Genomic DNA, 144,179 nt, shown 5'->3' with positions numbered 1-144,179 from the left:
GGCTTGGAAGCTTATTCTTCCTGCAGTGCAAAAAGTCTGCAAATTGGCCGGGCACGGTGGCTCGCGCCTGTAATCCCAGCACTTTGGGAGCCTGAGGTGGGCAAATCACCTGAGGTCGGGAGTTCGCGACCAGCCTGATCAACATGGAGAAACCCCATCTCTACTAAAAATACAAAAATTAGCCAGGTGTGGTGGCGCATGCCTGTAATCCCAGCTACTTGGGAGGCTGGGGCAGGAGAATTGCTTGAACCCAGGAGGCGGACGTTGCAGTGAGCTGAGATTGCACCATTGCACTCCAGCCTGGGCAACAAGAGCGAAACTCTGTCTCAAAAAAAAATAAAAATAAAAATAAAAAAAGTCAGCAAATTATGTTTTCTAATACTCTGGAGCTGAGCTTCTTAAAAATTAATGTGCATACAAATGTTGGGGAGATCTTATTAATATGAGATCCTGATGAACCAGGTCTTTCATGAGACCTGAGATTCTGCATTTTTGTTGTTGTTGTTGTTGTTGTTTTGAGAGAGTCTTGTTCTGTCGCCCAGACGGAAGTGCAGTGGCATGATCTCGGCTCACTGCAACCTCCGCCCCTCCAGGTTCAAATGATTCTCTTTCCTCAGCTTCCTGAGTAGCTGGGACTACAGGTGTGCACCCCCATGCCTGGCTAATTTTTGTATTTTTAGTAGAGACGGGGTTTCACCATGTTGGCCAGGCTGATCTTGAACTCCTGACCTCAAGTGATCTGCCCTCCTCAGCTTCTCAAAATGCTGGGATTACAAGCGTGAGCTACTGCACCCAGCCAGATTCCGCACTTCTAACAAGCTCCTGGAAGGTGATAGATCACCATTCGGCCAGATGCTGCTGGTCTGAGGATTACACTTTGAGTAGCAAGTCTCTACCGTGTGTGTGTGTGTGTGTGTATTCTTTCTCTTCATCCTATCTACAACTTCCCACACTGTCAGGGTATAGTGGACGCTGTTGGTGCCTTGTCCACGTGCTTCTGTCTGCTTTGTTGCTGTCTTGCACCTGCAACATTCAGCGTATTTCCATTGGGTGCTAGAGCCATGTCTCCGGTATGTGAATTGGAAGTGCCGGGTGTATTACATCTCCCATGGTAAGCCCACAGCCAATAGTTGACTGGTGTGGGAATTCAAAACCTCAACTCCTTTATTCTGGTACGGTACAAACTCTCAAAGATATTACCCCCTAGAGCTCTCAGAGGGATCAGTCCAAGTCTGAGACTTCACCCAAAATCACCCTCATTCAGCTTCGTTTCCTTTCCTGTGCTGCTTCCTTTACACCCTTTCTGGTTTCTCCTAGGGGCACTTCCTTCCTAAAGAACTTCTACATGAATCCTGGGCTTAAGCTGGCTTTCAGGAGAATTCAACCTAAAATAGACAGCTTCCTCCTAAGTTGTTCTTGGATCTAAAGGAACCTAATAAGAGAGTGACTCTCGCAGAAAAATTCTAAACTAAGAGACTGCATACCGATGTTTCCCAGCACCCAGTGAGTGCCTGACACACAGTAAGTGATTCATCAACTTAGGCTGAATCATTGATTGCATGATTGAATCAAATTTCTTGATAGAGTTGACTTAAAAACCTTACCTGACTTTCTGATTATGGGGCTAGAGCAATACCTGAGCCCTCATCATACTTAAATACCAGGCTGGACAGGGCTGGCTCCTTTGCTCCCTTACCTCAAAACCACCCAAATACTATTTTCGGATCTCTAACCTTCGGATAGAAGGTTCAGTAACAAATATCCCCACTCCTCCTCCTTTAACCATAGGATCTGTGCTCAAGGCATCAGCTGCTGGCCCCCCAACTCCTTCCCTTTGGCTTGCCCTCTACCATCTGAGAAAGAGCAGCAGAGCATCAATAATTGCCACATCAAAACACAGCTGCTGACCCAGGACTCCTCTTAATACTGTATCCTTCTAATCTTGGGGAAAGACCAGAAGCTCATTCCACACGCAAACTGCATTTCCTGCCTATTTGTCATGACAGCACATCACGCAACTGCTGTGTCATGTGGCAAAACAGCAGTGCACGCATTCTTGCAACATTTTTGGAATGCAGGCCCAGCAAGTATACATGTGGTAGGAAGCCTCATCATTCTAAGAACAATGCGTTTACATGGGGCATTTCGAAAAAAACATTTACAAAATCTTATTTTTTATGGTTTCCTCCAAATGATTGCAAAGTTTAAGAAGAAATGGAAGAGAAAGTGAATGTGCATTGTGGTGCATACGGACAATACAAAATAACAGAATTATAGATGCAGTTGATATTGGACACACACACATATAAACTATAAAAAGGGAAAACAAAAGTTTTGCTCAAGTCGCAACTTCCAATCCCAAGGAGAGGTTTGAGGCATCTTATTGAGGCTTTCAAAGGAGTTAAATTAATGACGAAGTATGTTTGTCTAAAACTGTTTTCTATCCACTTGGGTGGCAAGGGAGTTTCTATTTTACACCTTGCATTGCTGTCTGCCTCTGCTGATTCTGCAGTTTCCTTTTGTTTCCTAGTTTCTTGTAGCATTGGCCCATTCTAGTTCATTTCTGCTTATTGTTTCAGGCTTTATTTATTTATTTATTTATTTATTTTGCTGGAGCCTGTCTCTGTCACCCAGGCTGGAGTGAGATGGTGCTATCTCGGCTCACTGCAACCTCCGCCTCCCAGGTTCAAGCAATTCTCCTGCCTCAGACTCCTGAGCAGCTGGGACTACAGGTGCACTACAGCCCACAACAGCCCGGCTAATTTTTGTATTTTTTTTAGTAGAGATGGGGTTTCACACTGTTGGCTAGGCTGGTTTGAACTCCTGACCACAAGTGATCCGCCTGCCTCGGCGTCCTAAAGGGCTGGGATTACAGGTGTGAGCCACCACACCCAGCCTGCTTCAGGCTTTTATAATAGATATGAAATCTTGTTGTGTAGAAGTGAAAACTGACACTCTTCCTTGCTTCTAATATAACAAAGCACTTTGAGTATGGGGAAAAAAAATTGCATCTTGGGATCATTAATAACATGGTCATTACATCCGGCTATAGTCTCACTCTCAAATAACAAAAACCTCGAATAAACCTGGTCTCCCTAATTAGTCACATCCGAAGCTATGGCATGACCCTTATGAATACAACACAAGTACATGAAAGTCATTGCTTTTTCCACTAACGATAGATTAATGTAAATTTGGAAATCTTGGTAATTTTGCACATAGTTTTCTTCTGAGGTTACCTATTCTTTCCTTTTCTAAAGGTTTCTGTCTCTGGATCTTTCTTTGATATCTATTTCCCAAGACATGAAGCCATCTAAGTTCTACTGCTAACCCCAAAGGAAACATGCAGGTTACAATGCACCTTGTCTGGATAGTCCAGCAAACCAGAAATAACTGAAAAGCAATTCCAATATTTGCTTCCATCTCTTGGAATAAAGAGGGTTTCCAGTTGAGGCCTCCATGACACCACGTCAAAAATCCCTTTGCAACTCTTTTCCAATTCTATCAACACCAGCCAGCACATGTGCCGGGACCTTTGCCTCTCCCTCTTGCCTTTGCTCTTCAATGTCTCTCTCTGCTCCCTACTCTCACACGCCCTCTCAGACACCTAAACCCCTTGCTCTACAAAAATTCGTCAGGCCTCTTCCTTTTCCTCCTTTTTATTAGCTCTTAATTAGATCCGTTAACTGACCCTCTGGGTTATACACATTACTCAGTTTCTCCTGCCTAGAAACTAATCCATGAAGCAAGAAACCTCCCGCACATAATAGAAGCAAAGAGAATAGAGAGAGGCAGACCTGTGGTGGAGATTGTGAACACTAATTCATTAACTTAATTTAATGTGCTCATTTAACTTAATGAAAAGCCATTCATAATTTTTAATTCAATTTAAAATGAAGATTTACATTATATTAATTAACAAGTGTTATGTTATTTTCATAAAACTCATACATGAGCACAAACAGCTATGCAAAATATTTGCTTCTCCCAATTCCCTACCCCACCCAGTACTCTCAGCTTGTTTCAACACATTTCTAGCTTTCTGACTCCCAGTTTCTGGTTTCATGTCCCAGGTTTAATGATTGCTTTCGAGATCCTTTGGCTTTGACAATTCTAAAATTTCTTTCTGTTTCTTTTTTTCTCTTTTTGATAAAGACTTTTCCATCTAGCTTTTAGTTTGTCTTGCTTCCTTGTTTTGATATTACCATTGCCTGGGATGAGAACTTCACAAAACCCCTCACCACATACACTTGCTTCCCTCACCCCAAATTTAAACAGATAGTGATATACCTGTCTGACTTGTTCACTACACTATAATTCTACAATGGAAGTTAAATCACGTTTCTCTCTGCTTTGAGCAATGTAAGTATTCTGCAGATGTTGGCTGAATTAAATGTAATGGAATTATCTTTCACAGTATGAAATTGACCTCCCTACCTACTCAATGCCATCCTCATCGTTCTCTGCACCTTCACTGTGAACTCTGCGGGATTCACTCCAGCTCTTCCTTCCTCCTCCCTCCCCTCCACAGCCCTCTTCTATCAATGCTGGGCTGAGGTAACTACCTACTTTGCACGCCCTTATTTTTGTACTTATATGTAGACTGTGTTTAATAGTGAAAAGAACACAAGCTTTAAGTCAATTCATAAAAAGACAGTGATGAATAACATTCTACGTGCATAATGACAATTCTGAAATTGCACATTACCGTATGCATTCACGGTACTAAGCAATTTAGCTATATTATCTAATTTAATTTGTATGATAACCATATGTATTAGCACTATGATTGCCCTATTTCATAAAGGAGAAAAACAGAGCTTAAAGATATTAGAGCACTTGCTCAAGGTTGCACAGCTAGTTAGTCAGGATGTCAAGGCCCCATTCTTATCAACTGTATCTTAACAAAATCCCAATCAACTTTAAATGTCTGCTCCAACTTACCTGGATAACTTTGGACCAATTTATTAAGCTATCTCATATCTTTATATGTAAAATTGGCTTTAATATGATCTATCATTTAGTTTTTATGTGAAATTAAATGCAATAATACAAAAAGCATTTATTCATATTTAGTATTGGGCACATGGAAGTGGCTCCATAAATGCACTCATATCCCTATTTTCCCCATCATCATCATAATTTATGACATTAATTAAACTTTTAAGTGACCATCTGCCTGCTTATTTTAATCTCCTAAAAAGATTGTTAATTTTGTATTTATCTCTGTATTTAGTGCACTTGAAACATTGTAGGTACCCCAAAAATGGATTCCTGATTAAACAATTGACTAAGTTGCAATAGTCAGAACTAGTAAAGTTTTCAGTTTACAAGTGGTAGGATTATATATCCTATTGAAAGTGTATAGTGGTGGGAAAGCATTTTCCTTCCTGCATTATATTCTGAAGAGTGGGTTTATTATGGTTTGCATAAAGTCACTTTTAAAGTAGGCATCTCTGTGTATGTCTGTGTATGCAAACTTACTATAATAATCAGGAGTGAACAATATGTGTGTGTATTTGTCTACAAACTCCAATTTACATGATTTACACTAAAAAATAATTGAGACGTATGTTTTCTGCTAAAAGCTTCAACAGTTTTAGACATGTGAAAACAGAACAATAAAGCAACAGTGTCATAGATGGCCACCTGTAATGAACAGGTTAATCCAAACTTACATATAATTATAACATTATAAATAGCTTTATTAGGTCCACTTAACTCTTCTGGTTAGTTTCTAGGTAATATTATCTCAAGTCACTACAATAGCAGATTCAAGAGATTTGTTGAAATCCAGGTACTGGTTTCTCTTGTAATGCCTCTTAATGCCACAACTGTTTCATATGTTACCTGTTGTTGGGCATTTAGGTTATTTCCCAACATTCAAAATATTGCTTGGGTAAAAATGTGGGAACATAGTCATTATATCTTTCACAGGAGATACATAGAAATGAAGATCCTGAATTAAAAGGTATAAATTTTTTTAAATTTCTGCAAACATGTTTTCGAATTTCCTTTCAGAAATATTGTATGAATATGCATGTTTATGGCCAGTACTGTTATAATTAAACATTACTTAATAGTTAAAATATATCATCTCATTGTTTCAGCTACATTTATTGTGTTACTAAAGAAGATAAAGATTTTTCACAATTTGTTAACCACTTGTTTGTCTTTGGTAAATTACTCTGTCATATCTATTGAACATTTCTTTCCTTTTTTCTGCCAAATTTTTTAAAAATACTGACACATAGGAACTCTTTTTAGGTAAAGAATATTAACTATTTGTGTGTTGTTTTTGGTGGTAAATATCATTCTCTCAGGTTTTAATTTTCCCTTAATTTTGTTCTTAAAAAAATATTCTCAAGGTGGAGGCAGAGCAATATGGCCAAATAGAAGCTTTCACAATCATTCTTCCCACAAGAAACCAAATTCAACAACTATCCACACTAAAAAGCACCTTTATAAGAATCAAAAATCAGGTAAGCCATCACAGCATCTGGTTTTAACTCTATACCACTGAAAGTGGAATGGAAGAGGGTAGGAAAAACAGTCTTGAATTACTGATGCCACCCTTCCCCATCCCCCAGCAGGGGCCACATCGCAGAAGAGAATCTGTGCTCTTGGAAGGGGAGTACGTAGCAATTGTGGGACTTTGCATTGGAATTCAGTGTCACCGACACTGAGCAGAACTTAGCTGATGCCCACAGAGGGAGCATTTAGACCAGCCTGAGCCAGAGAGGAATCACCCATCTCAGTGGTTGGAACCTGAGTTCTGGAAAGCCTCACCATTGCAGGCCAAAGTGCTGTGAAGTCCTAAATAAACTTGAAAAACAGTCTCAGCCTCAAGGACTGCAATTCCTGGGAAAGTCCTGGAATTGTGCTGGGCTCAGAACCAGTGGATGTGGGGTGCCCATGACCTAGTGAGACACTAGCCAGGATGGCCAATGGAGTGCTTGCATCACCTCTTCCCCAATCCTAGGCAGTTAAGATTTGAGTTCTGGCACAGGTTTCTTCCCTCTGCTTGAGGAGAAAACAGCAAAGAGTAAAGAGGACTTTGTTTTGCAACTTGGAAACCAGCTCAGCCACAACAGGTCACCATCCAGAGTTCTGAGGTCCCTATTCCAGACCCTAGTTCCTTGATGACATTTCTAGACATACCCTGAGCCAGAAGAGAACCAGCTTCCTTGAAGCAAAGGACCCCGTCCTGGCAGACCTTATCAGCTGCTGACTAAAGAGCCTTTGGGCCCTGAATAATCAGCAGAAATACCCAAGCATTACTTGTCGTGGGCCTTGGGTGGGAACCTGGGCCTGTGCTAGCTTCAGGTGTGACCCAGCACATTCCCAGCTGTATATGGGAAGAGATTCCTTCTGCTGGAGAAAAGAAGAAGCAAAAGGTAAAAAGACTTTGTCTTGCACCTTAGGTACCAACTTGGCCACAGTGGGGTAAAGCACCATGCAGGCTTTTGGGGTCCCCAATTCTAGGCCTTGGACCTTGGACAGCATTTCTGGACCTGCCCTAGGCCAGAGAGGAGCCCATTTCCCTGACAGGAAAGTCCCAGTCCTGACAGCACTCACCACAAGCTGACTGAAAAGCCCTTGGGCTTGAATAAACATTAGTGATAGCCTGGCAGGACTTGCTGTGAGCCTAGGGCAGTGATGGCCATGGGGAGAGGCTCCTCTGCTTGTGGAAAGGGGAAGAAAGAGTGAGAAGGACTTTATCTTGTGGTTTGAGTGCCAGCTCAGCCACAGTAGAATAGAGCACCAGGTAGATTCCTAAGATTTCTGACTCCAGGCCCTGGCTCCCACATGGCATATCTGGACCCAACCAGAGCCAGGTGGTAACTCACCACCCTGAAAGGAAGTACATAAGTCTATCTGGCTTTGTGACCTGCTGATTGTGGAGACCTAGTGCCTTGAGCAAATGTAGACAGTAGCCAGGCAGTAGTTACTGCGGGCCTTGGGCAAGACCCAGTCTTGTGTGAGCTTTAGGTGTGACTCAGCACAGTCCCAGTGGTAGTGGCAATAGGGGTGCTGGTGTCACTTCTCCCCTAACTCCAGGCAGCTCAGCACAGAGAGTAAGACTCTATTTGTTTGGGAGAAAGTAAGGGAAGAAAACAAGAGTCTCTGCCTGGTAATCCAGAGAATTCTTCCAGATCTTATTGAAGACCACCAAGATGGTACCTCTGTGAATCTGCAAGAGCTACAGTGTTACTGGACTTGAGGTTATGACCTAATGCAGATATAGCTGCAATGACCAAAAACTTAGGTTACAACACCCAAATTCGTTTGAATATCTGAAAAGCCTTCCCAAGAAGGACAAGTACAAACAAGCCCAAAACAGCAAAGTCTATAATAAATACTTAACTCTTCAATGCCTAGACACTGATGACCATTCACAAGCATCAAGGTCATCCAGAAAAACATGAACTCACCAAACAAACTAAATAAGGCACCAGGGAGCAATCCTGGAGAAACAGAGCTATGTGACCTTTCAGACAGAGAATCCGAAATAGCTGTTTTGGGATAACTCAATGAGATTCAAGATAACACAGAGAAGGAATTCAGAATGCTATCAGATAAATTTAACAAACAGATTAAAATAATTTTTAAAAATCAACCAAAGATTCTGGAATTGAAGAATGCAATTGACATACTGAAAAATGCATCAGAGCTTCTTACAAGCAGAACTGGCCAAGAAGAAGAAAGAATTAGTGAGATTGAAGACAGGTTATTTGAAAACATACAGTCAGAGAAGACAAAAGAAAAAGAATGAAAAAGAATGAAGTATACCTGCTAGATCTAGAAAATAGTCTCAAAAGAGCAAATCTAAGAGTTATTGGCCTTAAAGAGGAGGTAGAGAGAGAGATTGGGGTAGAGAGTTCATTCAAAGTTATAATAACTTCCCAAAACTAGATAAAGATATCAATATTCAAGCACAATAAGGTTACAGAACACCAAGCAGACAACCCAAATAAGACTGCCTCAAGATATTTAATAATCAAACTCCTAAGAGTCAAGGACAAAGAAAGGGTACTAAAAGCAGCAAGAGAAAGGAATCAGATAGTGTACAATGGAGCTCCAATATGTCTGACAGAAAACTTTTCAATGGAAACCTTACAGGCCAAGAGAGAGTGGCATGACATATTTAAACTGCTAAAGGAAAAAAAATTATATCCTAGAATAGTATATTGAGTGAAAATATCTTTCAAATATGAAGAAGAAATAAAGTCTTTCACAGACCAAAAAAAAAAAAAAAAAGAAGGAGAAGCAGCAGCTGAGGGATTTCATCAACACTAGCCCTACCCTACAAGAAATGCTAAGGGAAGTTCTTCAATCTGAAAGAAAAAGATGGTAATGAACAATAAGAAATCACCGAAAGATACAAAACTCACTAACAATAGTAAGTACACAGAAAAACACAGAGTCTTATAACACTGTAAGTGTGGTTTGTAAACTATTCATATTTTGAGTAGAAAGACTAAAAGACAAACCTATCTAAAATAATAGCTACGACAACTTTTAAGTCATAGAACGTACAATAAGATGCAAATAGAGGCAATAAAAAGTTAAAAAGTGGGGGGACAAAATTAAAGTGTAGATTTTTTGTTAGTTTTCTTCTTTACTTATTTGTTAATTAGGTTGTTCATGCAATCGGTATTAGGTTGTCATCACTTTAAAACAATGGGTTATAGATATTATCTGCAAGCTTTATGGTAACCTCAAATTTCAAAAAACCTACAACAGGGGCACAAAAAATCAAAATCAATAAATTAAAACATATCACCAGAGAAAATCACCTTTGTTAAAAGGAAGAGAGGATAGAAGGAAAGAGGGAAGAGAAGATCACAAAACAACCATAACACAAATAACAAAACGGCAAGAGTAAGTCCTTCCTTATTTATGAATAACATTTAATGTAAATGAACTAAGCTCTCTAATCTGAAGACATAGAGTGGCTGAATGGACCAAAAAAAAAAAATAAAGACTCAGCTATCTGTTGCCTACAAGAAACACTCTTCACATTTAAAGACACACATAGACTGAAAATAAAAGGATGGAAAAAGATATTCCATGCAAATGGAAACCAGAAAAGAGGAGGAGTGGCTATACTTATATCAGACAAAATAGATGTAAAGACAAAAACTAGGAAAAGAGACAAAGATGGTCATTATAGAATGATAAAGGGGTCAATTAAGCAAGAGGATATTACAGCTATAAATATATGTACACCCAACACTGGAGCACCCAGATACATACAGCAAATGTTATTAGAGCTAAAGAGAGAGAGATCCCAATATAATACCAATATAAGAATAGCTGGTGACTTCAATACCCCACTTTCAGCATTGCACAGATCATTTAGACGAAAAACAACAGAGATATTGGACTTAATCTGCATGATAGACCAACTGTACATAATAGATATTTACAGAACATTTCATCCAATGACTACAGAACACACATCCTTCTCAGCACTTGGATCATTCTTGAGGCTAGATCATATGCTAGATCACAAAATGTCTTTTTAAAAAATTGAAATTATATCAAGTATTTACTCTGATCACAATGGAATAAAACTAGAAATTACTAACAAGAAATTTTGGAAATTATACAAATAAATTGAAATTAAACAATAGGCTCTGAATGACCAGTGGGTCAATGAAGAAATTAAGAAGGAAATTAATAAATTTCTTTAACAAATGATTCTGGAAACACAGCATATGAAAAGCTATGGGATACAGCAAAAGCAGTACTACAAGGCAAGTTTATAGCAATAAGCGCCTACATCAAAAAAGTAGAAAGAATTTCAAATAAATAACTTAATAATGCACCTTAAAGAACTAGAAAATCAAGAAAAAACCAAACCCCAAATTAGTAAAAGATAAATAATAAAAATCAGAGCATAAATAAATAAAATTGAAATAAAGAAAATAACACAAAAGATCAATGAAATAAAAAGTTGGTTTCTTTGAAAAGATAAAGCAAACAAATCTTTAGACAGTCTAACTACAAGAGACAAGACTCAAATAAATAAAATCAGAGATGAAAAAGGAAACATTACAAATGATACCACAGAAATTCAAAGGATTATCAGTGGCGACTATGAGCAACTATATGCCAATAAATTGTAAAACCTAGAAGAAATGAATAAATTACTAGATAAATACAACCTACCAAGATTAAACCATGAAGAGATAAAAAAACTTGACCAGACCAATAACAAGTAACAAGATTGAAGCCATAATAAAAAATCTCCTAGTAAAGTAAAGCCCGGGACCCAATGGCTTTACTGCTGAATTTTATCAACCATTTAAAGAAGAAATAATACCAATTCTACTCAAAATATTCCAAAAAATAGAGGAGGAGGAAATACTTCCAAACTCATTCTACCAGGCCAGTATTACCCTGATACCAAAACCAGACAAAGACATATCAAAAAAAGAATACCACAGGCTAATATGCCTGAGGAGCATTGATGCAAAGTTCTCAACAAATTGCTAGCAAGCTGAATTCAACAACACATTGAAAAGATCATTCATCATGATCAAGTGGGATTTATCCCAGGGAAGCAAGGATAGTTCAGTATGTGCAAATCAATCAATGTGATACATAATATCAACATAATGAAGGACAAAAACCATATGATCATTTACATTGATGCTGGAAAAGCATTTGATAAAATTCGACATCACTTCACGGTAAAAATCCTCAAAAACCTGGGTATAGAATAAAAGCCATATACAACAGACCCACCGCTAGTATCATACTGAATTAGGGAAAACTGAAACCTTTCCTCTAAGATCTACAACAAGACAAGGATGCCAACTTTCACCACTGTTGTTCAACATATTACTGGCTATCCTTGCTAGAGCAATCAGACAAGAGAAAGAAATAAAGGGCATCCACATTGGAAAGGAAGAAGTCAAATTGTATCGTTATTGTTTGCAGATGCTACAATCTTACACTGGAAAAACCTAAAGACCTCATCAACAATCTATTAGAACTGATAAACAAATTCAGTAAAGTTGCAGGATACAAAATCAACATACAAAAACAAGTAGCATTTCTATATGCCAACAGCAAACAATTTGAAAAATAAATCAAGAAAGTAGGCTGAGCATGGTGGCTCACATCTGTAATCCCAGCACTTTGAGAGGCCGAGGCCGGCAGATCACCTGAGGTTGGGATTCCAAGACCAGCCTGGCCAACAAGGTGAAACCCCGTTTCTAACAACAGCAACAACAAAAAAGCCAGACATGTTGGTGCATGCCTGTAATCCCAGCTACTCGGGAGGCTGAGGTAAGAGAATCACTTGAACCCAGAAGGCGGAGGTTGCAGTGAGCCCAGCTTGCACCACTGCACTCCAGCCTGAGTGACAGAGCAAGACTCAGCCTTGAAAAAAAAAAGAAAGCAATTCCATTTATAATAGCTCCCAATAAAATTAAATACCTAAGAATTAACTACAGAAGTGAAAGATTTCTACATAAAAACTAAAAAACATTGATGCAAGAAATTAAAGGAGACACACAAAATAATGGAAAGATATTCCATGTTTATGTATATAAAGAATTAATAAGAATTAATACCATTAAAATGTCCATACTACCCAAAGCAATCTACAGATTCAATGCAATCTCTCTCAGACTACCAATAAAATTCTTCACAGAAATGGAGAAAACAATCCTAAAATTTATATGAAACCACAAAAGACCCAGAATACCCAAAGTTATCCTAAGCAAATAGAACAAAACTTGTAGGAGTCACATTATCTGATTTCAAATTATATGACAAAGCTATAGTAACCAAAACAGCATGACACTGGCATAAAAACAGACACATAGACCAATGGAACAGAATAGAGAGCCCAGAAACAAATCCACACACTTATAGTGAACTCAGTCTTGACAAAGGTGCCAAGAATACACACTGGGGGAAAGAGTCTCTTCAGTAAATGGTGGTGGAAAAACTGGATATCCATATGCAGAAGAATGAAACTAGGCCCCTCTCTCTTGACATATACAAAAATTAGTTCAAAATGAATTAAAGATTGAAATATAAGACCTCTATGGAACTACTGAAAGAAAACTTTGGGGAAATTCTCTAGGACATTGGACTGGGTAATAACCAGATTTCTTGAGTAATAACCCCAAAGCACTGGCAACCAAAGCAAAAATGGACAAATAAGATGACATCAAATTTAAAAGCATCTCCACAGCAAAGGGAACAATCAACAATGTCAGAATAGACATTTCTCAAAAGAAGACATACAAATGGCACACAGGTATATGAAAAGGTACTCAACATAAATGATATCATGGAAATGCAAATCAAAAGTAAAATAATATATCCATCTCACCTCAGTTAAAATGGCTTTTATCCAAAAGACAGGGAATAACAAATGCTGGTGAGGATGTGGACAAAAAGGAACCCTTATATACTATTGGTGGGAGTGTAAAAGAGTTCAACCACTATGGAGAACAGTTTGGAGTTTTCTTTAAAAATTAAACATAGAGCTACCCTATGATCCAGCAATCCCACTGCTGGGTATATACCAAAAGAGAAGAAATTAATATACCAAAGAGATATCTGCACTCCCATATTTATTGTAGCACTATTCACAATAGCCAAGATTTGGAAACAACCTAAGTGTCCATCAACAGAGGAATGAATAAAGAAAATGTGGCCAGGCACGTTGGCTCATGCCTGTAATTGCAGCACTTTGGGAGGCCAAGGTGGGTGGATCACTGGAAACCAGGTGTTTGAGACTAGCCTGGGCAATGTGTCGTAACTCTGTCACTGCAAAAAAATACAAAAATTTGCCAGGCATAGTGGCGTCTGCCTGCAATCTTAGCTACCAGGGAGGCTGAGGTGGGAGGATCACTTAACCCCAGGAGATGCAGGAGATGGAAGTTGCAGTGAGTGGAGATCAGGCTGGAGACTCTTGGGCCAAGATCAGAGTGAGATACTGCCTCAAAAAAAGAAAAAAGAAAATGTGTTACATATATACAGTGGAGTACTATTCTGTCATAAGAAATGAGAGCCTGTCATTTGCAATGACATGGGTGGAACGGGAGATCATTATGTTAAGTGAAATAACCAGGCACAGAAAGACAAACTTTACATATTCTCATTTATTTGTGGGAGCTAACAATGAAAACAATTGAACTCATGAGAGAGAGAGAGATAGAGAGAGAGACAGAGAGAGAGAGAGTAGAAAGATGGTTACCAGAGGCTGGGAAGGTTAGTGAGGTTGAAGGAGTAAAGATGGTTAATTGGTACAAAAATATAGTTAGAAAGAATAAATAAGATTTAGTATTTGATAGCACAACAGGGTGACTACATTCAATAATAATTTATTGTACATTAAAAAATAACTAAAAGTATATTTGGATTGTTTGCAACACAAAGATGGATACCCATTTATGTTGATGTGATTATTATGCATTTATGCCTTTATCAAAATATCTCATGTCCCCATAAATATATATACCTAGTACATACTCACAAAAAATTAAAAATTAAAAACATTTTAAAGTTTTCCCCATATTTTTACATATGGGTTTTCTTCCTTTTGTGAAGGGGTGGCCTGCCTTTCTGCACCTGTCGGTATTTTTTGTCAGGTGGGATGAGAGACTGAGAAAAGAAATAAGACACAGAGACAAAGTATAGAGAAAGAACAGTGGGCCTAGGAGACCGGCGTTTAGTATACGGAGGACTTGTACCGGACTGGTCTCTGAGATTTTTTAGTATTTATTGATTATCATTTTTACTATTTTAGTAAGGGAAATGTGGCAGGAGAACACGATGATAGTAGGGAGTTTAGAGAAGTTTAGCAAGAAAACATGTGAGTAAAGGAATCTGTGTTACAAATAAGTTTAAGGGAAGGTACTATATCTGGATGTGTATGTAGGCCAGATTTACATTTCTCTTTATTTAAACATTTTAGTGTAGTAAAGAGTAACAGAGTAGTATTGTGGCCAGTATATTTTGTCTCTAGTCACAGGGCAGTTTTTTTTTCTGTCTCAGAATAGAACGAATGTATGACTGGCTTTTATACCCAGACATTTTGTTCCTAGGCGCATGCAGGAGACAGAGGACTTCCTCTTGTCTCAACTGCAGGAGACCTTCCTCTTCTACTAATCCTCTTCAGTACAGACCCTTTACAGGTGTCAGGCTGGGGGATGGTCAGGTCTTTCCCTTCCTACGAGGCCATATCTCAGGCTGTCTCAGTGGGGAGAAACCTTGGACAATACCTAGGCTTTCTTGGGCAGAGGTCCTTGTGGCTTTCCACAATGTGTTGTGCCCCTGGTTAATCGAGAATGGAGAATGGCGATGACTTTTACCAACCATACTGCCTGTAAACATATTGTTAACAAGGCACATCCTGCACAGCCCTAGATCCCTTAAACCTTGATTTCATACAACACATGTTTCTGTGAGCACAGGGTTAGGGCTAAAGTTACAGATTAACAGCATCTCATGGCAAAACAATTGTTCAGAGTACAGACCAAAATGGAGTTTCTTATGTCTTCCTTTTCTACATAGACACAGTAACAGTCTGATCTCTGTTACAGCTTCTACAGAAAATCTAATTATGCTATTTCAAACAATAGAACAATTCTACCCATGGTTTCCAGAACAGGGAACTTTAGATCTAAAAGATTGGGAAAAAATTGGCAAAGAATTAAAACAAGCAAATAGGGAAGGTAAAATCATTCCACTCACAGTATGGAATGATTGAGCCATTATTAAAGCAACTTTAGAACCATTTCAAACAGAAGAAGATAGGTTTCAGTTTCTGATGCCCCTAAAAGCTGTGTAATAGATTGTGAAGAAGAGGCAAGGACAGAGTTAAGAAAGGAACGGAAAGTTCACATTTTAAAAATGTAGCAGAGTCTGTAATGGCTCGATCAACGCAAAATGTTGACTACAATCAATTACAGGAGGTAATATATCCTGAATCATCAAAATTAAAGGAAGGAGGTCCAGAATTATTAGGGCCATCAGAGCTTAAACCACAAGGGCCATCAACTCCTCCCGTGGTTCAAATGCCTGTAACATTACAACCTCAAATGCAGGTTAAGCAAGTGCAAACCCTTGGGTCCCTTTCCTGGCCAGTATCAGTTTTAAAGTTACCGGGAACTGCTATGCCTCAAGATCTCCCTGTTTTCTGGTGTGATCTCTGCTCACTGCATCCTCTGCCTCTCTGTTCAAGTGATTCTCCCTGCCTCAGCCTCCTGAGTAGCTGAGATTACAGATGCCCGCCACCACATCTGGCTAATTTTTTTTTTTTTTTTTTTAGTAGAGATGGGATTTCACCATGTGGGTGAGGCTGGTCTCAAACTCCTGACCTCAGGTGATCTGCCCGCTTCAGCCTCCCAAAGTGCTGAGATGATAGGGGTGAGCCGCCGTGCCCGGGCAAGACCTATTGTTTTTATAAAAAGAAGAAATATGTTATCAAATATCTCATGACTCCCAACACAAGCCCTGTTTTATCACTCACAATCAACATATAGCAACTGTTTGCCTAATTCTTCTCTACCTTTGGATTCCTAGCTCACCCTTTGACCTTGTCTCCTATTGATAATTCCTTGGTGCTAACAGTGGCTTCTCTCCATTAGATACAATAGTTTCTGACAATCTATATATGATTAGTGCACACCTTGCATTATTCTTGAAAGACAGCATTAGAAATGGATTCCACCTAAATATACTGTCAATAGGAATAATCTCCTATACTAGACTAGATGATGTCTAAAATCTTACCATCAATGCGGCCACAGTCTACTGTCTCTGCTAATCCATGTCTGAATCTAGGACATGACTGTGCAGGGCTTAGTATTACGTTCTAAGAGAGTTATCCTGTTCAGCCCACAGATTAAGGCCACACCACTGTAAGAGGGGAAGCAATTTCAATGAACATGTCAATCACTGGAAAGTGAACGAGGTGCTAAAACAGAAAATACAGTTCAGAGGTAACTATGAGTGAGCGGGGAGGGAACTGTAATTTCTCTCTAGGTCCAGCATTGAAGACATTTAAATGCCTGGATTTGTGATTGTGTGTACTAGGTACTAAGAGACACCCTGACTGTGGAGGAGGGCCCGAGATCAGGATGGGATGTGTTCAAGCCCCAGAGTGCAAGCTTATTTTGTAAGACATCATCCAGTTTTACATCATTCTGTTTGGTTGACTCCACATCCGTTAGTTAACTCTCCTTAAACAATTTCTATTTCGTCTCATCATACCTCAGAGAATTAAAAGGAAAATGAAGTTTGGCAAAGAAGAATTATTTTTTGTTATCAACCCTAAAGAAGCCAAATTTTATTTTAATTAAGGAAATACAGTACTTCCATACTTGATTCTCAAAGAGCATTTTCTGATTTTTTTCATTGTGTTATCCGACTATAGTCCCCTTGTTTAAAACCTTAAAATATTCTATTATTTTCTATTGTAACACTTATTATAATAATAGTGGTAGAGTTCATGCTGTTATTTTCTTTATTTTCCTCATTGGCTTGGTAACTATACGCTATCAGAGATCAAGTCTTCTTCTTTCATTTCCTGCAGCATCTCAGTATTCTCAACTGATGTCAATAAATAATTAAGTCCCGCATATTGTATAAAGCAGGATTTCTCAACATCAGCACTGTTGACATTTTGGGCTGGGTAATTATTTGTTGTGGGGCTGTCCTTTACATTGTAGCATGTTCAGCAACATCTCTGGCTTCTAACCACAGGATGGCAGTAGCAGCCCTTCTCCACAATTCTGACCATCAAAGATGTCTCTAGACACATAGCCAAATGTCGCCCAGGGGCAAAATCACCCTTAGTTGAGAACCATGATCAAGAATATTGCAGCATTCAAAATGCTTTCAGGTTAAAAAATAAAGAATACTGCACCATTCAAAATTCTTTCACAAAAAAAGATGATTGTTAAAAGTTGAGTGATGGTAGTGATAAATAAAAATCTGGCTTAAATTGGTTGAATCATGGAATTTTCAAACATTTATTTTGGCAATTTCCAAAAGCCTCAAAATAGATGGAAGAAGGGGAAGAAGCATTAATAGATTATACCTACTAGGCACTAGGCACTTACCTTACAGTGATTCGTTTAATGATCCACAAAATGTAATGAAATAAGTTAACATCAGGACTCCAGAGAAGGGCCTGTTTTATGAGGCATTCTCAACTGTCCATTCACCATCAGTGTAATAATTTTTAAAATATCATAGTAGTTAAGCCCATGGGCTATAGTGGTAGCTAGAGGGTTCCAGGCCTGGTGTTGCCATCTGTTAGCTGTGGGACCAGGACAAGTTATAAGCACTCTGTGAGCTTCAATTTCTTCACCCATGAATATGGATTTAATTATAGTACTCCCTTCATAGGTTTTGTGAGAATTAAGTGACATAATGCATACAAAGTGTTTAAAACATTGCCCAAACCTTAGTACCCAATAAATATTGCTTCTAAAAATAAAATTAACTTTACATCAAAAGGAGCACACCAATTGCAAGCACCTAAATAGTAAGACTTAACCCAATTTCAGAGACTTTAAAAATACCTTAAGCATTTATCTGATAACTCATGTTGTTGTCCATCTTTTCATGTGCTTATTGGCCATCTGTATATTTTCTTTTGTAAGGTGTCTGCTAGAATATTTTGCATGTATTTTAACTGAATGTTTGTCTTTGAGTTTATTATTTTTATAAGACCTTTATCTGCTATATGTGTACAAATATTTTCTCCCAATTTCTGATTCGCCTTTTTGTTTACTAGGAAGAGCAAATGTTTTTACTTTTGATAAACTCCAATTATCTTTTTTTCATTTATTATCTGTGCAATTCATATTTTAAGGAATCCTTGCCCAGCCAGATCTCACAAAGATTTTCTCCCATATTTTCTGCTAGCAGTTCTAACTTTTTACATTTAGGACTATGATCCCTTTCAAGTTAAACAAAATGTGACATATCCAGACAGTGGAATACTACTCAGCAATAAAAAGGAACAAGTTACTGATACACACAATTTAATCTGAAAATTATTAGTCTGAGTAAAGGCAGCCAGACACAACAGAGTAGATGCTGTATAATTCCATTCATAAAAACTTTTAGAAAATACAAACGCATGCATAGTGACAGAAAGCTGATTATTGGTTGTCTGTGGATGCGGATGGAGGCAGAGTGGACTTCAAAAGGGGATGAGGAAACTTTAGGAGGTGATGGAAGTGTGGCATCTTGATTGTACTGCTATGTTTACAACCGTCAAACTAATAAAATGGCTTACTATGAATATGTGCAGTTTATTTTATGTAACTTATACCTCAATAAAGTTTTTAAAACTCATTTAAGATCAAGGAGATAAAGAATTTTGCTCAAGATAGTTGGCGCAGAATTAAGATCCTATATTCACATCATGCCAACCCCAGCACTTGTCTGACTCCACAGCACTTTAATGCTCCACAAACGGTATCTAATGTTGGCTCTTAGTGGGTAACAAGCAACTCCTGTCCTCTAGAGGTCAGGCTTGTCCAGGAAAATAATTCCAGAAACTGGTAAATACACTTGCTCACTTGAAAGTAGCCTTACACTATGTTGGAGGAAATACTTTGTGTGTGTATGTGTGTGTGTGTGTATGTATGCATGTGTGTATAATTTGCATAAAAAATTGGTGTGGTTTAGTATGAGACCCTATCCCCGCACAAAAAAACCCCACATTTCCCTAGAGTAAGGATGATGAGAGTTAGCATTTTATGGAAAGATAACCTGTTCAAGGAGTCTGAAAAGGACGTTAAATCAGGAAAACCTGGTTCTATGCAGATTTTAAGCCAGAAGCACTGTAGCAAAACCCAGGTACCCTGAGCTATACCGGTTATTTTCTTCCAGAAGTGAACATTGGAACAATTTAATAAAGAGCAATAACTTATTATGGGGCTATTAAATGCCTGGGTTTATAGTAGGTGCCTTACACGTGTCAGCATACTAACCCTTACAACAACCATCTGAGGCTAACGCTAGCCTTACTACTTTCACTGGGGAGGAAGCAGTGGTCAGACAGGCAAATAACGTCTTCATGTTCCCAGTCAGTGGAGGCTTGCTGCCTCCAAAACCTAATTCACCACTGCGAGATATCACATTTTTATTTTAACAAGACTAAGCCCTAACTGATGTGTATAGTTCATTAATATAAGCAATTTTCAGCCATGGTTGAAGTTTTTGCCCAAAGACCTTCTTTCAATGGAACTGAAGAGATAATATTTTATCATTGTTCTTCTATGTTATACTTAAATCTAAGTGTCCAAATGTCATACTAGTTTACATTTTGTCACTCTTCAAAATGTTATCTCTTTTACTTCTAATCCTCTTGACAGCACTAATGATACATCTTAACCTGAATTTTACACTAAACTTTAGAAAAGAAGCATTTACCCATATTGATATAAATTCTTCTAAAATCGTTTCAATGGAATGATAATATTCCATCTTGTCAATTCATCATAATTCACTAACCCATATTCCTCTTTTTGTTTTGGATACTTCACTTGTTTTCTTGGTCTTTGCTAGTAAAAATAAATAAATAAAATCAAAATGTAAAATGGCATGATTATTTCATGTAAAGCTGTTTTCAGTTGTAAATTCAGAAGTAATAAAGAAGAATAACATTTTAAGCCCCTTTATACTTCTTGACACAATTATTTCCAACATGTTTTACTTACAAAAATATTTACGATGCATCATTAAGGGATACAAACAGTTCATAAAATATCATCTTTGTATTGGTCACAGGGTTTTTAAAGTCCACTTATATCACACTCGGGGTCAAACTGTCACTGGCTATGTTATTTAATGACTTCATTGGAGACAGTGATGGCAAGTTGCTTGAATTTGTAAATGAAAACAATCTAAGAGGAAAAGTTTGGAATACATGTTCAAGGATATACCAAATCTGGAAATGTTAAATTTGAGAGGTACAGATTTTTTGAAGCCTTCAGAACTGTGTAAGGATGATTTAGAGAGAGAATGTAAGCATATAAAAATAGGACAATAGACTTGAGGGTGTGGGTACACCCTAGGGGAACTTCTGGCCCAGACTAGAAAGGGATTATCCGTGGCTCCAATTCAGGCTACTTAGAGAAAGAAGAGGGCATAAGTGATAGCAAGAAATCTCTATGATTTCCAACCTAAAGATGTTAGGAAGCCTAAGGTAAGTGATGGAATTTGGAACCAGTTGAGACCCCAGCATCACTCAGATAGACCCAAAGGGTAGGCTTATCTAGAACTACATCCCTGGACTTCGGGATGTCGGCTTCTTTGTTCTGCATGAAGCCAGAAGGATGCTAAATTGCTGATTTGCTTTATAAATATGTAAGGACCTCAAGAATGTAAAAATGACATGCATATTCCACATAATTTACGATCACAGTGTCCAGGGAATCTGATCATAATGTCTAATTCTTCCCTGGCCACGCTATACACAGTATTTTCTAGTCAAGAAAAGCTCCTACCTGAGTCAGCCAAGCCTCCAAAATCCTGATTCCTGAGCTGAGGGTCTTGGCCTCAATGATCTTGATCTCCTTTTTTATTTCTTTTTTAAAAATCTCAAAAAAGAGATTTTTGTTGGTAGTTTCATTCCATCCTCTCTGAGGCAAAAATGATATCATGGTTAACTAAAAAATTTAGGAAAAAAACAAAAATATAATTCCAAGGACAGTGGTTGCCACAAAGCTTCCCTGATACATGGTTTTGGGGACAACCCTTATATCTCAAAGCACCTAGGAAATGACCACCTAAATGAGTAAGATTCAGATTTAGGCATTTATTTGTCAATAACTGCCTCTAACTGATTAATTATACCTCTAACTGTCTATCACCTCTGGGACTCATTGAATGCCCCCCTTAGGACTGGGCTGCGGCATTTCTTTTATTATGTAAGTACTCAGAGCTGAAATTCAGCTGGTTTGTACAGTACAGCAGACTCAAAGCAAAATTCTTGCAATACTTTCATACCAGTAAATTGCTGATGCACCATTCTCCAAATCCCCCCCTGCTCCTGGCCCTGTCCCTTCCTTGAGAGGCCCAGTCACCTCTCCATCCAGTAATTTTACTGTGTGTCACAGGAAAGGGCTTCCATCATGCTCCAATGCTGCATCTGGAGTCATTCTGATGGGTTGATATCCACTGGCAAAATAATTAAACAATTTGAATACCACCTCTCTTCGCTTCTATTTTATTCAGCCACTTACTTTAAGCTCTTTAAAGGTATCATTACTTTGTCCTGTAACTCAAAATTAGAACTAAGTGTGGGAAGTCACTGGAAAATCTAAAATAGCTGTTTTAGTCATTTTTTCTGCCACAATACACAGGAGAGTTTGTTTGTTCATCACACACTGAGGGGCTACAGCACGGATAAAGTGGGCTGTGGTTCATGCCCAGCTGCAATTCAATCATTGTTTTGATTATTATTTTCGATTATTATTTCATCTCGTTACTCATATCTGTTACCGGTAGGCATCACAATTCCTATTTACCTCCTTTGGTTCAGGTGAGTAGTTTGTGGTCTTTCTGAAAAGTGATGTCATTCCGTTCTGGAGACAAGAAAAGAGCAATTCTGTGAGTTGCTCCTGCATTTGTCCTTTATAGCATGACACATTTACATTTCCTGCAGTTTGGTCCCTTCCCATAATATCAGAATAGCCATAACAAAGTTCAATGAAAATATAATGAAGTATGATGTGCTTCCAAACCAAAAAGGAAATTTTTACACGTGCCCTTTGGAGATTAGCCAAACTGACACTCACTGGGAACATAATCAGTGATAGATCATATTGACAGTGCGGCAGAAAAGAGCCCTTCCTAGCTCACTTGTCTATTTGATGATTAAATGGTACTTTGAAGGCATATTCACAATCCACAATTGTTTTTATTTTAAAATTCTTCGGCTTGAAAAATGCCTAACAAAAGACCAAATTCAACATTAACAAATTCCATAATCTTGAGCACCTTGGGAAATACCGATAAATGAATCGAACAAAAAATTCTAGTAATGACTAATTTGCTTTATCAGAGATTTAAATATTCACATTTAGAAAGTGTTTGTAATAGCATTTCTCTCTATTGCATGTCTGGGTAGGGCAGTGATTTTCAACCAGGGATGATTTTGACCCCCAAGGTGTGGTAGCAATGTCTGGAGGCCTTTTTGATGGTCCCAGCTTGGAAGGGCGGAGGAGGGAGTGGTGCTGTTTGCATCTAGTGGATGGAGACAATGGGCATTGCCAAATACCTTTCGGTTCACAGGACAGCCCACCACAACAAAGAATCATTGGCACAAAATGTCAGTCATACTGAGGTTGAGAAAACCTGATGCAGAACAGGCAACCTCTTTAAGGATAATCCCTTGAAAGCTACAAAAGCAAAATGTAAACACTAGGGGTCAGTACGAAGTCATGAAATGTTGCTTCCGAAGCACTCTCCAACCTGTCAAAGAGTCCACATTGATTCTAAAACTTTTCTTGTATGGATTATAAGAAACAAGTAAATGTACTGATGTTAGGAATCAGGGCTTTTCACTATGGGGGAACAGAGATAAATATAAGAAATGGGGCAAAGTGAGAATGAACCCTGTGGGATTGGATTTGATTTGTAGATAGTGTAGATACATTAATACATTATATTGTGTTATATATCACATCTTATACTATCTTAATCTGGCATGTTAATTTCCTATATCTGTTCAAAGAAAAGGCTTAGAAATGAGGACTCTAATAAACAAGGAACAATTCTGGATCCCAAATCTTGTTTTTAGATGATACCATTCTCTATTTAAAGGAACCAGAGCTTCTCAGAGAACTGGCTGATTCCAGAATGAGACAGGATGAGCCTGGGATATCTTGTTGGGTAAGAGAGTAAGTAAGCACTCAAAGCATGATGGAGACTCCTCAAAAGAACACAGTCCTTTGAAGGGGCTTCCAAATTTGGGCAATTTGTGCGTGATAAAAAAAATTTAAAAGCTAATAGACATAATATATTGAATTAATTTAAAAAGTACATATTAATGAGAGAGAAAAAAGCTATAAATTTATAAGAGAATGTTAGCTAAATAAAATAGAAGAAGGGATAGAATGTTAAGGTATGATTTCTTTTTTTTTTTTTTTTTTTTTTTTTCTGAGACGGAGTCTCACTCTGTCACCCAGCTGGAGTACAGTAGCATGATCTCAGCTCACTGCAACCTCTGCCTCCCCGACTCAAGCGATTCTCCTGCCTCAGCCTCCTGAGTAGCTGGGATTACAGGCACACACCACTGCGCCCAGCTAATTTTTGTATTTTTAGTAGAGATAGGGTTTCACCATGTTGCTCAGGCTAGTCTTGAACTCTTGACCTCAGGTGATCCACCTGCCTCAGCCTCCCAAAGTGCTGGGATTATAGGCGTGAGCCACTGCGCCTGGCCAAGATATGATTTTTAATCCCAAATAGATTTGTTGCTCCTTCGGCAAGGATTATCAACAGATGACAGAACCACTAGGTGGAATGTTGTTGGGGCAGAGTACCACACTGTCTCAAAACCCCATGGATTACATATTAATGACAAAGGGAAAATTTTTCTTTTAAAACAGAAAGATCTGCCAGTCATCCCTGCATTGGGTCGTCAAACTTAGCTCTATTAAGAGCGGACGACCTGACATCATGTGTCCCTGATTTAATACACTGAGGATGACACATCACCCATGCAATCATCTTGCCAAAATGTTTAACCTGAATCTCACTATAAGGTAAGAATCAGATAACTCTAGGATGTGGAGCTTTATACAAGATTGCTGTCCAAACGTTTCAAAAAAGATCAAGACCAGGAAAAACAAAAGAAAACCAAAAAGTCAGGGACAGAATCAGGTCAAAGTGATTAGTGAAATATATAACCAAATGCAATGTGAAAATCTTTATTGGATCCCGAATTCTCCCCAAACAACTGCAAGTGGAGTTTTTAAGACAATATAGAAAATTTAAGTATGTACTATATTTTATATGAAACATTTAATTAAGGCTTATTTTCTCAAGCATAATAATGGTATTGTGGTATGAAGGAAATGTTCTTATTCTCAAGAGAGGCATATTATGGTATTTAGGGAAAGTATTATGGTGCATGCAACTTTCATTCAAATTGTTCAGGACATAGATGACAGACAGATAATAGATATAAACCATATGTAACAAAATATTAACAATTGCTGAATCTGGATGAAGTGTGTGCAAGTGTTTACTATACAGTTCTTTCAACTACTCTGCAATTTTAATTTCAAAATAAAGAAAATGCAAAGTTTTTACACCGTTCAATGGCAATTTTTTAAAATGAAGAAAGTTTTTAACTTTCATTACCACCATTACTAGAATTATATTTTTTTCTTAAGCTCTATAAGCTTTGGAAGAACTTTAGTTCTACATAAATGCATTTTAACATAGAAGACAGTGCTTCGCCTCCACCCCATTCTGCCAAAGATGAATGGCCTTAAGTTTTAAAATGTAAAATAAGATTTTCAAACTCCTGACATTTAAGGAAGTTTCAAATACTCCATTTGAGACACATGGCTTTTCCAGTCATTTTCATGGGTAGTTCATGGCTTGAAAAATGACAGTCTGCAGTGACTTACCCAAAAGAAGGAGACAGAATGTCCAAAGAAGCTCCAGAAGGGGTCCAGGCACACTTGCAGCTGCTGAGCCAGGATTTATGTTCAACTAAAGCTACCGACTCAGAGAACTTTCAAATTAGCTGATTAACATGATCAACTGCTTGCTATGCATGGCTCCCTTTCCACACAGGGGAAGCAATTTTATGGTAATCTTCACACTGTATGAGGCAGAATTCTGATGTTCACCCAAATTAGCGTCCCATTTCTAATTCATTTATTTTTCTCAGGGAAGCTTCTCTCAGATTTCACTCTGAGAAGATTCCATCTTTGATTTATTTCCTAATACACTTTAATTTTCCTTCATAATGCTTATAATTGTATACACATTTCCTATTTGCTTTTAAAAATGTTTCTATGTTCTCCAAAGGCAGGGGCCAGATCTTTTTCGTTCTCATCATGTATTCAGTACCCAGCCCGGTGCTGGGACCTGTGCCTAGCACCCAACAAGCATCAATAAATATCTGTTGACCAAATGACTTGGGGGTTGGTCAGACTGCTCCCAAAGGGATATGTTTGAGACCTCAGGTGAGCAGAGACATTAATTTAAAGCTGAAGGGGCTCTCAAACTCCCAGATGTGGAAGCCACCTTCAGACATCTATAGGCACAGGATGAAGTGAAACTGCTGAAATGCAGGGACAGGCTCCAAAAGACAAAGGATCAATAATAAAACTCTATATGATTTTACTCAATATTCAAATGTACATCTCCCCTCTTGCTTAGGAATTCACTGCTTTCTATATTTGTTCACGGTTCCTCAGCCAGGTTTTCACAGAAGCTTCAACTGCAAAGTAGACCAGTGTGTTCTGCAGAAAACTGGCAGTCTTTAAAAATTATCAGAAAACAAACCAGCAAGCCAACATATGTTAAATGCAGGAATAAAACTCTATCAATGTTAAGGTTTTTCTCCTAGAAATGTATACATAATTAACATTTTGGGGCTTACCACTGCCTAAAAAAGTAGCAGAGAACTATTAATAAAAGAACTGAGGCAGCCAATTGTATTTAATTCCACTGCTGTTTAGTAATGTAAATGATATCATACATTTTAGTATATATAATATTGTCATATACATATATATACTTATAGTATTCATTTTTTAGAGTATATGATAGAATACACAGAGATTATGTTCCACAAAAATTATCATAATGTTCAGATGCACTGCTACCTGGATGGGCTTGAGAACTATGAGTACAAATGTATATGTACGCCCTTCAAGACTTCTTAGCCTGGGATCCATGAACAATTTAAAGAGGTCTGGGAAACTATGTGAAAAGTTGTATGTGAATGTGTATGTGTGCCTTTTATAGGTGGAAAGGTTGGTAGCCTCCACAAGATTGTAAAAAGGAGTCTGTGAGTTTAAAAAGTCCATCGGAATCAAGAACAGTCCACTAATGCATAGCTACACGTATTTATGCTAAGTGTGTGTTTAAGGGTTTAAGCACTTTGCTACATGAATGTGTAGAAGCACTATTTAAGTCATGGAAACTCTGAACAAAATATATTGCTGTTCATTGAAATAAAATCATTGTGTCTTTTTGTTACCCTTAAAACAGAAACATTTTAAAATTTTATTATGTACTTGTATTTCAGTCCACCATTGTACAGATGGCTGGCATTTTTATTATTTGGTAAATCTGAAGAATCCTCAGGCTCAGGTGCACTAAAGAATTCCCAGAGTAGGCCATTTTTAGGGTGCGAGGTCTCTGCCTGTTTATTCTTTGAGCCTAAGACCATTAAAAACAAACAAACAAACAAACCCTGCTACATTTCTGGATCTGGCATTTTCCAGGTATCAAATAAATAAAATCCATAGTTTATATTCAGTGGGACTACTATGATAAACAGAAGGAAAATAAGTTAACAGTATAAAGTTTTTGTTTTGTTTTGTGAATGAAAATGAAATGTGTATACACATTCTGGCTTAAAGCCCACAGGATTACTTTTGACACGCTTTCAATTCTCTGTGTGTATGATGCGGGCAGGGGGAAAAGAGTCCTAACAAGATATTTTACACAGAAGCAGCTTTCTCTTATTCTGACCTAGATGCTACAACAATACTGCATTAAAGAGAAATCCAGTCTTTAGCTAGCGTTGTCATTCATCTTTCCTAATCTTCCCTAATGTTGCCTGAGTCCAGATTGTGTTTATGGGCAAGTGTGACCACACCGTACTACTAGGTGATAGACACCTGAAAGATATGATTAAAAACGGGACTACCCTCTGGGCATGGTGGCACTTGCCTCTAGTCCTAGCTACTTGGGAGGCTAAGGCAGGAGGATCACTTGAGCCCAGGAGTTCAAAGCCACAGTGAGCTATGATCATGCCACTGCACCACAGAAGCCTGGTAACAGAGGGAGATCCTGTCTTTAAAAAACAAAAACAAAGCAAAACAAAACCAGGACTACAGAGATTAGAGCCTGAACAAAAATAAATTGTGTGGCCAGGCGCGATGGCTCACACCTGTAATCCCAGCACTTTGGGAGGCCAAGGCAGGCAGATCACGAGGTCAGGAGTTGGAGACCAGCCTGACCAACAGAAACATCATCTCTACTAAATAAATAAATAAATAAATAAATAAAATTAGCTGGGCATGGCGGCGCACACCTGTAATGCCAGCTACTCGGGAGGCTGAGGCAGGAACATTGTTTGAACCTGGGAGGCAGAGGTTGTGGTGAGCTGAGATCACACCACTGCACTCCAGACTGGGTGACAGAGTAAGATTCCATCTCAATAAAAGAAATAATAATAATAATAATAATAATAATAAATTGTGTGTTTGAAAATTCTCTCTCCTCAAATCACTTGAACCCAGGAGGTGGAGGTTGCAGTGAGCCAAGATCGCGCCACTGCACTCCAGCCTGGGTGACAGAGTGAGACTCCATCTCAAAAAAGAAAAAAAAATTTTAAAAAAAGAAAAAAGAAAATTATCTCTCCTCTCAGTTCCTATATTTTCTAAAAATAGAATATAAGCTGTAACTGAAATGATTTTTCACACAGAAAAAGGATATGTCTTCAGCTAAAATTGAAGTGGTCATAATTACAAAGAAATAGACCACTTTAAGTATAGCCTTTGTGGATAAATGCTTTGAGAAAAAAAGTTTTTACTTGGTTTTCCCACTGATTCCTCTTGTTATACACCTGATTCCACTCAATTCACTAACTAACTTGGCAAAGGATATGACAATACTGTACTAATATAATATATATAATGTACACATTACACAATAATTTATATAATATACTATAGCGATAGGTAACATCACAAGACTGAATATATGGATTCTTACAGATTCTACTAGAGCATTTTATTAAAAAGAACCACACAAAAATTAAACCATTTATAAATCAGGAATTATCTCTGAAATCTGTATGCTAAAGGATTCATACTATAGTTTCAAACTTCTTTCCTCACTTCATTAATCAGCATTTTATTAATTCACTGGGAGTTACAACATAATGAAAAGAACATTGTAACTTAAATAAAGGTCTCTAGTCAGTTTGGAGATTAAACGTAAATGCCTGGGTTCTCTCTAAAAGTGAAGATGACAGGCCACCAACCAAGTGCTTTCACCTCCTCAGCGGAGCTGTACAACCCCAGGGTATTTGCTCGTTTCACCCTTCTTATTTTATTTCCTCTGTGTCTCTTCAAAAAACTTACCCAGTTTTAGAAAACTGGTGCCAGCCTCTGATCTAAGCAAATCATGACACAGATGAAATTGTTAATTAAAATCAAAAGCAAATAAATACCATTCCTCTTATTTTTGGTTGATTTTATTATCATTACTGCTTATTCTTATATTCTTATAGTTATTACCTATAATAGAATCGGTCATTAGTATAATGGTAGAATATGTGGCATGGGTTGTTACGATTCCATATCACAGTTACAGGAGTGGAGGGATGATTTCTAGAAAATTCTATGCTTCATTAGGATAAATGTGAGGTTGCAATAAAAGCCCATCGCTTTTATGACTCTGTTTTAAAAACAATCCTAAATAGACTACTTGTTTCTAGACAATGTACTGTTATTTATTTCTCAGATTGTATTATTCCCTCATACAGAAATATATGATTTTCTGCTTCGAATTTTTAATTATTCTCTAAAATTAACTACCAGGGTTTACTCTTGATCCTTCAGGAGTCTCTTGGTCTTTGACAGCACCAGGTGAAGCTTGTGTTAAGGGTTCAAATTAATGATTGGTTTATTATGTTGGCATCTGTTCTCCCCTCATTCCTTCTTCTCAGTCTTTGAATGTCAAGATCAAAGATATTAATTCATAAAATATTTCATCTCAAATTTTATCTTTCAACTTATGCCAAAGTTTTCTTAAAACTGAGACACTCACAATGATTCAGCATACATCTGCCAGAACAGAGTTGCACACAGAACTGCCCTCAGGCAGCCTCTGGGCGTTACCCCAGCAATAACAGCTGTTTCAGGGAGCTGAGTCTTTCCTTCCGGTGCGACGAAGTCTCCACGAAGTCTCCCGGTGCCATGTTGAAGGCTGAGACCCTTGGGTGGCGCCATGTTCCCTAGGAATGCTCAAACTACAGGATGTGACTGACTGACTTCCCGACAAACTTCATTCATACTTTTATCTGTCATTGTACAGATCCAGGTACAGTTACACATTCAGAGAGTGAGTAGGGTGCATACAAGATGCAGCACCTATAAAGAGCTCAATGTTGATAAGGCATTTTTATCAAGTGCAACATAAGGAATTTCTTTGAACCACAGGCATAAACTAAAAACATCATGCTGTTATTCTACTTCATAGCTGCTTTTGCCTGGCTGTGTATTTTGCACACATTTTAAACTCTTTTGAAATGTATCTTTTTTTTTTTTTCTTTTTCTTTGAGAAGGAGTCTCGCTCTGTCACCCAAGCTGGAGTACAGTGGCGTGATCTCGGCTCACTGCAAGCTCCGCCTCCTGGGTTCCAGTCATTCTCCTGCCTCAGCCTCCCACGTAGCTGGCAATACAGGCGCCCACCACCACGCCCAGCTAATTTTTTTATTTTTTTAGTAGAGACGGGGTTTCACCATGTCAGCCAGGATGGTATTGATCTCCCGACCTCCTTTTTCGCCCACCTCAGCCTCCCAAAGTGCTGGGAGGCATGAGTCACCAGGCATGAGGCATGAATTACAGGCATGAGTCACCGTGCCCGGCCAAAATATATCTTTTTTTATTTGAAGTAAAGACATTTTTCCTTAATCTGTGCTATCTATCACACACCACTATTAGTTTTTAAAGAAGCATTTATGTTCAAAAAATCAGTGTTTGTTAGGAGTAATACTAAATAATATTTAGCTTTCTAAATTCTCTGTTTTGCTTTTTTAATGGTTGATTTGGGGGTCTGTTCTTTTGCCTTTTACAGATTCTGTCTCTCTTTTAATAGGTGGATACGTTCCTTCTGTTTTATTTTACTTGCCCTCATTAGGCAAATTTAATTCACAGAATTCTATTCACAATTTTAGTCTTTGGAAATTAAGAAATTTGGTGTATTCACGTGTGGTGGTTAGCTTATGTGAGTTTTGGCATGTCCTATGTGCAACATTCTTATCTATGCCTGTTTTCAGGAAACAGAAACTGCAGTCTAAATTTTGATTACACTGCATTTCCTTCTAGCAAATGGATCCCGTGCTGTTTAAAACAAAATATATTAATCAAAGATGTTAAACTACTTATATACTCAGCAATGATTTTGTGATTAAAGTTACACCCTACCAGGTTACAGTGAAGGAAAATTTTCTTATTCTTATGTAAAGTAAAATTTCAGTTTGGAAGATAGGTCCATAAGGGAATTAGTGATATTCAAATAGACACAGAACAATTTCTTTTTCCTCCAAGGAGAAGCAGGAAAAAAAGGAAAAAAAAACAAGGCAAAGCAAAGGAAAATGGAAGAGTGGAGGATGGCAGAAGGAGGATAAAAGATGAAGAGTATGAAAAGGTACTAAGAGGGGTGAAGTGAGCCAGAGTTTAGAGGGGGAAGGCAGAGGAGCTTGAGGAATAAAATAATGAATGTAAAGACAAAATTACAACCCACGCTGTCCAATTACCATTGAAAAGTAAGTCCAAGGCCAGGCGCAGTGGCTCATGTCTGTAATCCCAAAACTTTGGGAGGCCAAGGCACGCGGATCACCTGAGGTCTGGAGTTCTAGACCAGCCTGGCCAGCATGGTGAAGCACCGTCTCTATTAAAAATACAAAAACTAGCCAGGCGTGGTGGCAGGCATCTGTAATTCCAGCTACTTCGGAGACTGAGTCACAAGAATCACTTGAACCTTTGAGGCAGAGGTTGCAATAAGCTAAGATTGCACCACTGCACTCCAGCCTGAGCAACAGAGTGAGACTCTGTCTCAAAAAAAAAAAAAAAAAAAAAGGAAGGAAAACAAGTCCAGGAAAAAAGTCAGAATGGTTTGAATTTCAGAAGAGAAAAAATTTACTAATGGAATAAGACAGCTGATCAGTTAAGTGGTGGCATAGCCCATGTAGAATTCAGATAGAAGGTAATCAGTGGATTCATTCAGGGACAAATCTATGCATTTAGGAAATTCATTTATGAATGAAGTACTAAAATTATTTCAACATCTCTTCTTCTTATTGACAACATTTATGTTTCTGTGACTAGAACCAAAGGCACCACATAAAAGGTCATGGCCAATTAACTTTCATGATTCTACTTGTTGGGAGTAGAAAGGACTGGCATCCTATGAACAACGATGTTCCTTTCAGCAGAACTGGCTGCTTCGCCCTCCGGAAACATGAAGGGTACCCTGGCAATGAAAAACCTTTGGGGGAAGTATCTAATTTCCACATCATTCAGTTCTTGGGAATCTGTTTATTCTTTTTTCTTGTTTGTTTTGTTTATATTAGAGAAAGAATGGCTTTGTGCTCAGTCTCTGTGTGTTCCATTTGAACTAACCATTAGACTCCCAGAATTTTATTTTTGCAGGAAGTAGTTTCTATAATTATATGAGTCTCATTTCCCCCAATAACATTTTTCTTTTTTCCTTATTTTCCTACAGACTTGACCAGGGACATAGGTGTAAATTTTAAAAAAAAAAAAAAAAAAAAAAAGAAAGAAAAAATTTTATCAGCATTAAAATGAGAAAACCAAAAAGTTGCAATATTTCAATGTATTATATACTTTCCCCTTGCTCCCCACTCCTATTTTTTTTATTTTTATATTTTTGATTTCTTGGCTTGATCAGCATTCATTGTCGTCTTGTATCTCTTTGGCTGCTTCTGGAAGTACTTAATTTGGAAACTATGGTGACTCAGATATCAGCTTAAGCACTAAGGGGAATTTACAACAAATTCTGGGACTGTTTTATTAGTCTACCAAGTCACTTGTATAGCATGGGGCATGCAAAGTTACTCAATGAGAAATACTCTAGGCAACTAGTAAACGTTTAATAGTACAACATTACCAATACTTCCTAACTAGTCACACAGTACAGATTATTGTTTAGTTATGTCAAAATATAATTGCTATATCCCATCGAAAGCCATTAAAATCTAAATATGAGGTAGAGGAAATTGACAAACAATCTCATTGCATTGCACGGGCATCATCACAATGATTCACCTGACCAAAGTGACCAATGAAATGGATTAAAGGAAGTGGTTAACATTAAATTTATTGTAGCAGTAAATGTAAAGCCAAATGGTAAAAAAAACTTCTTTAAAGTTCTGATAGGAGCAAAGAGATTGAACTAGTTGTGCGTTGAACTGTGACCACCTCCTGCCCCCGCAACTCACTTAAAAGGAGAGATATAATTCGAATTTTTAAAATCTGGGGCAAATACTCAAAACCATTTCCCTGAATCAATCCCATCAGATAAAATCAGAAATGCAGAATGAAGCAAGATGATATCCCAAGGGTAAGTAAGTAATTGTCATTAGATAATTAAGCCTGAAGACAATATGACACAGGAAGAAAATTCTTCCCATAGAGATAGAAAGCAAAGAGGAAAAAGAGGAGAGACACAGCAAAAGAAGGGATGACCCGAAGAAGAATCTTTGGACTCCTTGCACAGTGCTCCTAGACAGGTGCACATTTTGGCAGCATATAAAGTTAACAACTTAGCCAGCATTTTCTTTTATGAGAAAGAAACTTCTGATTCTCCTAACAACCTTGTGAAGGAGGCAATGTTGAATATCTGTTTTGCAGAGGAGGAAAATCACCTCTGGGAGGTCACTGCCTTGCCCAAGTTTGTCAATTACTAAATGCACCGATTCAGGATTTCAACTTGGATCTGCAGACACTAAATCCAGCACTTTTCCCATCATGTTTTCAGTGGAATCCCCTGAGAGGAACCACGAGTACCTGGAGGCAAAGGGTAAACAGAGCTGGATGATAAGAAGGTAGGAATTGAGAAGTGGAGAGGAGCACAAGCAAAAAAAGAATGAGCATAAAATAAAAACACATTTTGCCCCTTAAGTGATTTCAAGTATGGAACTTCTTTGTAAACTTGACAATGTTTCACAAATGTATTTGTAAATGGTGTCCAGTCTTATACAACGAAAACGAGGGCAACCACTCCCCTGCCTTTTTTTTCTGTTTCATCTTCTGCCATAGGAGCCCTGGCTCTGGGCCTCAAAATGAAGATGGGGTAATTGGTGAATAGAACAGGGCAGGATTGTGGTCAAGAGTGGAGGTCTTTTATCCAAACTTCTGAGTTTGAAAATTCAGTCTGACCCTTTCCACTTCTGTGTTAAATTATAAACCTAAGTCTCCGTTTCCTAGCTTTAAAATGAAAAAAAAAATTAGTGCCTCTCAAGGTTTGGGTGAGAATTAAATCGGGTCATTTCTGTGACATCCTTTGCAGAGTGCCTGGTAGACACCATACACCCGGTGAGGGCTAGCTTAGGTAAAGAGGTTTTTGTGAACTAACTTGGTAATCTAATCACACAATAGTATTCTTTTATTGGAAAAGCCATTCTAAATTTTGACAGCCTATAAATGAGGTTCTGAGTAAGTTGTAAACTGACTAAGAAATTGTGTTGATCCTAATTTTTAAATAAATGCAATTATTAGTATGCTATAATTTTAACCCCTGGAAACTGAACCAAGGAAAAATAGGAGGGATACCTACATGAGACAGTGGAAAGAAAAACACTGCTGAGAAGCACAGTTTAGACCGAGTGTGGTGGCTCATGCCTGTAATCCAAGCACTTTGGGAGGCTGAGGCCAGAGGATCACTTGAGCCCAGGGGTTTGAAACCTATCTGGGCAACATCGCAAATCCCCGTCTCTACGAAAAAATACAAAAATATCCAGGTATTGTGGCATGCCTGTGGTGCCAGCCACTTGGGAAAGAGATTGCCCTATTTCTCATCCACTCTCCACATGCTGTCTTTTCTGGCTTTTCTTCATTCTGTTTGTCCTTACTGGAAGGAGGTTCATGTTTGCAGTGACTCATTTAGACTGTTTTGGGGATGGAATTTATTGGGAGATACGCATTTAGACATTAACCAATGCAGCATCAAGCAAAAAAAAAAATAAACTATTTGCATGGAATTTACATTCATCATATACCAGTGAGTAACAACCTGCAACTCATACTCATTTCAGAAACCAGGGATGACTGTCTTCATTTAGAGTGGTGAATCAATGTTAGGCATTCTAACAGGAAAAAATTAGTTGGCCATAAAGATCTATACTCATCTCCCTGCCCTACTCTTCCCTCTTTAAGATCATTTTATCAAACTGTACTCACACTTGAGAATTTACCTACTTTTCGGATATCTTAACATTGCTCTAAAGTGTTCCATTTTCATGACTCAACCCAAAGATATTAAAGTACACCCAGAGTGTTGAGAATATAATTATGTAGGTAATATGAGTTGTGGCAAAATTGTGCTCAGATTCCAATTTTGCCACCAACAAATTTAGTGTTCCTATAATAACCATGGGAAAGAAGCCTTCAATAGTAATAATCTACCTAACACTAATAATCATTAATTACCAATAATAACTCAAATATCACTTTGTAAAAGAGGTTTTTCCTGATAGTCCTATGTAAAATAGATGCTTTCCAACCCTGTCACTATCCCATGTCCATCTTTTATTTTCGTAGCATATAGCAATGATATTATTTCTACATTTGTTTATTTGCTCTTATACAAATATGTTTATTTACATATAAGAGCTGAGATTTTGATTTTTCAGCCATGGTCTTAGTGATTCTGAGCAGATGTTCTAACACCAAGCCCAGAGTGGGCTGAGAAGCCAGAAAAAGGCCTCTAAGATGTCACAGACACTAACTTGCTATGAAAACTTGAGCAAATCATAGAGTTGCCTGGTCTCCAAGTTGCTTTCTCTGCCAAATGAGCTAGCAGTGCCAGCCCAGCCTGCCTCGCAGGATCAGCGAGGACCTTGCCACCAAAGATGGAGACAGGGTGGAGGGGAGAATGAGATGTTCCCAGCAGGAGAGAAACAGGTGTGAGCAACGCAGAACCCAAGAGAAGAACAAAAAGCAGAATAAATGAAAGGAAGGCAGGAATTTAAAGAAAGCTGCTGAGGAATGGTTAGGTTGGTCTAGATCACGACTTCACAATGCAAGAACACACAATGTGGCACAGCTGGGGCTACATGAGACTCAGAGGAAAGTGTCAGAGAAGCAAGAAAGCAGCAAAGATGAGCATTGCATCTGCATGTTGCAGCCTTGAGTGTTGATGGAAATAGATTCAGTTGGTTGGCAACAGGTCCGAAGGAGATGCCAATATGTAATATGTCAAAAATGCATGTAGAACAACAACAAAAACCTGTGAGGACCAAAAGAGAAAAGCACATGACTATGTTTCGAACACCTAAATTTTAAAAAGTACAAGCCACAAATTCTAATGTGTAGGCATTTACTTTATTTGGGGGTTCTGCTTATTTTTATAAATGGACAGGACACCACAGGAAGTAGGAGTGTACGCGGTTACTTTAACCTCAAGCTTTCTGCATGTGTCATTCTCAAGCACAGAGCCTTTCTCTTGTAACTACAGCTGCGGAGGCTCCGTGGTTTATCTGTTCCAAGTGGATGTCCTTGCTAGGTAGGACAATGACCACACTCAGGTGATCCTCCATGTTGGGCATTTCAAGGACTTGTAAAGGAGGGTCCTTAATGGAGCCTCCTTTTAAAGCTAAATGGAACATGTATCATCTCCACAGGTTTGCTCCGAGACTACAAAAGTAAAAACAGTGAAATAATAAAGCCAATCTCTTTTTCTTTTGCTATTTAGGACATAGAAATTTATGTTTATATTCATCATCCAAAATTGCCTACAGTTGGTGGCAAAAGAAAACCATCCATCCATCTTTAGAAATATCTACGATTGAACGGTATTGTGACGACATAAAGAGGGGAGGAACCTAAAAAAAGCTGCTACTAAAAGTCCAAAGTATTCAAGTTCCCCAATATATTAATTTCATTCAAGTGTACTTTTTTGACTTCCAGACGCAGTTAATTCACTTCAAAGGGCTGGGAAATACCCACACCATAAGATCTTATCAGGATAACCATTTTTAAAGGACAAATAGGTCCTTTCAAGAACATAATTTCGAAGTCTCTCCAGCTCAAGTAAAATATGACTAATCTTAACTAGTCTGCAACATTGAGCTGATTCTGATAATTTCTGGAGTTACAAAATAGCTAAGAATGTGACAAAGCACTAGGTGAGTTCTCATAGTTGGACTACTTTACGGAAATTTTGTTATGACCATAATGATACTTTATGTTTTTATCTTTGAAATGCTAGTTAACAGATATATACACCTGCATTGTGTATATAAGCCAAATGGATGAGATTTTTCTGTGAAATAAAATATTCTGTTTTGTTAGCTGCTTTCTCTAGCAAATCTATTTGCTGTGGGGTATGCTTACCCCTTTGAGCATCTCTTTATGAATCCTGCTAAAATACCCCATTTTCTACATACTGTGATTCCCCAACCGGGCTGATCCTTGGAAGGACCTAAAGGGGCTCTTTGAAAATACGTATACTCAAGCTCATCATGCAAATCAGAATCCCCAGGAAGGTGGCCCTAGAATCTGTATTTTCAAAAACCACAGCCATAACATCTATATAATTTATTCTTCATTTTATAACCTCAAAATGTGAATGTGATGGTAATATTCTTTGCAAGGGCATTACTACATACTTCCAGATATGACTAATGTGTTTGGCTAGAGGTTTATGTTTCTCTTTAAAGTAATTTACTACTTATTTTATATGAAAAGTATTTATTCAGAAATAGAAAGTCTATTCTTACAGTTGACAAGAACAAATTTTAAATTTACCTGTAATTTCAAGCATTCCTTGGTGGGCTGGAATAAATGCGTTTGATAGCACAGTGGCTTAGTTATTATACACAGATCCATTCTTTCTTGTTAAATAACATGTCTTGTTTTGGTTGTGGCCTGATATTTGGGACATTTTTGGACACTTAGAAAAGTTGGGAAGGCTGAGGGTGCTAAGCAGAAGAGCAGTAAGCCTGGAACCTTCCACCTTGACTGTGCATTTTGTTTGCCAGTTCAGCTTGGCTTTGTAGGGAGATCAAACTCATTTTAGAAGTGACCTGCCTGGTGCAGCAAACCACCATGGCACATGTATACCTAGGTAGCAGACCTGCACGTTCTGCACATGTATCCCAGAACTTAAAGTATATTTAAAAAAAAAAAAAAGTGATCTGCCTGTTAGTTCCTCAGTTGTCTCTTGCTGTTATTTCCTATTGCCTGAACTTATTTCCAGTTAGCAAGAAGTAAGTGGCTTGATAGTAGTTTAAGCAGTCTTAACCAAGACTTATTTTAAATACTTTAAAGGTCTATATTTCATAGCATTTTTTGACTGCACAACTGTATTGCTAAAATAGAATTTCTATTTTTATACAGGGTAAAAGACAGTGGAAAATTTTAAAGAAAGGTTCAACAACAAAAATAAATATTTTATAAATCAAAATCTGGTTTTTATTGCATATGTAGCTAGGATAGCCACTTGGAAATTAATTTGCCTCCCTAAGGCCAGAAATAATTTAGCAATTCTTAAGGACAAAAATTTTGAGGATTACTTTTAATAGGTAAACAAATTAAGCCATAAGACTACATGAGACCACCTCATCCAACCTGAAAGCCTTTGCTTTTGTTTGGTCTTTCTGAAGTGCATTTTTCTGGTTCTCTCTGAAGGAGATGGCATTAACCAACACCAGCTGATTGGGAGATATGAGGCTGTGGGGTGATAAGAGATCCTAGATTTCACTCGTGGGAAGTGAAACAAAGCAAGACCATACCTAATCAACAATTGAATATGAATTATTTTCACTGGTTTTGTTTTGACTTTAGATCTATTTTTAATTGGCATAAATAATTAACACCAGATATCTTCATATGAACCAAAAACAAGACTTTTGAGCAAATACGTAAAGAATTCCCAATTCTATAATGAACTAGGAATGTGGAAGATGCAGAAGAAAACAAAGTGAGTGTATAGCCTATTTATCTATTTTATAGCAACATGCAAAATTGTGGATGAAATTTTCTTGTCATACTGTTAATAAATGTTATACTGTTAGTGTGTCTTTGTTTTTCTACCTTCAGTAAAATCCTTGACTAATAATAATAACATGGAGCAAAAACTCAGATGTAAAATAAAAGACAATCAATATCTTCTGAGAAAATCTAGCATATTTTCTTACATGTACATTTGCATGTACCCCATGACCGAGCAATTCCACTAGTAGATATTTATTTAACAGGAGTGAAAGAATATATACACAAAAAGCCTTTTACAGGATTATTCACAGCAGCATTATTCATAATAGCTAAAGAAATACCTGAGACTGGGTAATTTATAAAGAAAAGAGATTAATTGGCTCACAGTTCTGAAGGCTGTACAGGAAGCACAGTGGCTTCTGTTTCTAGGGAGGCCTCAGGAATCTTCCAGTCATGGCACAAGACAAAGGGGGAGTGAGGCATCTCACGTGGCAGGAGCAGAAACAAGAGAGAGAGATGGGGGAGGTTCTACTCACTTTAAAACAATCAGATCTCATGAGAACTCACTATCGTGAGAATAGCACCAAGGCGATGGTGCTAAACCATTCATGAGAAACTGCCTTCACGAGCCAATCACCTCCCACCAGGCTGCACCTCCAACGCTGGGGATTACAATTCTACGTGACATTTGGTGGAGACACAGGTCAAAACCATATCATAAACTCTGAAAAATTCATGCTTCACTTGGGTCTGCCTAAAATATGATTGAAATTGTTACAAACCGGCACCTGAAAGTTAGAATCCTAAACTCTTTTGTATTTTATATGAAACAAAATGCATGTATAAAATATATTTTATATTCTATGTTAGCATGTATTTATCTATCTGTGATATCTTTTTTATTTTCCCATAGTTTTGCATGCATTTATCTATCTGTAATATCTTTTTTATTTTGCCACAGTTTTGATAGCACAAACAATTCTAGAGTAGATTAAATACAGAAAGAAAAGGTTTCCACTTTATTTATGGAAACATGTTTTATTCTAACTTACCAAGAGAAGTGAATGAGCTGCTTCTGCAAAAATTCCACTTGCCATGTGAGCTTGATTGCAGCTGGACTTACTGATTTCAGAGAGGAATGCTTGACTATGTGAATAGACTCTTCTATCTTGATCATATAAGATAGTGTTAGAAAATACTTGAAAATGGGAATTGTGGTATCTAGTGCTTTAGTATTAACTGAAGTTGACAAAAAAAGAACCAAATACTATTAGTTCCACTATTTGTACATGTTTATTTTATGTGAAAAGTATTTATTCAGAAATAGAAACTCTAATTGTACACTTAACAAGAACGCATTTTAAATTTACCTATAATTTCAAGCATTTCTTGGTGAGCTAGAATGAGCATGCTTGATAGCACAGTGACTTAGTTATTATATACAGATCCATTCTTTCTTATTAAGTAGCATGTCTTATTTTGGTTGTGGTCTGTTATTTGGGACACTTTCTGGGCACTAAAATTAGAGGTCGGGAAGGCTGAGGGTGATAGAAGGGTGGTAAACCTGGAGTCTTTTGTCCTTACTGTGAATTTCGTTGACCAGTTCTGCTTTACTTCTGAAAGAGATAATGCCCATTTTACAGATGGCCTACCTGCTAGCTCCTCTCTATATTTTCTATTGCTATTACTCCTCATTACCTGACTTTATTTCTAGTTTGCAATAAATAACTTAAATTCTTGCTTTTCACCAAAATGTGCAGCCTGACAATCTGAGTAAACGTGGAAAGGAGGTGTCAGAGCAACATGTTACAATCACAGAGGAGTAAAGGGTGACTTGGCACATCCCTGCCCAAATCAGAATTCATCCTATCTTCCCCACCAGCTGGCCCAGAGCAAACAACACTGACATATTAATTTTAATACAGTTGACATCATCAGGAAAATATATTTGCTGTGTGTTTTAATACGTAAGAATTATGAGCCATAAAATTTGGTCTTAGCAGCCCCACCATGGATGATACTGGGGAAGCCCACATCTTTTATGAAGTGACAGATGGCTGTAGACAAATGAAGGTATACATTATACATTTCCCCCAGAAATTAACATATATCAATAAAACTCATAAAGTCAAGCCATCTTTATATAGTTACAATTTCAAAATATGACGTATTTAGCTCTTTGTTGTTAACATTCCCATATTCATCTATATTTTTTGATGCTTGTGTTTGTTAAACACTCGCTATCATCTAGGGACTGTTTGAAGCAATTCTACCCTCTGGGTAGCTTTTGGGATTGCATTATGACATGTCTGTGAGAATAATCTCCCTTTTGCACTTACTGCTCATGGGAGAGAATGGCTCTTTTTCTTCAAGACACATTGTGTCCAGCTTAACTATTTGAGTTTTTTACTTTGTCACCTCTTATTTCCAAATCTCAACATGATTAATTCTTTTAAAGAAGCATAGTAGGAGTTTGTGTATGTATCTACATTCTCGATGCAAAGGATGTATGGAACAAATACTGTTTATTTCCATAAACATTTAATCCTCATGGATTGAAGATGGACTGCTCTAATAGAAGTAAAAATGAAAACAGAAACAATACCTCCTCATTGGAAGAACTTGAAGTTCTTGTTAATTCATCCAAGTGGAGCACCTGCAATGGAAAACAAAGAACGATTTTCAAAGGCTTTGCAAATGTTATGCCAAAAGACAAGATAGTGACACACCAGGCCATTTTCTTGCCATAAATGATACACTTTTTACATTTTTATGAATTTTCTGTTATTCATTCCACCTGTCTTTTTTTCTGTTTCTTACTTTTGTTCCTCATCTTTAAAAAATCCTATTATTTTAAAGAAGAAAGGTGAGTTTGAAAATAAAATCTTTCAAGTGCTCTTAGGCAGTGTTCTGAGTGTCGGAAAGTTAAGAATAGGGGGTAGGCATTAACTCTTATATATGTATATTCACCATTATAACCCTTGCATTAGAAAGCAAACTAAAGGTTTAAAAAGGTTTCAAAATAAATTCAGGCTTGCTTAATTGTATTTCACATTGACCTCAAAATTATATGCTGGGTATAAAAAAAACAGGACAGAAGAAAAAGTACTTGCTATATTATTCCATTTATTTGAAATTTTAGAATAGGCAACCCAATCTATGATGGTATAGAAAAAGCAAACTGAAGGTTTAAAAAGATGTTTTAAAACCAATTCAGGCTTGCTTATTTGCGTTTCACTTAAATTTGTTCATCTGTGCTTTGCTAGTTCTAAAACATAGTAGGAACCTCATAAATATTTGTCAAATGAAGGATGAATAAATATTGAATGGATAAATGAATGCATTTTAATATCATTTGCAGGCAGTTAACATTATTTATTATTCTCTGGCCATATAAAAATAATGACTTGAATTCACATAATTGGTAATTATTTTCAGCTTACCTTCACAAATATTATCTGATTTGCTCTGCACAGTATCCCTTTGAGACTCCAGGAGCTGGTACTATTTTTCTTCACTACTATTAACATGTTTCCTGTAGTACTGTAGTCACAAGGCAACTTGATATGGTTTGGATCTCTGTCGCCACCCAGATCTCACGTCAAATTGTAATCCCCAGTGTTGGAGATAGGGCCTGGGGAGAGGTGATTGGATCAATCACGGGGGTGGATTTTCCCCTTTGGTTTTGTTCTTGTGATAGAGTTCTCATGAGATCTGGTTGTTTAAAAGTGTGAGGCCCCCTCCCCTTCATCCTCTCTTCCTCCTGTTCCGGCCATGCGAAGTGCTGGCTTCCCCTTCGCCTCCCACCATAACTGAAGCCACGCAGATGCTGTCATGCTTCCTGTACAGCCTGCATAACTGGGAGGCAATTAAACCTTTTTTTAAAATTGCCCAGTTTCAGGTATTCCTTTTTTTTTCTTTTCTTTTTTTTCTTTTTTTTTTTTTTTTTTGAGGTAGAGTCTTACTCTGTCGCCCAGGCTGGAGTGCAGTGCACTGCAACCTCCAACTCCCGGGTTCAAGCGATTCTCCTGCCTCAGTCTCCCGAGTACCTGCGATTACAGGCGCTCGCCACCACGCCAGGCTAAGTTTTGTATTTTTAGTAGAGACGAGGTTTCACCATGTTGGACCTGGCTGGTCTCGAACTCCTCAGGTGATCCGCCAGCCTTGGCCTCCCAAAGTGCTAGGATTACAGGCATGAGCCACCATGCCCGGCCCTGTCTCAGGTATTTCTTTACAGCCATGCGAGAATGGACTAATAACACAACTACTTGGCTTACTTTAGGTATAACCATAATTTCCTAAGGTCTCTATCAGATAACATCTAAATCAAAAACCTGCAGATCTCTTCAGATATTTAAACGCTGAGTGTTTTTATCATGTTTTCTGTGGTTTTTAAAAGCAGAAATGAAATACACAGGCAGCAGATACAGAACAGATATAATAACCGATATTAAAACAAACAAGGAAGAGAGCTTGTTGTGCATGTGTCTTTGAAGAACAAGAAAATTATAATGGAGCAATGGTTATAGAGAGGTAGACTCCAGCTCAATGTGAGGAACCACTTTCTTACCTTTAGAGCTGTCTAAATGTTTTTGAAAGGCTCGTGTTAGAAAACACAACACTGCTCCATAATCTAGGGAATGCATGAATGGCGCCCCCTGGTGTTGCTTCCATCATCATCCTCATCATCCTCATCATCATCATCTCCATTACCGCCATCATCAAAAGAAAAGTGCAATTATTAAGCCTGCAATTCTAAGCATTTGGCTCAATCTCTGAATGTTTTGGGGAAGAATCATTAAGAGGAAAAATACGAGAATTTTTCTTCATTTTTGTATGGGAAGAAGAGAAGGAAAAGTTTGAATTATTTGGGTCCTGTTCTTACTCAGTCAGCTTGGCTGTCAGAGACAAATAATTATTTCCACTCCAGACTCTCTGCCTGACTTGTGCCCGCAACACTGCAGGCCACACCATATCTCTGGTTGCAAAACCTGAGGCAGCACAAGTGCAGCCAAGGTGGCCAGCCAGTCTCTCACGTTGAAGAAAGGGGGTGAGGATAGAGGGATTCTACCCTATGCATCCACATCCCAAGATGATTTTAAAGATTCCCACAGCTCCCTCATTCTCAACTATGTCTCCATCTCCACATATATATGCTTACCAAACACATATTATGGGTGAGTCACTCAGGAGCTATTCTTCTAATGCATGGAAAGAGAAACAAATGGAACACAACAGCCTTTACATTTAATTTTTCTTTTTTTTTTCTTTTTCCTTTTTTATAGAGACGAAGTCTCAGTCTTGTCCCCCAGGCTGGAGTGCAATGGCACGATCTCGGCTCACTGCAACCTCTGCCTCCCAGGTTCAAGCGATTCTCTTGCCTCAGCCTCCCGAGTAGCTGGGATTACAGGCGTCTGCCACCATGCCCTGCTAATTTTTGTATTTTTAGTAAAGACAGGGTTTCACCATGTTGGCCAGGCTGGTCTCGAACTCCTGACTTCAAGTGATCCACCCACCTCAGCCTCCCAAAGTGCTGGGATTACAGGCGTGAGCCACTAGGCCTGGCCAATTTTTCTTGTTTTTAAAAATAACATTAAATTCCGTATTAGACTACAGCTTCTCAATTAACTTCCAGTTTAAAACCCAAATTGGGAGAAGCCTTGTTCCACTAGTTAATTATCCCCTCTAAAATAGAGAGATAATTAAGGCAAATTGAAAGATCCCTACTAAGAAATATTTTCTCCACTCACCTGAAATTCTCAATTGAGTTGCAGTAGTATTTACCCTTAGAAGATTGTAAATTCTTTCATTAGATTATAAGCTTCTTGGGGACAGAAGCCTTGTGAAATATTCTTTATGTGATCTCTGGTCATTTGTTTATTCATCCAGCAATTATTGAGTCAATGGGCAAAAATAGTTTTTTAAAGGCTCATTAGCGCTGGGTGCTAGAGGCACTGGTCATTTACTATGCGCAGAGCACAATTTAGCACAATCCTGAATATTGTACACTTATCATCTGACTTGAGTTATCCACTTGTGTCTTAAAACACATTAATATCAGTCCACCTGGCACCTAGATTGTGTTTTGAGAAAACAGGTCACATAAGAGGAAGCAGAAGAAAGGAGGTTAAAAGGGCCCGAATTTTAGGAAGCATTTTGGGATGCTGACTTACAGCAGGATGGCACTTGGTAGCTAAGAATGTACAGGAAGGGATGGAGGTGGGGACTCCCAATTTTCCATGCGCCTGGTTGGCATCATTGAGTGTGTCTCCTCCTTCCAGCCTCGGCTACCCCTTCTAGCCTCGGCTACCCCTTCTTCGACTGCTCCGCAGAAGAGAGCTATGGACACTCTTTTTTTTCCCCACCTGAGACGGAATCTCGCTCTGTCGCCCAGGCTGGAGTGCAGTGGCATGATCTCGGCTCACTGCAAGCTCCTCCTCCCGGGTTCACGCCATTCTCCTGCCTCAGTCTCCTGAGTAGCTGGGACTACAGGTGCCCACCATCACGCCTGACTAATTTTTTGTATTTTTAGTAAAGACGGGGTTTCACCATATTAGCCAGGATGGTCCCGATCTCCTGACCTCGTGATCCACCCACCTCGGCCTCCCAAAGTGCTGGGATTACAGGCATGAGCCACCTCGCCCGGCCTATGGACACTCTTACCTTTTACACCCTTTTTTGAAGGAGGCAATTTCCTAGGAAACTTTAGGTGAGAGTGGACCTTCTCTTGTGTTTACAGAGTCCAGCATCTATAAAATCTCCATACCATGACAGTGTTTGAAATTGTAACCTGATTGTCTTCTAGACATGACTGAAAGTGTGTTGTGATGACCTTCTCCATGTGAGATGCCCTGCTGCCTCTAGCTCCAAAGAGCCCCACAGCCAGGGGAGACAGGAGAGTCAAGGGACAAAAGAAGAGATTCTCAGTTGTGTGGCCATAGCTAATTTCTTTAAAGGCATCAAAGCAGAATTGTGCATTTGCTACACTGAAAGAGCCTCTTTCTCTACCTGCATCTGGAATACAAAGGCAAACATCAACAACAACAACCAAAATATAAATTGAAACACCACTATTTAACAGTTTATTTCAAATTAGGTCAAGACTTACTTTTATTTTGTCAACATAAGTGCTCAGAGAGGGGCTTTGGGGAAGCAAAAATAACACAGATTTTATAACCAAATGCATTTCCTACTCTGCCATATTCTAATTTTATGGACAGTTACCTAAGATCTTTTGGCTTCTATTTCCTTTTCTGGAAAAGTGCTTAAATAACAGCTTCCTTATAGGATTAGTGCAATGATTAAGTCATGTGATGTTTATGGGGTTCCCAGGACAGTGCCTGCAAATGGTGGTCAAGTATGGCCATTTTGTTACTATTGCTGTTGTTATTGTTAGCTTAGTTTAGTTCCCTTTGTCAGGGTAATAACAAAAAAAACAACGTTATGATTTTGATCCAAATAGACACATGACCTCACTGCATCTTGCAGAAGTACACAAAAGGGGCTGAAGGAGAGGGTAAGTATGCACCAGCCAAAGCCAATTCCCATCCCCATTTCCCATTGGAAAAACATCTCAAAGTGCACATCCTTTCACAGTGGGTTGGCAGTGCCATCAACATAAATAAAGGAGTATACTATTTTATCTGTATTTTTAAGGTGGGGAAAAATATAACTAAGTGTATCATCATCCTATAGAATGAATAGTCTACTTTCTTCTTTGGAGTCATCTTCGAATATTTTCTGAGACAGAGTTTCCTGTTCTAAGGTTTTTGGAACTGGCAGAGCTCACCTGGGCATAATGCCTTCTCAAGGGGTTGCTCACAGCCACAATAGGGTTTTGGAACTCTGAGTCTCTTCAAAGGAGCTAACATAAATCCATGTAAGAGAATTCCAGGAAGAACATTCCTTCATTCTTGCCTTCCTTCCTCCATTCACTAAATCCTCCCTTGCACTGGGCATTGTCTGGAGGAATAAGGCTAGAGAACAACTCGGGAAGTTCAGCATCGCTGCTGCTGCCTGGCGCCTGCACTGAAGTCAGTTGCAGGTGGAATCAGGTAATGGGAGCCCACGCACTGTGTTCTGCATCTCCCTTCCTTGCCTGCGGCTGCTGTGTTAAAAAACCATGGTGGGGTCTATGGCCTCTTAGGATTAGTGCTGGGACTAGGATGAAGGGAGACCCTAGGGTGTCCTCGCTCTACTGTGTGGACTCTGTCCTTGCAGGACACTGAGATGCTGAGAGTGAGCGTCTCTTTAAGAATGAGCCACATTTTGTATAACATTTAAGGAGGCACTAACACTCAAGGCCACATGAGTGGCCTTGCATCATAGCAGCCTCCTTTGCCTCACCCTATTCCTGCCCCTGCTTGAGACACCTGGTCAGGTCTTTGGATACAGCAGGTAGCAAGTCTTTGGTGGCTGTATTGTTGTCTTATATCACATCACAGATGCTCCAGAGAGCTCCTAGTGTATCAGAATTAAAGTGATTCTGCCCTCTGCTATTGATGCAAATGGAGCACCTCAGTCAAGCAAAGTCAAAAAGTCTGAGGAAAACTGAGAAAAATGCCTTGTTCATCCTGCAGGTTTTAAAAGGGGGAAGACTCATTATGAAAAGATTCCTTTAAAAAAAACTTGAAAAGGAAAACTTGTGGTTGCTGGGTTTGGATGAGAATATTAAGGGAAAGTCATAATCCTTTCTTCTGAAAGATTTAATTTACGTTGTGTCTTGCCAGCATCTGGAGGCCCTGCAGCAACTCTCTCAGCCTAGGGATGTGATTCCCATAAAACTGCTTTAAGAATTCCTACACAGACAAGAGTCAGCTTAAATAATTTGACTGGCTGGCTGGTTGACATTTCACAGAGACCAGAAATTTTACCACTTGTTTGGAAAGCTAACACTCTCATCACATCAACACAGAAATAAAAGCCTCTAAGACACCATGTATCTGTTGCCTAGTTGTCCCAGGAATAGAATGTCACACAACTGGGAAGAAATGGGAGAGGGGAAAAAGTGGGGGTCAGATAGGGTTCAAGTCACAAGAAAATAGACATAAAGGTAAAGGCATGGCCCTGTTTCTAAGAGCTTGCAAGATACTGACTTATTGGTTTTTCTTCCTCACTCAACTGTTTGAGAAGCCTGCTCCCTGCTAAGTCATATGGATCATTATAATTAGACCCACAGAATCTAAGAAGCATGTTTGCTCTGCTGTAGGGACGATCAGTTGAAATGCCCAATCATAGATCCTTATAATGGAAAGCTTAAATCAGACAAATTTAAGTTCTAATACAAAATCTGTCTTTTGCTATGTATGTAGCAACTTACTTTTCTGCACCTGTATACATAAACTAAGGATAATAGAAGATACCTTACACTCTTACAATGCTTGTTAAATGTGGCAATGAATAGAAAGCCTCTAAAGAGAAAAGTCACTCAATAATGTTATCTTCCTTTGCCCTTCTAAGAAATATAGATTTAACCCAAAGAGGAGTCATGGATTTGAAAAGAAAAGTATCTGCCCCCAAATCCTACAAATGGAGAAACTGCAGGGAGGGCTACCTGACTTGCTTAAGTCCACATATCTAGAAAACACCAAATTCAGAATTAAGAACCAATTTTCCTCTAATTTTCCAGCACCTTTCCCTCTAATTTGACAGAGAGAGACAAAATGGCCAGCTAAACGCAGCCAGGGAACATTGCCCCCACTAAGAGAGAACAAAATAGTCAGCAAACCAACATACTTTGAAGAGACCTCTGGAGTGGCAACATCAAAAGTTAATAGAGAAAAGATGCAGACACCAAGCCTGAAGAGGAGGAAGCTAGGAACCCTGCATGGGGTTGCTGAATGCTAGGGCTAATTTCTAGGCCTGAGCAGTTTCTAGGGAAGGGGTGAATGTAGGGATGGAGGGGCATCCCACTGTTGCCAAAGACCTCTGAGATATTAGCTACAAGAGATCTCATGCCCCTCATAAACATTTGAGCTGGCAGGAAGATCTCCCTGGAGAGTAGGCAGAGACCCAGCTCCAACCTGGGCAGAATCCAGGGACTTTTGCACATGTTGCAGCTGTAGCAGCATGCTGTCAGAGGTCCCCATCCCCAAGGGCACCCCATCTCCTTCTGAGTAGCTCTAGCCCCAGCAGACTGCAGGGCCGAGAGAGAGTGGGGCCAGTTTCCCAGCAGGACTGGGGTGCTTCTGTTCTGCAGGCTCTCATGCCTGACAGGCCCTCCCAGGGACGCTGCCTGGCCACTCCCACAGAAGCCAGTGCACAACACAGCCTCCACTGCTCAGTATCAGTGCTCTACCTGGCTCTACCTGAGTCCTTCCCTGTGGCCAGGAAGCACTTCACATCCCCCAGCATAACTGTTGCCTGATTCCAAGGGTCCAGAAGACAGAGCTTCAGTCCAGTCCTGGCACTCCAGGGCTGCAGTGTGCAGCTCAGGAGTGCCAAGCAGAGATCTATGGCTAACACTCAACTGGAGGAGGACACCCCCACTCTCAGAACACTGAGAGGGGTGAGACTCATGGGTTTGCAGGCTGGCATGGGAACAGAATGTGCCTCCCTACATAACACCAGACCAGGAAGGGTGTGGCCTGTCTCCTAGCCATGGCATCTACCTGAGGGAGCCCCACAGAGGGAGCCCTGTTAACCCAATAAAAGAAACACAGACACAGTGCCAGTGTTTGGAGGGGGCTCTCCCGAGGCCCAGGAGTGAACCTAGTGAGGGGATCATCTCTCTGCATCCCCACCACAGAGCATGGCTACAAACGTGTGAAAATACAAAATAGCCATGCAGCTGAGTAAGGGCCTATCTGCTAGCCGTTACTCTTAAGCAACATCCACTGGATCACAGCCCAAATCACATAAAAAATTATTCTTCCAATAAACATTCCTATGACACTCAGGGCAAGAATCCAATCATAAATAAAGATCTTGTACAGAAACTTAGCCCTCTGAAAGCATCCAGAAATAAAGCCAATTGACTATACTCAACTTATGCCACAGTTAAAGATACACCAGCCCTTTCAGATGAAAAAGAATCAGTCCAAGGTCTCTACAACTCAAAAATCCAAAGTATCCTTTTATCTACAAATGATTCCACTAGCTTCCCAACAGTGGTTCTTAGGCAGATTGGAATGACTGAAATGACAGACATAGAATTCAGAATATAGCTGGCAAGGCAGTTCATTGAGCTTCAGGAAGAAGTTGAAACCCAAACCAAGGAATCCAAAGAATCCAGTAAAACAATCCAAGAGCTGAAAGACAAAAATAGACATTTTAAGAAAGAACCAAACCGAACTTCTAGAACTGTACAATTCACTACAAGAATTTCATAATATAATTAGAAGTGTTAACAGCAGAATAGAATAGACCATGCCAAGAAAGGAATCTCAGAGCTCAAGGACTAGTTCTTTGAATCAATGGAGCCTGACAAAAATAAAGAAAAATAATTTTAAAATATGAATAAAACCTCCAAGAAATATGGGATTTTGTAAAGAGATAGAATTTATGACTCATTGGCATTCCTGAAAAAGAGAAGAGGGTAAACAACTTGGAAAACATATTTGAACATATAGTCCACAAAAATTTCCCCAATCTTGTTAGGTTGACATACAAATTCAAGAAATACAGAGAACCTTGGTGAGATACTATATAAGACCACCATCTCTGAGGCATATAGTCATCAGATTCACCAAGGAAAACATGAAAAAAAAAAAATCTTAAAGGCAGCTAAAGAGAAGGGGCAGGTCACGTACAAAAAGAACTCCATCAGGCTAGCAGCAGAACTCTTAGCAGAAACCTTAACAAGTCAGAAGAGATTGGGGGCCTATTTTCAACATTCCTAAAGAAAAGAAATTCCAACGCCTGGCGCGGTGGCTCACGCCTGTAATTCCTGCACTTTGGGATGCCGAGGCGGGCGGGTCACGAGGTCAGGAGATAGAGACCATCCTGGCTAACACAGTGAAACCCCCTCTCTACTAAAAATACAAAAAAATTAACCGGGCGTGGTGGTGGGTGCCTGTAGTCCCAGCTACTCGGGAGGCTGAGGCAGGAGAATGGCGTGAGCCTGGGAGGCGGAGCTTGCAGTGAGCCGAGATCGTGCCACTGCACTCCAGCCTGGGTGACAGAGTGAGACTCTTGTCTCGAAAAAGAGAAAAAAGAAAAGAAAAGAAATTCCAACCAAGAATTTCATATCCCACCAAACTAAACTTCCTAAGTGAAGGAGGAATAGAATCCTTTTCAGACAAGCAAACGCTGAGGGAATTCATTACAACTACACCAGCCTTACAAGAGTTCCTAAGAGAGTGCTAAACATAGAAATGAAAGAATGACACCCGCTACCATAAAACTACACTTAAACACACAGCCCAGAGACACTATAAAGCAACTACACAGTCAAGTCTACAAAACAACCTGATATAAAAACAATAACAAAATAAAACTCTCACAAATCAATATTAACCCTGAATATAAATGGTCTAAATGCTGCACTTAAAAGACATAGAATGGCAACTGGATAAAAAGGCAATAACAAACTGTCTGCTGTCTTCAAGAAACCCATCTTACATGTAAGGCCACCCAAAGGCTCAGAGTAAGGGGTTGGAGAAAGATCTACCATGCAAACAGAAAACAAAAAAGGAGCAGGAGTCACTACTCTTATATCAGATAAAACAGATTTTAAATCAACAATGTTCAGGAAGGACAAAGAAGGGCATTACATAATGATACAGGGTTCAAGTCAACAAGAAGACTTAACTATCCTAAATATATATTCACCCAACACTGAAGCACCCAGATCTATAACAAGTCCTTCATGACCTTTGAAAATATTTAGACAGCCACACAATAATGCTGGGAGACTTCAACATCCCACTGACTCCGTTAGACCAATCATTGACACAGAAAACTAACAATGAAATTCTGTACTTGAACTCGACACTCAACCAATTGGACCTAAAAGACATGTACAGAATGCTCCACTGATCAACCACACACTATACATTCTTCTCATCTGCACACAAAACATATTCTAAGATCAACTACATGCTTGATCATAAAGCAAGTCTCAATAAATTCAAAAAATTGAAATTGTAACAAGCACAATCTCAGACCACAGTGAATTAAAAATAGAAATCAATATCAAGAAGATCTTTCAAACATACACATATACACGAAAATTAAACAACTTGCTTCTGAGTAACTCTTTTAAGGCAGAAATAAAAAAAAATCGTTTGAAATTAATGAAAATAGAGGCACAACTTACCAACATCCTTGGAATGCAGCTAAAGCAGTGTTAATAGGAAAGTTTATAGCACTAAAATACCTACATCAAAAACTTAGAAAGATCTCAAACTAACAAATTAAAATTGCACCTAGAGGACAAAGAGGAAAAAAAAGAGAAAAAACCCTCCAAAGCTAGCCAAAGAAAAGAAGTATCTAAAACTATAGAGGAACTGAATGAAACTGAGATGCAAAAATCCATACAGAGATCAATAAAACCAAGAGTTGGTTTTTTGAAAGAATAAATAAGATTGCTAGACAACTAGCCAGATTAACACAATGAAGACTGAAGTAAGTACAACCAGAAATGACAAAGATGACATTACAACTGATTCTACAGAAATACAAAAATCCTCAGGGGCTATTGTGAATGAGTCTATGCACACAAATTAGAAAATCTAGAGGAAACCAATAAATTCCTGGAAACACACAACCTTTCAAGATTGAATCAGAAAGAAAGTGAAAACTTGAACAGACCGATAACAAGTTCTGAAACTGAATCAGTAATAAAAAACTACCAACTACAAATAATCCTGGACCAGATAGATTCACAACCAAATTCTACCAGATGTACAGAGAATAACTGGTACCAATTTTACTGAAACTATTCCCAAAAATTGAGGAGGAGGGGCTCCTCCATAACTCATCCTATGAAGAGAGCATCACCCTGATAGCAAAAGCTGGCAGAGACACAATGAAAAAAGAAAACTTCAATTTAATATCTCTGCTGAACATAGACACAAAAATCCTCAACAAAACATTAGCAACCCAAATCTAGCAAAACATCAAGAAGTTAATACACCACAATCAAGTAGGCTTTATTCCTGGGATGTGAGGCTGGTTCAGCATACATGAATCAATAAATATGATTCATCACATAAACAGAATTATAGCAAAAACAGATAAATCTATTAAAAGTGGGCAAAAGACATGAACAGAGTTCACAAAAGAAGACAAATGGCCAACTAACATATGAAAAAATGTTAATCCTAACAAATCATCAGAGAAATGCAAATCAAAACCACAATGAAATACCGTCTCACACTAGTAAGAATGGCTGTTATTAAAAAGTCAAAAAATAACAGATGCTGATGAGGCTGCAGAGAAAAGGAAACACTTATACACTGTTGGTGAGAATGTAAATTAGTTCAGCCACCGTAGAAAGCATGTTGGAGATTTCTCAAAGATCTTAAAACAGAGCTACCATTACCCAGCCATTCCATTATTGGATATATACTCAAAGGAAAATAAATTGTTCTACCAAAAAGACACATGCACTCAAATGTCCATCACAGTGCTATCACAAAAGCAAAAACATGGAATCAACCAAGATGACCAGCAACAGAGGACTGGATAAAGATTCCATGGTATACATACACCATGGAATCCTACACAACCACAGAAATAAACAAAATCATGTCCTTTGCAGCAGCATGGATTCAGCTGGAAGCCATTATCCTAAGTAAGTTAACCCAGAAACAGAAAACTAAATGTCATATGTTCTCACTTATAAGTGGGCACTAAACATTGAGTACACATGGACATAGATGAGAACAATAGACATTGGGGACTTCGGGGGGTAGTGGGGAGAAGGGGAGAAGGAGTTGAAAAACGACCTGTTGAGTACTATGCTCACTACCTGAGTGATGGGATCCATACACCAAACCTCAGCATCATGCAATATATCCATGTGATAAACCTGTACACATACCCTGTGAATCTAAAATAAAATTTTAAGAGAAAAAAAGAGAATCCAAATTTTGGTACTGCATGATACAATTTCTCCTTTGGGTATTCACAGGCATTTACAAAATTACTCATTCAGTCTTGGTTCTATCATCCTTTAAATCCTCACATTAACCTGAAAATGAAGATTGGCAACAGGAACAGCTCTCTACAATTTTGGAAACCATGACATCAGCAAGCTCATTCAGTAGCTTGAAAGTGAAGTATGCAGCATTCTTATAAATTTGTGTCTGCCTCTCCACACCTATAGCCCCCAACACCAGATGCCTCACATTGCCCTTTTCCTTTGATTACAACTAAATATTTTATCCTGTATAAAATCATCACCAGTTACAAAAATCACCTCAAAGAAAGTACAATTTAGTGTCCACATTTTTACTTCATCTTCAAGTTGGCCCAAGTTGTGCTTGGTGAGCCCAGAGTTGAGCCTGAAATACACAGCTACACCAGCACTCAGCTGGCTCCTCCCTTGTCTTCTTAGAATTTGGTTCCACAACTCTTTTTTCCTTGCATTGTGAAGTGATTTAAAGTATTTACACAACAGGGTAGAGCACAAGCTAGCTGACGCATACATTGTGAGACACAGTTTCCCTGGGTCAAAACAGTGGCCCAAAAGATGTAGAAGAATATTAATGAAATATCTAATGTCATGCATTTTATACAACAAATCAAATGTTATTTTATAATTATAAAATATATTAGGTGTTAACAATTAAATGTGACACACACACAGAGACACACACATATTACATTATGTGCACCCTCTGACTACGACAATAAATTACTGGTGTTTAAAAGCCAGAGAGGAAGCACTTTGTCTTGGGAACTGGTAACAAATTGCTTTCCCTGAAATCTTTGTTGCCTAAGGGTTTCAAACATATCTCACAACAAATGTAGGCAGGATTCCCACTTAAAGCAAACTACAAATCAGCTGTAGCCCCAACTCAGAGACCAATACTGTGTCTTCGAATATTAGAACTAAAGGCCTTAGAAAGCATCTCTTCAGGGATTTGCGATTCCAACTAAGAAATTCCAGCACAGATCCAGAATACATATTCAAGTGTTTCACAAAAAAACTTCTGCTAACTACTACTACTAATGCATTCTGATATTTCCTTTTCTACTGTATTCTTTTATATTTTTAAAACACTGGTGGCAATTCTCTAAATTGTTTTTACAACCTACAGATAGGTTCCAGCTCAACATTACAAAACACTGATATGGCCCAATTACCTCATGTTTTTTCGCTTATTATTATTATTTATTTATTTAAAGATGGTATCTTGCTCTGTCACCCAGGCTGGAGTACTATGGCATAATCATAGCTCACTGCAGCCTTGAACTCCTGAAAGCAATCCTCCCTCCTCAGCCTCCTGTGTAGCTGGGACTGGAGACATATGCCACCATACTCAGAGCACTTTTCAAATTTTTTTTTTTTTGTCAAGATGAGGTCTCTCTATGTTGCCCAGGCTAGTCTCCAACTCCTAACCTCAAGCAATCCTCCTGCTTGGCCTCCCAAAGTGCTGGGATTATAAGCATGAGACACCATGACCAACCTCATTTTTCAAAAGAAGAATTAAGCACTAGGTAAGTCCTTTAACATAGTGCATAGTTAGAAAGGATGGCCTGGTGCGGTGGCTCACACCTGTAACCCCAGCACTTTGGGAGTGAGTGGATCAACTGAGGTCAGGAATTCAAGACTAGCCTGGCCAGCATGGTGAAACCCCATCTCTAATGAAAATACAAAAATTAGCTGGGTGTGGCGGCACATGCCTGTAATCCCAGCTGAGGCAGGAGAATCACTTGAACCAGAGAGGCAGAGGTTGCAGTGAGCCAACATTGTGCCACTGCACTCCAGCCTGGATGACAGAGCAAGACTCTATCTTAATAAAAAAAACAAAAAAAGAAAAAAAAAAAGATTAGTCTTCTCAAATTGTTCAGTGCATAGCAGTAACTTCTATAAGGGGTAATTTTGTGTGTTTGTGTCCAATTAACCAACAGAAGATCCTATCTGTATATTGATATTAGGCATCTTGATTGAGTTGTTTCATTTCATCTGTATTCCTTAAGAAGTTTTGTCTTTCATTTGACCCCTGTAAATTAAACAACTATATCCTGAACATGTTTTTTTCTAAAATTAAAGATACATATTTTTGACTTTCTCATAAAGAATATCCCCAACAAATTATTAGCTAACACTAATTGGGTGTAATTAAAATCAAAGCCAGGCACTCATATTAACTCCTTTTAATCAAATTGTGCATGTGTAAACATATACAGAAAGAAAAGCTTCTACTTTTTAAAAGGGAATCCAAACTATGGACATCTACAGAGGAAGAAGAGGTTAATTAATGGAAGAAAAAGATTCATGGAAATAAAAAGTAAAGAGAAAAGGCAAGATTTAGATCTTTTGTATTTTCATAAAATGAGCCTAATCTGTATAAATAATGTAAAAATAGGTACCAAGTACAGTTACAAAGGAAACTAACCCAATAGTTTCCTTTATAAAACTTTATGTAACTTGATAATAAATATTACGAAATTATTGTACACACAAGAGTAAAAGCTTAAGTTACGGTTTTCAGAAAACAGAATTGACAAATGCCTTCCCTCTCAGACAATTAAGCAGTGTTTGACTTTACCCTAAGGAGTGTGAAAAGAAATGGCACAGAAGCCAGTAGAAAAATGCCTAATGGTTCTGCTTGTTTCTGAAATTTTCAAAACAGGAAGGGAAAAAAATGAAACAACCTAATCATTTATGACATTAGTGAGAGACATCCAGGATGCATGGTCTATATTCTCAAGAAGACCTAGCTCTTTCAGAGAGCCAACTCACCTCACTGAAACACTCCAAATACCAGTACCCACTTCTAGCAAAGGAGCCATTTAAAACAGAGACAGGAGGCATGGGATCACTCATTGAGGAGCTAAGGACTTGTGTGGAAACACTTGAGTGAGAAAAGGGGACAGTATTCATCTTGCTCTGGAGAGAGGTGAACTATAAAACAACTATTAAAATCTTCTCTAGGCTCAAAGAAACACACCTTGAATCAGTCCAGCAGTTTAAAGAACCTGACTTCTCTCATCTACAGTCTTAAGGAGGATTTGGATTCAAGGAGGAAAAGGGAAAAAAAAGGAATTCATAATGAAAGAATAAATGCTATCAACTTCTCAAAGACCCCGTTGCCTCTAGAGACACTGTTCTCTGATAGACTCAAGGAACATATACTTTTTAAAAGGTTAATATTCACTGAATGTCTAGTCACAGAACCAGAGGTTATTTGCAAACAGGTGGCTGGGTGTGGTCAATTACATCTATGCTATTATCTTTAATGAAACATTTACCGGTTTCTCTTGCCTATAAAGCCTATTGTCTATAAAGACTCTAATTAGCAGTTAGGAGTGCTGCATCCCTGCCTATTGTGCAGGATGTTTAAAGGCACAGATCATCCTAGAGCCCTGCATCTATCTAGTGGTCCATGGCTCTTACACTTGGCTTTCTTTGTGCTACGATGGATGGTTCCCATCCGGTATGCCCTAATTTAGGTATAAGTGACAGGGATTTGTAACCTAGGGAATCTATGAAAGGGATTCAGGAGCTCTTTGAACTTCTTAAAATTATATACCTAAATTCTTTCTGTGTGCATTTTTGGATACTCCTAAATCTGATTTTCAAAGGGAGTGCTTAGTTCAAAAGTAAAGAACCGTTACAATAACAGCTCCAGTGGCCTTACAGGGATGCCCCTGCCATCCAGCTTCTCCCCTTCTTCTGTCTTCTCCTCCCGTCTGTTCTGGCTGGTGATGTAACGGTTGTTTACAGATTGTGAAGTTGAATCTTGAGAACTCCTCCCCTTTTACTGCCACATTCATTCAGTCATTCACAGAGTCCTCACCAGTCAGGCTGCCTCCCAAATCTGTCACCTTCATTCACTGTGTGCATTCCCAAGACCCATCTTCTAGGTTAGGCCACCATCACTTCTCACCTGGACCACTGTCCAGTTCTCCCTGTCAAGTCTCGTAACACTCTAGCCCCATGCCCACAAATCAGCAAAAACAGTCCTTCGGAAATTCAAAGCAGAGAGGTTCACTCCTCTCCTTAGAGCCCTTCAATGCCTTTGCAGTCATCTTAGAACCACAGCAAACTCTTCATCCTACCGTCCAAGGCCCTCTGTGGCCTGCCTGCTGCCCCTCCCCAACCCACGTTTCACTGCGCTTATGCCCTCTACATCCTTGCAGGAGTCTGAGGAGACTGTATTCTCTCACTATGGGCCCTGGATCATGCTGCTGCATCCACTGGAACCCTCTCTTCTTCTCCTCCCATTCCTCTTACTCATTGTTCCACATCTGAGCCACAGCATCCCTTCCTCCAGGAAGTCTTCCCAAACTTCAGGAATAGTGTAGAAACCCCTGCTTCACATGTCCATAGCTCATCTGCCCTCACTCATCACATTTATTTCCCTGCTATGCCTGTGGAAATTGTGACCACTCCTTCTAGCCTAAGACTAAGACTCTTAGTCACACTGAAGAGTATTGTCTGAAGAGGCACAACCATGGGGTGAGAGAATGGTATAATGTAAAATAGATTGTTTTTAAAATATCTAGAAAGAATTTCTGTTCCATCCACACTTCCCTTTCCATTCGGATCACTTTTTCTTTCTTCTCAATGAACTGATAATATAGAGTTATGTTATTTTGCTTTGTCTAAATTATACATCATTCATTAAGAGTCAAACTATTTGTAAAGGTTTAGTCACTTTAGTTTCACTAAAGTATTCTTATATTTCAAGGACAGTGGTATTCTTGTTTTGGTTCACAACGCTATAGGCAAGGAACAAAGAGTAACAAGGAATGTCCAACTATGCAATTAAGTTTTGTTAACCAGGCTGTTACTGTTTTATTAGGTAAGACTTCTGTGGCTTTCTCTTTTGAAGGTGCTGCTGATATCTAACAGGAGGTTTAGGTTTATAAATACTCTTCTAGCCATGGGTTTTCACACATTCTAGTTTTGTCTGCAGGAATAGAAATGAAACATTAGTGTCAAGAAATGTCCAAATCATTAAAGATACATATACTTCCTTTCCCTGGATAAGTAGCATCAATCAGTCAGTGAAGTTGTCTACAATGTACCAGAGATTACAAAGGGAGCAGAAGCTGTCTCTTCTCTCAGTGAGTTTATACTTAAGAGTTTATTATTTGGAGAGTTTACAATATTATTCCTGTTATAGAAACTCTCAGGAAGGTTATTATAAATAATATTAAGACAAGGGAAATCACTTAAATGTCTAAACTACCCAAACATGAGAACGCATAGCCATTATGGACTTGTCCAAGTTTGTAAGAGGTGTGGTGTTCCAGGAAAATCTGAGGTCATCAGCGATGCTTGATCAGTCAGTAGGAATGCCAAAGTGAGCCATGTGACGTTCTGGGGCATGAAATGAGAGGACTCTGAGCACAGCTGAGGCACAAGTGAGATTTGTTATGAAGTCCACAACAGCATGTTATGATGGAAACAGCACACGTGATCCTGGGAAATTGCCTCTCCTCTCTGATCATTATTTTTCTTATGAAATAGGAATAACAATAACTCCCACCTCACACAACTGTACTGACAATTGAGATGAAGCCTGGGAAAGTGTTTTGTAAGTGATGAGGCAGGAATGGCAATGAAGAAAATGACGGTGAAGATGATGACAGTAATGCTTTGCCTGGGCATTGAGAGATGAATGAAACACACTTCCTCCTACTCCTCTAATAACAGAAGATCCAGTAGTGCTCCTTCCCCCACCTTAGAGATCGTGATTGTGCCTTCATATGGGCTTTGGCATATGACTAGCAGAACACAGAAAGTTCTCAGGAGCCCCTGGTGGAGGTGGGGATTAGGGCTGGATACAGTCTGCACTTGTACTCTGATTTTGTTCCTTTCTTAGGACTCTAAGGGAGTTTTTTCATTTAAAACGAGAAAGGGATACCTACCATATGCCATTTTTTGTCCTTAAAGAGTTTGTTAGCTAGCGAGACACTACACAACATACATGCACATACATACGCATATAGACATGCACACACACAAACAACACATAGCAAGAAATCTGAACACAGCTCTCATACAAGGATGCACAATGTGTTCTTTGAGTCCGGCTGAGTGGAAAGCTATACAGAGAACATGAATATGGCCAGTTTCTTGAATGATTAAATGAGTCTTATCAAACAAAGATAGAGAGAGCATCCCAGTCAGATGGGACAAGCTAAGCAATGTGAGAGTAGTGGATTTGGTTTACAAATAGTACAAGTTACCTCAGGTTAGAGTCTTTGGCAGAGAGTGGCAAAACAAATAGGAAAAGGAAAGTAGAGTAACCTTGTGGGAAGGCTTTGAATGTCGTACTAGAAAGTTCAGACTCTATCCTGAGGGGGTGAAGAGCTGTCAGTGTTTTATAAGAATATGAACTTGATCTGATCTGTGTTTTAGGTAGAAAACTGGCATTTATAGATGAAAACATAGAATATCTTCACAACTTTAAAAGTGAAAGAAAAGTAAGGGTCACAAGACACAGGTAGAACAGATACGAGACCAATCCAGAGAAGAAATGCAGCCTAAACAAGGTCAGCGTTGATGAAAAAGAAGAAAAGGGGATATATTCAAGAGTCATTTTCTTGGTAACACCAATAAACAGTTCCATTGTGAAAAAGAAGGAAGATACAAGGATCATCTTGATGTTTCGTGTTTGAGTTTTAGACAATGGACCACAATGAGCACCGAAGACTGGGTAACAAACTCAAGGAAAGGGGTATGTGTTTCCTCTTAGATATGCTTAGTTTCACCCTAGGACATTCAGGTGGATTTATCTGGAGGCAATTGTGAATCAGGATGAAGTTAAGCATATAGATAGTTGTCACCAGCAATTATTGAAGCCGTGTGACTGGATGGAATTATATATAGAAAGAATTTTGAAAAAGAGGAGAAGAACCCTGCAAATAACTGTGGTTAATAAACAGATTAAAGAATTATGAACCTGAAAGATGAAAAGTCATCTTTGTATAAAAAGGAATCCATTACAAGGTCAGTGACATGGCCTTATACTAAAGTGGTCCCTATGCTCTTCTTTCCATCTCAAATCATGTTCTTGAAACGAATGACTATATTTATTCTAAAGATATACTGAGTGCCTACCATATGTCAAGTATTGCTCTGGGATTGTGAGGATACAAAAACAAGTCAGACATGAATCCTGTCCCAGGAAGCATGAACTTCAATGGTAAGAGAGGAGCTGAACAGATGTTACCTTTGCTGCCGTTGAACCTGATGCTTGACAACATTCAACAGAAAAGATCGATGATTCCACAGGCACCACAGTTTCAGAACCTGTTAAAAGCTTATGAAATTTCCACTAAACTAAAGCCTAGATCGTAACTACACAATATAGCTATTCTCTGAATAAGTTGGGACCCTTAAACATGAGGTGGACATATGGGCAGGACCAACCAACCAAAATCGCAGAGAAAGTTTGTATTTAGTTTGTCTATAGTGCTAAGGTGTGAATGTTTGTGGTCTCCCCAAGTCTGTATGTCGATACCTAACCCCCAACACAATATGGCCACCATCCAAATGCATGTTCCCATAGCCTATTTCCTGAGGTCATGCTTTGAACGGTAGTAGATGGGAATGGTAATCAGAAAAATCAATTCCTCTCTCAAAACATGCCACTTAAATTCACTCTCCATAAATGTCCCTGAAAGGTGTAATAGTTCGGGTGCTGCAGGTTAGTGGTTAAATTATTTTGGTCAAGAGATTTTCTACATATTTCAAGTCATGTCATATTTACTCATTTATATCATATTTTTAGATTCCACAATATTTGTTGAAAATTAGGTATCTGCCAGGTCTGGTATTAAGCACCGCAGAGCCATGCAATAGGCTGTCATTGATTTATACAGTTCCTATTCAGGTAAAAGTCTTTTTTGATGAAAATGTAATTCAATGGACTCATTGTTTACAAACTCATAAGTAAGTTCAGCATGATCTACTGATTCTCAATTTATTTTTCTTCTGTTTATAAAATTACAGATGGCTTATTATAAATATTCATATACACAAATAATTTCCCTCATGAATTTAAATCCTACTATTTAAAATTAGTTCATCAGTCTATATATCTGTACAAGCAATTTTATGTGTAATAAATGAGCCACATTGAATCAAATCAAACATATTATAAAAGAATTCTTGCTTGCTTGCTTGCTTGCTTGCTTGTTTTGCCTAGAAAACAAAGAAAGCCCTAGTTGTCCTACAACTGGTCAGAGGAAAACAATCACACTGTACAGGTATGTTGTATTTCTTTATTCTGATAAATAGAGAAAAAACTCATAAACTACACAGCATATGAAATATGATTCTGTAATTAACAACTGCCAACAGTTAAAAGATCTTTAATATTTGAAAAAACTATGTACATATTGTCTTATCAAAGAAAGGCCAAAATTTGTCAACTGAAAGCATTAACGAAATATTTTAGTTGGTCGCCAATCCCAATTTCGTATTTTTTACCGTCTAGATTATACACTGATTTAAAATCAAACATATGAAAGTAAACTCTAATATCTTCATAGGTCAACAAAGAAAATTTCTCCTTCACACTTATTTCTAGAAAGCAGCTGGGCTTATTTCCTAGATTGTTTACAATGAAGCTAGAATATCTGCGATAACTGTAGAGTTTCAAAAGGGATCCCTAGGGCTACTTCTACATTCTCCCTACCAGTTGAGCACTCTCCATAATTTCCAGATGGATCATGGGGGAGAATGATAGAAATAAGTGTGGGAAGAGAGACAATGAAATTAGAAATGGGTGAGGCACATGTTGGTAGAATGCTAAGAGCAGGGATCAGGACAATCAACCAGGTGTCTAGGAAGGGTCAAGTCACCAGTGTCATCTGCTGACCAATGTTAGGAAGAAATAAACTCAAAGGAAACACCATATTTTTCCAATTAAACTCAAATCTATTGACTTGTGGTGTTCTTTGATGTTTTGGGGACTGCTGTAGTAGAAACCAATTGGATTTTCAAGGGCAAGAAACTTTGCCACTGAATAAGATGATGTCATCCTTCCTGATGACAAATAGGAATGGGTGGTCGGCTCTAAACAGTGTGGACTCAGGGAGTTGCTTTTCTACAATATTACTTCCTGTGGCAGCAGTAGCCTCGGTGCCCTCCTCAGTGACCTCTATGTAAGATTTGTGCATCATTCTTGATATATACAGACGACCCCCTGAAGCAATCCCAGAGAGATCTGCTTTGGATTCATCAAAGATATCTTTCAGCCCTAGGGGTCTCAAATATTGTTTCATTTCATAGTTCTTCTCTATCTTGAACTGAGGAAAAAATACCTCAACATACTTAGAGGTCATTCGCCTTGGATTGGTCCATTCCATTAGATTCTGAAAGGTCAGTTTGTTTTCAATCTGTAAAAATAATTCAGAGATAATTTAGAATCATATGGTTAAGTGATAGATGAAACAATAGCTACAAAGATACACAGTTTTCTATAATTATCGCTTCCTGGATATTTGTGTTCAAGTACATGAATGTGTCTTGGGAAGTCTTGAAACAGAACATGAATAAAATGAATAGCTCAAGTACTTTTTAACAAATCCCGTATTTAATTTGCTCTACTTTGAGAAGGCATGATTTATTTGCACCTTAGGGCAATTCCGCTCTCTGCTCACCCATGAGCAGATACAGCCAAAGTGGAGCAATAGACAGGTAAAGGAACCTGGGAATTTGAGACCATTAGAGGGAGAAAGGAGCCCAGTGGTCATTTAAATCAATATTTCCTAGCCATCTCCTCATCATGAAAGACAGATAAAATAATGTTTGCACAGCTTACTGGAGTAAACCAAAGGAACCCCATGTGGCCTGAGGCAAGGAGCCCAGAGCTCCAGCCTCGAAGGTTTGGGTGACCAATATCTCCCAGTACAGTTACCCATACTGTCTGGGAGGCTTGAATTCAAATCAATTTCTTGTTCTCAACAGATGAGGCAACTGAAGTGCAGGAGGATGTAGTTCGATATGCCTGAACTCAAAGCAAGCAACCTTAGTTACACAGCTAGAAGAGTCCTTATCTCTCTCTCCGACAGCATCACTGCCCACAAACAATTCACAAAGCCAATTCACCAGCTCTTGAATACTGAGGATTGATCATTAATTCTCAATTTAGAATAAGAAGATTTTTCATAAACATTGTTTAGAAATCTTACATAAGGACATTTCTTCTCAAATTCAGCCTCAACTTCAATCCTAAACAACTTTTTACTGATATTAAATTTAACTTGTATTCTTATCAAGGACCTAAATTTATACGATCAGATTTAGTCTAATTTGAATTTTTTGTTTTAATTATCCAGTTTTGTGGTTAATCTGTAATATATTTTTACCCTGTTGGAATTTTTTTTTCATTTACTGCACTGAGATCCAACTTCCTCATCGTTATCTGGTTATGAAAGATTATGCAGGTATTTAAGATTGTATAGTATGTAGGTTTATAATAGATTCAAACATCATTAGGTAAATCTATTACAGAAAAAGAAAATTCAGACAGTAAGTGCAAGAACAAAACTATATTGTTAGCTTGCTTTATCTGGGCTACTTTTTCTGTTGCAGATTATTTCAAGTTAAACTAATTGCTGTATGCTAAAATCTGATTGTTATTAAGATTATCAAGTGAATTATAGATTTAATATGAGGACCAATATTTTATATGGTCATACTTTAGATTTAATAGTGCCAATTTTATGACATTTCTCTTGCTTCTCATGTCAAAATAATTAAGATGAAAACGTAATTAAAGAAAGTTATTGCTAAAATTCCGTAATCTTTGTCTATGTGGAAAGTGTCATTCCAAAGCTTTAAAGTCATGTTTTTAAATCATAGTAATGCCCCTTGGATGGTAGGCATGTCTGTTTCTTTATATTCATTCCACTGTCTTGTTATTCCACAGCAAATATTCATTATTTTCCAAGTCAAAACAAAACAAATACTTTTAAGTGTATTGTAACTTTTCAGTGTAGCTGACATACATACATGTGTGTGCACATACATACACACAAATATGCATATCTATACATATGCATCTATCAGAAAAATTGACTAAATTCTGTCAGCCTCCCTTCCCTATCTCACATGCTTGCTATAAACATCAAACAAGATAATATAAATGAAGCTCAGAGCACATGGCCTGGGATGTAGTAGGTGCTCAATAAATGGCACCTATTTTTCCTTTTTAATGAGAGAATAGAGAAGGGAGATGAGTCCAGGCCTCTGAGATTGCAGATCAAAGTAAAAGAGCCAAGTTCAGGAGGAGGAAAAGCAGAAAAAGGGCTGAGAAAAGATCAGGCTCTGAGATTCAGTGGTGGTGTCTGGCTTGCATGGCCCCCACCATCTTCCCATTGCATTGTGTTGGTCCATTTCTCCTGCCATATCAGTCACAAGGCAGTCCCTAAACTCTGCTTTTCACTTGAGACACAGCAGCATGGAGTGATGAAACTGCCTTTGCAAAATTATAACAGTAGGAAATCTGACATAGTTGACTCCATCTTGCTGCTAACCTCCAAGCTGTTGTTGGTCATTATTTGGCATAGGCTAAGATAACTTTGGAAGAAATTTAATTTATAGTTTAAATGTAAAGCAAAGATCATAATAGCTCTTCCCAAAACTAAACCACCTTTGTAAAACTAATGAAAGACCACATGATTACGATTATGAGAGAGGCCTGAATTCCGCCACGATGTAGGCATAATAAACATTAACCAATCATTGTTATGGAGGCCATAAAATTTGTAACTCCCTCAATGACTTTTGTAGATACTATCACTATTGTAGAACCTAAGACTGGCCTTTTGAGATGTCTTTTCAGACTTTTACATTTCTGACACTAACTCCACTTGGACTCATGACTCATGACTAAACCGGTCCTGTGGCCTCCACACAGTCCAGAGGTGGACTCAGTGCATGAGGACAGTTTTACACATGCTTGTGACTGCATCCCCACCCAATCAACAGCTCTCATTCCCTAGACCCCTGCCCACCAAACTATCCTTGAAAACTCCTAACCTCCGAACCTTCAGGGAGATTGATTTGAGTAGTAGTGACCTCATCTCCCATGTGGCGTGGTCGGCCTTGCATCAATTAAACTCTCTTTACTACAATGCTGTGCCCTCAGTGAATTGATTTTGTCTGTGCAGCAGGCAGGGAGACCCTCTTGTCCGATTACAGTGAGACCATACATTTTAATTCTAAAAGGCTCAGGACTCTATCATATCATACCTGCCTAAAGATGCTCAGTCTAGCAAAATTTCAATAACATGTAGAAGACTGTATTCATGGCCAAACACCAAAAAGACCTAAACTCATGTCTTTTTAATTCCATAGCTGACATTTGAGAGGGTTCCAACTTGATCACTACTCAACTAAAATTATGCTAAACTGAAGTTAAGTCAATCTCAGCAACTATAATGGTGTCTGCCTCATACTAGGTACTCCTTAAATATTTGTCAAATAAATTAATAAGCAGGTAAGTCTCTAGTATCTCAATACCCTGAAATCTTACAGTTTATCAATGAAAACTGAATCAACAGTATCCTAAAAGTCTTATTTCCCAGTAGTGAAAATGACAGTTGTAACTTACTTCAGAGAGGTCATTCTCAGGCAGCAGAACATACATGTTTATGTCACCATTGTATCTGAGCTCAAGAATCTTCATTGATGGATCCTCAATAACAGACAAATTGAACTTCCGCTCCTGATGCATCATGGCCACTGCCTTCCCAGAGCACTGAAAGTCAAGTCACAAAAAATTATTTATAATCCCACCTCATTTTACTTTATTAACCAAATACATATAAGAATATTGTACTTGGTCAATAAATTTTTGCTCAGTTGACCCTGCAGATTTTTTCCTGACATGTTACCAATAGTGGTTGCATTGGTGCAAATCTTAGTGGTAAAGCCAAGACTTGAAGTTTGATTCCTTGAGTTTAAAATTTCCTAACTGTGTGACCTTGGGCAAGTTACTGTGCCTCTCTGTTCCTCCATTTCTTCATCTATAGAATGGGAATGACTATAATCCCTGCTGTACAGGATTGTTGTGAGGATTATGTGAATTAATATAGCTAGCACTTGGAACATTGCCTTGTACTTAGTATTTTAACTGAAAAGTCTCTATAATAAGTAATGAAAATTTACTAAATAACATTAAAATGAAAAATGAATGCTGTAGGTTTTTTTCTCTTCTCAGAAGTAAAATACAGACTAGTACTAACAAAATTACATGATTTAAGACTAGATGCAGTGGCTCATGCCTGTAATCCCAGCACTTTGGGAGGTCCAGGCAAGAGGACTACTTGAGCCCAGGAGCTCAAGACCAGGCTTAGCAACGTGGCGAGACTGCATCTCTACTAAAAATAAAATTTAAAAAAAACAGCTTGTAAATTTGTTTGAGTTCATTGTAGATTCTGGATATTAGCCCTTTGTCAGATGAGTAGGTTGCGAAAATTTTCTCCCATTTTGTAGGTTGCCTGTTCACTCTGATGGTAGTTTCTTTTGCTGTGCAGAAGCTCTTGAGTTTAATTAGATCCCATTTGTCAATTTTGGCTTTTGTTGCCATTGCTTTTGGTGTTTTAAACATGAAGTCCTTGCCCATGCCTATGTCCTGAATGGTAATGCCTAGGTTTTCTTCTAGAGTTTTTATGGTTTTAGGTCTAACATTTAAGTCTTTAATCCATCTTGAATTGATTTTTGTATAAGGTGTAAGGAAGGGATCCAGTTTCAGCTTTCTACATATGGCTAGCCAGTTTTCAAGAAAAAAACAAACAACCCCATCAAAAAGTGGGCGAAGGACATGAACAGACACTTCTCAAAAGAAGACATTTATGCAGCCAAAAAACACATGAAAAAATGCTCACCATCACTGGCCATCAGAGAAATGCAAATCAAAACCACAATGAGATACCATCTCACACCAGTTAGAATGGCAATCATTAAAAAGTCAGGAAACAACAGGTGCTGGAGAGGATGTGGAGAAATAGGAACACTTTTACACTGTTGGTGGGACTGTAAACTAGTTCAACCCTTGTGGAAGTCAGTGTGGCGATTCCTCAGGGATCTAGAACTAGAAATTCCATTTGACCCAGCCATCCTGTTACTGGGTATATACCCAAAGGACTATAAATCATGCTGCTATAAAGACACATGCACACGTATGTTTATTGCGGCATTATTCACAATAGCAAAGACTTGGAACCAACCCAAATGTCCAACAATGATAGACTGGATTAAGAAAATGTGGCACATATACACCATGGAATACTATGCAGCCATAAAAAATGATGAGTTCATGTCCTTTGTAGGGACATGGATGAAATTGGAAATCATCATTCTCAGTAAACTATCGCAAGAACAAAAAACCAAACACCGCATATTCTCACTCATAGGTGGGAATTGAACAATGAGAACACATGGACACAGGAAGGGGAATATCACACTTCGGGGACTGTTGTGGGGTGGGGGGAGCGGGGAGAGATAGCATTGGGAGATATACCTAATGCTAGATGACGAGTTGGTGGGTGCAGCGCACCAGCATGGCACATGTATACATATGTAACTTACCTGCACATTGCGCACATGTACCATAAAACCTAAAGTATAATAATAATAATAATAATAAAAAGAAAAAAAATATAAAAAAAAAAAAAACAGCTGAGTGTGGTGGAACATGCCTGTACTCCCAGCTACTTGGGAGGCTGAGGTGGGAGGACCACCTGAGCCCAAGAGGTCAAGGCTAGAGTGAGCAGTGAGTTCACCACTACACTCCAGCCTGGGCAAGAGTGAGACCCTGTCTCAAAAAAAAAAAAAAAAAAAAAATACACTATTTGAGCATGAGGTCTCAGAAAAATAAAGATTCCTGCAAGGTATTTGATAATGTCCCTCAAATTCACTAGGGCAAAAAATAAGTAGCTCTTATCTTAAGAATATCATTTATAGATTTAGAGACACCACTGAGGTGCAATAAATTTTCTCCTAGTAATATTATGATCTGCAAACTTGTCAACATTTCTGTAATATCCCCTTTTAGGAAAAAACATCCTACATGGGGAGGACAGATAATTCTCTGTCCTTGAACCAAAGGTCCTTCTCTCTCTAGAAAGTTTGGCTTTTTTGGCTTAGAGTCCAATCCTCAGAAAGAACACACATGAAATCTACCCGCTTAGTGAGACAGGTCCGCAGAATTGAGCCTGATACACATGGGGACTGTGATGTGATAGACAGGATGTCTCACTGGGGCAGGGAAAGAATCACACATCTGGGTTATGATAGAGAGATTATGTCACCAATTTTTAATATGATAGAACTAACATTGATATCAGAGATCTAGATTCCACAGCGTATTACAAGCTGTCTGTTATAGCTACATTACATAGGGTGTGTGGACTAGCAGGAAGAGTGGTTTAAAACAATATTATGATATAGTAATGCTTTTTGAAATAAAAAGAAATTAGGAGAAAAAGAATAACACAGGAAACAGGAATGCAGCTTCTGTGAAGCAAGGCAGGGGCCCCAATACAACACTCCTGACTGCAAGAGCTTTGTTGTTTCTGCTGTACTAAGATTACTGTGTACAAATTGATTTTAAAACCCAAGAATGTACGTTATATAAAGGTAGGTAATAAGATGTTTTAGATCAAAAACCGAACTAAATGAAGAAATACGTATGGCTTGTACTTGGAAATGCATAACTTTACTAAATATAACTTTTCCCCTTGCAAAAGAAAACACATTCCCTGCTGTAACTCAGGAAAATCATTGATGGTAAATGATTTTAAGTATAGACCCCACGGTTAAAATAATGAAAAATGAAAAATACACTTTTGTCCTATTTTTTCTTATAGGTCTCCAATTATAGTATCTTAAGATACATTCATACTACTTCTTTCAATTTTGAATGTGTTTTAAAGAATACCAATTTACAAGACACCTTTGGTGGTGTTTCATAGCCTGCATGACAGGGAAAATAGAAAGTTTGCTTTATAAAGCAACTGATAATACGATACTGGTAATGCAAAAGAAGAAATGGGTTATAAACGGTGAACCTAGAGTTTACTATGTAACTATCACAGTCCTGCAAAGGAATACGATTGGGGAAAAGTTCTAAATTAAATAGGAGATTGACAACATACCTTGGGAGATTTGAAATGGCAATTTATGGTTTCGCTCTTGGTGAAGGCTGATTGCCACTTGCCTTTGAAGTACACAGCATTCACCAGCACCATTACAGCAGATGAGCTTATGCCACCTTCACCAATCACATTCTTGATTTTGCCTTTTGAAAAAAAAATTGAGGGAAAAAGGTTTATTTTAATATAATTTTAAAAATGATTTAAAAGACCATTAATTGGTATGAAGTTTTTTTCTTAACACAGAATAACACCAATAAGAATATTAAGAATAACCTATGAGCAATTAATGTGTCCAGCACTTTCTAAGACCTTTAGATGCAATCTTTGGTTTAATCCTCACATAATCCCTGTGAGGTAGGCACTATTATTGTTTCCATTTCCTGTTGAGGAAGCTAAGGCACAAAGAGATTAAGACACACAACAAGAAAGTGATAGCAATAGGATTCCAACTCAGGAAGACCACCCCAGAGTCCCTGCTCATAGGTACCAAAGTGCTCTTACTGCATTGACTAGGCCACCTTTTGCTACTACAGTACTTCAATCCATTGAAAGGGCAATGCCCTTCTTCATTTCACATTAGTGAAATTTTTGCTGGATGCTATGCACTATTCTGCATATTTGAATTACAAATGTGAAAGACATAGCCTGTGCCGTCATTGAGCTCCCAGTCCAGCACAGAAGAGTCAACATCCAAAGAGCAGTTGTAACCCACCAGTAACATAGAGGTCTGATCTCAGTGCACTGTGGGAGGACAGATTAAAGTCACCCAACTTCTTCTGTGGCTATCTGCTTTAGCTGAAGAACAGCGGGGAGCAGGAAGAGCTTCCATAAAGCAGAGACTATTTATTCAAAGGCACAGAAGCCTGGAAGAACAAGGTGTATTTGTCGGGGAGAATAAGGTTGGCAAAATTGGAAGCAAGGGCCTGATAATGAAGAGGCTTGAATGTCTGGTAAGAATTTTGGATTATTTTGAAGGTGATGGAAAATAATTGCTCAGGATTCATTGAAAGACAAGAAAGGTCATGGTCATGATGGATCTGATTCAACTTTCAAAAGGATGGCTCTGGTACTGTGTAGAGGATGTGGGCTTCAAGACCTGGGTAGGGTTGTTTAGAATATTAGCAACATTTTTAAGTGTTTCCTCAAATAAATATTGAGTACATATGCTTATGAAAAATTAGAGTAATTTTGCATAGATTTGCATAAGAAAGGAAGGAAGAGAAATAACTAGTCTAAATAGAAAGTTGTTAGCAATCTGATACCCTTATATTAAATATTAAATAGAATCTCACCTAGATTTTAGAAAAGTAATAATTACATAGTTTCTCTTGATTTATAAGTGCTATATATGAAACATGTGATGGCTAAACATCAAAGTAACCCACTATGAATATAATGAGGAATGAATGAATAAAAAGAAAATTTATACACTGCATTCTTAGTCCCAGGACTAAGTGTATGCTGCTGAAAAGTTTGCATTTAAAAGTGCAAGATATATTTATCTCATATTTCTGAGGCACAGCTAGGCTCAGTAAATACAGGTACAATGTTTAGAGTACAAATCAAGGCCAACCCTTAGGTAATGAAACAACTACTAGCTTTGGAATTGGTTGATGAACAAAGCAAGGATTAATAAATTTCTTTATTTGCTTTGCACTAAACCAGAACATTAGCTGGAATTCAGTTTTTAGTTGTGACAGAGACTTACCAATAAAGAGCTGTACTTTTTCTGGAAGGTACTACCTTTGTTACATAAATTATTTTGGTAAATAAAGAACATTTTAAAATGAGAGATATACTATACATCCTTGGAAAAAGCAATATCATGAAAATATGTTTCTTTGACAGTAGAATGTTATAACTTTAATATGATTCAGTCCATAAAGCAATTATAAAGTATGAAAATCAGCCCTATCTTTAAAAAATTGGTTGATTATTAAATGAAATGTTATGCTGTGGTCATTGAAAATAATAATGTGGTCATTGAAAGTAATAACAAGAAAATAATAACTCTTAGTTTTTGTTCACTAACTAGAGTGAGTTATTGAGGTTAATTTATCAAATTAACTCAGCTTGTTATTCATATATGAAGTGGTCACAATAATATGTTTGTCCTGCAGGGTTTTGCCAATTAAATGAGATAATGTAAAAGACTGAACTTCTAAAAAGTACAAAGCATTCAAATTATTAAGATTATTCAAAACCACACTGCAGACAAATACTAAAGCAATTTTAAGTAACAGCAATCATTACTTTGAACTACAAGGAGTTGTTCCTTGTATGTACAAAAGACTCCCAGCTTTTGTTCTCAGTATTCACATATAACTGACAAATCTTGTAGAAAAATAGGGTATTTTAACACTCACCATGTGTTTCATTTTCAACCCACTTATTAATATTATGTCTAGTGTCTTCTAAATGATTCGTAAAGTCAACTCGCTCCACTTTGGCATCGTATAATTTTTTGGCACACTCAATGTAGTCCTATAAAGAAGAATATAGTTCTTGTACTTACAAATCATCACCAACTAAGTATATAAGAAATGTATTTTTGAACTTTTAATTTCCACTGCTTTATTCAAAGGTTCAACTCTGCCTCAAAAATGAGTATGTAAATATAGGGATATATGGAAATGGGACTGGAAGGGGATCTGGTGTATTTGAAGTTGAATTTGTACAGCAAATACTCTGTTTAAACTTAAGTTTATCTGAAATGGATTTGAGGAGGCTAATAGATAATGGATAAAGCCCACTCTTTTACCACTGCGTTCTCATATTAAATAACTCAATAGCCTCCTAACCAGTCTCCCTTGCCTGTGTCATCCCTTCCTGCTGCAAATTTTTCAAGGCTACATTATTGCACTCAAGACAAAGCCCAAGCCCTTGAACCTTGCCGACAAGGCTCTGCTGATCCCCACCCTGCTTATGTCATAGCCACTTTCTCCTTACTCTGCTCTACCACCATACCACATTCCTGACAGTTGCTCAAAAATGCCATGTGTCCTCTCTCACTAGAGGTGTTTGAACAACATTCCTTCTGCCTGAAATGGCCCATATAGCTCATGATTATGTTTTACCCATTTTCTAGTACGGCTAGTTCCTAGTACGACTGTCTCTCCTGGACAGATATCTTCTCTAGGTTCCACCCACATTCTCTTTTCTTTTTTTTTTTTTTTTTTTTTTTGTATTCTTTTTTTGAGACGATGTCTCACTCTTGTCCCCTTGCAGGCTGGAGTGCAATGGCGCAATCTCAGCTCACTGCAACATCCGCCTCCTGGGTTCAAGTGATCCTCCTGCCTCAGCTTCCCAAGTAGCTGGGATTACAGGCACCCACCACCACGCCGGGCTAATTTTTGTATTTTTAGTAGAGATGGGGTTTCACCATGTTGGTCAGGCTGGTCTTGAACTCCTGACCTCAGGTGATCCTCCCACCTCAGCCTCCCAAAGTGCTGGGATTACAGGCATGAGCCACCATGCCCAGTCCCACCTACATTTTCTAAGTCTGTTTATCCTGATTTCTTTTCTTAACAGCTGTTATTATAATGCATCCTTTTTACCTTTGAGATTGTCTGAGTCCTTCACAAAACAGCAAATTCTGTGAAGTCAAGACTATATATGCCTTGCTTATTATTTTATTCCCAGTACCTAGCACATTGCCTTGGACGTAATAGTTGCCTAAGAAATACTTGCTGTTCTTAATAAAAAAAAAAAAGTCGTAATGATCTAATTTATCAACACATTAGTAATTCAATGAATATACACATATATATTTTTGTGGAAAGATGTTCAGAATTAGAAGAGAAAGATGTATTACAAACCATGTATTATTAGTGGATTTCCTGTTAAAGTTTATAGGATTTTCATCCTAATAATGAAGATTCACTAGTTGTCCTTTGTCTATCTGCAGGATAAGACTAGCTCTCTAATGCAAGCTTTGTGTGTGATTTCCTTGGATACAGCTCTTTTCATCTACTGATTAATTCATTCTTCCATCCACACATCCATTCATCCATCCACTTTGACACAAAGAGTAGTTTTTTGTTTGTTTGTTTGTTTGTTTGTTTGAGACAGAGTCCCGCTCTTTCGCCCAGGCCGGAGTGCAGTGGCGCTATCTTGCCTCACTGCAAGCTCCGCCTCCCGGGTTTACGCCATTCTCTTGCCTCAGCCTCCCGAGTAGCTGGGACTACAGGCGCCTGCCACCGCACCCGGCTAATTTTTTGTATTTTTAGTAGAGACAGGGTTTCACCGTGTTAGCCAGGATGGTCTCGATCTCCTGACCTCGTGATCCGCCCGCCTCGGCCTCCCAAAGTGCTGGGATTACAGGCGTAAGCCACTGCACAAAGAGTAGTTTTAAGTAGTCCATGGCCTAGAAAGGTTGATACATGCAAGAGGTTGATACATGCAAGATGTCAGCAAGGAATAAAGACAGCAGTGGGGAGGGACAGGATAGTTATATAGATGTTGCTATTCTCTACCACTTCCAAGAAACTCAGGCCAGATATAGTGGCTCATGCCTGTAATCCCAGCACTTTGGGCGGCTGATGTGGGCAGATCACCTGAGGTCAAGAGTTTGAGACCAGCCTGGCCAACATAGCAGATCCCCATCTCTACTAAAAATACAAAAAAAAAAAAAAAAAAAATTAGCAGGACGTGGTGGCACATGCCTGTAATCCCAGCTACTTGGGAAGCTGAGGCAGGAGAATCGCTTGAACCCGAGACACAGAGGTTGCAGTGAGCCGAGATTGCGCCAGTGCACTCCATCCCAGGCAACAGAGCTAGACTTTGTCTAAAAGAAAGAGAGAGAGAGAGAGAGGGAAGCTCTAGAAGAGCTAGAAGCCACTAAGCATTTATACTTTTTTAAAAAGTCCAACTAGTATGTCATGTTGATCTCCTTCTAAGACTTGTCTATGTCCTTAAAAAAAATACATAAAACTTAAGTGACATAAAAAATAAAATTTGGCCAGGCAAGATGGCTCATGCCTGTAGTTCCAGCAATTCGGGAGGCTGAAGCAAGAGGATCACTTGAGCCCAGGGGTTAAGACCAACCTGGGCAACATAGAGAGACCCTTTCTCAACAACAAAAAAAATAGCTGGGCATAGTGGCATGCACTTGTGGTCACAGCTACTCAGGAAGCTGAGGTGGGATTATTGCTTGAGCCCAGAATGTGTTGCCTGCCATGGACACCCCTAAATGGGCTGACTGCTCCTCCATTCCATTTACAGCTCAGCATCCCTACCAATAGACACGTTCTCTTCTGTTTGGAAGCCTATCAGTCTAATGAACCTGAATATGTGGATTAATTGGGTAAAAAGTTGAACTTTGGAAATGGTGATGATATTTTCAGGACATCTGAGAACATAAGAAGTAGCAATGAGAAACAAAACCATCTTTGTATTGCTCAGTAGAAGGACACAAGCCTTTGTTCAGATAATGGATTTAACAAGATTCAGGTCCTTCTAACGAAGGCAGTTTCACTTACCTTATGAAAGCCATACACTTTTTCAGCAAAAAGACCATTCACAATGCTGAGATCATAATCCTTGTGGGATGCATTTATATCAGAAAAAACTCTTTTCAGTTGAGACTGGAGCCCTGACTGTTATTAAAAAGATGTATAAAAATTTATTTTTGGACTGCAAAGATATGCATAATCTCACTTACACATAAAATAAAACATGAAAATTATACCACAAAAGAATTTTTTTAAATACTATAAAAACAGCAAAGAAGGCCACATACATCTGTCTTACCCTGTCTCAAAATAGTGTCTGTGATCAAATGAAATAATTTACTAAATACTTGGACTTAAAATTGTTAACAGAAGATAATGATTTTGCATAACATATATATTAATTAATTTTACCAATGTAAGTTGTCTATGAATATACAAAGAAAAAGGCAAAACATTTAACTTCATCCTTTCTTGCCCAAATATGGCCAATATGCAAATAAAATATTACTAAAGTAATAAATAACAAGTAAATTATCAAAAATTTTACTTGAAAAATTCACAATCTGGAAATCTGAATAAAGCATTTTTTTTGCTTTGAAAGGATAGTTCCACATTCTCCAACCTCCATCTCTTGGGCTTAAGCTAACCTCCCACCATAGCCCCCCCAAGTAGCTGGGACTATAAGCTAATTTTTGTATATTTTGCGGAGATGGGGTTTTGCCATTTTGCCCAGGCTGGTCTCGAACTCCTGGGTTCCAGTGATCCACCCGCCTCAGCCTTCCAAAGTTCTGGTATTATAGGCGTGAGCCCCTGCACCTGGCTCACCTTCTCTTTTTCTAAACGAACATATTGTCTTTACCTGACTATTAGAAGAGTTTCCATATCCTGAGGCAGTGTTAACATGAAGCAACTGTAAACAGGGCACAAGGAAAGCAATCATTAGAATCAGAGGTTACGAGAACAGTTTGCAAGAGGTTTTAAAAATCAAAATATTCTTTCCCAATAAATGTGTCTAATTGCCGTTCCAAGTTCATTAGTGTCTTAGAGCAGATTCTCCCCATGACTCTGAATGCACATCAACAGGCATACTTGGTTTTAATTTTTATTGCATTTTCTTTCTTTACCACAACTTGATTTTCTCTTAGGCTTACTAGGATTTTGGAATTTGTGTCAATTTACATAAATGCTATGGTGATATTGCTTCCAATTAAATCATGCTTGTCTGGTAGTCAGTCCACGCACGGATATTAATGCCTCAGTGCACAGCTCTCCCAGTCTGACACTGAATGAAAAGCATATTTCAGCAGCGGAACTCTACAGTTTTCAATATAGTCAGTGAAATGTGACCACCATCTTCACTATACAATGGTGTAACTCAGAATACCTGTGGACTGGCCAGGTGTGGTGGCTCACACCTGTAATCTCAGCACTTTGGGAGGCCAAGGCGGGCAGGTCACGAGGTCAGGAGATCGAGACCATCCTGGCTAACACGGTGAAACCCTGTCTCTACCAAAAACACAAAAAATTAGCTGGGTGTGGTGGCGGGCGCCTGTAGTCCCAGCTACTCAGGAGGCTGAGGCAGGAGAGTGGTGTGAACCCGGGAGGTGGAGCTTGCAGTGAGCCGAGATAGCACCACTGCACTCCAGCCTGGGCAACAGAGCAAGACTCCGTCTCAAAAAAAATAAAAATAAAAATACCTGCGGACTATTTTGTGATTTATGGAATGAATAAGCCTCTTTCTGAAGTGACTGGGCAGCTATAATTTTAACATTTGGGCCAATACAAATTAGGTCATCAATTCATGTGTTAATTTAATATTTATTAAGTTTTACTTACCAGATTTTCTCTTAATTTTGTAATTTTGGAATCATGGAACCTATCAACATTTCCTACCAATGATTATTCCTAAATTTCTTGAAATGTCATTTTATGTAAAAAAGCACTGTTTTACTTAAATAGGCTCTAAAACTCTATGTCATCACCATTTTAAAAAAATATTTGTTTTTGTTATTCTTTAAATTCTGGGATACATGCGCAGAATGTGCAGGTTTTTTACATAGGTATACACGTGCCATGGTGGTTTGCTGCACCCATTAACCCATCATCTACATTAGGTATTTCTCCTAATGTTATCCCCTCCCTAGCCCCTCCCAACCCACTGACAGGCCCCGGTGTATGATGTACCCCTCCCTGTGTCCATGTGTTCTCATTGTTCAACTCCCACTTACGAGTGAGAATATACAGTGTTTGGTTTTCTGTTCCTGTGTTAGTTTGCTGAGAATGATGGTTTCCAGCTTCATCCATGTCCCTGCAAAGGACAAGAACTCATCCTTTTTTTACGGCTGCATAGTATTCCATAGTGTATATGTGCCACATTTTCTTTATCCAATCTATCATTGCTGGGCATTTGGGTTGGTTCCAAGTCTTTGCTATTGTGAATAGCACTGCAATAAACATACGCGTGCATGTGTCTTTATAGTAGAATGATTTATAATCCTTTGGGTATATACCCAGTAATGGGATGGCTGGGTCAAATCCATATGAACACTTAAAAGTCTTTCTTTCTCCCCTTCCCTCCCTACCCCATGTTTTACAGAGTTTTCAACATGTAGAACTTCCCCTAACTTTCAGCTTATTGAGAATACAAACTCATAATTAGAATTTGTACTATCTCTAATATTTGATATTATCCCTTATATTTCTGTCTTATTGTTTATAACTACACATTGTCTCACACAAAGGAGGCACTATACAAATTGAGTTAAGGTAGTCATTTGTACCGACCAAATTTAAAAACTATATTTTGTGTATCAGGCATAATTTTGACCATATTAGTCTGATAGAGGATTTTTCTCATAGCAGTGTATATACAGAATAGCAGTGATTAAATGCTTCCTCCCCAAAGCTGACTGTTTTTAACTAACCCCACCATCATTGTTGTCATCAACCTCACCGTGGTGGCTTCTGACAAAAGAAGAGAACTTTTCAGCACTTGCCCCCTCTGCTCCTTTAATTCAAAATTATTTTACGGAGGTTTATAAAATTTAAAATGTGTTGAATTTGGGGATTTTTATGTTAAGTGGGCTTAGTTTAAAGAAAAATTTGTTAAATTCATAATGTAATAAAACTGGAAAGCTTAATATTTTTCAGTTTAGAAACGTCCATACTTACAATAAAGTTCAATAAGTCATTGCTGTTATTAAGTTGTAGTTTTGATCACCTAATTATTTGCAAGTGATTTTTATTTCAATAGTGACTATGCATGGCATGTTTTCACCTATGGAAAAATTCAAAATCCAAAATTTTGAACTAGAACCTGCAGTGACTGAGTGACAGAGACCCTTGAACAGTTCTGATTCAACAGCCCATGGGAACATCAGCATTTGATTTATAGAAGAGCTTTCTTAGTCTTTAGATAAACTGTCACTGTGAGCATATGGTACTGAAGGACCTGTCTTATCAGTCTACAAGAACATTTATGCATGTTATGATAAAGAAAAGATGATGAAAACGTAAGAAGTCTTTTAATCTTTAACGTTTCACTGTATTTTGAGAATCTTGCATCTTTGCAACATCTCTACTTGAAAATAGAATAAGCTCTTGGCCAACATAAATTTTCAATGCCTTTAAAAATATGGCAGTTATCTCTTCCCAATTGAGAGAAAGAATTCAGAGAGAGAATATGCTGGGTACTCTGTATCTTTAAACAATCCTGCCTCAGTTTTTTAGTCAATTTTATTGCGGCTGCGACTTCATTGGTGAACAGTGGCGAACAGTGGGTTTGGTCACTTGTCACTAGGAAAGGAAGGTTCAACAGGGACCTTCCACTCCATGGAATTATTTATTTGGACTACTATAAGAAAGGAAATAAAAGCATGTATCTTTATACTTTGGACTACATCATTATAATTGTTTCATCCTATGTCAGAAAATAGATGAACTTTGTCTCTCAGGGCTCCCAAAATGAAAAGTTTCAAATGAAAGTCATTACTGTCCATCATCTCAGTATAAGATGGAGAGAGAGATGAGCAGTGGCCGGCTTGAACTTAGGTGGTCCCTTTGTATCCTTTTTTCCTAAAATGAGGGGTCAGGAGTTGATGGGACCAGCTCGCTAATCTTTGAAACAGTTCAAGGTGAAAAGTTTAACCAGTGAAGGCTGAGAACATATTGGAAATCATATTTGATTATGACATAATGTCTTGAGCAAAATGTAAATGGCTATGTACATTTATATGGTATAGAATATAATTTGACTGATGTCTGCTCTTCAAAGTTTTAAACCTTCTACTTATTACAATCATACATCACTTAACTACGTGGATTCTTTCTGAGAAATGTATTGTTAAGTGATTTTGTCATTGTGTGAATGTTACAGTGTGTACTTCCACAAACCTACATGGTATAGCCTATTGCTCCCAAATACAAACCTGTATAGCATGTTACTGTACTGAATACTGTAGGTAGTTGTAACACTATGGTAAATATCTGTGTATTAAATACATCTAAGAATAGAAAAGGTATAGTAATAAAACTGTATAAAAGATGAAAACTGGTAAAACAGTATAGGCACTTCCCATGAATGGCACTTGCAAGACAGGAAGTAGCACTGGGTGAGTCAGCGAGTGAGTAATGAGTGAGTGTGAAGGCCTAGGATGTTACTGTATACCGCTGTAGACTTCACAAGCACTGTACACTTATGCTACAATTACATTTATAAAGAATATTTTTGTCTTCAATAATAAGTTAACTTTAGCTTACTTTAACTTTTTTACTTTATAAACTTCTTATTTTTAAAAAACATTTTGATTCTTCTGTAACAACACTAGGCTTAAAACACAAAGACATCCTACAACTGCACAATTATATTTTTTCTTTATATTCTTATCCTATGAGTTGTATTTATTTAATTTTTTAACTTTTTAAACTTTTTTGTGAATAAGTAAGACATAAACACTTTAGCCTAGGCCTACACAGAGTCGGGATTGTCAACATCATTGACTTTTTCCTTCACATCTTGTCCCACTGACAGGTCTTCGGAGCATTAACACGCATGGCACCATCATCTCCTATGATAACAGTGCCTCCTTCTGGAATCACTCCTGAAGGGTCTGTCTGAGGCTGTTTCACAGCTTTTATTTTTCCTAAGTAGAAGGAGTACACTTTAAAATAACTACTAAAAGTATAGTATTGTAAATGCATAAATCAGTAATAGTCACCATTATCAAGCATTACGTACTTACATCATTGTATGTGTTGGGCTTTTATACAACTGGTAGTCCAGTAGGTTGGCTTATGCTAGCATCACTACAAACACATGAGTAATGCATTTCGCTATGATATTATGATGGCTGCAACATCACTAGACAATAGTAATATCTCAGTTTCATTATAATTTGACGGTACTGCCCTCATATATGTGGTGCATCATAGACCAAAATGTCATTATGTGGACTGTGACTGTACCTTGTAAAAAGAACCTAGTAATTCATGCAAAGCCTTGCAGAGAAAGGAATCTCCCCTTCTCATTGGCCAAAATTTCTCTTAAGACAGACTGTAACTTTTTAACAACTCCCTGCAATTCTTTTTCTTTTTTGTTTTTGTTTTTTTTTTAATAGTCCTAAAGCTACCATTGGAAAGAATTATTTAGGAATATATGCATGGAACAAAAATATAAAATACCATGTTAAAGTGATTCAAACATACTAACATCTTTTCTGAGATAATGCTTGTGGCATCCAGGCAATAATTTTAAAATTATATGACTATCCAGAAGTCATTCTCCTTAACTTTTTGAATAAAGTTTTAATAAGTTTAAATATTTAATATCATTCTTTGATCTTGACTAATATTACTCTCTTTTGATATGAATTTGGTTGATTTTCTGATATTCCTAATTGAATCTTAGTAAACAGAAGGGTCAAATATTGAAATGATACATATCTGTTTTTTTCTTTACAAAAATCCAAGAAATTGTAGATTCAACAGTAAAACTACCATGACTAAAGATGCATAATGATGCTACAGGTGGAGCATCCTAATCCAAAATCCAAAATGCTCCAAATTCTGAAATTTTAACATGACACAAGTAGAAAATTCCATACATGACCTCATGTGATGTGTCATGGTCAAAACTTTGTTTCATTAATAAAAAGATTTAAAATGTAGTATAAAATTACCTTCATGCTATATGTATAGATTGTATATGAAACATAAATAAATTTCATGTTTATACCTGGGTCTTATCCCATCTCACCTATAAAGAAACATGCTGAAAACTAAAAAAAATCCCAAATGGGAAAAAATCCAAAATCCAAAACACTTGGTCCCAGGCATTTTGGATAAGGGATATTCAACCTACAGCAAATATTTATAAGTGATAAATATTAGATAAAACTTGAAAGGTCTTGTTTATCACAATTCTTCCTCTTGTTACTTTTCTTATCTAATTCTTTGGTGTTTCTATCTGAAATACAAAGTGTGCTATACTTTCATGTTCCCTCATGTGTTTATGTAGGGAAATCAGAATTTTTCTTTCTGATAAATGGTTAATGAATTCAGATGATGGCAATGAGGAAAATCATGGGTCTATACAGTCTAAGCAATTTCGGGACATTTGGATTAAGGATTTTTTTTAAACAAAGGATACTATGAATCATCCTTTGGCTTCTACCTGTATATTCATGCCAAATTATAAAACTATTATTTCGTCTTAGAGAGAGGTAGAATACGTAATATATTATAGTGATTACTTTTAAATGCTTTTTGTAAAGCTCGGTTGCATTTTAGAAAATTCAAATTTGTACAACTTTTAAATAATATTGTAATCCAAACATAACTTTAGAAAAATATATATATGTGGGTGTGTATATGTATATATTTCATAATGTATTTCAATGGAAACGTCTTGCGAGAGAGAAGGAAGTCCAAACATATGGCTCTCATACACATGTAATCCAAACGTGTGTAATCCAAACTATATATAATATATAAAATAATGCATTTCAAAGGAAATGTGTGGGTGTGTGTGTGTGTATATATATATATATATAAAGCATTTCAATGGAAATGTCTTGTAAGAGAAGAGAGGAGTAAGTAGCTTACGAAATAGGAAAATCACTTTTTAATACTTTTATATTCAAACACTATAAGAAAGAACAACATTATTAGATCTAAATGAAAAAAAAAACACAAAAAAAACAAAAAACAACAACAAAAAAAACCATGAGTCTGAACCCATGACTTTGTCAGTAAATATGCTTTTCCAGCTCTTTCACTCAAATGGTGAGCAGGCTTCATGGCACTTCAACTGCATTGAACCTCAAGCACACTGATTCTTGACTTTAATCAAGTGAACATATATATTTACTCTATACTATATATTTAATAGAGTAAATGAGCCAGAGTTTCATGAGGAATAGCTGAGCTCCTTTTGGAGCTAAGATAACTCAAGATAAGCCCAGAACGTCTTGTCAGAAAGCAAAAATATTTTAAAGTTATTGGGAAGGATTGTTTAAAAAGATTGGGTTAAAGAGATATCTACTGGCCAAGCTATGACACTTTGAGCATCAAAAAGAAAAAGAAACACAGATCCATGGGAATGCTTAAAAGAGAAACACAGATGGAAGCCATAAATTGAGCCGGGATTCATTTAAAATAGAAATGTGTGATTTATGGTGACGAGGGTCGAGTGTAGTAATGAGAAACCAACCGAAGCAGGGGAGAAGCTGAAAATTAATTTCCTAGAAGACATTTACAGAGGATTAAAAATGTGTGCAGATAAATTAGATGAATGTTTTTGTGTCTGTAGTTGCCTTTTCTCCTCTTACATATTTTTTCATGCAAGATCATAATAGTAAGAGTTATAAAAAGTCACACATGAGAGTAATTGATGAGGCAGTAAAGAGTACAGAGCAAACTCCAGCAGAACAGCAGCTCTCTCAGTTCACCATGAATCATGAGCTGTTGACCCTGGCTCACCAGGCATGAGGTGCGGGGCAAGGAGACCTCAGAAGGTATACCAGACAGGAGCTGAAAGATTGCTCCTGACATGAAAGCACACAGTAGGTAAGAGCTGTGTGTCTTCTGTTGCATTAAAATCAAGCTTTAGTCATAGGCATGGTGCCTGCACATCATTGTCTAACACATTGAACAGTGACAACTGTAAGGTGTTTTTCTTTATTCGTTTTGTCATCAAATCAGCATCCTTCATGCACAGGTGAGGACACTAGTGCCCACAGAGATGAAATGATTTTCCCAAGGTCACAACTTCGACCCAGTCTTCTAACTCCCAGACCAAGGCTATGTTTCCATGATACCAAATCATCTCACTTGGTTCTGAAACATTATGCATTTTTATGAATGAATTTTTATTTGTTGAATGTTTTTCAAGGGCTTTATATTTATTTATCAAAATACTGACTTTAAAATACTGAAGCTTCACAGTGATGTACTTTGAGCTATATTTCAGTTTGGTGGCTTCAGAGCAGTTCTCAACTGGAGACTGATTTTGCTTTTGAGGGTATTCTTTGAAAATACCTGGAAATGTTTTTGGTTGTCATGATGGGGGAGGGGTATGCTGCTGGTAGTTGTTGATGAGAGGCCAGGGATGCCGCTAAATGATGCATAGGACAGCCCCTCACAACAAAGATTTCTCCAGCCGAAAATGTCAGTAGTGCCAAAGTTGAGAAGGCCAGTTGCAGAAGATCATCCTGAGTTTGAATCTCAGGTCCGCCATCTACCAGCACACAGTATGGTCACCCCTCCATAAAATCAGGATAATAATCCCACTTCAGTGTGTCAATGTGAATATCAAATAAGATCATATTCTTAGGGCTTATCCCAGATCCTGAACACTGATAAAGTTCTCAGCAGATAGCTGTCACTATCATCTCATTAAAGTGTGGTATCCTATGTACTAGGTTGTAAACCGCTCTAGCACTTGAAAAAAAAAACGGCAGTCTAAGACTCTGTAGTCGTTCTCTAGCAATTAATATTTACTGAGCTATTCAGATAAAGGAAGGAATTATTCTAGCTTAAATTATCTCCACAAATGGTTTTCCATATGAACTGAGGTATGACAGGTTACAACAGGCACCAGATTCCTCTGGCAAGCCCTTCTGAACTAAAATAATGGGAGGAATAGTGGGGCAAGAAGTGCGCACAGGGAGGTGGGGGCAGAAAGGGACGACATCAAGGCCTCTGCATGCAGCCTGGACCTGGCATCTCACCTGCTGTTGAGCTACTGAGTTTCAGTGGCAATTTTCTGAGAAGGGAGGGAAACCTTGACCATTCCACTTCCCTATAAAGTGCTCCCAGAGCTGTGTGCAAGGGTGTGTTAATAAGCACTCCCTGAAGGTGGCAGTGAAGGTGGTGATGATGACAATGTGAGGACTATTCAGGTAGGCTGCTATTATCTGGAATGTACTATGATGTTTTTGTGCCCAGGTGACCAGTGCTTAAACTGGGATGTCATTGGAATCTTCTTCTAACTCTCCTATCTCAACTGTATCTACTCAGGCAGTGGTTCTCAACCTTTCATGTGCACCTGGAGAGCTCATTAAAACCCAGAGTGCTGGGCCCAACACCCATAGTTTCTGATTCAGTACTTCTAGGGTAGAGCCCAAGCATTTGCATTTCTTTCTATTTCTTTCTCTCTCTTTTTTTGTTGTTTTGTTTTGTTTGTTCGTTTGTTTTCTGAGACGGAGTCTCGCTCTGTCGCCCAGGCTGGAGTGCAGTGGCGGTATCTCGGCTCACTGCAAGCTCTGCCTCCCGGGTTCACGCCATTCTCCTGCCTCAGCCTCCCGAGTAGCTGGGACTACAGGCGCCCGCCACGACGCCCGGCTAATTTTTTGTATTTTTAGTAGATACAGGGTTTCACCGTGTTAGCCAGGATGGTCTCGATCTCCTGACCTCGTGATCCGCCCGCCTCTGCCTCCCAAAGTGCTGGGATTACAGGCATGAGCCACCGCGCCCGGCCAGCATTTGCATTTCTAACAAGTTCTCCAGGCGATGCTGATGATCCTGGTCTGGGAAACACACTTTGAGAACCACTGCACTAAGGGAAAACATCAAAGCTGCAGTGCTTGGAATGTTTCTGCTGCCTCTTGGCTCAAAAACAAGTACTGCAAGCTGTGTGCTTTCTTCACACCCAAAGAGGGCCTCGTGGAGATGTGTGAAGATGTGACACCTTGTGCCTCATGATGACCTCCATTAACATGGGGACCACTGCAACGAAATGTTCTCGTGGGAAAAACAATTTGTCCTGATGATTAACTGCAAAAGCTGAGACTGACCTTATCAATCTGAGAGAGAGAGTCACCTTGAGCGCCCAAGCGGACCAGGGCCAGGGCAGCCAAGAGGCTCAGAGAGGAAAAGAACACATTTCCATTGCCTTGATTGTCATCCATCTCTCTGAACAGGTTGAAGCAAAACTCTGCATTTGCTGCAGCAAGGGAGGCCATTGTGAAATGGAGTGCAGCCTAGAGGACAATGAGAAAATGAAATTAGTTCCTGGTACATTTTCTAGGAATATTATATTTTTAGATTTATTTATTTTTTATAATTTAAAGCTTCATTTTTTCAGCCTTTGAGGTACCTATTGTAAATATTACAATATTAGATAGTGTATTTGAGGCACTACAGCCTTTGCTTTCTAAACCATCTGTAATTCAATACAACGTTAAATTTTTGAGGTTTAACACATCATTTTTAACTCACTCTCTCCATTATGGCCTCTGTAAATTCTTAGAACAATCATACATTCTATTTTTTTCAAAACTGTCCTAATTTTAAGTATTATGCGTCATTGATCCCATAAGTGTATTAATTTGTTTAAAACCATTTTCTGATTTTTTTGGAATGCAAAATGTGATTATGAGAGTATGTATCAAGAACATGTACAAGACTTTTCAACACATAGTCCTGTTTCTTCCTAGAGAACCCAGGGTGCAGTAACAAATTGGAGATTATCTTCAAATTCATGATGTTGTTTCTGAAATACAGAGGGCTGCCACCACCATGGAATTCTTCAGGGATCCACTTGGGCAATTTTTTTTTTTTTTTCAGAATTTCTCCACAATTCAAATTGATCTCAAAATCAAGGTTGGGGTTGTCTCAGACTAAATGAACTTACATGAGTTCTCCAAATTATTCCTCATGAATGTCCAATGATATTACATCTGATGGTGTGGCAGGTGCCAGGTGTTGCAGATGCCAGGAGTCAAAAACCCTTAGGGGACTTCATCCAAGTCTCAACCTTATTGCTAATAGTTGTGTGAACTGGGTCAAGTCTTTAATTTCTCTGAACTTCTGAGTTTCATCTTGTTCAGTGAGATGATCTATGTACAGGATCTAGCATAATGATTCTCAACAGAAAATCATGCTTCCTTGTACCTTTTGCCCCATAGGCATCTGGGGACTGGCATGTTGTGGGTGAGGAAGGGGGTCACAAGGAGAGAGATCCATGCAGTCTGAAAGAAGAACATTCTAAAATTGCCATTGTGTTGGCTTTGTCGCAGTTGCAAATACTTAAGACCTTTTAAAATTGTGAACGAAATTAAAATAAGTTTTTTAACTTTTATTACGTCGAATGGGAGTTTGAGTTAAAAAATTTAAAAAAAAAAAACTTTTCTAGTACAATGCATGATCCAGAGTAGACATTCAATGAATTGAAGCTGCTGCATTTACTATTCTCTGTGAAGTGGTAATAGCCTGTTCTGTCCTAAAAGACAGCAAACATTTCCAGAAAGAATGTCCCTGAGGGACCCATACTCTGTTCTTTGGAATTCCAAGCACAGAGAACACCACTGAGGCATGACACCCTACATGATGCTGTTTTTCAGGGTCAAATTCAGCTATCTAGAATTCGTTATAAGTCATACTCCTCAGTTACACCCTAGGCACATAAGGTGAGAAAATCGTTCACACCCCACATATCTTTACTCTAAGAAAGAACACCTATGTTCTTTCAAAAGTTACCCAGAAAAAAATGTATGTTGATTTTATATCTAATCCAAGTAATCCCGGGTAAAAAGTTGTGACAATTGTGATTAAAGCTACAGGAGAAACTCTTTGCAACAAAGGAGACGAGAAACAATGAAAGTTAGGGCTGGCTATACAGTATGCGAGTTGGCAGGAAAAGGGCAGCTTTATACAGTGAGTGATATTAGCAGTGCCAAAGGCCCTCAAATGTTTAAGGGATTCAAATCATATTTTAGACCTAAAAATAAGTATTCCTTCTAAAATATGAAAAAATAAGATCAAAATTAACAAGTTTACAATTAAATATATGAAAACAAAATCTATGTTGATTTTTCTATTTAATTTAGTATTCATAAGAATTTCATTAATTTTAGAAGGAAATTGTGTGCTAGATTCTCTCCATCCTAAAGAATTTCCAAGGCTTCATGCTGGTTGCTGAAAATCAGACAGTAGTAAATGAAATGAATTGTTCTTAGGAAAGTAACTTCGAAAGCAAAGTCATATTAATCCTTTCAAAGTATTTACAGTGAAAATTATATTTAATAGAAGATTGGGTGTATTTTAGTGTTTTCATAAAATGTGAGCTAGAGTTTTTAAAATAAGACCTGAAAGATTTTTTAATGATCCTGTTTAGAAACCTGCTTGCACAGGCCAATGGGGGTCTGGAAGCTATCATTTCCCAAAGTGCAAAAATATACTTTAAGATACATTTCTCTTTGTTCAAGTTCCAATTCTTCTTGTTTTACAAATTATGCCTTACTATTTTATCCTTTGGGGCAAAAAAAAAAATTTTATTTTTGAATAGTATTCTTTAATTACTTTCTAAGCACCAATCACACATTTTCATTTTCTAAAATTTCAGGCATCCTATTTCCATGGTAAATTATTGATGAAACTATAATCTTATTGAAGAAAAGAGAAGCTACACAAGCATGTATTCATTCAGGATACAGAGTACATAAACGTTTAGCTTAGGTAAGTTTTATGAGAGAAACCATACTAGAAAAAAAAATCACGACAGAGAAACATGAGCCAAGACATTCCTAGATAATTATAAATTCTCAAGTCATAACTCTTAAAATGATAGGTGATACTAAATAGTATATACTTAAACATTCTTGTACAGACATGTTCATGTATGCTTAAAATAAATACCAAAAAGTATGTTCCATTTCACATAATTATTTTTATTATCTTTCTCTATGCAGGTGCACTGTTTATGTTCCAGGAATAAAAGTAAGGTTTGTTTCTCCTCTCCTGATATAAAGTCTGATTCTCATTGGCAAATAAACAATTATATTTAAGACCGAGCTGATTGTTTTATAACCCCAAGTTTTCATCAGGTGACACATAAATAAAAATTAGCATGAGATCAAAACTGTGATTTTTCCTTTCCCTATAAATACTTTCAAAACAACTTAAATAGATAAAACATTAACAAAAATAAACTAAGTTCAGGCAAGCCACCAACAGCCACCAACAGCTACCAATTGACTTGAGTCCCAGTTAAATAACTAAGGAAATTGAAAAGGAAAACAACCACATTAAAGCTACCTAAAGAAGATGTCAGTGTGACACCACCCAGTATTTCATTGTCTGGACATGGCAATGCAGGAAAGTTCTTTTCAAATCATAAAAGAAGTTGGCTTTAGAGTCTGATTTTTCATTTTGCTAAAAATATACTATATTATTATGTTTCTTGCATAAATATTTTAGCTTAACAAACAAGAATGCAATTAATTTATAATTTTAAAGTTAACACAAATTAGCAAGTACTCATGGATGTTTTTACATCCCAAACTTCAGACTTGAGGGTCTAAAAGTCCATGGCAGCCTGAAGCCTATTTGATTCCTTATGGTCTATTTTAATCTGAGAACTTTTTTATCCCTTTCATCCTTTAGCCAATATATTATTTGCGTCAAAACAACAATAAAAATAGATATTTTCTCACTAAAGCTTCTTTTTAAAGTTTAATAAAAAGCAAAACGTCGTTTTTAAATAAAGCATAAGAAAATTCAGGCACAAAACACATTCAATAAAACATAAAGTTATGATACTATTTTATGGACCTAAACTTATTACACCTAACTGATAAATTATGTGCCTTAAATGCTTGATAAAAGTATTATCTAGTCTTAGGATACTTTTGCCTGTATATAGAAAATTAATTATAGTTCATGACACACTATTTTTTTAAAAAGCTTTTATATTTACTGAATTAGGATATACATATAGGAAAGAAATGAATAATCCCTTGAATGTGATTAATTTTTATTCTTATCAGTAAGTCAAATACGATGCTATACAGATACTACTGGAAGAAATATTTTAAAATCTTTGTATTTCTTTTAAAAACATAGTTTCAAATTTTGATAAACCTCTAATCAAATTAGTATATTATGCACTTAAAAGAGTTCAATTCTAATCTCAAAATCTGGTATATTCCAACCTATAATGCCTTAAATACAGGAAATATAGAATCTAGATTTGCGCATAATCCCTACTTATCTCTTCAAAGATGGAACACAGATTTTTCACCTGGCATCCGATTCCCATTCCATTCTCCCATGACACCACTTAAAAGTCATAGACAAGCTGTAAGGTGGAGAAGCAGACAACAGGACCATTATCCGATCTGGATGTTGTTTGATGAGTTTAATGTCTCAGACACAAAGTAACAAAGATTTATTTCTCTCTGTCTCTCTCTCTCTCTCTCTCTCTCTCTGTGTGTGTGTGTGTGTGTGTCTTTTTTCAAAGGATCTGGCCAGACTTTAAATTATGGACTTCAGAAATATTTACCTTACTGTCTTCATAGAGGAAGTTGGCCGCTGGTTGGGTGAGTCTGAAAGAGTTCCTTGCATTACTCTGAAATATAAAGCCTTTGACGCAGACACTCCCTACTTTTTTTTTTATGATGGCCATGATAGTTTTAAATAATGTCATTAAAATGAATACGTTCAGAGGCTTTATAGAGCAATTTAAAAGAAGTCTGTAGAATATTAGCTATAGCTCTAATTCGAAGCAGTCAAATAGATATTTTTAATGAATCAAATTTTAGCATGAAATGTTATTTCATTTGATATTTAATATCACATAGTATTTTTTATGTAGTAAATTTAGATATCCCTACATTAAGGCACAATTGGCACTTCTTACATGTGGAAATTTAGTTACTGATTTTTGTTATTGTTTATTTGATTCCTCCCTGCTCCGATTTTGGTATTTGATGAACATGACCAAGCCCCACCTGGAATAATTCATGTTCTGACATCTATAAATTCAACTGTCGTAGAGGAGTAGCACTGCAGTCCCAGAGAGGTGAAGAAAGCAAAGTGCTATAGAATAGAGTGGGCCTTTTCTCATCCATAAAATAAAAATTCACACCAACTACATTTTCATTAGTACACACACACATATATATATGTGTGTGCTGCTATGTATGTGTATAATCACTAACACGGTATTTATGCTGTATTTGGGGAACATTGTATTTAAGAGAGGTAGGTGAGCTGTCCCTCTCAGGAGAAGTAGGGTTGTACTTCACATAGTGTTTCTGACTTTATCTTACACACTATTTCCCACAAGTGTTTGCCCATACTGCCTTTATTTTCATTGTATGATTAATGCTAAAATTGAGTATGCTGACTGTTTGAAGCTCTCTAAGGTGAATATGCTATCAGAGAGAGAGATGCGTTAGAATATATTGAACACATGGAGAGGGATATCTACCCCCATCAGAAAAGAAATACATTAGTGATAGGAACTTAGAAACCAAACAAATGTCCAAAAAATGAGCAAATTTGATAATTATTAACTCCAGAGAAAGCTTACATTGTGAAAAGTATATCATAGTACACTTTATAGATCAACTGTGGATAAAATTATCATAGTCTTAATGATTTAAACCCCCCAGTCCTCGTTAGACGTCCATTGGGACCCACTTCTTCCCTTTGTCTATCAGAGCTTCTCACAGACCTTGGTTTATTTAGTATACCCAAAAACTATGCTTCATACCCAGACTTGGTCTTTCAATTCACACTATCTTAAGGCACACAAGAAGGTTTCTGACCACAAAACTCTACCCTCATCTTCTCAAGACTGTCTGAAATCACCACGGCAGTAGCCATCAGCTCCCATGCCACTGATAGAAGTAAGGTTTAGAAGGCAAATAAATCAGGTACGAAAGAATACACACAGTAAGATGCCCTTCATGAAAAGATCAAACCAGACAAAACTGTTTTTTAATGGATGCTTACATGGGTGGATAGACTAAGCCATGGATATAACTGCCTTAGTTACTCCTAGTAGGAGGGGAGGTTTTGTTGGTAAAAGAATGGGGAGGGAGGTTTTAGAGGTTCTGGCGATGTTCTATTATTAAATTGTATGCATCTATTGAATTCATCTTTATGTAGCCACATTATATTTCATTATTTTAAAACTCAACAACAACAAAAATAAAACATGAAGCCAAATGACCAAATGCCTCTGAGATAGGGTCATTGCATATTGTGTATAACTGATAATTGATCTATTCCTAATAGCAGGTTTTGATGGACAATGGGCTGGGAGACCAAGCTAAGGATACACAGGCATCTGTGAGGTAAAGAATAGGATGCAAAATAAGTCCGAGACTGACTGACATGGCCCAAGGAAGAGACCACGGGTCACAGTGTTCTCTCCAGCAGAATCCAAACCCAAGCACATTTGTGTATGGTAATACAAGCTGCCCCACCAGAAAAGCGTCCCTCCAAGGAGGCGACCTGGAGAGATTTCAGGCCTCTGAACATGATCATTGGCCATTTACATCTTCCTTGAGATTCGTTAGTGAACTTACCTCTTGCCTACAACAGAAGAGCAATAATGTAAATCAATAATTGGATATGCAAATCGACAATGTACTCACGCTAGCATCTGATACCCAGAAGCAGTGATGGGAATCTGGTCTCCTTTCTCTAGGTGATCGGTTCTCACTCACAAAGAAAATGTTTCCACACTTCTCAAGACTGTTGAGCCCTAGGTATTTTCCCCCATGCACTTAGGAAGGTGATGAAGGAGAGCTTCGAAGGAAGCCTGTTTTACCACTACCTAATGAACCAAAGTCAGCATTTCTAGGCAAAAATTTGTTCTAAAATTCTGAGAATTCAATTTTAAAGGCTGTCCAAAGGTGCAGCCTGCACTCTGCACAGGCAGCTGCTTATTGATGAGTAGACCTGGCTTTTGGGATGGCTTCCCTATGACTCAGAGCACAGCACTGTCTCTCAAGAATCTTACAAGCATTTAGGTTTTGAACCAGGTTTCAAAATAGTATCTGACTAAGGTGGTTGTTATGTAGTTCATTCAGTTTGTATGTGAGTCAGATCTGAGGAGGCAATATCCCCATCTCTGTTTCTTATAATGAGAATGGTTTTAACATAACCATAAAAACAAATTTCAGAATCAACAGTATCTGTCAGCCTGGGTCAAAACATACTCTTCTGTGAGAAACGCACAAATAGACTAACTAGACATCAAATCAACTAAGGCAAGACAGCAGTGACAACAGTGACTTGGTGAGTTTAGGGTGCCATTTTATTGCAACTTGCCACTCATCTTATAGCCTAATTTCCTTCAACCCTCTCTTGTGTAAATTTCCCTGGCATAATGACCTAAAATAGAATCTCACACAATGTTTTTTATCATTCTCCAATCTCAGATTTTCATCTGGACCTCTAACCTTTTTAGCTGGCTTCTCTTTGTACTGCTTCCCATCCTTCCCTCTTTTTCCCAATTTTCTCTGGCTTGGAATTTTCCAGAGAAACATTTGCCCTGTTAGTTATTGCACCTGGCTTCTCTAAATGCTTACCTGAACTGAGCAGCTTCAGATAGGAGCTGAAACTTGGTGTGTTCATTCATTCTTGTCATCCTGCCAGCCTCTCCTCCACCCTTCTGATCTGGCAATGGAAAGCCACGTCTGCACCACCCAGATCCTTCCTCCTATAATACAGGCTAGAGTTTGTTAAAGTGGGTTTGCACTTTGAAAAGTGGCCAGGTGTAGGGAAAGGTAGGTTGGGCCCAGTTGGTTGCCTACACCTTTGCCATCAGAACATGCCACACAGGGGCAAAAACACATTTCAGTTTCTGGCCCTAGCATCATGAGTTTGAGCTGTATGTTGCACCTACCTTCACCTACTATGCAGGGAAATGACTGCAAGTCTGGTCCTTCTGTCTGAGTGTTTTCAAAAGTACAGCCAACATTTATCCAAGTAACTGGGTTCTCTACTGTAAAAAGCTATTGGAATTAGAAGGTACCATCATCTTACAGTTGCTCGCCTCTCAATTTTGTGCAATTTTGCCTCTTTCCCAGGAAGAAGGGGGTCCTGTTAACTTACCCAAAATCGAATAGAGTAGTTATTGCTCACCTCCATGATTGTTTATGAGTAGTATAATCATAGAGAAAAGTAAAGTTGCAGATAATCCCTGAAATTTAATTTTGATTTAGCAGTTGTGGCGAACTTTCTGAAGGAGAAGGTTGTTGTTAATATGAAGAAAAAAAGTAAAATGAGCCTACAAATGGGTTCCCTGTTCTCCATATTCTAATTGCAGTGTTCATAGGCTGAATATTTTGAATCCCACATCCTTTCTATTTCTTACCTACTGAGGATATAAAGTACTTTCAAGTGGTGAAATGGTCAATAGGTAAAGGGCAAGGGACCCAAGTGACACACATACTGGATAATCTTCTTGGAATTACCAAGAGTCATCCATAATTAAGGCTCTATTCACCATTGTTTTCTTCTTCACATTAACTCAGACATCCCTCCCACTACTGTGTTTGCAACAGTTGATTTACAATTAACCAATCCCAAAGTGACATAAGTCTGAGAAGAAAGCAGTCATGTGGACTGGCGTGTTACATTAATTATTCTCCCTTGCCATACGATGATAATCCAAATTTCCATTGGCCTTGCCAGTTCGCGCATATAGATGAGGAAACATGAACTGTAATAACCTACATTTTACTGTCTCTTGTCCTCACTTACCCAGGGCTGAAGAGGGGTTTAAGGAAACTACTAGGGATTAATTCAGGGTTACACGAGGTGTCAGTAGAGAAGGCTGTGAACTCTGGTTACATAGAGCTCTGTAGTTAGGCTGAAGATTTAAGAATTCTCTGGTGACCGAATACTAATGACGACGGCATGGTAAGGGGTGCTAGATTTGGTGTAGTGCCCAGAAAATGGAAATGACCTGGGTATACTTGAGGTTCCAAATTAGGGATATTCTTTGCACATCCTAAAATATATAAACCTATTCCCTGGAAGCTGATGTCATTTGTGTTTTATTTGTTTGTTTGATATGTTTTTTGTTGGTCCAAATTCCAGACATTGAAATTTTTATATAAACTCTGTTTACCAAATCTAACCTTTCTAATCTATCTATTTATTTGAATAAAATCTTGTAGTAGCAAGTTCCATGGCTTAATTGCAGATTCTATCATGTGAATTAATTCTAAGTGATTGCATGTTAGGTCTATTTTTACTTCTTGATGTATTCTTTATCATTTTACTATGGGCAGGACATAAAGGAATTCAGTTGCTCTATGTCTCTTCTTTACATGTAAATATTTACCCTCTCTTCTCTTTTTGCTATAATTCCTCCTCCTTCTTCTGATTCTCTTTTACTTTTGAAATGAATAATCTCAGCTTTCACTTGGCAATAAATAACATGATATAATATTCTCCTCATGCATTTAAATGAATGCAATCAGTGGAACTTCCTATAATCTCTCTGATCAGAATTCCAACTGCAGGAGGCCTTGTTGGTTTCCACTTACTTGTGCTACATCATTTCATCACGTTGTCATGGCCCCAACCAACATAATAATAAATGGTAAATTCTTGAAGAATCAAGTCTTGAAGAATCACTATTGTTATCAGTGCTACCTTTTCTATTTAAACCTTTTAGTGCTATGAGATTCATGAAAAAACACAGGGAGGTTTCCTAAACAAAATCCAAATCTAATTTTAGAAGCAAATTAAAGTTCACTTTCTACCTTGGGATTTCAACTTCCCAAAGAAATGCAATAATTGGTCCCATTTCACCTCCTAAATTATTTTATCATCACATTTGGAATGTCATTATTTGTCATGAAAAAGTCAATATTCTAAACCTTTAAATTTATTAAGCTTTACCTTGACCAGTTTCAGTGGCAAAGTTAAATATAAATAATGTATTTAATTTTCCTACAAGCCTCTATTTTCTTATCCTTTAAAATTATTGTTGTATTTGTAAATGGGAGCTTTAAAACCTCTACCTATATTCTTCCATTTGCAGAGTGATGCTTAAATCCTCACTTTAATTTTAATTAAATATGCAAATTCAGTGGCCTTGAAAGTAAATATATATCCAATTTTTCCTTTATTAATAGATAGATAGTAAGCTAAAGGAAACTTTAGACATTATTTAAGTGGAAGTCTCCCATTTTACAAATGAGAAAAGTAGGGCTCAGAAAGTTTGTGTTGTGTCTTTCTCAAATAAGAAGGAGTTGATCCTCTCCCTTCTCCCGCCCTCCACCCTCAAGTATATGCTTATTACCTGAGAGAGGAAATAATCTCTATACAATGTCCCTGCTGACATGCAGTTTACCTATATAACAAACCTGCACATGTACTCCTGAACTTAAAATAAAAGTTAAAAAAAAGAAGCAATTAAAATAGATCCTAGGGTGCCTATGATTTTTTTTTTCTTTTTGAACCATGAAGCCTTCCTGATCATTTCTGGGCTTGTCTCCCACTACATCCTTTTAAACTTATCCTTAGAAGTCAGAAGACAATATGGCTACTATCTTGACTTATTCATAAATATCCCCACAAAATCTGCTTTAAAAAAATCACAGTCCATCTGTTCTCATAAGGGTCTATGAGAAACAGAGAATCCCATATATAACCTTATCAAAAACAAAAGTAAACCCTTTCAACTCAGAGTAGTTTCCTGACTATTTTTGGAGTAATAAATTTCCAACCCATGCGAACTCTTAGAAGGATGCCTTTAATTTATGGGCAGAGGTTGCAATAGCACGTATCAATTCTGTCTTTAATAAAAAAACAATATGTTCTGTGTATGTGAAACACATAAGAACACATGAAATAAGTATAAACTAATGGGAAGTCTAATAAGATTAGGAAACTATTAAGAGTTTATCTTATTGTGGTCATTTCATTTACAATTCTATCAATTTCATTATAAATAAGATATAAAATAAAAGTAAAAACTGAGGATAAAAACTGGGAGCCACCAGGATCCAGTCTATGCAGGAAACCATAGTCAAAGAAAACACAAATCCCATTTCATTCACTTAGGCTTCCTTAAAGAGACCTCCCTAAGGATTTCACAAAGCATGCCAACATCAAAAGTACTTCCTACATTCTTTTAAAATATTTCTTCCCATCCCTGAACTTTCACTCACATCAGCAACTAAATACCTTCCGTCTCTCTTCAAATGCACTGTTTCCTCACCACAATTATGCCTCCCTTTCCCTTTTGTCTCTTACTTTCTTGTACATGTTCACACTATCCCCATTCCTAAAGCACCCACTGCCATGTGACCTACCCACCCCACCCCACCCCACCACGCAAACTGCATGCACATCTTTTGGAAGTTCAGTTTTTCTTCCACTCTGGCAACATCTTCTCAGACTATCAGCCCCCTTTGTTCCAATGAAGATGAATACAATTTTATGGAATCTCTCTGTGTGAGTGTGTGAGTGAGTGTGTGTGTGTGTGTGCATGTGCAGACGAAATAAAATAAAGTAAGGTTGTAAAAGATTTAAACAACATAGTCATTATGTTAAATATGAATATATTGAACTCTATACCCTAATAGTAGAGAACACATTCATCTCAAATGCCCGTGGATCATGCATAGAAATTCATCACATATAAGTCACAAAGAAAATATCAGTAACTTTAATAAAGGAAGAATATTACAAACTATACTCTCTGATCACATTCAATAAAACTAGAATTTACTATCAACAACAGCAGAAAAACTCACTTGTTCCTTCACATGGATAGTAAAAATCCTGTCATTAATTCTTGAGTAAAAGTTAAAATAGAAACTGAAATTACAAGAATTTAATAATAATAATAATGACAATAGCTTCCAGTTTGGGTCAAGATATGAAAAACACACTCCACCATATTCTTTCCTGCTAATTACAACTAAAACTTCTGGACAAAAGCCATAGAGTAACTATGAGAAAACTCTAAAAGGGGAAGAAAAGAAGGAAGACTGGCTAGGAATCTCAGGACTTGAGGGGCCACCTAGTATTACATTTGTTGTTGTTGTTGTTTTCCTTTACATTCCAGCCTAGGTGCTATTGCGAACCACACCTTGCAGCTATAATACTAATAGGGGCAGGGATAAAATCTCTCTAACCAGAGGTCCGGAAAGAAGAAGAATCCTTTGGATGATAATCACCCCACTACAAACAGATGCCACAAGAGACGCAGCACCCTCTATCCTCCCCACTGGCCTGGTTGCTGTAAAAACTGTAGGGTAGATCCATAATGACAATCCCACTCTACACTAAGCAAACACAAGCAGAAGCAGCAGTGTCCTGCCTCCATCCTTTGATGGTGACTGCAGACACAGGTAACAAAGCCCTTCCCCTTCCACTCACACTGTGTGCACAAAGTCGTGAGGTGGGATCCTGTCAACTACCATCCTGAAGAAAGTAGACACTAGTAAAAGTGTAGCAGCCCTTCCCCTCCCAGGTCGAGGGTTTGAGGACAATCATAAAGAAGTGAGAGATGGAGAAAAGAATGATTTAAATTTGTATATGAAGTCCTGAGTTCACCACTGTTCCATTAATCTGTGAAAATGAACAGAATCAACAGAACAAAAGCTTTGTTGACTAAATTATGATATAGTTTCAGATTGACTGCTGGGTAGTGCAAAAGCAGGGCAGATGAGAGTAGGACTACAAAGATTTTGACAATTAAATTGCCATTAAAACCAGAACTCACCAATTATTAAAACCATTGCTGTCTATTTAAAAAGTAGATTTAAACAGGAGCCAGAGTCTCATTATATAATACTCAAAATGTCCAGGACATAATACAAAACACTTGTCAAACCAAAAACCAGGAAAATCTCAATTCATATGGCAAAAGACAATCAGCAGATGTCAACACCAAGATGAGACAGATTTTAGAATTATCTGACAAGGATTTTAAAGCAGCTATTATAAAAAGGCTCTAACAAGTGGTTTCAGACACTTTTATAATAAGTGGGAAAATAGAAAATAGATAGTAATAGCAAATAGAAATTTTAGAATAAAAATACAATAATAAAAATCAAAATGTACTAATGAAAATGATGGAAAAAAATAAAGAAACCTTTAGAGAGATCAACAGAAATTTTTCAATCAATTTTTCTTTTTCATTTAATTTCAAATTTTCTGTTCATATCTCTTCAAGGGCTTGTAAGACACCAATAAAACATCTAACATTATGTCATTGAGTTGTAACTCCAAGTTATTTACCCAAGGAAAAAGAAAGATTATTTGCACAAAAGTGCTTGTACATAAGTGTTACAGTAGCTTCATTCATTCACGATAGCTAAAAACTTTAAACAAACCAAATATTCCTCAACAGGTGTTAAATAAAATAAAGATAAATTGTGGTATATCCAAACAATGGAATACTAGTCCTTTTTTTAAAAGAGCAAATTATTGATACATTCAAAACTGTGGATGAATCTCAAAATCCCTAAAACAAAACCATAATCTGATTTATGGTAACAAACAGCTTAGTAGTAGACTGGGGCCAGGGCTGGAGGGAGGACAGATGGCAAAGGGACCTTGGGGAGTTTTGGGGGTGATGGAAACATTCTATGAATTGATGGTGGCAGTGGTTTCCTGGGTGTGGCAATTGTTTTTTGCATTTGTCAGAGCTCATTGAATTACATTTTAAATCGATGCAATTTATTATGCATAATTGTAGTTCAATAAAGCTGACTTTTCAAAATCTTAATAGGAAGAAAGACATGCAAAATGTAACAAAAAGATCTAATTATATTACAAATGTATGAAACAAACTCACTGAAAGGGAAAAGGCATGAACTTAAGTGGCTTTGGAAATGAGTGGTGTTTGTAAAACTAAAGGCAAAAGAAACTGCACATAAGCACTGTGGTCCAGTCAATAAAGGTGTTTCTCACAGGAGTATAGGTAAATAATTCTGATATCATCATACATGTATAGTGGAATGGAATGATTAAATAAATGGATGAAAGATGGTGCAAGTCAAATTTTCTCACTATTGGAGCAGAAGGTTATAGATAAGCAAGAAAAAAAGGGTAGAATGATCTACAGAATAAAAAAAAAATGAAGAACAGTCTCAAACCAATAATCTATACTTTCACTTAAAGAAACTAGGACAAGAGCAAAATAAACCAAAAACAAACAGAAACAGGAAAATCATAAAGAAAAGAGCAGTAATCAATAAAAACAATACAAAAAATCAATTAATCCGAAAGATAACTTCCTAAATTAATCAATAAGATTTAACCCCTAACGAGACTGTCACTAAAAAGAAAGAGAACATATAAATTCTCAATATCAGGAAGGAAAGAGACCTTCAGACTTCACAGACCTCACAGATATTAAAATAATTTTTTAAAAACACTAGGAATAACTTTAGGCACATAAATTTAACAACTTAGAAAAGCTAGACCAAAGCTGTGGAAAACCTCAAACTACCAAAACTCACCCAATATTAAACAAATCACCTGAATAGTTCTATACCTATCAAAATTAAATGTGTAATTTTAAACTTTCCAAAAATAGAAATCTCAAGTCCCAGATGGTTTTCTTAGAGAGTTCTACCAAATATTCAGAGAAAACACCAATATTACACAATCTTTTCCAGAAAATGAGAAATAACAGTTTCCAGCTCATTTATGAGCTGGAAAATCCAGAATAAAATATTAGTAAATCAAACCCAGCAATATATAAAAATTATAATACATCACAACCAAGAAGGATTTACGTTAGTAATGCAAGGCTGGTTCAACATTAGAAAGCCTGTTAGTATAATCCATTAACACTCCAAGGAAAAGGTAAGGGAGGAAACACAGTCTTTCTTTTATTTCCCACAGACTCAAATATAAGACCTGGACAGAAAGTGTAGATGGATATTTGAAAATTCTAAAAAGCAAATATCAACAGACTGATCTGGGAAGAACAGAATTCTAAATACAAACAAGACAATGGTAAGTTTAACTTTTTTCCCCTCTATTATTCCCATCCTGAATAAATACATTTATTTATTTAACTCAGCCCACCCCAGAACTCTGAATTGAGTATTGTGAAGCAGACAGAGTGAAATCCAGGAGAAGCCCTCTGGTTCTGGCTTGAGTAGCAGAAAAGAGAGCTCTAAAAAGTTCGGCGAATGTGGGGGACATCTCTGCATATTTTTTTTCTCTCCATTGTCTCTATTCTTTCCCATCACAGTCCCCAACTGGACCTGTGTAGGTCCATGGTTATCCAGCAAGAGTGGCCTGAAACGACAGTCTCTACTCTTACTCAGCATAGGACAGGAGAAGGCTAACCATGCTGTGAACACAGATGTAGCAGTGGAGATGGAGAAAAGTAATGGATTTAGGCAAAGTTGAAAGTGTATTTAGCAGAACTTGATGACTGGATGTGGAAGGTAATGAAAGAAGTAGAAAAAATAATCACTTCAAGATTCTTTGGTTTATATAACTAAGTAGATGCTTTGCTTTTTACCAAAATGCAGATGACTAGAGGGAATTGAAAGTTGTTTTGATAATGCTGTTTGAGCAGCCTTTAAATGGTAATGTCAGACAGATAGTTTTATCCAGTTCAGGAAAGAGGTCAGGGCTGGGTTGGGAAGGTAGCAATCAGCATATAGATATATCTTTTTAAGTTGGGAGATAATAAGTCATCTTGTTTGCTTTGGGAATCATCTAGTGGAAGAATAATAGATGGTGAAGGAGAAAGAGAAAGATAATTTCAGAAGAACATTCCTGCAAAATGATCCCCAAGGGCATGAGCAAAAAGTTTAGCCTTCAAGTGCAAACTAGACCACCTCAACATAGCATCCCTGAACTGGAAAGTTCAGGAAGTGCTATGCCATGATTCTCAGTAAATTTTATTTGTCCAACAATTTAGTGAATGCTTACCCAAATGTAGGCCATGGGTATATACATTTTTGGAAAAAATAAAACATGATTTCTTCTTTTAAAAGTTAGGAAAAACAGGAATTTGGTAAACAAACATACACACTGTATCCAAGAATGTTAATACCCAAGATTCATTCTCTCTCTTTTTCTTTTAAAGGAACTAAATTTTGTTTAGTTGAAAGAAAACTAATGGAAAACGGGAGAAGCCATAGTGCCCAGTTCAAAAACAAACGAAAGAATTCCCTCCTCCCTTGCAGATAGGGAGAAACATGTGTCTAGATTCCGACAAATAGTCATGCAGGTAGAAGCTTCTGTCTATGGCTTCCAGGAAACTTTTCCAAGAGAGGAGTTACACAGTTGTTAGGTGCCCATTTTATCCTATGCTCTTCACTGCTCTTGCCTGGAGTGTAGGATGCAGGAGGTACAGCAGCATCCTTGTGACTGGGGACAGAGACACTGAAGGAAAGAACAAAGGAATTACAGAGACATCTGTCCTGATAGTCTTGAGCCACTAACGGCAAGACCAGCAACCACTTACCTAACTCTAAACTTCTAATTACATGAGAAAATGCTGTTTTTCAGCTGTTTGAAACCTGTCAAATTAATCCTAATACATTAAACACATGCTATAAATAATAAGTGCTGTGAAGGAAAAAAATCGATTTCTAGAAAGAGAATAATAGGATGGGAATCACTTATTTAGATTGTAATGTCAATGGAGGCATTTATAAGGAAATAAGTCTAAGTCAGGATCTAAAATACAAGAATGCAGCTGCAGTGTATGAGCAGGAGAGGAAGGGAGAGAGCATTCTAGAAAGAAAGAACAGCAAGAAGAGTGGCATAGGATGAGGAAAACCAGGGACTGTGTAGAGGCTATAGGCCATCAGAAAGAATTTGAATTTTATCCTAAATGGGAAGGGAAGCTAGTGAAAGATTTTAAGCAAGAAATGGCTTATTTTTATCTTACTTTTTAAAAAATAACACTCTAGCTGCTCTAGAAAACAAATCAGAGATGGACAAGAGTGGAAACAAAACAAACAAAAGACAGGTCATTTGAACAGACTAGGCCAGAAATAATAGTGATGTGGACCAGGGAGTGCCATCAGAGATGGAGAAAATGTACTCCAGATAAATTTAGGAGGTAGAATCTTCAGGCTACACTGATGGATTTTATAAGGAAAGGGAAGAAAATGAAAAAAACAAGATAACATCTGGACTTATGGCTTTGGTAATTGAACAAGAGTTTGTAACATTTTTCTAAGATGTGGAATATTGCAGAGAATGAGATTTGGGGACTTAAGTTTGAGGCGCTTGTTGGCTATTTACCCATAGTTGAATCTACGATTGTGGGAGGTGACTATGAAGGAAAAAACAAAGGAATCACAGAGAGCTCAGAAGATTTTATTTGTCATAAACAAATTCTGCAATTTGTTTATGGTCTTTTAAATTTCTGTTGATAATTTTTACATAGATGTAATTTATATGTTTACATAGGGAAAAATATATCATTTTTTCTGTGATTTATGTTTAGAAACTCCTTTCCTACTCTGTGATCCAATGCCTAATTACTCACCTCTTCTGGTAGTTTATTTTGTTTTATTTTCTTGCCTTCTGTAATTTTTAGATATGAGGTGATGATATACATATGTAATAATAATAATAGTGGTTAATCAAATATACCACTATTATTTATTTAAGCTGTCTTTTCCCAAAAGATGTGTGATACCCATGCATCACACTCTGTTTTAACTATCTAACAGTCTATTTCTGAGCTACACTCTGCTCCATTCATATGTCCATTTTTTTTGCCAATTAAAATTGTTTAATAAGAGTATATTTCAGTGTTTATTTTTCGAGAGAAATACCTGACTAGATAGTATGGTGGAATTATTAATTTCTATGATTAAAAACACATCGAGTCACATGTTACTTAAGAATAGCCTTGGTGCTTGGGAACAGCCCCTCCTGAGAAATGAATGAGAAGTTTCCTCTTGACTCTCCACTCAGCAGCCACGTGGATAGGGACAGTCAGAGCTCAAATAAGCAGAAACCTGAGCTCCTTCAAGAAAGGGCCAAACCACTTTGTCACTCATATGTTTATTTGAATATGAATTAGTCAGAAAACAATTTGTTTTTGAAATCCCCAGACACAGTAATTGGGCTAAGGCCCACAGAACAGTAGAGTGGTAACACCTTCTTAGTTTAGCAAACCAAATCCCACTGCCCTCACATTATTCTACCCGAGATATTGGGAACTATGGCTGTAAGTGATTGAGAAAAATTCATCCAAGCCTATCAGGTTAATAATCACTTATAAGAATTCAACTCTTGGGAAAATGTGTTTCTTTTCCCTGAAGGTTGAGTAAGCTTCACTCTAGGGCCTGCCTCTAATTTATCTCATACCATAGAAATGGCATGCAGAGTTTCTGTTTTCATAACTTGGGAAATACTATACAATTGTATTGTAATGCAATTCTCTACAGTGACCCATTTAGTAACACAGGTCAAACTTGTTCTTTTCTGGGTTCATTGGCCTGAAATGCATTCCCAAGTCATGGAATTCTCAAAGAATAGCATGGTGAAATGTTAGCATTTAAGACATTAGAAATTTCCTTGATTTAGTAAAGTAATTAGTGCATGTTCACAGGACATGATCTTTAATAAAGAAAAGTAGCTGCAATATTCTTTACCCAATGGCCAATAATTTCTGCCTCATTAAACCCAAGTCAAAGGCATCAATGAAAGCTGAAACTCATTCTTTAGCCCTTAACTTCCTTCTCTGACTTTTTATTATTTCAGGTACTCTTTGTAAGTGCTTCATATTTCCATAACACTTTAACATCAGATACTTAATTTTTGGATTAGTATCATCCTTTAGGCAGCACGTGATGAATTTGACCACTATCAAATTTAGCTTCTGGCTGTGACTTCATCAAAATTATTTTAAAAGAAGACAAACCTATTTTTAGATCGTCTCATAAATGAAAGGTGGATTACTTATCAATTTTTTAAATATTACAATATTTAAACCAGCTCCAACATAAAACCATTTTAGATTGAAAATTATTAAATACTTACATAATAACAGCAGAAATTATAAGAACAGTTTATTCTAGTGACTAAATTACTTTCTGGAGGATGTATTAGTTGTTTCCATTTATTAGCATATTATTTCTGCTTGTTAAAAATATAGTAGCAGGTAAGTTGAAGCACAAAACATGGTAGAGCTATAGAATTTTCAACAATTTCCTGTAATAACTCAGAAAAATTATGTCAGCACTTTGATTACGAAAAGCAGAGGCCCACATGATATTAGCAATGGTGCCCAATCCCAGTCCAGAGCAAGATTTTCATCTACCTTGTAGTCTAACCCCAATTCACCCAAATTCCACAGTTAAAGGAATATGTTTTATGCTACACTTATAGTAGCTGAAACCCCCCTTTTACTGAGTTAATTTAAAAATAGGAATATGACCTAACCTCAAGGCAAATGTCATCTATGTCTTAATCCACAATTATCTGCTAATATTATGAAGATGCAGGTAATTAAATTTAATGTTTACTTTAAAATATTATCTTGTTATATTTATATAACTCCTGTTTTATGATCAAATAGTGGTGATCGAGAAATAAAAATGAATCCAGAAGGCATTGCTGACTCTCATGAAAGATGTCATCACATTAAATGACTCTTCTCATAAACATTTGTACATGGAAAGTCAAAGATTAAAAAACTGCTCAAAACCACAGAACAAGTGAGTATAAAATGTGTCAACAAAGATCAGGCCTTCTAACTCTTGTTAGTTTTCTGCTCTCGTCATTCCCCCAGAGATGTCATGGGGGGGAAATTTGGCAAATCAGATCCTTGGCACACGCAGTTCTCCTGACTGTGCCTGCAGCTAGAATCCTCAATACATATAATCTCTTCCCGTTTCCTTTCATCTCATAAGCATATCCAGGAGGCCTCAGTGTCTCCAAGCACCTAATATGCATACCAATGCATATAATCTGTAAATCAGACTTAATAATAGTGGAATGTTCTGGGCAAGTGAGTTCTGAATCAACCTACAAAAACTGTCTCTCCAGAGATAAGAGAAAAATATCACAATCTTATTTTAGAGACCAGCCTGCAGATTAAGCCAAAGAAGATAAGTATAGTAGAATTAATTTTAATAAATTTGCCCATTGAAATCCTTCATCCAGTGGCCTTTTCCCCCTCCAATCAACAGATTCATTCATCCACTCATTGACTGAATGAATTTTCATCACAGGCCTGGTGGGTGGTGGGCTTGGCACCACAGTGCAGGGTTACTGTGGAGCAGAAGACCCAGTTCTCACAGTCCACTAAGGGAAACAACCCACAAGCAGTTATGAAGTGGCATGAAAAGTACCATAAGTGATGCTGTTTGGACAACGTGGAAATAGACGTCACTGAGTCCTAGAAGAATTAGGAACTGTTTTCCACAGAAATGTAGACCTGAAAGATAAGTTGGATTGGGTCAGGTCTAGAAGATAGAGAGGTGGCCCCAGCGGGACACGCCAGGTGTATTAGTCTGTTTTTGCATGGCTGATAAAGACATACCTGAGATTGGGAAGAAAAAGAAAAAGAGGTTTAATTGAACTTACAGTTCCACATAGCTGGGGAGGCCTCATAATCATGGCAGGAGGTGAAAGGCACTTCTTACATGGTGGCAGCAAGAGAAAATGAGGAAGAAGGAAGAAGCAAAAGCGGAAACCCCTGATAAATCCATCAGATCTTGTGACACCTATCCACTATCATGAGAACAGCACAGGAAATACTGGCCTCCATGATTCAATTACCTCTCCCTGGGTCCCTCCCACAACATGTGGGAATTCTGGGAGATAAAATTTCAGCTGAGATTTGGGTGGGGACACAGTCAAACCATATCATTCAGCCCCTGGCCCCTCCAAATCTCATGTCCTCACATTTTAAAACCAATCATGCCTTCCCAACAGTCCCCCAAAGTCGTAACTCATTTCAGCATTAACCCAAAAGTTTACAGTCCAAAGTCTCACCTGAGATAAGGCAAGTCCCTTCTGTCTATGAGCCTGTAAAATCAAAAGCAAGTTAGTTACTTCCTAGATACAATGGTGGCACAGGAATTGGGTAAATACAGCCATTCCAAATGGAAGAAATTGGACAAAACAAAGGGATTACAGGGCTCACGCAAGTTTGAAATCCATCAGGGCAGTCAAATTTTAAAGCTCCAAAATAATCTCCTTTGCCTCCAGGTCTCACATCCAGGTCATGCTGATGCAAGAGGTGGGTTTCCATGGTCTTGGACAGCTCTGCCCCTGTGGCTTTGCAGGGTACAGCCTGCCTCCCAGCTGCTTTCATGGCCTGGTGTTGAGTGTCTGTGGCTTTTCCAGGCTCAAAGTACAAGCTGTCAGTGGATCTACCATTCTGGGGTCTGAAGGACAGTGGCCCTCTTCTCACAGCCCCACTAGGCAGTGCCCCCGTAGGGACTCTGTGTGGGGGCTTCAACCCCACATGTCCCTTCTGCACTGCCCTAGCAAAGGTTCTCCATGAGAGGACTGCTCCTACAGCAAACTTTTGCCTGGGCATCCAGGAATTTCTATACATCTTCTGAAATCTAGGCAGAGGTTCCCAAACCTCAATTCTTGACTTCTGTGAACCTGCAGGCTCAACACCACATGGAAGCTGCCAAGGCTTGGGTCTTCCACCCTCTGAAGCCACAGCCCGAGCCATACTTTGGCCCCTTTCAGCTACTGCTGGAGCAGCTGGGACAGAGGGCACCAAGTCCCTAGGCTGCACACAACACAAGGACTCTGGGCCTGGCCCACAAAACCACTTTTTTCTCTGGGTCTCCAGGCCTGCTATGGGAGGGGCCACCATGAAGTTCTCTGACATGGCCTGGAGACATTTTCCCTATGATCTTGGGCATTAACATTAGGCTCCTTGCTACTTATGCACATTTCTGCAGCCAGCTTGAATTTCTCCCCAGAAAATGGGTTTTTCTTTCCTATCACATAGTCAGGTTGCAAATTTTCCAAACTTTTATGCTCTGCTTCCGTTATAAAACAGAATGCCTTTAACAATACCCAAGTCACCGCTCGAATGCTTTGCTCCTTAGAAATTTCTTCCACCAAATATCCTAAATCATCATTTTCAAGTTCAAAGTTTCACAAATCTCTAGGGCAGGGGCAAAATGTCACCAGTCTCTTTGCTAAAACATAACAAGAGTCACCTTTGCTCCAGTTCCCAACAAGTTCCTCATCTCCATCGGAGATCACCTCAGCCTGGACTTTATTGTCCATATTGCTATCAGCATTTTGGGCAAAGCCATTCATCAAGTCTCTAGGAAGTTCCAAATTTTCCCACATTTTCCTGTCTTCTGAGCCCTCCAAACTATTCCAACCTCTGCCCGTTACCCAGTTCCAAAGTCACTTCCACATTTTTGGGTATCTTTTCAGCAACACCCCACTCCTGGTACCAATTTACTGTATTAGTCTGTTTTCACGCTGCTGATAAAGACATACCTGAGACTGGGAAGAAAAAGAGGTTTCATTGGACTTAGGCCTCAGAATCATGGCGGGAGGTGAGAAGCACTTCTTACATGGTGGTGACAAGAGAAAATGAGGAAGAAGCAAGAGCGGAAACCCCTGATAAAATCATATGATCTTGTGAGACTTACTCACTATGACAAGAATAGCATGGGAAAGACCAACCACCTTGATTCAATTACCTCCCTCTGGGTCCTTCCACAACACGTGGGAATTGTGGGAGATACAATTCAAGGTGGGAATTTGGGTGGGGACACAGCCAAACCCCACTTCAGGGGTAGGAGAGAGCATGGGAGCCCTTCCAGTTACCTGATGAGCTACTGGTAAAAGGCAGAGAGGGAGAAAACGAATAGAAAGAAAAAAATAATAATGGAAGAGGAAAGCCTGGTACTACAATAAAAAAGAAAAGAAGGATTCTTAAAAATTGGTTTTGGAAGGAAAAAAACCTACATATGCCCAGAGAGGCCTCTGTGCTCTCAGTTAAGCTCCTTTGTCATGTTCTTCTGTAAAGAAAAATAGACATTGTTTTCCAATTGTCAATTTTAATTGGAAAATTTTTTAACAATTTTAATTCTTTAAACAACAATGCTCCAGGTAATGGCATTACTGACCCTTGCCTACTCACTGTTTTTTTTAAATTCAGATTACAAATCACTTAGAAAAACACAATACATTTAGTAGTTAAACACCAGCTTTAAAAAACAAAAATGAGATGCATTAAAATACAAGATAGGATATGACAGATCAGAAGAGTAGAATAGAATAGGATAGATCATGAAGCCTACTCATAGCAGGAGCAAATATTCTTTTGTGTGTATGCACCCATGCATATGATCAAGTAGAAACTTAATAGGGGGTCATTATCAAAATCACTTGACAGCCACTCACCAAGAAGTGGGTCCACATTTAGTGATGATTCCACTCAAGGCTTGACATCCCTTTAAAATTCTTCTTAAATATTTAAGGTTTAATATGAAAACTCTTGGACCCCACCACTCAGCACAGTTCTTTCTCTTCACACTTTAGTACACTTGGACTCTGTGAGGATGCCTGCAGTGAGCTGGGCTTTCTGCCAAAGCAAAGACTATAACCCTCACAGTGTTCATTCTTCTTGGTGAGAGGGTAGAGGGCTAGAAGGAGGTGGGACTATCACATGCTATCGCCAAGATTGTCGTGAGGATTTCCTTTTTAAGCTTTACAGTAGAGACCCAGATAATATGACCTTCTTGTCATTGGAGGGAGCAAGGCCTAAAGAATTCTTTTCTTATTATAAAAAATATCCCTGAAATATCTTTCTGCAGTCAACTGCTACCTCCCCAGGGGCCAGATACAGAGGATTTGAGACCATCTGATAATAGACACATTATTCTTATTTAGAACCAGCTTCTACACGTGGGTAGATTTCCCAGTGCTTCAGTGAATCAGAGAGCATCTTTAAGAAAAGGGTTCATGAATTTTTGCTTCACTTTAAATTACCTGATCTTTTCTAGACAGTAAAAAATTCGGTCACTATAAAATTGAAGTCCTATCAGGCAGAAAGTGAACAAGTATCTGAGGAAAAAGATATTTGTTCCATTGCTGTTGGTGATGTCTGCTTCTGGCCATAGTTGGTTATTGGGATAAGTCATGGTAACAACGATACTAAAAATTTCTGGGGGTTTATATCTTTAAACCTTTTAAGATCACATTGATCATGCCTTTGTTATCTGCTATATAGACCAAAGTTGGCAACGACAATGATACAGTATGTGTGTTTGTGCATGCATGCATGTACTTTAGAGAGAGAAAGAGGGAGAACAGGAGCGATAGACAAAGAGATACAGAGAAGCTACGCGCCATGAGAATGTGGCAATGTGACAGTAACACAAAGTATGAAGAAATGCTTGTTAAAATGGAAGGCCAACACACCCTTCTGATCCTCCTGATGAAGCTACTTGTACTTGAGGGCGCAGATTAGGGATTCATAGGCAATCAAGAAAGGAACCCTTGGCAAAACCTTGGAAGGTAAACTAGATTCTGGACTTGAAGGGTGCTCTGCTATTATTTTGTTTAGCATACTGCCAGTGCTTACAGTTAAATGAAAGGTTAAGCAATGCATTGTAGAAGGTTACAGAATGTGTTTCGTTAGGAACTCCCAAGAGCAGAAATTGGTCAACTTTTTCTGCAAGAAGCCCAACAGTAAATGTGTTTGGCTTTGTGGGCCATACATTCATCCATCACAACTCAATTTTTCCGTAGTGACATTAAAGCAGACATAGGAAATATGTAAGCAAATAGACATGGCTGTGTTTCAATAAAATTTTATTTATAAAATCAGGTGTCCAGCCAGTTTTGGACCAATGGACAGAGTTTGCCAACCCCTACCCTAAAGTCCTTGGCAAACAACACAGTTAAATCTTGACAGATCTGTAACTGACTTTACAACTTTATTGTACCAGTTAAATCCAGCAACAGATAATAGCAAATTAGCATCTCTCTTGATTTTCACAAGCATTGATATTATTAGTACTACTTAGTTTTTGATTCCCATTTTGCAGCTGAGAATTGAGATTTCAAGCTATTCAATTGCTTTTCCAGGGCTATACATGTTGTAATGGATGACAGAGGATTTACACACCAATTTTTGACTTTATAAGAATCAGAAAACCTGAGCTAAATTTTCATTTTGTGGCTGATTGAATTTCTTAGACAAAGAATGTGAAACTCAGAGTGAGAGAAAATTTTTGCAATCTATCCATCTTACAAAGGTCTCATATCCAGAAACCACAAGGGACTTTAACAAATTTACAAGAAAAAAAAAACAAAGAACTCTATTAAACAGTGGGCAAAGCACATGAACAGATACTTCTCAAAAGAAGACATTCATGTACTACTAACTCTTAACATGGAATGGAAACTTTCAAAAATGGTGATAGCAATTGAAATAGGAAAAGGTATAGAATTTGAGTGAAGGAAGGCTTTTAATTCACTTTATTGCCAACTACAAAGAAATTAGAGTCTTTATAAGTTTCTTCATTTCTACTCACAGAACACACACACATACACAAGCTACCCCAAGACCCTGGAAACAACTGGCAAAACCCAAAATACACGATAGAAATATGGGAGGAAAATAAAGTGCCAGGCCTTCCCACCCTAGATGATCCAGATGCTTATTAATGCCCTCTAATCTCACAGAATCTTCTTCTCAAGCTCCTCAAATAATGCCGAGCATGAAGGTGGGAACCTCCACCTATCCTCCACCCTGATCTCCACCAGGATGGAGTGGAGACCTGGGCCCACTCTGTTGGATAAGAGTGAATGGCTGTGTGGCTTTAAAAGACCTTCAATAAGAGACTGGTTTGGGCTTATTGATGCATTGCTGTGTCCTCACTTGATCCCTCTGCTGAGTCCTGCACATGAGTCTGGAACTAAACCACTCACAAACTGGTATTCCGTGTTCCATGGACAGAAAGACAAGTTGCTCTGTGATATCCAGGAAAATCCATTCCAGTTTGCCCAAACATTTTACACACCCACACAGTCTAATGATTTTCTGGTATCTGGTACATGGTAAAGTTTACAATTTGAGATTGAAACAGGTAAAAACATGTGGAAGAAAACATTTCTGGCCTTGGCTTTGTATCTGCTAAGGCATGTTCTTGTTAGTTAATACCTGTGTACATTGAGGAAAAGCACCTACTTTTAAACCTCAAAAGTTCATGTGTAAACACTAAATATATTACATATATGAGTGTGTGTGTGTGTAAACCCTAAATATAATATTTATATTATATTGTATTATGCTGTAAGTGATGTATGTATATATTTATATATCAATGAACATTGTTACTATTTGTTTCCATCGTTCTTGACTCACTGTAATGACCTTATATAAGAACTTTATACTTTTTATTCATGAAACGATTCTTTTAATGTCAACAGTTGAATAGAAGTTTTTGTTTTAGAGACAGGGTCTCACTTTGTTACCTAGGCTGGGGCACAGTGGCATCATCATAGCTTATTGCTGCCTCAAACTCCTGGGTTCAAGCAATTCTCACACCTCAGCCTTCCAAGCAGCTGGGACTACAAGTATACACCACCATATCTAGCTAATTGTTTTAATTTTTGTAGAGACAGGGTCTTGCTATGTTGTCCAGGCTGGTCTCCAATTCCTGGACTCTAGCAATCCTCCCACCTCAGTCTCCCAAAGTGCTGTGGTTACAGGAATGAGTCACTGAACCTGGCCTAAATAGGGACTTAAAACATTCTTCAAATTGCAGATCTGTTAAGCATAGCTTGCCTCACTAATTCACATTTTAAAATGATACTTTTTCAAGCGAATTTTGCTCAGCTAAACCTCAAACTTCAGTGTCTGCTACTGAAACAAGCTAGTTACGAAAAAAGAAGGCTAATAGAAAGAAACTAAGCTTATTTTCATGTTTGTCTTTAATTTTTGTCCCTATTCATGCCTCCTGCAATCCAAAAATTGCTCTTGACTTCTCATAAAGAAAAATTGAAAACAAGGAGGACATGAAATGAAAAGAATACATGAAAAATTGATTTTTCATCCATTTCAGAAGAAATAGAAGAAAAAAAAAGTAAAGGCCTCTAACTATAGCCTGAAACACCACCTCAACTTAAGACCTCAATTTAAACAATGCTAGGCACTGGAAAATTGTTAGGACATTTTCCCTGCTTGTCCCTTCAAAGTCCGTGATCTAGAAATAAATTTGAAAATCAGACTACAGTGTGAAAACAGTGATGGTGGAAGTATTTGTAAAGTGCTTGAAGAGGTGGAGGAGTTACAGAAAGCTTCAGAGTGGAAATGATGCTGAAACTCCATCTGGCAGAGGGAAGGAGAGAGACTAGCGAGGTCTGCTGGGTGGAGGGCAGGGCTCCAAGGGAGAGACTGATACCTGACTGTCCTGCCCGCCCTCCTAACTTGAGTCTCTCTCGGGACCACCCTAATGACTAGTGTTACCTCTGACCAGCGTCTTTGCTCCTCTAGGGAACATCCTTAGACTACAGGGCTCGTACCTACTAAACGCCTCTTATGATTATTGCTTTACCGGTGTTCTCCTCAGCATTACCTACAGCAACGAGACCAAGTTCAGACAGGAAAACATAATCTGATTAGTTCTCCAAGAATGAAGAAGACAATCTGTTTTCATTTTGTAACAAACCCGAACCCAGCCTTCATTCATTCAACATAAATGAAACTACATATTCCCTTGGCGTGAAATTTATTTCTTCCCAATACTACCCTCTATCAATCTCTAAACCACATTTCAGACAAATGGTAGACTTTATAACTCTTTAAAAAATCTTCCAGAATAGATATATTTAAACTCTGTCAAGAAATCAATGTGATTTTATTTATTAACATAAGTAAACTAGCATTAAAAACCCTGCCAAAGACTTCGGATGAAAATCTTCCAGATACAACTATGATTAAATACAAGATGTCCTGCTGTACCATTTCTGTTCCACCAGCCACAGATTTTAGAATCCTTTCCCTTCCCATGAGCAGCCCACACTCTAGTTTGTTTATATTGAGGGCAAACATATTAGCAGCGATGTCAAGGTTGTAAGTCATTGTAGAAGACAGTTATAAGATGGAGTTATTCTAAAGCTCAGCTATACATAGTTTGGGATTTGTTGGAGAACCTCTGATTCTGAATCATTCTATCAAGTACTCAAAAGTGCCTCATATTACTAAAAAAATTTTTTTGAATCCTCAAACCTCTCAAAATTGTTGCTAAAGTTGCCAAATATCATTGATAAAAATATAATCAACAAGGAATGTCCAACACATAGCAGACCTTTTAGGGAATTATCATCATGGTTGTATTGTGATGGACCTGGGAGTTGGCATGTAACTTGTCACCTGGGTTCTGGATCATTTGCTTAATAAAAAATTAAAACTAGCTTATAAATATCAATTCATTCACTCACATATATTTAATCAGTAGGTCTGTGACACCAGAGATAGAAAGCTCAGATACGGGTAGTAGATATAGTTGGTGTGCGAGCTATCTTTTATAAGCTTAGGGGTCTATTCAGCAGTCGGTAGGCATTTTTTTTTCATAAGGTAAGGAATAAAGCTGAATTTTCTCTATTAAATATGTTGGCCAATGTTATAGATGATGCCGTCAATTGTCATTCTAATCCCCAAGATTAGTGTACAACAATCATGTGGAGAGCAGAGATTGGCTGTGGTTACCCCGGAAAGGGGTATGTGTCTGCCAGAATCCCAGATGCCAGAGGTAAAGCTGTTACTTTGACAGCAGGTAAATGCTCAGGGCATGCAGCACCTCAGGCACTAGGGGCTGTCCATCCATCTTACGGAATCTAAGCATACGCAGAAGCCTAGAATAACCCAGCATAAGCACTCACCTCCTCTCACTGCAGTCTGTGGCCTTCACAGCTGGGCTTCAGTTCCTCCTGCCTCCTACGTCCTAAGACTTCTCACTCCTCCCAGCACACCTATACCAAGGTTCAGGGAAAATTCCCAAGACTTCCCTTTGGCTCAACTCCCAAGGTAGAGGTTGATGACAGCAGCAGCACTGGTGACAGCATTGAATGAAAAGTCCCTCCTTCATCCCAGACTGCACAAAGAGGAAAATCATGGAGAGAACAGCAGGAAGGGACTCCACAGGGGCTTTCCTGTCCAGCTCAGAAAGGCACTTGGCATCTCCCGACTCTGCAGGAAGCATAGAGGAGTGCCCCATGGTGTCGTGTTGCTCATCCTTCCATTGACCAACAAACCAGAGAAGCAAACATTCTAAAGATTGTCCTTTCACATTCCCTTTCCAACTGTGTGTGCCTGGACATATGGCAAGTTGTAGCCTTAGAGTCAGGAATCAGAGCCAGCAGGTTAGAACCAGGGAAGGACACAGGAGGGAGCCAGAGCCAGGAGAACAGACTTTGGACAATCCAATCCTCCACCCAGGACCAAGGTTAGATGCCTGGGTTTTATCTATTTCCATGGCAGTCATTGACTAGGGTTCAAATGGTCTCCCCGAAAGATGAGGTGACTCAAGTCACAGATCTCATGATAAGTTCGCAACATACAGATGGTTTTTACCAATATCAAGTGGCAATATACAGCTCTGGAGAAACACTGACAGCCCACATACACAGCAGAGACCAGATGTTCTGAGACAGACTCAAGATATACCTTCCAGAAAGTGTGCCCTTGGATGCAAAATACATGAGGTGGGGTGTCACAGCTAAGGCTTAGAGCCATGCAAACCTGGGTTCCAATTCCAGCTCCCCATCTTGGACCCATGTGACCTTCGAGAGGCTCTTCAACCTGTCTGTATCTTGCTTCACTTGTTTGAAAAATGGGGAAATTTTTCATAACGTCATGGTTAAGAGGATTATAGGTAACATATAAAGTACTTAGTACATAGTAAGCACTTGATAAATGTAGCTATTATTATAATAATAGGTTGAGACAGGAAAATCCAGGATGTATGAGTACTCCACCTATCCATATATTGCCTATTACTCAAGGCCACCCAAAGTTCCACCATTTCCATCATCTTCCATATTATTATGAGCCTATATTGAGTTCTTTATTTCTAATAATATTCTTTTATCATATGATTTTACTAAATATTTCCACTCTTGTATAATTTTAGATTGTCACTCATAAGTCACTACTTATGTCACTTATAAGTCATTTAGTACAAAATCTTTTCCTAAGCACAGAAACCAAGCCATGCTGTTTTAAAATCTACATTGTGTTGAACATACTACAAGAAACCTGGTAAGCACTTGATAAGTAGGTGCTTAATTAGTTGCATTTTAGGTACCGTTTTGGGTTGGTCATGATGATAAATATCCATTGTAAACATCTTAACAGTTCCTGCATTACCTTTCAGAAAAAGACCTTTCATTTTTTGCACTGCTCCATCATCTGCATAGAAAACACAAATTTTATCTATCTTATTAAAATGTTGCCATTTTAACTTTGATATTGAATACTGTCATGGCCTCATGAGTATGGAGACATAAATATGAATCACTATACTCTCATATATTCACTAGTAAAACCATTTCAAACTGTGGGGGGAAGATGAGGTTTGGAGACACAAATGTAGTTCTCACCCACCTCATCCTATTCCTGATATAATGTTATTAGAAATGACATAAAATTTGTAATAAGGGAAACTTCCACCACTGTTGATAAGAGAATAATGTCAGTACCAGAAATTTCATGGAAAGATAACCAGAGTTCAAATCACCGTTACAAGAAGCAATGACCTTGAGGGAGCAGGTGATGGAAGCCCTGCTCTCCACACCTGAACATGAAAACAGAAGGATGGACGTGTGGGGAAGATGGTGCAGGCAGCAAGACCAACCGAGAATAGCTTCATATGGAATCTCTTTTGCTTATAAAGTGATGGGATTTGAGGGCAGAGTGACAATGGATCCTAGAAATTCAGATAGATATAAGGGCAAAAAGACTCTGAAGAGGGATTTCCTGAGATGACAAGACATGTCTTTATAGTGAGTAGTTGACTGACAAAAGTGGCCTTGAAAACCAGATGTGCAAAGAAATTCATCACTGGCAAGGTTTTGGAAGGATGAATTCCCAATGTGGCTTGTTATAAATTAGTGAATAAAACAGGGTTGTTACAGCCAAAGTGAACTGGATGCCTAGCTACAGAGGACTCTGCACCTAGATCAAGGGTTTGGAAAACAACCAACACCACAAGAAAAAAGGAAAATAAAACAAAAACAATCAAAACAGAGAAGTGACTGCACAGAAACAAATTCTCCCTACTAGGCTTGCCCATGACCTTGAATCTCTTCTTCTGTCCTGACATTTGCAACAGTGAATTAGTAAAGTTTAATTACTTATGACATTTATAAAGGGATAAAAAAAAATCAAAGTATGTGAGAGACCAGAAAAAAAAATTGAAGAATATAATTAACAGGAAGAAATGAAGGAACACTTAAACAGCAGAATAGATATATCATATTTATGGAATGGAACACTCAATATCATAAACATGTCAATTCTCCCAAATTTTCCATCTTTTTTTTTTTTTTTTTTTGCTATTCCAACCAAAATTTAGCAGGGTTTTTTTGTGTATATGCGTTTGTAAATTGCCAGGTTGATTCTAAAATTTTTATCAAAAGAAAGAAGGCCAAGAATAATGAAGGCAATCTTGAAGTTTAAAAATGAAATTGGAGCCTTACATTAGCAGATGCCAACTATAAGGCTACAGTAATTAAGACTATGATATTGGTGCAAAGATAGGCAAACAGAGCAGCAGAATAGAAGAGGGTGACCCAAAACAGACCAGCCAATTTCATGTTGCTTTCAAACAAAGTCACCATTAAGTAAAGGAAGAGGGACAGAGAGCCTTTTCAGTAAATGGTCTGGATCTACTGGATATCCATACCTTTTTCAAAAAATGAAGTTTAATCCATATTTTACAGGGGTCACAAAAATAAATTTCAGATGGCTTACAGATCTAAAGGAAAATGATTAAACAATAAGACTTTTAGAAGATAACAAAGGGGAATATCTTCATCAACTTGGTTTAGACAAAAATGTTAATGGATCAGAAAAAGCATTAACTATAAAGAAAAAGATTAATAAACTGACTTTATTAAAATTAAAAACCTCTGGTCATCAAAAAAATCTCCTTTAAGAAAAGAAAAAGACATACCACAGAGTGGTAGAAAATATATGTAGAGCTCCCAGAAAGCTTCTAGATGGTGGAGATTCCAGGAGGTTCACATGCCCAGGGAGGACATGGAAGCTCCGTGACACTTCCTATAAATAAATAAATAGATAGATAAATAAATAAATACATGAATAAAATATTTGCAATAAATATTTCTGAGAAAGATCTATTATCCAGAATGTATCAAGTACTTCCACAAATCAATAATAAAAGAAAAGATAGCCCAGTAGAAAATGTCAAGCAGGAACTTCACAAACAATTTGAACAGAAACTTCACAAATGAGAAAATCCAAATGTCCAAAAGCTTATGAAAAAATTCTCAACATCATTAGTCACCAGAGAAATACAAATTAAGACCACAGTAAGGTACCACTGCACACCCATTAAAGTGAGTATTTTTAGTAAGACTGGTAATACAAGTGTTGCTGAGGATGTAGAGGAACTGGAACTCTCATATATTGTGGATAGAAGTATAAATTACAGCAACTACTTTGGACTACTCTTGAGAAGTATTTTCTAGAGCCAACCTTAGGTCTATGTTATAATCCAGTTGTTTCAGTTCTCAATAGAAATGCATACCAAATTAGCTGCATATTCTGCTTCTTTCATGGTTTGCACCTGTATACTGAGTGTCAAATTTCAGAAATGGGAAGAACCTAGTCTCCTTAAAATTCAGTATGTGCAAGCAAAATCTTGACTTTCTTTTTTTTTTTAATTATACTTTAAGTTCTGAGATACATATGCAGAATGTGTAGGTTTGTTACATAGGTATACATGTGCCATGGTGGTTTGCTGCACCCCTCAATCCGTCATCTAGGTTTTAAGCCCCACATGCATTAGGTATCTCTCCAAAATTATCCCTCCCCTTGTTCCCCACCCCTCAACAGGCCCCAGTGTGTGGCATTCCCCTCCCTGTGCCCATGTGTTCTTATTGTTCAACTCCCACTTATGAGTGAGAACATGGCGATGTTTGCTTTTCTGTTCCTGTGTTAGTTTGCTGAGAATGATGGTTTCCAGCTTCATCCACGTCCCTGCAAAGGACACGAACTCATTCTTTTTTATGGCTGCATAGTATTCCATGGTGTATATGTGCCACATTTTCTTTATCCAGTCTATTATTGGTGGGCATTTGGGTTGGTTCCAAGTCTTTGCTATTGTAAATAGTGCTGCAATAAACATACATGTGCATGTGTCTTTATAGTAGAATGATTTATAATCCTTTGGGTATATACTCAGTAATGGGATTTCTGGGTCAAGTGGTATTTCTAGTTCTAGATCCTTGAAGAATCACTGCACTGTCTTCCACAATGGTTGAACTAATTTACACTCCCACCAACAGCGTAAAAGCGTTCCTATTTCTCCACATCCTCCCCAGCATCAGTTGTTTCCTGACTTTTTAATGATCACCATTCTTAATGGCGTGAGATGGTATCTCATTGTGATTTTGATTTGCATTTCTCTAATGACCAGTGATGATGAGCTTTTTTTTTCATGTTTGTTGGCTGCATACAAAAATGTCTTGTTTTGAGAAGTGTCTGTTCGTAGCCTTTGCCCACTTTGTGATGGGGTTGTTTGTTATTGTCTTGGAAATTTGTTTAAGTTCCTTGTAGATTCTAGATATTAGACCTTTGTCAAGACTTCCAAGACTATTGACATGACTGTGAGTCTAGAAAATTGATTAAGAAACCTCAGTAGTGTCTTTGTTCCAGATCCTATACACTTTCTTCATGAAGACAGTGTACATTGAAAGCCTAGAAGGTGGATATGAAGAATCAAGGAAGTAAGTAACCCTCAAATATTATTCCTAAATTTTGTCTCCTGCAATTCAATTTTTAAAATTAAGCAAATAATAAATATACATTAATAAGGAATTATTTATATGAATCCTTCTGTATCCTGTAAACGAATACAGTACAGCACTTAATAATTATTTTATGAGAATGCTTATTGAGAGAGTTATGCTCAGAATATGTTAAATACAAAAAGAAACTTAACATGGTATATATAATATGATCCTTTCTAAAATACAAATTTAGATATATGTGAATATACACATAGGAAAATTCTGGAAGAATATTTGCATAATTTTAACAAAGTTTAGAGTTGAGGGAAGAATTATTAATAAGCTATTTCTTTGAGGTTTTCTGTATTTTCACATGTTTATATCACTGTATAAATTTTTGTAAATAGGCCTCTTTATATTTTCAATGAAATTAAGAGTGTGGAACCTATTCCTTTAATTATTGTTGGCATTTTCTCCCAGTATTTTCAGAGCATAGCTTCTCACTTTAGAAATATTAAAACTGAGGTGAAGAAAGCTTTGGTCTGGGAAAACAATTAGCCATCAGTAAAAAATATTATATCTAAAACTGGTCAACAGATAGTAGATGTAGAGTAGATGTACATTCCTTATCATCTAAGAATGAAAAATGAAGCCAGCAGAATAGCAATTTGGCCAAATAGATAGCACAGCATAATTATAGAGCAAAAATAGAACCTGAAGTTTGAGGGCAAGAAGAAAAGCAGAATTAGCGTTGTCTCAGAGAATCTCCTCAAAGGTATTTATTAACTACAAAGTTGGGGGGAAGTAACTTGGCATTGGAGCAATCAGCAATCATCAAACTGACCAAGTGATCAAGGTAAACATCACCCACCATGAGACAACCAACAATGTAAATACCTTGATGCGGTGCACTGAGGACACAATATTATGTCCTGAGTTTTTGCCAAAAATGCACACCCTCATTTATAATTGGATAAGTCAATACTAATGGACAATCTATAAAGTGCCTAATCAGTACTCTTCAGACCTGTCAAGGTGACAAAACACAAAGACCAAGGAACCGTTAGAAAATGGAGGAGACTCAGAAGAAATAGTAACTAAATGTAACAGGAAATTCTGGGTAAGATCTCAGAACCAGAAAGGCAGCATTAGTTGGTGGGTAGGGGGCACAAATGGGTACGATTCAAATAAGGTGTTTAGTTAAGTTAATACAGTTGTACCAATAGTATTTTTTACTCTAGATATTTGTACTATGGTTATGTAAGATGTTAATGTTTTGGTTAATGGGCTGAAAGATATAAGGCCACACTTCATATCATGTTTGCTTTTTTATACGACAAAGATTCTTCAAATTAAAATAGGCTTTTAAAAACGATGTGCTCAGAACATGAAAAAATAAAGCGAATAAAATTTCAAATATCTTTGAGCCCCTACTGTAAGCCAGATACTGTTCTAGATGCAGTCATGAATGAGGTGGCCAAATTTCCTACTCTGTGATGTATACTCCTTTTATAGATTTGGCAGACAATGAATACATAAAGGGGAAAAATGGAGCTCTTACATTCATACTGAAAGAAAATTTAATCAGTAGAAATTTGTAATGATAGGTATTTATAATGCCTAAGTGAAATACCCCATAAATTTTACCAGGAGGATCCAAGATAAGATTTAGAAATTAAATACCATATGCCTACCACATCCTCCTCCCTCTCCTACAACTGAGTCTGCTATCTAGTGTTTGGATGGTAAACTGCCATCCATAGTTCACTAGAATCTGTACAAAATCTTTCCATGGGTTTTGACCTGCCAGTTAGCATGTATGAATTAAATATGTTCATTTCCTTAATCAGAAATATCAAGTGTTCTCTACAGCTTTCAAATAACATTCAAATTTATCGATGTGGGATTCAAATGAGTACACAATCTGATCTCTGTCTATCAAGTGTAAAGAAATAAGAACTCCAGGCCGGGCACGGTGGCTCATGCCTGTAATCCCAGCACTTTGGGAGGCCGAGGTGGGCAGATCATCTGAGGTCAGGAGTTCGAGACTAGCCTGGCCAGTATGGTGAAACCTCGCCTCTACTAAAAATACAAAAAAATTAGCCAGGTGTGGTGGCGGGTGTCAATAATCCCAGCTACTTGGGAGGCTGAGGCAGGAGAATCGCTTGAACCCGGGAGGTAGAGGTTGCAGTGAGTCAAGATCGTGCCATTGCACTCCAGCCTGGGCAATGAGAGCGAAACTCCAGGAAAAAGGAAAGAAGGAAAGAAGGAAAGAAAAGAAAAGAAAGAAAGAAAGAGAGAGAGAGAAAGAAAGAAAGAAAGAAACAAAGAAAGAAAGAAAGAAAGAAAGAAAGAAAGAAAGAAAGAAAGAAAGAAAGAAGGAAAGAAAGAGAAAGAAAGAGAGAGAAAGAGAGAAAGAGAGAGGGAGGGAGGGAAGGAAGGAAGGAAGGAAGGAGAGAGAGAAAGAACGAAGGAAGGAAGAAAAAAAAGAAAGGAAGGAAGGAGAGAGAGACAGAAAGAAAGAAAGAATTCTGGAGTTTCTTCACCATTATATTCATTAACTTCCTATGTGATCTTGGACAAATCTTTCAAATTTGTTGGGTTTTAGATGATTTATGTCTAAACAAAGATGCTTAGACCAAATGATCTCAAAGAACTGTCATGGCCATAAGTATGATAAGCCCATATCTCTCTGAGCCCTTTTTCTCCTTCCCTAAGATCCTCCATTTGGGGTCTGATGCCCTCATCACCATCAGCCCCTGTCCTAATGATGTCCTGCTACGTTTGACCTCCTAATCCTACTCATGCAACAAAACTAGCTAAAGTCCTAACCCCTCTACAAAGCCTTTCCTGACAAAAACTTCTTTTTCATCTAAATTCCTATACTTACCTTGACTATATCGTCTGAACCCAAAAGTAAGAAACATGAATTTGCAAAGAATTCTGACTTGTAAATATTACATAAAATATTTTAAAGGGCTAAGAAAGAACAACTTTTGGTTATATAGTTAACCAATTACTTTAACTTCATTAAAAAATACTATGATACATCAAAGCTAGAAAAATCAGTGTGTGGCTCCTGATGCCCCTTCAGGAAAATGATACAGCCTGGTGGTTATGTACCTAGGCTTTGGACTCAAAAGATCTGTAGTAGATGTATTTTTCAAAGATATTCACAACAAAATTTCCTATCCTACACGGTTTTCTAGAATTCTGCCACTTGCCCTTAAGAGTTAGAGTCTAATTAACCTCCCCTTGAATCTGAGCAGGTTTGGGATTTATTTATAACCCATAGAATGTTGTAGAATTGGAGCTGCTGCATGATTTCATATATATATATATGAAATATATATGAAATATGTATATATGAAATACATATTTATTTTATATATTATTTTATATATTATATATTTCATATACATGATATATATGAATATATTCATATATATGAAATATATACGAATATATATCATATATATGAAATATATACGAATATATTTTTATATATGAAATATCTACGAATATATTTTTATATATGAAATATCTACGAATATATTTTTATATATGAAATATCTACGAATATATTTTTATATATGAAATATCTACGAATATATTTTTATATATGAAATATCTACGAATATATTTTTATATATGAAATATCTACGAATATATTTTTATATATGAAATATCTACGAATATATTTTTATATATGAAATATCTACGAATATATTTTTATATATGAAATTTTTATATATGAATATATTTTTTGTATATGAAATATATATGAATATATTTTTATATATGAAATATATATGAATATATTTTTTATATACGAATATATGAATATATTTTTATATACGGAATATATGAATATATTTTTATATACGAAATATATATGAATATATTTTTCGTATACGAAATATATATGAATATATTTTCGTATACGAAATATATATGAATATATTTTTCGTATACGAAATATATATGAATATATTTTTCGTATACGAAATATATATGAATATATTTTTCGTATACGAAATATATATGAATATATTTTTCGTATACGAAATATATATGAATATATTTTTCGTATACGAAATATATATGAATATATTTTTCGTATACGAAATATATATGAATATATTTTTCGTATACGAAATATATGAATATATTTTTCGTATACGAAATATATGAATATATTTTTCGTATACGAAATATATGAATATATTTTTCGTATATGAAATATATATGAATATATTTCATATATATATTCATTTTATATATATTGAATATATATAAAATATCCCTAGCCAGAACAACCAATCAAGCCCTTCAAAAAAAAAAAAGAGAGATAATGAAATGACTGCTGCTCTCTTAAACCACTAAGGTTTGGGGTAGTTTGATATGCAGCAATAGTAACTGAAATGAAACTTGAGTTTAGATTCTGGTTCTTCGACTTACTGTGTGTCCTCAGGTAAATTGCTTAATCTCTCTGAGCCTGCATTGTCTAAACTTGAAAATATGGTTGATTGTATCACCTACCCTGTTGGTTGCTGTTGCAGAACAAATGACAAATAACTATAAAACACTTAACACAAGCCAAGCACAGAGTAAAACCTCAATAAATATCAACTATTATTACTAATAATTGGTATTTTTTATGATTCTCTGATGTAGCCCTTAGGATATTTGAGAACCCATGTTTTCCTTGCTTTATTTGGCCAAAAGCTTAAGTGACAACTGTAAGTTATACAGCTATGATCTCCTACTGAGCAATAAGCACATGTCTTTGGCAATTGCTGTTACTTCCTCACTGTACCTTTTCTTTTATTTTAAATACAAATAAAATTTTATTTGTATATCAAAGGCTCTATGAAATGATGACATAATGTTAACAGAGTTGATGTCAAAACACAAATAGGTTTGAAGTTATAGACGATAAATCACTTTGTTTCATTCAACCTTCCCTTGATTACATTAGAGAACATCCCTGGTATGCTCCCAGTTGAATCTTAAGTATGATGTATCTCACTGTATCTTTTCTACTCTGCTGCTGGGGAACTTATTTCCAGGGCATCGACCTCTGCAGCCGCCTGCACAAAAGGGCCAGAACAGTTGTAATTTCTTTGAGGAAGACTGTCCCTGGAGCTAAGGTGTAACTGTTGTTCTCATCAGCCCAAGCCACAGCCACAGCCTGTCCTCTCTCCTGGGGCCCTTTCCCCTGGAGCTGTCTACATAATGAGGAAATAAAAATCTTCAAAGGGAGCTATCCCACTTGGCTAGGTATAGCTAAGCAAACAGGTTTCGGGGTACATTACAGGCTCCCCACCTTCTCAGAGACTATTTAAACCCTACCCCATTCCTGACTTGCTTGTAGACTAAGTCCTCCCCAGATCTACCCCAGAAAACTCCAGTTCCAACTTCATCCTATAATAAAATATAGATGTAATAATGTTAAATGGGACTTGTCTCATTTCTGAGTTAGTCTGCTGGTCCAAGGCAGATATTAGCAGATAACAAGCATACATCATGCTGTAAACAGGGCTACCAGGGCATCCACTCAAGATAGACAAAGACACCACAGGCCTGGTCTGATGACCCTGACGTCAAGGCTCACATCCAAGATACTGGAGAGGATGCTGAGGATGTTCCCCTGGAGGTTAGAGAATGGGGGTTTCTTTGGAGGAAAAGGGGAAAGGGATGCTTCTTCTCTCCAAATGAAGGAGAGGGGGATAAATTCCCCCTACCTTATACCATAGGCGGAGGAGCTGGATTTAAGATAAAGAAAAACACACATAGAGAGGGAGGTACTTGCCACTAGGAGAAACCGACATCTCCCAGTCAACTGGATGTTTGCTGGGATGCAGAAACCTTGAGCCTTGTGAAATGAGGAGATCAGGGCCAGGCACGGTGGCTCACACCTGTAATCCCAGCACTTTAGAAGGGCAAGGTGGGCAGATCGCTTGAGATCAGGAGTTCAAGACCAGCCTGGCCAAGATGGCGAAACCCCGTCTCTACTAAAAATACACAAATTAGCCGGGCGTGGTGGTCAGTGCCTATAATCCCAGCTATTCGGGATGCTGAGGCATGAGAATCCCTTGAACTCAGGAGGCAAAGATTGCAGTGACCCGAAATCATGCCACTGCACTCCAGCCTGGGTGACAGCAAGACTCCATCTCAAAAAAAAAAAAAGAGAGAGAGAGAGATAAAAGAAAGAAAGAGATAAGCACTAAGTCAACAATGACCTCCCAGCACAAAGGCTAGAGGAGTACTATCAGACACAAAAGCTGAAACAGAGAGGATGCATCTGTATGGTGGGTGAGAAAGTTTGTAAAAGTCAAGGGTTCTAGGACCCGAGCCAGGAAAAACTTAGCCACAGGGAGGAGCTGATTTCTGCAGTGAGTACTGCAGTGCTCCATCTAAACTAGTGTCGTTCATCTCAAAGGCTTAGTTGTGGGACTGAAAGAGAAGCTATAGAGAATCAGAATTAGAACTCAGGTCTCTAAACTGCACATTTAACCCCACCCACAAATGTACTGGGTGTTACTACAGCAATAGCACAGAGGACAGGACATTGACTCTGAAGCCGGGGCTTCCTAGGCTCAAATCTTGGCTCTGCAACTAACACTGTGATCTAGGCAAATCACTGACATTGTCCAATTCTCTGTCTTCTCATCTTGGACTGAAAATAGTAATAATGCATGCCACATAGAGTTATGGGACCAAATTAGTGAGATATGTAAAATGGTGCCTGGTATGAAGTTATAATACAGCAGTAAATGTTAGCTCTTGTTTCTGTTGTCATCCTGGGCTTCCACAAGGACAGATTATATCTTTTATTCATCTCGTGTTACTGCTTCATCCACAAGGAGGAGCTCAATACACACTGGTTGACAAAGGGATTATAACTTAATGTAAAAGCCGAATAAAATTTCAATGAATAATTGGCAAAACTCGTTACCTTATTTAATATTAGGAAACTGTTTTGGAGATGTCAGAAGATTCTTGATCATCCCTAACAATTCTTTTTTTTTTTTTTTTTTGAGACAGGGTCTTGCTGTGTCACCCAGGCTGGAATGCAGTGGTGAGATCTCGGCTCACTATACCTTCTGCCTCCCGGGTTCAAGCTATTCTCCTGCCTCAGCCTCCCGAGTAGCTGGGATTACAGGTGCCCGCCACCATGCCTGGCTAATTTTTGTAGTTTTAGTAGAGACAGGGTTTCACCATGTTGGACAGGCTGGTCTCGATCTCCTGACCTCGTGATCCGCCTGCCTTGGCCTCCCAAAGTGCTGAGATTACAGGCGTGAGCCACAATGCTTGGCCAATCATCCCTAACAATTTTACAAGATTTGAATCTTATCGTAACAAATCAGCAACCACTAAACAGATAAGCTCTCTGTTATCAACACCTTGAATTCAGTTAGATAGTCTGGGCTTCCGCTTTCTAAACTGTAGCTTAGATCTTCTGGGAAACCAGCTCAACACAAGTTGTATTTTAAACCATCTGATATATGCAGTACACAGGCTCTTTCATCTCCTTGCTAAGAAGAGAATGTGTATGTAGAAATAAAACATTCTTTTCTACACTGTAACCTGAAGCCGCCTTAACTTGCTTATAGAACAATCTTATTAGAATTGTCAGTGGAGCTCTGTCATGGGCCAAGTTCAGTGCACTAACCTCACCCAGCTTATCTCACTCAGGCCATTGCTCTTCACTTTGCAATTCTACAACACAGTAGGTACTAAAATCATCAGAACAGTTAAAGAATGAATTCTGTCATTCATTCAACTGATATTTATCGAAGATCTACCATGTTCCCGGAATTGTTGTTGCTGAGACAACACAAAAATATAAAACCCCTGCCCTCATGAAAACTTACATTCTAGTAGGGAGAGATTGCCAGTAAACAAGATAAATAAGTAAAGTGTATGTCAAGAGAGAAGTAAATGCTAGTGAGAAAAGTAAAACAGCAAAGAGGGATTGAGTGTGTACTGAGGTTGCAATTTAGATAGAAGCTGAAGCTCAGAGCCTGATATCTCTAAGTGGGAATTACGAGCATGGCCAGGGTCTCAGATGGATGGACCCCTGTGATTATGCAGGAATTCGGGTGGCATGGGAGCACATGAAGAAGTGGTGAGGGAGCCTAATGGAGACTATTTGCATGAGGAAACAAGAAATATCCTGGAAAGAATTTATGCTCAAGTGAAGAGTCAGAGTCAGGATGTCCATGACTAAAGGACATGGTTCAGGCTGGGAGATGAGGGGTGATTATGCAAGCAGCCCACCTGTCTGCTCAGGTCGTGTTCCTCTCCCCACCACAGTCTGAATCTCAGGGAGAAAAGGCACCATGGAACAGTTCAAAGAACTTCTGCAACATCTGAACAAGACTGGGAGGTAAAGTCAGCCCTGATTAGAATGACAGAATGGGATTACAGCCAACAGATGGTGAGAGTCTTGCCACCCCAGCTTCTACAACGAGCCCAGAAATACCTGACAACATCAAATTCTCAAGCCCTGTGGGCAGGAGCAGCAGCTCCAGGAACTCAGGGACATTTGGCCAGAAGCAGTTCTAAACATGGCAACATCAGGAGGGTCGGACCTTCATGAACCTGTCAGCTAAGTCATAGGCTTCACCATTGTTCTGTGAGCTCAGGACATGGGAGCAGATTTTACACTGAGTAAAGCATGAGGAGTTCGGGAAGAGTGGTGAATCTCAGAGAGGGTTTGCGGGAACCAGAAGAAAGAGGAGTGGGATTCAGAAGAACAGACAGTTATCAGTGGGATCTAATCCAGACTATTAGTTTGTTGTCATCTGGAAGACACAGGCTATAAGGGTGATACAAAGATTTAATTAACAAAAAGCAGAATTTACAAAAACAAATCTGTCTCAGGTATAGAACCTGGAGTCTCTAAATACTGTATGTTCTCTTATAAGTGGAAACTAAACAATGGGTCCACGTGAATGTAAAGATGGAAATAATAGACACTGGGGACTCCAGAAAGGTGGGAGGGTAAGGGGGCAATGATTGAAAAATCACCTATCAGGTACAATGTTCACTGTATGGGTCATGGGTACATTAGAAGACCAGTCCCCAACAATTGGCAATATACTCTTTTAACCCCTGAATCTAAAATAAATTTTTAAGAGAAAAAAACCTGGAAACGCTGCCAAATCCCAGTCCAGTAAATTCCCACCCAACAGTTTGCTTTTTTGTTTTGTTTTTTGTTTCTTTGTTTGTTTGTTTTGAAACGGAGTCTTGCTCTGTCACCCAGGCTGGAGTGCAGTGGTGCGATCTCAGCTCACTGCAAGCCCCACCTCTCAGGTTCATGCCATTCTCCTGCCTCAGCCTTCTGAGTAGCTGGGACTACAGGCGCCCGCCACCACCCCGGCTAATTTTTTGTATTTTTAGTAAAGACGGGGTTTCACCGTGTTAGCCAGTATCGTCTTGATCTCCTGACCTCACGATCTGCCTGCCTCGGCCTCCCAAAGTGCTGGGATTACAGGTGTGAGCCACCGCGCCTGGCCCCCCAACAGTGTTATTACCTCTTAACAAAGAGACTTTTCAACAATTACGGTCAAAGATGCTCGGAGACCGTGCTGGGGATTTCTTGGCACGGTCATGTCATGGTTATTGTGGGTGACTATGACTCATGTCCAAATTACTGAACAATTCCATCACCCAGTTAAGCACCTAATGGTGCCTGTCACTGTGACATCCAAATTGTCAGAGATGCTGTCTACACATAACCAAAATAAACCATGAACAGGTATTTTATCCCCACCTTCAAAATGTTCTAGTTCTGCCAAACTGATTACTAGCATGTAAAATGCTCCTCTGTTATTTATTTCATGCAGTTTATAATGCACCTTTCCCATTATAAACATGAGCATCTGGAAGCTCAAATGACTTTTCTAGAATACAAATCTGACCAAGTCCCTCTCTTAGGAAGAGAACCCTCACTCTTTGAAATTGGGTCCACTAAAAGGACCCTGCCTATAACAGTCTTCTCATGACACCGATTACCCAATTGTCATTACTACCCTAAAACTGTCTTCTCTGCCAAAATATAAGTCCTTGCCTTATGAAGACAAGGACTGAGGCTTTGTGTTATTCACTGTATATCTCTGTGACTTAACATAGTATCTGGGCCATAATTGGTGCTCAATAAATGTTTGTTGAAGAAATTAATCTGCTGGGTAGGGTGGTGCACACCTATAATCCCAGCTGCTTGGGAGAATGAAGCAGGAGGATAGCTTGAGCCCAGTAGTTTAAGACCAGCCTTGACAAAATAGTGAGATCTTGTCTCAAAAAATAAATGAAATTGAATAAGAGTGTCAATGAATTTTAAAAATGAGAATCTTTTAAAGCTGTTTACTCTTGGGCAGTAAATCTATTGTTGGCTAGGGATGTATGTTCCTTTTTGGGTCCTGTTGAGGCCAAGCTGGGTACCTCATTGATCTCTGCTTTCTCTGTCGACACAAAGAAGGAACAAGTGCCATCAGTGGATAGGATAAAATGGGAAGCTTCCTCCACAAAACTAAGGTACCACAGGAAGAAGACAGAGGTCAAGAGAGTGTGATGTGTAAAACTACATAAGTTTTCTGCATAAAATGTTTCAAAACATGGAAGAAAATAATAAAAGTGGAGAAAAGTTAGAAAATCACTCATGTGTATAGATGCCACTGGCGTGAGTTTATGACAAAATGAGGTGGAGAACTGAGAAAATAAAGACTCTTAAATATCCTCACTTGTGTTATTGAGTTAAAAGGAAGTTGGAAAAGATTCAGAATAGCCAAGATAATATTGAAGAAGAGCAAAGTCAGAGGATGCCACAACCTGATTTCAAAACTTACTATAAAGCTTCTTTACAAACACTGGCGCAGAATTGGGTGACTAGTAGAGTGTGTCAGGGGTTGCTGTTGCCAAGATAACTAGGGCTTCTTACTAGCAGCCCTTTTTCCTGCTGCCTTTTGTAACCAGTTGCCAATAGATACAGCAGCCTCCAACCATGGCATAATATCCAGTAGGTTAGGTGACCATATCATTTCTCCTCCAAATCAAGACACTTTTGAGAGTGAAATGGGAAGCTATTGATCATTACACCAGGACAACAGGAGTAGACCAGGACCAAGGCAGGAATCCCAGGCATATAGTCACCTGTTAATTCAGATATTTCAAGGGACAACATGTGGGGAAGGAACTAGATTTTCCAAGGGCAGGAGTTTCCGAGGTTTTTGTCCCCAGAAAGTGCTCTCCATTAAGTCCTCACTTTTGCCATTCTATTCTGCTCCTGAAAATTTCTGAGAAAAAAAAAAAAAAAAAAGATGACAGATCTAAAAGAAGTAGAAGGAAAAAACTAGACTGAGCAGTAGGTACACAGACACTTACTGTGCCACTGCCCAAATGGTGACTTCTTTTCACTTTGTCTTTTAAATTTATATCAAGCTACCCTGGAGGAGCCTCTGAGCAGAAACACCTCATTAAAGTTACCTTTTGTGTGCACTATGCCCTTTCCATGCCTCACTGGTGCCCTGTGACTAAGAATCTGGTTTGATGCTGCTGACTGCCTACGGGAAAACACCGTGCTTCCTGTCCATTAGTGGTGTGGGTGTGAGTGCTGTCATGTCCTGAGTCACTATAATGTCATATGTACCAAACATGGATTTGGGGGCTCAGTGTTTGTCCAGTAAGAAGGAAAAAAATTTATTAATAAACTCAAAAACTTTAGGTGTCAGAAGAAATAAGAACAATAGAGATAAAAAAATATTATTCATGAACAAATGAGGAAAAAAATAAAGACTTGTCTTTTGTTTTTTGAAATCCAAGTCAAGGAGAACTTCTCTCCACTTTCTTTCCAACTTCCTTTTTAAAATTTAAAAAAAAATTGTGGGTACACAGTAGGCATATGTATTCATAGGGCACATGTGATATTTTGGTACAGGCATGCAGTGTGTAAAAATCACATGAAAAATTGGGTATCTGTCCCCTCAAGCATTTATCCCCTCAATGCATAATGGATAAATGCATTACAAAAAATCCAGTTATAGTATTTTAGTTATTATAAAATATACAATGTAATTATTATTGAATATAGTCCCCCTGTTGTGCTTTCAAATAGTAGGTCCTATCTGTTTCTTCTAACTATATATCTTTGTACCTATTAACCATTCCACCTCCTCCCCAACCCCCCACTACCCTTCCCTGCCTTTGGTCACCATCCTTCTATTCTCTATCTCCATAAGTTCAATTGTTTTGACTTTTAGATTCCACAAATAATTGAGAACATGCAATGTTTGTCTTTCTGTGCCTGGCTTATTTCACTTAACACAGTAACCTCCTGTTCCATTCATGTTGTTGCAAGTGACAGAATCTCATTCTTTTTTATAGCTGAATGGTACTCTATTGTGTATAAGTATCACATTTTCTTTATCCATTTATCTGTTGATGAATGCTTAGGTAGCTTCCAAATCTTGGCTATTGTGAGCAGTACTGCAACGAACATGAGAGTGGAGATACCTCTTAAGATACATTGATCTCCTTTCTTTTGGGTAAATACCCAGTAGTGGAATTGTTGAGTCATATGGTAGCTCAATTTTTAGTTTTTTGAGGAACCTCCAAACTGTTCTCCATTGTTGTACTAACTTACATTCCCACCAACAGTGTATGAGGATTCCCTTTTCTCCATATCCTTGCCAGCATTTGTTATTGCCTGAATTTTTAATAAAAGCAATTTTAACTGGAATGAGATTTGATTTGCAATTCCCTGATGATCAGTGATGTTGAGCACCTTTTCATATGTCTGTTTGCCATTTGTATGTCTTCTTTTGAGAAATATCTGTTCAGTTCTTTTACCCATTTTTTTTTTTTTTTTTTTTTTTTTTTGAGACGGAGTCTCACCCTGTCACCCAGGCTGGAGTGCAATGGCGCTATCTCGGCTCACTGCAAGCTCCGCCTCCCGGGTTCACGCAGTTCTCCTGCCTCAGCTTCCCAATAGTTGGGACTACAGGCATCCACCACCATGCCCAGCTAATTTTTTGTATTTTTAGTAGAGACGGGGTTTCACCGTGTTAGCCAGGATGGTCTCGATCTCCTGACCTCGTGATCCACCTGCCTCGGCCTCCCAAAGTGCTGGGATTACAGGCGTGAGCCACCGCGCCTGGCCTCTTTTACCCATTTTTAATCAGCATATTAGATTGTTTTCCTATAGGGAGCTGTTGGAGCTTCTTATACATTCTGGTTATTAATCCCTTGTCAGGCAGGTAGTTTGCAAACATTTTCTCCCATTCTGTAGGTTATCTCTTCACTTTGTTGATTGATTCCCTTGCTGTGCAGTAGTTTTTTTAAGTTGATATGATCCCATTTGTCCATTTTTGCTTTGGTTGCCTGTAGTTGTGGAGTATTAATCAAGAAATTTTTGCCCACACAAATGTCCTGGAACATTTCACCAATGTTTTCTTGTAGTAGTTTCATAGGAGCATATTGTTTAATTTCCATGTGTTTGAATCGTTTCCAAAATTTCTCTTATTATTGATTTCTAGTTTTATTCCATTGTGGTCAGAGGAGATGCTTGATATTATTTCAATTTTTTTGAATGTTTTAAGACTTGTTTTGTGACCTAACATACGGTCTGTCCTTGAGAATAATCCATGTACTGAGAAGAAGAATAATGTCCTGAAACCATTGGAGAAAATGTTCTCTAAGTATTTATTAGGTCCATTTGGTCTGTAGTGCTGATTAAGTCAGATATTTCTTTGTTGATTTTCTGTCTGATAGTCTGTCCAGTGCTGAAAGTGGGGTGTTGAAGTCTCCAGCTATTATTGTATTGGAGTCTATGTTTCTCTTCAGCTTTATATATCTGGGTGCTCCAGTGTTGGATGCATGTATATATTTATAGTTGTTATATCTTCTTTCTGAATTGATCCCTTTACCATTATATATTAAGCTTCTTTGTCTCTTACAGTTTTTGTCCTGAAGTCTATTTTGTCTGATATAAGTAGAGCTACTCCTGCTCTTTCTTGATTTTCATTGGCATGGAATATCTTTTTCCATTCCTTTATTTTCGGTCTATATGTATCTTTATAGGTGAAGTGTGTTTCTTGTAGGTGACAGATCACTGGGTCTTGTTTTTCATCCATTCATCCACTCTATGTCTTTTGATTGAAGAGTTTGGTTCTTTTACATTCAATGTTATTATTGATAAGTAGAGACTTAACTCCCACCATTTTGTTACTTCTTTTCAGGTTGTTTTGTGCTCTTCTCTTCCTTCTTTCCTTCCTTCCTGTCTTCTTTTAGTGAAGATGATTTTCTCTTGTGGTATGTTTAATTTCCTGATTTTTATTTTTTGTGTATTCTTTGTATTTTTTTGAGGTTACCATGAGGCTTGCAAATACTATATTTTAACTCATTATTTTAAATTGATGACAAGTCAACACTGGTTGCATAAACAAACACCCATAAAGAAAACTAATAAAACTCTACACTTTCACTTTGTCCTCCTGCTTTTTAACTTTTTTTTGTTTCTATTTATGCCTTATTGTACCATCTATGTCTTGAAAAGTTATTATTTTTTATTGTTTCATCATTTGATCTTTCTACTTAAGAGAATAGCGGTATACACACCACAGTTACAGTGCTTTACTATTCTGTTTTTTTTTCCTTTTTTTTTCTTTTTTTTCTTTTTTGAGACAGAGTCTTGCTCTGTTGCCCAGGCTGGAGTGCAGTGGCACAATCTCAGCTCACTGCAACCTCTGCCTCCCAGATTCAAGTGATTTTTTTGCCTCAGCCTCCCAAGTAGCTGGGACTACAGGCACGTGCCACCACCCCCGACTGATTTTTTATATTTTTAGTGGAGACAGGGTTTCACCATGTTAGCCAGGATGGTCTCAATCTCCTGACCTCCTGATCCTCCTACCTCAGCCTTCCAAAGTGGTGGGATTACAAGCCTGAGCCACTATGCAGGGCACTATTCTGTTTTTCTTTGTGGTTACTATCACCAGTGAGTTTTGTGCCTTCAGATGATTTCTTCTTGCTCATTAACATCCATTTCTTTCAGATTGAAGAACTCCCTTTAGTATTTCCTGTAGAACAGGTTGGGTCTTGATGAAATCCCTCAGCTTTTGTTTGTCTAGGTAGGTCTTTATTTCTCCTTCATGCTTGAAGGACATTTTCATTGGATATATTATTCTAGAATAAAAGATTTTTTTCCTTCAGCACTTTACATATGTCATGCCACTCTCTCCTGGCCTGTAATGTTTCCATTGAAAAGTCTGCGGCCAGACATTTTGGAGCTCCATTGTATGTTATTTGTTTCTTTACTCTTGCTGCTTTTAAGATTCTTTCTTTATCCTTGACATTTGGAAGTTTGATTATTAAATGCTTTGAGATAGTTTCCTTTGGGTTAAATCTGCTTGGTGTTCTATAACTTTGTACTTGAATGTTGATATCTTTCTGTAGATTTGGGAAGTTTTCTGATATTATCCCTTTGAATAAACCCCTATCTCTTTCTCTACCTTTTCTTTAAGTTTAATAACTCTTAGATTTGCCCTTTTGAGGCTATTTTCTAGGTTGGTATGCATGCTTCATTCTTTTTTACTCTTTTTTTCTTTTGTCTCCTCTGACCATGTATTTTCAAGCAGCCTGTCTTCAAGCTCACCAAGTCTTTCTTCTATTAAATTGATCAATTCTATTAAAAGGCTCTGATGCATTCTTCATGATGGCAATTGCATTTCTCAACTCAAGAATTTCTGCTTGATTCTTTTTCATTATTTCAATCTCTTTGTTAAATTTATTGGATAGAATTCTTAATTCCCTTTCTAGGCTATCTCGAATTTCTTTGAGTTTCCTCAAAACAACTATTTTGAATTATCTCTCTGAAAGGTCACATATGTCTCTTTCTCTAGAATTGGTCCCTGGTTCATTATTTAGTTCTTTTGGTGAGGTTTTGCTTTCCTGGATGGTCTTGATGCTTATAGATATTTGTCAGTGTCTAAGCAATGAAAAGCTAGGTATTTAGTGTAGTCTTTACAGTCTGAGCTTATTTCTGGCTGTCCTTGAGGAGGCTTTCAGGGTATTTGAAGGGATTGGACCTGAAGCCCCATAATGCTGTCAGTTTTGCAGACTCATAGAGGTACCACTCTGGCAGTCTTCGATAAGACCTGGAAGAATTCTCTGAATTACCAGACAGAGGCTCTTGTTCTTTTCCCTTACGTTCTCCCAAACAAACAGAGTCTGTCTCTGTGTGTATCTCTCTGTCTGTCTCTCTCTATCTACCTATCTGCCTCTCTCTCTGTCTTTTTCTCTCTCTCTCTTTCTCTCTCTCTGTACTGAGCCATCTTAAACTGAGGGTGTGGTGATGCAAGCATCCCTGTGGCTACCACCAGTGAGACCGTGGTGGGTCAGCACCTGAAGCCAACATAGCACTGGGTATTGCCCAAGGCCCTTTCCTTCACAGGAACAAGTTCCTCCAAGCTGCAGGCATGTCCATGGATGCTGTTTGAGAGCCAGAGATTGGAGTGAAAAACCTTAGCAACTTACTTGATATTCTACTGCTGCTAAGCTGTCATTCAAATCACAATACAAAGACTTTCTTGCTCTTCCCTCCCCTTTCCACAGGCAGAGGAGGAGCCTCTCCCTGTGGTGACCACCACCACTGATCCACACAGGTTCTGTCAGGCCACTGCTGATGTTCACTTAAAGCCCAAGGGCTCATTTGTCCACTTGTGGTAAATACTGCCAAGCCTGGGACTCACCTTTCAGGGCAGTCAACTCCTGTCTGTCCTAGGGTAGATCCAGAAATGGTGTCCAAGAGCTTAGGCCTGGACTCAGGGACCCCAAGAGCCTACTTGTTGTTCTACTCCACTGTGGCCAAGCTGGTACCTAAGGTGCAAGGCAAAGTCCCCCTTTACTTTCCCCTTTGCTTCTCAAAAAGATGGTGCCTTTCACTATAGCCACCACAGCTGGACGTGCTTGGGCTCACCTGAAGTCAGCACATTTCAGAGCCCAAGGCCCACAGTGTACTACCTGAGTATTGCTGCTGGTTATTCAGGAACCAAGGGCTCCTTAGTCAGCAGATTATGAATTCTGCCAGGCACTGGTCCTTCCCTTCAAGGTAGCAGGTTTCCTTTTGGCTCAGGTTGTCTCTAGAAATGTCCAGGAGCCAGGTCCTGGAACGGGGGCCTCACGAATCTGCCTGGTGCCCTATCTTACTGTGGCTGAGCTGGTATCCAAGATGCAAGACAAAGTCCTCTTTGGTCTTTGTTCTCTTCTTGCTAAATAAAAGGAAAGAATCACTTTTATTGCTGTGAGCTTCACTGCCTGGGGTCGGGGGAGGGGTGACATCAGCACTCCCTTAGAAGCTAGTGTCTCCCTAGGTCACGTGCCACTCCAGACCTCTGGCTCTGAGCCCAGCTTAGCACTAGGAATTTCCTAGGAATTGCAGTCCTTGTGTCCTACATTGTCTTTCAAGCTTACCTAAAACCCCAAGGCACTTCAGCCTGTGGTGGCAAGGCTTTGCCAAGAAACTCAAGTTCCAACCACAGGGATGGGTGAATCCCCTCTGGCCAGGGCTGGTCCAAATGCTCACTTCGGGCAAGGGTGAGCTGGCTGAGGCCAGCACGGCCTTATTCTCTGCTAAGCTTTATTCTCTACTGTGATAGAGCAGTACTGAATTCAATGTAAAATCCCAAGTTGCTGCACTCTCCCTCGCTCAAGGGCATAGACTCTTTCTCCATGTTGCACTGGGAAAGGGTGGCATTGGCGATTCAAGATTGTCTCTCCTGCCCCCCTCAATTCCTCTTTCCAGGATATGAAGTTAAAATCAGTTACTGTGATTGCTCATCTGATTTTTGGTTCTTGTGACAGTGCTTTTTTTTTTTTTTTAGACTAAGTTTCGCTCATGTCACCCAGGCTGGAGTGCAATGGCGCAATCTTGGCTAACTGCAACCTCCACCTCAGGGATTCAAGCGATTCTCCTGCCTCAGCCTCCCGAGTAGCTGGGATTACAGGTGCCCACTACTATACACGGCTAATTTTGTGTATTTTCAGTAGAGATGTGTTTCACCGTATTGGCCAGGCTGGTCTCGAACTCCTGACCTCCGGTGATCCACCCGCCTCAGCTTCCCAAAGTACTGGGATTACAGTTGTAAGCCACCACACCCAGCCATGACAGTGCTTTTCTATGTGCAGATAGTTATTAAAATTTGGTGTTCCAGCAGGGGAAACAAGTGGTATAGGCTTCTATTCTGACATCTTGCTCTGCCCACACAAAACTCCCAATTTCCTTCTTTAAAAATCAATATTCTAGGCCAGACATGGCGGCTCATGCCTGTAATCCCAGCACTTTGGGAGGCCAAGAAGAGTGGATCATTTGAGGTCAGGAGTTTGAGACCAGCCTGACCAACATGGTGAAACCCCGTCTCTACTAAAAATACAGAAAAATTAGCCAGGCATGGTGGCACACTCCTGTAATCCCAGCTACTTGGAGGCTGAGGCAGGAGAATCACTTGAACCTGGGAGATGGAGGTTGCAGTGAGCCAAGAATCACGCCACTGCACTCCAGCCTGGGTGACAGAGTGAGACTCCATCTCAAAAAAAAAAGAAAAAATTAGTATTCTTAATTTTTTTGAAGAAGTTTTAGGTTTAAAGAAAAATAGAGCAGAGAGTATAGGGTTCCCATATACTCCCTTAGTCCTTCCCTCCCAGTTTTTCCTGCTATTAACATTTTGCATTAGTGTTGTACATTTGTTATAATTGATGAACTAATATTATTATTAATTTAGATAGCTATTAACTAAATACAGTATTGTTGACTAAATTCTATAGTTTACATTAGAGTTCAATCTTTCTGTTGTATATCCTATGGGTTTTAACAAATGTACAATGGCATGCATTTTCCATTACAGTATCATAGAAAATAGTTTCACTGCCCTATAAATCCTCTGTGCTTCACCTATTCATCCCTCCCTTCCTCTCCCTAGTCCCCTGACAACCACTAATCTTTATATTGTCTCCATAGTTTTGTCCTTCCCGAATGTTCTAAGTTGGGATCATATAGTATGCAGCTTTTCAGACTGGCTTCTTTTACTTAGTAATATGCATTTAAGTTCCTCCATGTCTTTTCATGGCTAGGTAGTTCATTTCTTTTTACTGCTGAATAATATTCCATTACATAAATGTACCACAGTTTTTTAATCATTCATGTATTGAAGGATATTTGGTTGCTTTCAAGTTTTTGGCAATAATGAATAAAGCTGCTATAAACATTTGTGTGCAGGTTTTTGTGTAGACATAAATTTTCAGGTCATTTGGGTAAACACCAAAGAGTGCAACTGCTGGATTGTATGGCAATAGCATGTTTCGTTTTATAAAATACTGACCCAAAATACCACCTTTTATACCCATAAGCAATGAGTGACATAGTTTCGGTTGCTCCACATGCTCACCAGCATTTGATGTTGTCAGTGCTTTGGATTTTAGCCATCCTAATAGGTTTTAATTCTCAATTCTCTAATGACAGATAATGTACAGCATATTTTCATTTGTTTATTTGCCATCTATGTACCTTCTCTGGTACGGTGTCCATATATTTTGCCCGTTTTTATCTAACTGTTTTCTTATTTTTAATTTTGTGTGTGTGTGTGTGTGTGGTTGGGGGGACAGGGTCTTTCTCTGTCTCCTGGGCTGAAGTGCAGTGCTGTGATCTTAGTTCACTGCAGCCCCTACCTCCTGGGCTCAACTCAGCCTCCCACCTCAGTCCCCCAAGCAGCTAGGACTAAGGCAGGTGCCACAACGCCTGGCTAATTTTTTTTGGTGGGGGGCGGGGGATGGGAGACAGCGCTTTTCTGCTCGTCCAGGCTGGTCTCAAACTCCTGAGCTCAAGCAATTTGTCTGCCTTAACCTCCCAAAGTGCTGAGATTATAGGCATAAGCCACCATGCCTGGCCTCTTATTGTTGAATTTTAAGAATTCTTTGTATATTTTAAATACCAGCTTTGTTTTTATTAGACATATGTTTTGTAAATATTTTTTCCACTCTGTTGCTTGTGTTTTTATTCTAACAGTGTCTTTTGAGAGCAGAAGTTTTTAATTTTAATTAAGTCCAAATTATCCATTTTTTTATGAATCATACCTTTGATATTGTATCTAAAAAGGCATTGCTAAACCAAAAGTCACCTAGATTTTCTCCCATGTCATCTTCTAGAAGTTTTGTAGTTTTGCATGTTATACTTAAGTGAATGATCAATTTTGAGATAATTTTTGTGAGGCATGTAAAATCAGATTCTAGATTATTTTTGACATGTGGATATCCAGTTGTTCTACCACCATTTGTTGAAAAGGTTATTCTTTCTTCATTGAATTGGTTTTGCACCTTTACCAAAGACCAATTGATTTTACTTGTGTGGGTCTCTTTCTGGGTTCTTTATTCTGTTCCACTGACCTATTTGTTATTCTTTCAACAATATGACACTGTCTTGATTACTGTGGCTTTATGTAAGTCTTGAAATCAGGTGGTAGCCATCCTCTAACGTTATTCTTCTTCTTCAATATTGTGCGGGCTATTCTGAATCTTTCCCAGCTTCTCTTTAACTCAATAACACAAGTGAGGATATTTAGGAATCTCTTCTCTCAGTCCTCCACTTCTCTTGTCATGAACTCAGTCCAGTGGCATCTATACACATGAGCGATTTCTTAATTTTTACCCATTTGTATCATTTTTCTTCCATATTTTAAAAGATTTTATCCACAAAACTGCCTTAGTTTCACAGATTTGCTTCATCAAAGATATCTATAACTTCTGGTCAGAGATTCCAATCAGCATGAGATATCACTGTTACTGACGATTTTGATATGTCTGCCACAAAAGTAAACAGCATTATGCAACCTAATGCCAAGTCTAACGTGATGCCAAATTAAGTTTAAGTGAGGCACCAAAATAAATTAGGTGCTGGTTTCCAAATGAGACATTAGACTATATGTAGGTAATCCAACAAAACTTGGTATGAGACTCTTTAAAACTTGTGCAGGTCATAAGGCAAAACATACTTCAATTAACTCTTACCTTGTCCCTCCCTATTTGCCCATAGGCCATCTTGGGAGGTGACCCATTTTGTGCCCAGCTGCCACCAGCTGGAAACACTTTTGGAATGAAGAATGACGTGCCCAAGGAGTAGGGACCAGGTGGGCCAGGTAGGCAGGTGGGAAGGGGTGCGACCACCTGGGTCAGTTTCTCTCTCAGCCCCAACAACATTCAGATCTTTTCTCCTCCTCGAGGGTGTGGCTGTCTCTGGTAATTCGCCGGTTCATAGACTGAGATTCTGCCATATAATGTGGTTCCTGATGAAGCAGGCACTGGGGATGGGGAGCAGAGAGGAGAACTGAGAGTGGAGAGAACACCAGAGTGTGTCTTAGTGGCTCACAGTGCTATTCCTTCCAAGTGCTGACCACTGGCCACACAAAACCAGTGGTAGCTTCAAAACCATACAAAACTAGGTGGAAGGCAGGACTTGGCCCTCAGGCTGCAGGGTGCTGGCCATGGCCCTCAAATAACAGCTAATCTAGATCCACCCTAGCAAAGCCCCAGAACCATGCTTCCATGGGATCAGGCTCTGTTGCCAGTAAAATATTTTTAAAAAGAAAAACGTACTTAAGTTGGTGCAAAAGTAGTCTCGGTTTTTGACTTTAGCAAAAACATATGTACATACACACACATGAATATATTTCAGGAAATAATGACTGAACACTCTATAAATCTGATGAAAAATATTAACCAATAATGCCAAGAAATTCAAAAAACCTCAAGCAAGAGGAAGAGATCCTGCCCAAAAGGAAAGGGAACTTAATCATTATGGTTGTGGGGAATGTTACTGGGGCCAGCAGCTCACCAGCAGGAAGAGAGCAGAGAGGCCCTCTGTCCAGGGAACCCACAACAGCTCCTACAGGCAAAATGTCAGGTCCAGAGCATGACACCAGCTTGTAAATCTGCAGGACTGTCTCATTCCCTTGTCAATTTCTCCCTTACTGCTTCTCCTTAGGAGTCAGAAATAGCAGGTGGCTGAGGAAACCACCACCCCTCTCTTCTAGATCCCAGGCTTCTCCCTGCACCTGTTGCAGCTGGTGGGAGGGAAGAAGATACACTATTAAATTAGGCTTGCAGTTAGGATCAGTGCTTCTCAAACTGTCATGTGCACACAAATCAACTGGGGAGCTTGTTAAACTGCAGGCTCTGATTCCTTCTGTGGGTTTGGGTTGGAGCCAGAGATTTTGCCTTTCCATTTCTAACAAGCTCCCATGAGACCAGTATTGTGGTCCCCAGACCACCCGGGGAATGGTAAGGGTTTAAATTACTATTTGGGCCCAAATCTTTTAATTCCTGAATCTGATTATGTTTGTGATGTGGAACAATCACAGATTTTCTAGATTTTAGTTTAACCAGAAAGCCATGAGGACTGCCAGAGTTTTCATGCTGGCGCTAGGGATGGGTCTCCCTCTAAGCAGCTTTATAGGGACAATAGGAGGGGAATGCAAGGTTGCTTTTGTGGCTTATTTCCATGAGTCTATCTGGTTTGTTACATTGTTTATACTGGCAGAGGCAGAGTTTCTGTTAGCTCTTTGAAGGGTGAAAATTCACCTCTCTGCCCTCTTGGTGCCTGTGATGGTTAATTCCATGTGTCAACTTGGCTAGGTCCACAGGTATTTGATCAAACACCAGTCCGGATGTTGCTGTGAAGGCAACTTTAGATAAAATTAACATTTAAATCAGTACACTTTGAGTAAAGCAGATTACCCTCCATAGTGTGGGTAGACCTCATGCAATCAGTTGAAGGCCTTAAGAGAAGATAGATTAAGGTGTCTTGAAGAAGAGGGCACTCTGCCTCCAGACTGCTTTCAGACTCAAGCTGCAGGATCAATTCTTCCCTGGGTATCAAGCCTGCCCTGCAGATTTTGCACTTGCCAACCTCCACAATTGCATGAGTCATTTCCTTTAATTAAACTCTCTCTCTCTCTCTCTGTCTCTCCCCACCCCTAATATGTGGAGAGATATAGATAGATAGATGATAGATAGATAGATAGATAGATAGATAAAGCTATATAGATATAGATTATATAAAGATATATATATATATATATGTTTTATAATTGACAGTGGTGAACATATATATAGTGGGAACTTTAAGAAAAAGTCTGACATAATAAAAACCACAACACAGGACTATATGGGCTGTTTTCCAGTCAGGACAACCCACATCTCTCTTAGCGTGTACTCTCATTCAATAAACTCTCGGTATCCTAGCTAAATTTTCTCTTGGCCAAATTCTTTCTCTCAAAAAAGACAGAAACAGAGGACCCCCACACTTTCAGGTGACATCCTCACAATGTTTAGGATGAAAAGTAGATACCAAAAACCATTCTTATTTTTCCTACACCCATCATTGTTGCTTCATGTCTCTCCATGTTACCACAGTTAAACCCACTGTGCCTGTGGACTCTTGGATTATCCTGTGATGTTGGCCAAGACAGCTTGTTGTCTTTATGCCATGTGACAAATGGGCCTGGTAGACAATCACTGGGACAACCACGTGCAACAAGACAGCCATTCAGTGCAGCAAGGAAGTTGCATGCTATTATAAGTAGGTATTCTTCAGTCTTACACTTTGCTGAGATTGTTGCTTGCTTGCAATTTTTTAATATCTTTATTGAAGATTAAAGTAAGCCATATTCTTCAATGCCCCAAGGACAAAGGAAAAGATTTCATTAGCTGCCACCACGTTTATCCTAAAAGAATGTTGCCTATCACCTAGGAGGGAAGCAGTGGCTGACCTCCAGCCACCTCTTCTAAGATGGGGCTAGGGAAGGTAGAAGTGGGGGACTCCTGCTCTACTCAGACTTCTGAAGAAGTTCCAGGAGAAAATATTCACCAAGAAGGCACTGAGAAGGCAGTAAATGTTTAATAGCCGCTCTTATCTGATTACTGCTCCATGTTATCCTGAGTATAAAAGGAGGCTTCCTTTAAAACAAAAATCTTCTGATTGACTTATGCCTTTTTCTGTTTTGAAACTTTACTTGCTGAAGAAGAAGATGGGTAGGAGAAGGAGGGAGAGAAGGAGGAGCAGAAGGATGAGGAGGATTAGGGAGAAGAGGAAGAA

At 38.2% G+C, this 144,179-nt stretch overlaps 1 protein-coding gene across 3 annotated transcripts; it reads right to left on the bottom strand.

Moving 5' to 3' along the window:
* Positions 1 to 62,502: 62,502 nt before the first annotated feature.
* Positions 62,503 to 109,562, bottom strand: SERPINB7 (serpin family B member 7). Of its 3 annotated transcripts, none has more exons than XM_024236177.3 (8): positions 109,454 to 109,562; positions 86,149 to 86,334; positions 76,716 to 76,766; positions 75,884 to 76,000; positions 72,770 to 72,887; positions 70,404 to 70,546; positions 66,857 to 67,003; positions 62,503 to 63,635 (listed from the first exon to the last, which is right to left on the bottom strand). In XM_024236177.3, exons 1-8 carry the CDS (start codon positions 109,469 to 109,471, stop codon positions 63,237 to 63,239), a joined length of 1,179 nt encoding a protein of 392 aa, XP_024091945.3. In that variant the 5' UTR covers positions 109,472 to 109,562; the 3' UTR covers positions 62,503 to 63,236. The 3 variants fall into 3 exon arrangements, with proteins under 3 accessions (XP_024091945.3, XP_024091946.3, XP_002828333.4); XM_024236178.3 differs by lacking the exon at positions 109,454 to 109,562 and adding an exon at positions 92,740 to 92,869; XM_002828287.6 differs by lacking the exon at positions 109,454 to 109,562 and adding an exon at positions 90,636 to 90,680.
* Positions 109,563 to 144,179: the final 34,617 nt, after the last annotated feature.

Source organism: Pongo abelii, chromosome 17, assembly GCF_028885655.2.
Source record: "Pongo abelii isolate AG06213 chromosome 17, NHGRI_mPonAbe1-v2.0_pri, whole genome shotgun sequence".
NCBI lineage: Eukaryota > Metazoa > Chordata > Mammalia > Primates > Hominidae > Pongo > Pongo abelii.
The sequence above is the reverse complement of the archived record's forward strand: the minus strand, read 5'-3'. Positions and strand labels throughout refer to the sequence as shown.

Excerpts from the sequence above, each read along its gene's own strand:
- SERPINB7 (XM_024236177.3), bottom strand. Across the intron at positions 76,001-76,715 it reads GAAACTCTTCTAATAGTCAG|TCAGGGCTCCAGTCTCAACT; the intron begins GTAAAGACAATA and ends TTTTAATAACAG. Across the intron at positions 67,004-70,403 it reads GCCATTTCAAATCTCCCAAG|TGCTCTGGGAAGGCAGTGGC; the intron begins GTATGTTGTCAA and ends CTTGACTTTCAG.